We start from the raw sequence: 144,179 nt of genomic DNA on the forward strand, positions 1-144,179 counted from the left end.
GTGGCTTTAACTAACATTAAACTGATAGATAGCTATAGATATATGACGCTACAAGATGAAATTATGAACTATTGTAAAGGATTTAAAAAACATCTTATGCATAAAACCTTTAGAACTACAGCATCATTTAGACAGAGATCAAGAATCAGCACATGAATATATAAAAAATAATTTAAATTAATTTACTTTCTTTAACGAGAAAAATATACCTTGTACCAGGTTTTATAAAATAAAAATGCTTTTCATAGACAGAAAATATTGTTTAGGCTAAGTTATTTATTTTTCATTGGCTCAAGTTATAAAATACGGATTTTTTTTTTCAATAATTGGATGAATGAAAAAAAAAATCAATGTACTTTTTTTTTTAAATTGGATGACTAAAAACTTTTTTTTTCCAGTGCAGAATGGTCATAGTTATATTTAAATATGACAGTGTTTGCTCTGAACTTTAGGGCGCACTGAAATTAGAGGCTGTCACCACACTCTCTCTTTCGCAGTGCAGAACCAATCTTCCGCTCAGTCACCCTGCAGCAGCCCACAAGTCACAGCTGCGAAAAATCAGGATATAGGGCAAAAAGACTTGTCTACAAGCCTTGGAGTCGTTGTAATCGCGACAAGCTCTGAAACCCATCAGTAATGATTACAACACCACACATAGACGGGGAACATGTCCCATGGTAGATCATCTAGATAGATAGATAGATAGATAGATAGATAGATAGATAGATAGATAGATAGATAGATAGATAGATAGATAGATAGATAGATAGATAGATAGATAGATGTCAAAATGACATCAGCGCAATGCACCGATGAAGACAAATGCGCCATCACATGGTATTAATGACAGACAATAGGAACAGAAGTGGAGTAAACCCGCAATAACTAAACCAGTGACCGAACCCGCATTGCATCACAGAATCAATTCCTGGTCAGTGCACGTGCCTCTCCTTTACCTGTCAGCGCGTGCCGTGCACTCTAATCTGAACCGTTTAGGTCATGCATTACCACCGACAAGTATGTTTTAAGGGAAGCGCTTGGCCAATAGTGTAATTTCCCTCTGCCTTTTTTTATTTATTTATTTATTTTTTTTTAAGTTTAGCCTCCAGTCTGACGCGAATTCAAAGACGAGCGAGAGGCATCAGCAACAGGGCACTGCCAGTTCACCAGCGAGGACAGTTATACAGAAAGCATCTCGATCGTCTAGACGAAGAATTGGGACCGAACGGCACTGACGTCATTACTCGCTTTTGATTGCGTTGCTCTAATTGTGTGGGGATTTCTTGCATTTTTGCGTCATTAAATGGAGCGGCGTAGGTGACGTTTGGACTGTTGCGTTCAAGAGGAGCTCTTCCAAGACCAAAAGCCGGCGCGGAAAAATGTGAGTAGCCGCCAAAGACGAAATAGCAACCTGTTAAGGTGTCCAATGTTTCTGACGATAAACTGCGCGTTGAAGCGCTTTAGAAGTCACTCAACTGCCATCGGAACAATCTGTTCCCCTTTTTGAAGCTTTTGCGTGTCATTTTTATTCCGAGGGGCATTTAATCGACAGGGTTATCTTGTGGGGCTCAAGGGCACAGTGTTATTCGTGCAGGGAGTTAAACATGCGCATGATTCTCAAATCATTTAATGAGGACAAATATGCACATTTTTTTCAGACCGACTCAGTGTAAGATGAGTCCTATGGCTTTCAAGAAACCCTGTGGATTCAGTCGTTTATAGCCAATGTCCCTTCAAGGTCCTTTCTTAGTGTTGGAGGAATCTAAAACGCAAAAATAAATTAATACATTAATTAATTAATAATAACTGCATCCACATAATTCTATGTCTCAGCCTCTGCATTCACTTAAGGGAAAAATTAAGTTCAAATTGGAAATGAAGAGTTCACTTCACATTCAGAAGAGAGAAAAATCTCACAACTTGGAGAGAAACTTTATCCCCTTAACTTGATTGATTGATTTGGTACCATGTGGAGTTGATAAACTGCTATCAATTCAAGTTTGATTGAAGAAATTATGCACATTACTCTGTAAATGTATGGTAAAAATGTCAGCTGTATTTGCTAGAACCATAAAAATACACTGAAGATATAACAAGCATAACAGGATGGCAATTTGGTGACCAGATTTCACAGTTGCTAAATTGATGTCGTTTAATTATATAATGTGTTATAATAACCTACCTGAGGTTTAATCTGTTTGTTGTAAAGTGTGCTGATGTGATAAAAAAAATGGTACGCTGGAAGGCCACGATGACTTAAAGTTCAGTAACATTGGCCTCTCCAGTGACTAATAATAACTTGAAGACACACAAACACAAAACACCATCAGGGTAACTCACATGACACTAATGTAAAACATTAAATAAAAAATAACTAAATAAAAATAACATAGAATGTCTCACTAACAAAAATAAGAAGAAGCAAAATATTTGAATGAAATCAAAGCAAATCTGATTGATCATGGAGGGGATTCTGTGAACTCTTCTTCCTCATAAAATAAAAGACAAATAAATATAAATAAAATCACAATTTCAGCAATATTTTACTGAAATTACCTTCTTGAATTTAATATAATTTTCCTCACAATTTTATTCTTATAGAAAACATTTTTGCAGTGTTTTACAGTGAAATGACATGTATTGTTTTTATAAAAAAATTGTAATTGTATATGAAAATAACGAAGTTTATTTAGTTTAGTTAACTTATCAGTTAATAAGTGAATAGATTTGTATAGCATTTGTATATCAAATTACATAATACAGTGTATTTACAGCCTTAACGTAGCCTATTCACACTCAAAAAGAGCCACATGCCTTTGAGTTCAAGGCGCACTGAGTCTTATTCCCTGTCATCTGGGATGGTATTGTGTTTGTAATCTTATATCAACCCTTGTTTCACACCCAACCCAATCTCACGGCAATTCGTACATATTTTAAGAGGTGGCTTATTCGTACGACCACACTCGTACAAATACACAAGATTTTTGCCAAATCGTACGTATTTTACGAGTTGCACAATTCGTATGAATTAGTACGAATGACCTACACCTAACCCTGCCCCTAAACCTAACCAACACTGGAGTTTAGACAAATTGTATAAAATCATACGAGTGAGGTCGTACAAATTCGTATGAATTAGCCACCTCGTAAAATATGTATGAATTTGTTGTGAGATAGTGTTGTCAAACCCACTATGGATTATATTTTCTCACCTAGACACACATTAAGTAGTCAATGACCAAGATGTTCTTTTGAACTCTTTGGGCTTCCACAATTCATTAAAAGAACATTACAGAAAGTTTTTTTGGAAGATGCATCGAATTGGGTCAGTGTGTTAGTGTTGAGGGGAATTGGAACACCCATGTGCAATGGGTTGGGATGCTCACCTGTCCATACATACCAATTCATTTCCTTCTGTGGAACACAAAAATGATATTTTGAAGAAGTTTTGGTTTAAAACCCCTTAACTGTCACTCACATTTTGGAACATAGACATTATAGTGCACAATTCAAACTTACATTTTTATAATTCATGAATGAAAACATTTTGTAACATGATATTGATGTACCATTTACATGGTAATGCAATTTCTGATTTTAAAATGGGTTTTAAGGGATGAATTTTGAGATTTTAAGTTTTCAGTTGATATATAATTTCTGATGATTTTTCAAATGTAATAGAGAAAAAGGCAACGAAGAAGTCTTTTTTTTAAAACAAAGGTCAAAACTAGATTTTTGAGGGTGCACTCTTGTCATAAATTAATCTATAACTTTTCCTACCTGATTTTTAACAAAAAACATTGATAAAATATATTTTGGGGAGTCTTTCCAACGATATATAGTTTGTCAAGATTAGATTAGATTTAATTGTAATATAGTGAAGGTAATGTAGGCGTCCCGTATACGGTATGGGGTGACAGTTAAAGGGTTAAACAACATCGGATAGAGGTAGATTACCAGATATGACAGTGTAGTTCGCAATGATCTGTTTGTTGACAGCTACAAATGCAAAGACTTGTTGTTTTCTAAAAGTATTTATAAGCAAAGACAGGGTTTTTGAGTTAAGTCTGTATGCATTCGCATGCATAGAGGAAAGAGAGAGAGCTTGAACATGTATACACAAAAACACTGCAGTGTTGCAAGAAAACTGACAGAATTCACAGTACTACATTGATATTTCATCCCAGCCTGTGCTCCTGCTGTTCCCTGAGCTGGCAGAAGACCTGTTACTGAGCCCAAGAGCACCCTACCAGTCTCTCTCTCTGTATGGAGATCTGTATCAACTCATTGGTTTCTTTCTCTCTCTCCAATGAATTCTGTCTTTCATCCCATGATGCCTTTGAGCTGTTGGTGCTCGTGGGATGAATTTAAAATGCATCCCATGCATTTCAAGCTTGCATCTATATTTATACGTATTTACAGTATAAGCATAAGTAATATTAATGAGGTGTGTAATGAACTGCTCAGGCTCTCCACAGGTTTTGAAAGTGATGTTCTGTTTCCGTACAAATCGGTTCATTTAGAAGGGTAACGGGTGCATCCCAATTTCACCTGAAAATAATTTAGCTTTTTTGAGTATCCAAAGTTTTCTCTCATTGCAAATAACAAATCTTTGTATGATAAACTGAACACATATCTGTTCCCGCCTCGGGTCATTAAAACTTAGTCATAAAACACCTTTGTATGCGTAATCTACGCAATAAGTGCTTGAGTGTACAGTAGTGCAAAAGAGCTATTACTCACACAGAGGTAAAAAAAAAAAATGTATCTATTGATTTTTGACAATTGAGTCAACAGGTATGAAGTGTAGTAACCCCTGTCTTCCCACACAAAGCGGGTTTTCAGCGCGTTATGGCATTTATTTTGTGTGTGCGAGAAGAGGGAAGAGGAAGAGTTCATTCGACTGCTGGATGGGCTGCTGGACTGTTTTCTGCAGTGAAGGACCTGCTTCTCAGTTCATGCTGCTTGTTGAATTGCGTCCCGGTGATGCGGAGGTGATCATGCAGCTTTTTGGGAACTTCATATAGCATTTAAATATTTCATTCCCGCTGTAGTCGCGGTTATGGCACGAGACCGAGCCCCTCAGCGCGTGCTTCAGTACCAGCAAACTCTCGTGAGTATTGGTAGACAATGTGATTCTGATTTTTCACGAGACCAACTGTTTTATCCGCAGAGGTATGTATGAAATCACATTCTGAATTTGCTTAAGTGGGCAATTCCATGAGTTGAATGGCGAGAGTGTAATATAGCCTAATTATTGTAGGCCAGGAGTGTCAAAGACGGTTGATATTTCATTTCTGCGTGTTGCTTGGAATTGGTAACAAACCTATATGCCGTTTCCGGCTAATTGAGTCGTTTGTATGTTGATATAGGAGGTAATTCAAATCTGCCGTGTCCACAATAACATTTGAGGCATAACTAATGGCATCATTTCCATTGTGAGTTCATCCACAATTCAAGTTTAAGGGCATCATCAAAGTCCTCCCTTCATCCCTGTTTCATTTCTCCAGTGCCCCTCCTACTCCTGCTCTTGCACTTGTGGACTAAATGTAGATCCACTCTGAATATTAATTGACTCATGCACCAGTTTCCCCCCCATTTCTGTCACATGGTGATTGACAGCTGTACCCTGGAGCTCTTGACAGGGATATCTCTACATTCATGCAGATATGAAGAGAAGGAGAACTGGAGAAGGACACGTTCAAACGGTCGGTGTGGGGTACAGTCTCTTCTGCACCAAAATCCCCCTGCTTCACCCCTCCCACTAACATCCATCTATCTGAGCAAGTTTTTGTTGCACTGTTATGACAAATGCGTTTGCATAATGAAGGTAGGCGTGAAGTGGCCGCTCTCGGATCCATGTGTTGCATTCGTATCTTGTCTTTTTGAGTTCAGGCTATTTCTGAGCAGCCTTACTCCCTGCAGGGCCAGACGATGTGTTCCTCAGTGTCTCTGTGTGTGATGAATGAAACTGGGACATTTTTTTTTTTTCGGCCCTGCTTTCCGTATTGGTGAGAGGATCAATAAAGCGCTTTACAAAATGGTGGCTGAAGACTCACAGTTTCATTCCCTCTCTCAACACCTTTCCCTTTAACCAGGGGTTGGGCCTAGGTTTGATTGATGTCTTTATCATTTACTGTGCTCACAACATGCTTAGCTGCACTGCCAGACACACAGTCTGTCTGGACAAATTTGGCCAAAGCAGGATTAGGCTGTGATGTGTGCATTTCAATGCCATGTTTGTTTTACTTTCAGTATGTGCACAAGCTCACTCTCTGTATTTTATTGTCTATTAATTGAATTTCTCAATGGACTTTGCAATGCTTATGCTTTTGTGACTCACATTTTCCGAGTATAAATGATCAAATATGGCACTCAATACTGTCAGTTTTAAGAAATGCGGCCTTGCTCAGTGATTCATGTGTATACTCTGAAACTCATGTGATTGAACTGCCGATATTATTTTCTCAGAGTACCTTTTAAATGGTCTTGTGGTTAAGGGCATCACAAGTGCAGTGAGTCTGCTCTTCAGTTTTGTATCTTGCAGCTCTCGATTGCACATACCCACACTATTTGCAATGTTTTTCTCCCCCTCCTTTCAAAGAATCTATTTCTCTCGAGCTTCTCATCTGCACTGGCCGCACCTTTGCACGATTTTTCTATATTGTTTGGGAGAAGGGAACCATGAAGCTTACATTTCTGCTTCCTCCAGAGAGCCAGTTCAAATGTTTCCTTCAAGCTTTCAGCAAAAATAGAATGCTTGGGGACACTTTCCTCCTAGCTTTAGCACACATCACTCTGTGTCACTCAGCCCCAACTGCATGGACCAGTGGAGAGTCTCTGCTATCACCCTGTCTGATCATTGGCAGTATTCAATCCATCAAAAATCCGTCCTCCATCTCCAGCTGGAATGCCGCAGCTCTAGTTGGGGTTTACATTTGAGAGCTGGATAAGAGCTGAGTAGAGATTACAAACAGGAGTCAGTCTGGAGACAAGCAGTGCTGGAAAGCAAATCGCAAGAGTGGCTGTTTACTTGTCTGAGAGGATGGATAAATTGATGGTATGCTGAAAGACAGAGTGAGGAAAACAGGGATTGAATGTGCTGGTGAAACTGGTTGAGTCAGAGAAGACATTAGTCAGAACTACAAGAGCAGTTGAAAATTAAAGGAATAGTGCACCATGAAATCAGCCAAGCACCCAAAGAGTGATCACAAATACATTTTGTCATTATTTACTCACCCTCATGTCATTCCATATTACTTTTTTCTTTTGTGAAGCAGTCTGTGAGTCGGAGAGGAATTTCAAATGTCAGTGTCACAGATGTCAATAGAGAATTCACTGTTGCACAGTGTTCTTTTAAAAATGGTGCTAACAGACAATTTGAGCTAGATTGGATGTCATTAAAGAGAAACTTAACCCTAAACCAACTTTTTTTTTAGTTAATGATCTGTAAGAATGGGGCTTTATTAGTGCTGTTCATTGATTCGAGTAACTTTTTTGACATTTGAGTATAAAGTGTTTTAATTCTACAATATATGGTGTAAAAACTTCTGAGTGCTGCCCTCTTCAGGTTGAACGGTGGATACTGCAGTTGTTTTTTCCTATTATGGATGTTTGCGGTGGCAGGTGACGTAAGCGGTTTCCAGCTCACCACGCCCCTTGGTACGAGCTACCACGCCCTTGGCAGTATAAAATCGTCTTGTTCCGTCAAAATCACTGTAGTGCAGTGGTTCCCAAAGTAGGGGTCGCGACCCCACGGTGGGTCGCGGGACCCCGGCGGAGGGGTCGCGAGATGATTTCGATATAGGCTTTATATATTTTTGTTTCAATTAATTTAACTCTTTCACATCGCACGTACGATCACACCGGTGTGATCAGTCTAGGCTAGTCCCTGGAGTGTACGACCACACCGGTCAGTGCATGACGTGAAATTCAAATGTGCTCTCGCGAGTTGGCTGGCGCTGAGCCAGAGACAAGTGCGCTCAGAGCTATCATCACAACTTTTCAGTGTTTTCAACCACATAATGTTTATTTTAGGTTTCAGACATATAAGTACTAAAAAAAACAATACATTTAGAGTTTGTAAAATACACACTGATGTCAAAGGAAGAGGCAATAATCTTTTTCATTATAATTAGACACATTTTATTCATATCAGATACACATTGTGTAAGTAACTTTAAAGTTTACTCCATTATTCTCCCAGTTCACCAGCCACTTACTTTTATGTATTTCGGGAGAAGTGGATGAATTCACGTGTTGTAAATCCAACAGATCTGATTCTCTGAACTGCGTCTGCGGCACAAACTAAGATGGCGGCGCCCATCGCGCATACAGCTCAACTAACGCGATCGTTATAAAGGTGTTTAAACAACAAAACACTTCCACTTGCATATATTTGACAATCGGAATATCAGCTATTTCATGCCATATCTAGCAAATTTGTTAATATTTTGAATAAAAAAGGAAAAATGACAAAAGCAGATCATTCATTCAGCTCTGTTGTTGCTGCGGTATGTCACGTGACAAGCAATGACGCGTCACCATGGAAAGCATAAAGTGACACATCTAGCGGATTAGCATGAGCGTGTGTGTGTGTGTGTGTGTGTGTGCGCGCGCACGGGTGTGAGCACGCGTGTGAGCAGCTCACTGTGCGTTCACACCGCCGCCGTCGAGAGCGTCAAAAATCGCTCTGGACGCGCTGCCAACAACGCTGTAGAAAGATTCGTGAGCGCTCTGACGCTCTGACGTAGTTCGAATGATTATCTTGTATTTAAAGGGGCCGCAAAGCAAACAAGCTTGTTGATCTTATATGACTGACCACAAGGTGGGTAACCTTATAAGTTAACCTCATTAAATATTTTAAATGTAAAAGTAAGAAATTGATCGGCGGAAATACCTTTATTGTAGTTATGTTTGCTAACGAAATAAACCAATTAAAAGCCATTTGTGTGGTGTGGCTTTTGTGTTCATGGTAGTCTTATTTCAACATTATAGGAGACATTTACTAGCCTTGGTCTTTATTTAACTTTACCATTAATCTGTGTGCAACCTACATTTCAAACTCTCCTGGTTGAAGTGTAGCTTTAATGCAGTTGGTCAAATCGGTGTTATTTTGAGCAAATGAATTGCATTCCCGCTGAAAATCAAGCGTTCTAGCGGGAAAATGTTGCCTATAAATAGTGTTGTGCGTCGTAGATTATTGGGAAACCCACAACAGCAATGATCAATCTCTCCTCCATTTTGCTTGGGAACTAATGTGGTCGGAACCAAAGTTTACAGGACTGCGTTCTCTGGAATCCTCTCAAGCGGTGGACTTCTACATTCTGATTGGTTGCTGCCCAACCGCGTCATAGATCATTACCATAAAGTTGCCCTGATTTCAACTCTCCTCGACGCTCTCAACGGCCAAGTCGCGCCGCGCCGCTCCTCGCCGCTGCTCGACGCCGGCTCACATTGAAAATGAATGACTTCCGGCCACTTTGACGCTCTCGACGCTGGCGGTGTGAACGCACAGTCAGACTTACTGGACTGGTTCCTGATGGCAGAATAATGAACGAGTTCGCAGAACAATAAAATATAACTTCGTGTGCTTTGAGACTGGGCATAAAATCGATTTGCTGTACATTTCACGCGACCAGAGGTGTTTTTTTTTTTTTTTGGGGAGGCGGGGGGGGGGGGGGGGGGGGTCGCGGGCAGCAGCGCATTTATCATGGGGTCGCGGGCTAAAAAGTTTGGGAACCCCTGCTGTAGTGTGTCAGGAGTTGGAATTGCGCGTATTGAAAATGACCAGGATAGAGTATTATAGCATTTATATAGTCATTTAGATTATTTAGTGTAGCCTATGTAGTTAATTAGCATAATTGTTAGAGTAACGTTAGTATTGTTAGAAGCATAGTTAGTTAGTAGCATAGTATTGCATCAGTTAGAATAGCTTCAAGTTGGTGTAGATTTATCTGTATTTAGTACAGTGGTCAGGATGGTACGGAGGTGTGTTGATAGTTGCGACAGCACTGCAGGACTGCATAGTTTTCCAGCAGACTTGAAAATTAGGCACCAGTGGTTGCATGCACTTGGCCTGGAAGACGGCGAGTTCCCACCTAGAGCTGGAGTGTGCAAACTGCATTTTACGCAGTATTGCTTCCCCAACGCAATGGAGGTGGAAATGGGCTTCTCACCACAGCTCGCGCTGAAAAGCAGCGCAGTGACGATCACGATGCGGGAGTTAAGACTGCAGTTTGAGCCAGCGGCTTGAATTGATAAGGCTCAGGCCCTGGCCCTGTGTCCACAGACACCTCGACATCCTCCACTTCAGGAGAAGGTGGCGAGAAAAGTCCTCTACTTCTGATGAATGCTCTGTTGCAAAGCTATTTGCGTAACTACAGTCATTCTCCATTTTAGCGACTCTGACAGCAGCTGTCAATCAATCCGTCACTTCTGGTCTCAGATTCACGCCCCAACCGCTCAGCCCCGCCCTCGGTTCGTCCCATCTATCTCCTCTGTGCTCTGCCCACTTTTCAGCATTTGTCAAATATTGCCAGTGGGTGGAGTCAGGCTCTGACCAGGGGTTTAGTTACCATTTGATGGAAAACGGAACTATTTTTTTCATATGACTTCAGAACACTTGGAATATACCACAAAAGCCACATTGATTCTTTTGATATGATTATTTTTATTTTGAAGATCGATCATTCTGCATTGCATCTTTTTGTGTTTCATAGAAGGAAATGTGTTGGTATGACAAGCATGTGAGGTGATTTTCATTTTTGTATGAACTGTCCCTTTAAACTCTGCCTCAGATTTAGCAGTGAAGATATATGAACCTTAGTTTTTTACCTTTGTGTGTTTGAGAATTGAGGAAATACAAGAACAGGTGTTTTAGACAGCTTTCCAATGTCCTCCATCAAGGGGAGTTTTGGCCACCGATGAGATCACCGTAGATGACTGTTGATGTGCAGAGGAGACAAGTCCTACTGTGTGACATCAACCTCTCTACTCTTCTCCAGCATGGTGCATGCAGTCACAGACATGTGATTATGCTTTTAGCACTGCAAGAGGATGTTTACAGTGCAGTTACTAAAGCAGGAAGATGCTAATGACCTCACACTTTACACACAAACCATGGACAAGAGAGAGGTTGTGGTGGGAAGTCTCTAACAGCTGGATATATATGCTATTCATCACTCACCGAGATGATTTGACTACCCCATTTATGATTTTTTTTTTTCTCAAATGAAGCGATGAATAACATTAAGCAGGCAAGGCAACAGCTCTAATGACGGCCATATCTACCTGATTGCAAAATGGATTAAAGAAGGCAGTTTAATCTCACATCAGCTTTTAGTCGCATGATCTCCATCCAAGCATCTGAAAAACCATTTGGCCCTGAACAACTATAATTTAATACAACACCTCAGATATTACACAATCCTTTAATATTCTTCATTCTGGCTCAATGTCAAATTGGCCCACACCTGGTGCACTGGATTGCAGAGGAGTCATTAGTTTAATGGGATCAATGCCTTGATTCTTGAAGGGATGTTTTGAGAAACAGGAGGTGCTGTGGTTGCTGACAGTGGTTGTTTTCATGCATCTTCTGGCTCTGTTAAATGCTAATCCAATCCACCCTTTTCCTTACTTTTCCCATTATATATATTGAAGAAGGTCTGACATGGTGGAGCTCAAACTTGTGCAATATCTTAATAAGCTTACTTGTAGGGATGTGACATCAAATGCCCTGACTGAAGTTGCACAAAAATCCTTGATAACATCCTATCAAGAATAAGATTCGATTTTTAAAGCCAAGAGCTGAAAGATTTATTATCACTACAAACAAAAATTACAGCTGTATTTAGACTACCTTTCAAAACTATGGGGTTAAGTAGTGTATATATATATATATTATTTTTTTTTTTTTATTGATTGTTTCTGAAGGATCATATGACACAGAACCCCCCCCCCACCCCCTTCTTTTATTTAAATAATTTTCATGGCATCAAGATTTGTTGCCTTTGTCTCTTTCACTACTGGGCCACCTTAAAAAGAGCAGAAGAATGTTAGACTGATTCATAGTCTGCTGTGGGCATCATCTAAGATCTAAATGGGGTCATATTGCACATTTTGGGGCTTTAACATCCCATTTAACCTAGTGGACCACCGCACCTGCCTTAGGGCACTGGATATTCTCAGTTGGCTGGCTTAAGGCTCTGAGGCAGAAGCAGTGAAAGGCTCCATTTACTCTCCAAAATGCTTCAGAGAGATCTTTGCCACAGACCACTCGTAACCACCTGAGACCCTCCTTCAGATTTATTTCTGATTAGCATACTTGCTAGCTGTGTACCAGTTGGAAAAACTTTTATAACGTAACCAAAAAAGGGTAAAATTTCATGCCTCTAATATGCCATGTGGTGTAACAATCAAGTAAAAAGCATTTATCTGTGAATGTTTTGGATCCATAAACTAAGCTTGACTAGGTCAGTTAGAGGATTTTCAGACCCTGTTTCATAAGATTCTGTTTCACTCTGGTGCCATAGACTATTTTGTGTAGTTCCACCAACAACACACAAAATGCGTCAAACCTTAGTTTGTCAAATTTGGCGAAGCAGGCAAACCTTTGCTTTTCCTCACTGCCACCCACAATCTGAAAATATTTGGAATATCCAACCCCTGTGCCTGTAAATGTTTTATTTGTGTTGCTCAATAGACAAATAACACACACACACACATAAAACTGTCCCACGCCTCACTCTTTTACATCTCATCCCATGGTAGTCCCATGGGTCCTGTCACATGACTTTGATTTAGATAAATGTTTATTCATTTATTTATTTTCTTTCATTTTGACAATTATCAAAATGAATAGCATAATTAATGTAATTTTTACTTACACACGTTTCAAATATTCTAGCTAAGCTCCCAAGATGAGTTCTTAAAGGGATGGTTCACCCAAAAATCTAAATTATGTCATTAATGACTCATCCTCATGTCATTCCAAACCCATGAGATCTCCGTTTATCTTCGGAACACAGTTTAAGATATTTTAGATTTAGTCCGAGAGCTCTCAGTCCCTCCATTGAAACTGTGTGTATGGTCTACTGTCCATGTCCAGAAAGGTAAGAAAAACATAATCAAAGTTGTCCATGTGACATCAGAGGGTCCGTTAGAATTTTTTGAAGCATCGAAAATACATTTTGGTCCAAAAATAGCAGAAAACTATGACTTTATTCATCGTTGTCTTCTCTTCCGTGTCTGTTGTGAGAGAGTTCAAAACTGCAGTGTATTGATATCCGGTTCGCAAACGAATCATTCGGGATCTTCTTGAACCAGTTCACCAAATCGAACTGAATCGTTTAAAACAGTTCGCGTCTCCAATAAGCATTAATCCACAAATGACTTAAGCTGTTAACTTTTTTAACGTGGCTGACACTCCCTCTGAGTTCAAACAAACCAATATCCCGCAGTAATTCATGTACTCAAACAGTACACTGACTGAACTGCTGTAAAGAGAGAGCACTGAAAATGAACACAGAGCCGAGCCAGATAACGAACAAAAGTCAAGAACCGTTTCTGTCAGACGCGTCCAATTCGAGAGCCAAGGAGCTGATACTGACAAACAGAACGTCTGAACCGGACTGATTCTTTTGGTGTTTGATTCTGAACTGATTCTGTGCTAGTGTTATGAGCGCAGGTACACCGAAGACTTGAATCAAGGGCAATCTTCGCAAATGAAGTCATTAATTGTAAAATTTTCTCTTCAGCTCTCAAGGGAGGCGGTCGCATTTCTTTCCTCTCCTCCCCTGCCTTGCCTGCTTCGCCTGTCTCTTGTCTCGTCTACTTTGAGAGACTCTCTCTGCACTGCTTTCCTAAACTGAAACATGGATTTCATAAATTGGTCTCTCAACACAATTGACATCATCTTCTCGACGAGGAGCTTGGGTTCGGGGGAACCTGACTGCCCTGCTGGAACGTTCGCAGCTGGCTATGCCATGGACGCATGGGCGAATTGGCGGGTCATGTTTCTGGCGGCTCTTTCTGTGGAGGACATTGAAGACATCTACCTATTCGGAACCATAATAACAGGTCTTCTGCTGATTTGATTAGGCTTTGCCCTGGGTTATCGGAAAATTCGGAAGACGGGAACAGCTGTCCAAAGCCTCACAAGGCTGCCCATCATGATTGAAGCAGTGGGCTGAGCGGCCCGCATTGAGACTGAGACTATTAACCGCAATATGGATAACATCATGGAAAAGCTCATGGCTTTGGAAAGGGAATTGGAGGATTTGGAGACCAAAAAAGACAATCATAGTGAGAGTTAAATTGGAATGCGGCTACTAGACCAAAACAACTGGTATCTTATCTTCTTTCGGCTCCACTCCCAGCTTGGCCTTGGCTGGATAACAAATTTTCCCCTTGGAAAGCATGGCAACGAGACGCTCTGCGTTCCTCAACCCGTTTCCCACAGACACCTGCTGATTGTTGTTGACTCTGTCTAGGACCTGACCAAGGCTGTCTCCATGGCAACTTGCTGTGACGCCGTATAATCTGCGGACCGAGGCATCTAGAGAGAATCGCAACTCTCCAGGCCTACTAATACACAAACTCTTACACATATACAGATATGAACTCACCTCCCCATCCCCATCCCTCGCCTTCGCCGCTTTGTACCGCCAGATTTAAACAATTCAGTTCGATTTGGTGAACTGGTTCAAGAAGATCCGGTTACATTGAATGATTCGTTCGCGAACCGGATATCACAAACTGCAAAGTTTTGAACTCTCTCACAACAGACACGGAAGAGAAGACAATGCTGAATAAAGTCATAGTTTTTTCCATTTTTGGACCAAAATGTATTTTTGATGCTTCAAAAAATTCTAACTGACCCTCTGGTGTCACATGGACTACTTTGATGTAATATTTTGTTGTTAAAAACCCTTTATAATAATGATTTTAATTGATCTATAATGCACAGTGAGCATAGCCATGATAGATTGCAGTTGAGCTGGTCCTGAGCTGGAGCTAGTTGCTTACGACCAGCTTAAACCAGCTCAGGACCATCTTATGACCAACCTATGACCCATTTAAACCAGCTGCCATGCTTCTAAACATACCTAACCAGCATACATGGTGTTTTTATCAACATGGTTATTGAACTGTTGCAAGCGAAAGCAGCACTGTCAGACCTGACTTCTAGTACCAGGTGTGAATAAGTGTGGCCCGTTTGCCCAATAACTGCTCAGTGACAGAGTTGTGTAGCGTGTGCACAGCACTTCTTGGTCAAAATGCCGCAGGTCTATTTGACCGCTACGATACTGAAGGGGAATTTTTAGAGGTTTATTGTATCGATTGAGTGTCCTTGGAACTGTTGGCAGGGTTGAGCATGATGTGATGAGGCAGAATCTGTTGGGTAAACCTTGTTTTTCACAGCTCGTTGCCTAAACCCTTTTCTGAATTTCTGGTGGAGGTCAGAAACTCACCTATAATAGGAGCATTATCACATTACGGATGTGCAGTTGATTGGTTGCAGCAGGTCGTTGAATGTGACAGCTTGTTTTGCTGAGGTTAAATTTGACTCTGTTTGTAAAAGATGGGCGAGTTTAATTGGGCCAGATGAATATATCAAGCTGTCCGAGAGGGACGGGTGCCAAGGTGATGAAGACGATTAGGCATCACGTGTCGGTGCGATGGCTTCAGGTGGGTCGATGGTCTGAATGAGTGAGTTGTGTGAAATAAGGCAGACGGAGCAGAGGAGGAAGAGGAGAGTGCGGATCAGTCTGCGTCAGGCTGCTTTGCTTTCTCTCTATGAGCTGCACCTGCTCATGCGAGCGAAGAGAGAGTCTACTGGAATCGTGATGCTCATCTTAATGTGCTGCTGGTGGCTGAGCTCTTCAGATCAGAGTGCCGTGTGTTTATAGAACATAGAGAGAGGGAGAATCAGGAGGAGGGAGTAGGAGAGAAGGATTGAGGCGCTACACAACGGACCTGCCAATATCCCTGTCTCTCCATCTTTAGTGCCGTGGGCATGTGCCTATGTGTGGGAGCATCTGACGGTAAGAACGAGGGATGGGAGAAGAAAGGGAAAGGGAAAGGGAAAGGGAAAGGCAGAGGGCAGGGTTACAATGGGTGGGAAATGGCTCAAAATACCCCCTTACGTCACCCACACATGAGGATTTTTTTTTATATCAGAGGACAAAATCGTGTCAAGATGATACTGTTAAATGTAATGAAATGGAAATTCAGCCGGAGGATATAAAGTTTTTCAAAGTATTGTTGAAAATGTACAATTGATTTTTCCCGAAAGAACTGACTCCCCAATTTCTGTTGTAAAAGAAAATTGTAAAATTGATTGATTCATTAATCAGATCTCCAGTCAGGGTCCAAAATGTAACCTCGCGCAACACACTGAAAATATAGTGGCGTAGGAAACAATTTTCATTAATTTGACAAATAATTACAAAGAAATGGCAGGTAGCACATTGAATGAATCGTGGAATTTTGAAGTAGGAAAAACGAAAAAGTATTTTCTTGTAAAACATACTCCAATAATCTCTGTTAGACTAATAAAAGGTTTTTTTTAAGTGCACCAAATGAAAGCTAAATTGGGTTTGGCGAGCAATTATAATGCCACAAAATGGGATATGCACATTTCAAACCATAGTGATTCAAAGCATCCAACTAAAGCATGTTTTCTAATCATTTTAAAAGTGGTAGTTTATTTGGGCTGACTGTTGTACTGCATGTGGAGATGTGTATGTCAGTTGCTTCCCAAATTAAGCCACGCAAATTAACATAAGAGCAAATCACAATGGGCCCTATTTTAACGATCTAAATGCAGTGTAAAGTGCACGGCGTATACATAAAATATATATTTAACTAGCCTACAAAAAAATATTTTGCATTGCAATCCTTTAATTTTTTATATTTGGCATGTTTGTGTGCTGCCGTGTGTCCCTGCGTTTAATAAGCAGTGTGTACACTCTTTAAATAACAAAGAAAAAACATTGAGGTTTTTCAGGTTTGAGCTGGTCTATGGCGCAGTCTATTTTCAGCTCCTTAAAATAGCTTTGCGTCTGAACATACCTCTTTTATAGACCAGCACGCCCATGGGCGCAAAAATGAGTGCATATGCATTTGCTAATTAAACGATGGACTGAAACTAGCAAACACACTTGTGCTGCACCTTGCGTCACATTGCGCCGGGTGTATTATTGGGCCCAATGTGTCTTATTTTTATTCTTTGTTTTGTTTTGTTTTTTTGTTTTTTGTGACAAATACAGTTTCATTTGATAAACAGATATGCTACAACTGACACAATGACCTATGTTTTTTTTTTTTGTCCCAAATATGAATTGAAAAACATAGATTTACGCTAAGATTTACATCATTGGCAGTTGTTAGTATTTATGTTGTGTGCTGTATTGTCTAAATAATCTTAATAAGGCATTGTCTTTATTTCAAGATCTTCCATAGCATACAAAGTTTTTTTACATTGATTTTGTTAGTCAAAAAAGCACTTATTAAATGTGTGTCTAGTCAAATTAATTCAGACTAAGCTTTAATAGTGATGCAGCTAACAAATCCAGCAAATAAATTGCTCTGTTTTTTTTATCCTCACTTCATCTTCTGCTTTGATCAACTTGATAAATTGTTTGTCTGGGTTTTGAATCTCAGACAGAAATCATGGTCTGTGGTTTCTTATGCGATGCATAAAGCTGTGCTGTGGCTTAAAAACATAAATTATAGAGACGTTTCTAAGTATCATTATCCAGCCTTCTGTAAATTTGTATCTTTGTCTCTTTAAATTGTTTTGCAGTATCCTCAATATACCTCCCATGGTGTTCCTGAAAACCAGAAACAGAATAAACCTTTTCAATTTTTTTCACTTTAAAGTTATTGTTTATCCAGTTTCCAGACTGATAGATTGAACAGAGAACCTGCAAACCTGTGCTGGGCAGTTGGAGAATAGAAGTATAGATTTCAGTTTGATTTATGGTCTCATGGATCTGTGTGCAATCATATGTAACTACTTTATTGTCTAGTGAAATATTAATTGGCAACAGGGTGGTTGGAAAATGCTGTTGTTTAGTATGTTTCTTTGTTCTAGTCTCCAAAATAGTTTTGGAACTGAACTTGTATTGAATGTTTTTCATCAAGCAAACCACCAATCAAGCATGCTCTCCATATGTGAAAATGCAAACACATGCTATGGTGCACTGTTAAGACCATGCCAAACCAACGGGTGGTGATACAATCTAAACTGTTAAAGCCATGTTGGCCAATCAGATGCCTGAAAAAGATTCCAGTAGGCAGAGATTACAGCACTGGCTCTGACATCACAAGCCAAAATCTCCACTTTTGCTGTCTACACGATAAAACTTCAAAACGTTCAAAGGTGAATCTTTCCAAACTCCTCTTTTGCGTGAAGCTACTCCGCTCTGATTGGTCAGTTGATCCAGTCAGTTGTGATTGGTTTACTAAGTACAGCGCATTTCGCATTACTGGATTACATCTTATCATCAAAAATACATTGTATTATAATCATGATATGCTCCACTCTATTCTAAAAAGAAAGAATCAGAGGGGGAGAAGATGTTTTACACTTGTGTTAGTGAACCGTGTCCACCACTTGGTAGTAAAGACCCAAACAATAATGGTATTTTCGTTAGATGAACACAGAAATGGAGGACTGATAAATCACTGCAGTTTGTAAACCAGCGTATTGCTCCATCCTTTATCATGACTCCAAGTAATAAGAACATCAGCCATTCTATATTAATTGACACATTTCTAGACAATAGCAGGCCCACAGCAGACTAACAGAACGTAAGTTATACTGAGTGTACAGTATACATAACATAATACACAAAACTACATATGTTGCACGCTCAACAGATCATTAAAGCAACAATTATTAATCATACTTTCAGATTGTGATTCGGAGTAGCAAGATGGTCCAAACATATTGGGCATTGACCCATCTTTCACAGATAACCGGTTTATGAATCCCGTGCTGAACTCACAGAGATCGGGAAAGCAGTCATCAGTGAAATGACAGGAACACAGAAAAGGGTGATACTGCTGTGGTATCAGAGTAGAGATGAGTTTTAACAACTGATTCTTCACATCCTTTGGAAGTGAAAATAAACCAAATTCACTTTCCCAGCGCAGAGCACGGCGTCTTCACAACACGACGTTATCCACATGAACAAGCTACAGTGTTTGAGGGATGTTCTCGCAGAACATAGGATGGCATTATGCAGATGTTATCTTGAGACAGATGAATTTCACTGAAATGGACTTTGAATTACAAATGACTCATTTGCACAGTTCTGAGTATTTTAGATAAAATAACTTTAATTATGATGGACAAACAACTACATAACACACTGCATGAAGGGTATTTTTCAAAAATCCATAATAGGGGCACTTTAAATTCTGATGGTGTTTTGTGGTCCTGTATCTCTGTGTAACAGCAGCACTGTTTCTGACACTGTTAGCTTTAATGTGTAGAGCCCCGGGAGAACAGAAATACACATCCTATCCAGAAGCTTAGAAAAAGCTATACAAGTAATATCTTCTTCTTCTTCTTCTTCTTCTTCTGTTTTCTTCTTTTTTTCTTGAAAATTACAAATTTGGTGAAGAACACATGCACACTTTTCCAGTGTCCTTCATTACAGATGTTTTCTTTTCTTTGACCCAAACTAACCAGCTCAGAGATTAAGTATTATGAAGTATTTGAAAAAAAAAAAGAGTTTAATGAGTTAAAGACTATTCTTACATAATAGAATGTGTTACTCATCCCTGAAGCACTGCGAATGACACAGGAGGCAGAATCTAGTATAAAACTGTAAGTACTATTAAGTAGGCCTATAATTAGGAATATAACACAAGCAGAATCAACTGTTGAGTAGTGGCACATCATTCCTGAATGAATTTGTTTTTTTTAAATGAATGGTTATGTAAATGATTCAATGACTCACTCACTCACATCACTTACATTGTTCCTGAATGAGCTGTTATCTTTGAAAAAATCAGTCGAGTAGCTGAGTCATTGACAAGACAGTCATTTGTCACCACTGGCATAACAATGTTATATGCTGAATATTAACAGCACAGTCTGTCTGGAACATGTACAGTAAAGTTTTCACATTAATCTGGCCTTTTTATTACAAAAATGTGAAAATCTGTTGTATACATAAAATAAAATTATACATAAAACTTCCCCAAGTGCCCATATTTGAAGTCACACACATTAAAAATGTTTATTATTATTATTATTATTATTATTATTATTATTATTATTATTATTAATAATAAAAACTGAATCAACAAGTATTTAGTGACTTAATTTAAAAGCTAAATTAATACTGATCTAACCAATCAGACTATGATTTAATTGGAATCTGTGTATCTAAATCTGAGGAATGACGCACATGTATTCAAAATAATACACACCTGGCTCTGTGTGGGAGCATCTCTTTGCAGGATTTCTAAGGAAACATTATGTCATCAGGGCAAAGGCATTTTCAAAGCCAAACTGCGTCAACATACATATAAAATACACTCAGGTCAAGAACTTAAAATACACTCAGGTCAAGAAAGAATTTCCAAAGCATTGAACATACTTTGAAGGAAAGTAAATTATATACAAAAAAAAAAAAAAAAACATGGAATAAATCTTAATCTGCTCAGAAGTTTTTTCACCAAGATGTTTGTCTAGGTGACGGAGCCTTAGGAAAAGAGAACATAGAAGTTACAGCCTCCATGAAGAACATGCTTGAGACACACAACAACATCAACAATTCATAACTTTGTAATCTTGCAAGTCTTGTATGGGCAAGAGCTCAAATCACATCTCAGGTGGACTTTTCTGAGAGGAATGAGAGTGACTCAACAATTTCCATCATCCAATTAGGTCAAATGTGGATGCTTAAAGGAATAGTTCACCCGAAAGTGCAAATTTGATGAGAATTTACTCACCCTTATAGGCCATCTTTATTGTATTTTGAAAAATGTACCATTACACGACCTATTCATCAACAACTCATCTGCAGTGAATGGGTGCCATCAGATGAGAGCGAGAGTCCAAACAGCTGATAAAACCATTACAGTAATTAGCATGGTAATAAATTAATCATTAAAGGGGGGGGGGGGTGAAATGCTCGTTTTCACTCAATATCATGTTAATCTTGAGTACCTATAAAGTAGTACTGCATCCTTCATAACTCCAAAAAGTCTTTAGTTTTATTATATTCATAAGAGAAAGATAGTCTGTACCGATTTTTCCCGGAAAAACACGAGCGCCTGGAGGCGTGACGTGTGGGCGGAGCTAAAGAATCACGAGTGCTAGTTGTGTTGAGAGCGTTTGGAAGCTGTGACAGCTGTGAAGGCTGAAACTGAACGAGAGCAGCAGCAGCAAGGACTCGCTCCGAGCGGGGCTCGAACCCGAGTCTCCGATGGGAGGTGGACGCACTAACAAGGAGGCAGAGATATTTTAAGCAGTTTTACTCACCGCCTCTGGTTCCAACACACGATCGTGACCCTTTCTTGTTGGGATTGCATCATCCTTAAGAAATAAACGATACGCAAATCCGTCGTCAAACTGGGCTTTGTTTGTAAAACAAGCATTTTAGAAATGCAGGGAACAAACACAAACACTTGCACAACTCCGTTGATGCTCTGTAAAAATAAACTCCATCCACTGGTCCCTTAACGCTTTTTTTTTTTTTGGTAATCTGTGCAGGGTTGTCTTGCCCTGGCAACCAAAAACACACTCCTTATGTGACATTTCGCGACGCTCTCGCTCTGATCAGTGAATGTCTGTGCACAGCCTCTCTCTGCTCTGCTATACGGGAGCGCGCGCTCTTCCGGCAGACGTGCCCTTAGGACCCATATAAGGAAATTCCGCTCCATCTAACGTCACACAGAGCCATACTCGAAAAAAACTTTCCGAAACTTGTGACAAACCGGAAGGAGTATTTTGGGAACAAAAATACTCCTTCAAACGTACAACTAAATTTTTGAAACTTTGTCCATGTTTAGCATGGGAATCCAACTCTTTAACAGTGTAAAAAACTCAGTATGCATGAAATAGCATTTCACCCCCCCTTTAAGAAATGTTTAACTTCAGACTGTTGTTTCCAGTAAAAATATAAGTCCTATATCCATAATACTGCTTTCTCCGTCTCACCTGAATCAGGAGAGAAATATGTGCAGATCAAGCATAGTTTACAAACAATAACAGTCCAAAACAGTTTTAAATATTTTGGTTGTTTTGATGTAAGACGACAGCAGGAGATTGACTTTTTCACCGGTGGAAACATTATTTTGGATTATGGATTGGATTATCGATTATGAACGCATATTTTGGCCAGAAGCAATAGTTTAAAATTAAAATGCATTATTGATGGATTTGCTTACATACATGCAGCTTTTTACTTTACACAGGGTTACTTGATGGACTGGAGGCTTGCAGATTACTTGTGAATTAGTGTGATGTTTTTATCAGCTGTTTGAACTCTCATTCTGACAGCACCCATTCACTGCACAGGATCCATTTTTAAGCAATTGATGCAATGATACATTTCTCCAAATCTGTTCCGATAAAGAAACAAACCCATCTACATCTTTGATGGCCTTAGGGTGAGTACATTTTTAGTCAATTTTTATTTTTGGGCTAACTATTTCTTTAACTATACACAGTAAATCTCACAAATAGCACCACTCCAGTGAACCTTTGTAGCTTAATGGAATCGTACTAAGGGACAGGAACCTCTGACAGACTACCTATATTTATTTGATGGGGTTTTGAACAGCCTGTTAAGTTGTACATTATTTCAGGGCTTGGTTTCCCTTCATTTCCTTGCCAGGTAAAAATCTTCATTCACTCCTGTCTAACTTTCAGATGTATGGACGCTATACACAGGAGTTGGGGGCCTTTGCCAAAGAAGAGGCAGCTCGTCTGCGTGAGGATGGAGCACTGCGGAGGACCACCAGTGTGCGCGGCCAGGCGCCAGAACTGATGGAGTATGAGAAGGACCCGTGTGCCAAGTGTCAAGGTGGGTGTGCTATATACATGCATGTGCCAACTGTTTGCTGGCTGGTCTGCCTGCATCATAGCTTGCTATTTGCAGCAGTGGCAACAGAGCAAAGCTAGGAAAGCAAAGCAAATCCACAAGGATGACGGGCAGCAGGGATCGAAAGAAAAAAGATTTCAAAAGGCAGGAGGCTAAAGAGTTGGTAAGAACATGCTGGAACTGGGGATTAGGTGAGACCGTGGGGCTAAGTGGGAGGGATTTATGCAGCTCTTGTTCAGGCCCACATGGAATAAGTGGCAGTAAAACTGGGCACTGAGGATTCATGCTTTTCCTGAAGGATTGGAACTTTGATTCAAAATGATGAGGAGATGTGAATTAAAAAAACAATGCATGATTTAATCTACCAATAAATCACTTTTAATATACACTCCCATATTCCATAAAAATAAGAATTGTCCATAGAAAAACAAATGTCAAAAACGATGACAGTACTTATGTTTTGTCAATGTACTCAGCCATCAAGGAGCTGTTGCTATGGTTACCCCCCTCAGATATCACTACTCCTGTTTGTGCTCTGATTAATCTAACTTTTGTGGTTAACGAAACCCTATCTGAAAACAATATTTTCCTCTAGATGTAAAAGTTTTACATACTTTTGAGACCCATCGTTAGGGGATTTTTGGCCTTGAATTAAGGGATGCAGACCATAATTAAAACCTGACTGCTGTTCCAACTTAAAGGGATAATCCATCCCAAAATTTAAATTTTGTCATTAATCACTTATCCCCCGTGTCGTTCCTAACCCGTAAAAGCTTTGTTCGTCTTCGTAACACAATTGAAGATATTTTGGATGAAAGCTGGGAGGCTGTACCCAGCACCGCTGATACAGAAGAGCGTACGCTGCCTGCGTTCAGCTCATAACCTCCAAAATGGCGCGACAATGATGAGGAGAGAAAAGGAGCAGAGGAATTTTTGAATAAAGACTTTTTTCTTGTTTTCTTCGTGTACAAAAATGATTATTGTCGCTTCATAATGTTACGGTTGAACCACAGATGGCAGATGGACTATTCTGAGAATGTCTTTCATACTTTTCTGGACCTTGACAGTGTAATTTACTTGGGAGTCTATGGGGACATTAAAAAGCCTCCCGGTTTTCATCTAAAATATCTTCAATTGTTTTCTGAAGATGAACAAGGGTTTTACAGATTAGGAACAACATGAGGGTAAGTGATGAATGATAAAATTTACATTTTGGGTGGAGTATCCCTTTAACCAGCAAGACCTTCTTGGTCAAAAAGCATGACAATAATACAACATGGTGGCTATCCAGCTTTTTCAGCCTTGTTAGACTAGCATCAAACCAGCACTAACCTGCATGAAGCATAGCTTTTAGCATATTTAAATCCATTCCGCATATATTCCTGAAAAAGTTCATCTGGGTCTGCTCATGTATTCGAGGCAGTTCAGTGCTTGCAGATGTGGTGTTTAACCTCCTGTTTTCTAGATTGCCCTCTACTGGTGATTGATTGTCAGTGGTTTGTGAAGCTCTCATTGTTTATCAATCTGTCACACATATTCCTCAGGTGTGACCATCAACTGAATCTTAAAGGCATCTTCATGGTCTTCATATTTATGGCGGAGACACTTTTCCCCAATCATTTTTCAAGCATTGGCGATGAACGTTTTGCTGTTGTCTAGCCTGCAAACAACAACTTGCAGCATTTATCAGCCTGTTCAATTCTCTCTGCACCTCAGTGCAGTGCTTGCCATTCACCAGCAGGGAGCATAATCAGTCTGCGCTGTTTAGGGGTGATAGATGAGACACATAGACGTGCAGTGTATCTGTAATGAACCTCTGTGTGCCTGTGCATCTGGGTCTAGAAATGCATCACCATTCACCAAAGGAGGTATTATATGGACCTTAACATTTGAGTTTAGAGATAAAAACTATTCGCCCATTTAATGGTATGTTAAGATGGCTTGCTGAAAAAAGAGAGTTTTGGACAAAAGCAGTTGCCATTCATATTGGAAGTCTGTGATAAATTCCCAGAAATATATATATATATATATATATATACAGTAGAAGACCAAAAGTTTGGACACACCTTCTCATTCAAAGACTATGAAAATTGTAGATTCACACTGAAGGCATCAAAAAAATTATATATGGAATTATATACATAACAAAAAAGTGTGAAGCAACTGAAAATATGTCATATTCTAGGTTCTTCAAAGTAGCCACCTTTTGCTTTGATTACTGCTTTGCACACTCTTGGCTTTCTCTTGATGAGCTTCAAGAGGTAGTCACCTGAAATGCTCTTCCAACAGCCTTGAAAGAGTTCCCCAAGAGATCCTTAGCACTTGTTGGCCCTTTTGCCTTCTGTCTGCGGTCCAGTTCACCCCTAAACCATCTCAGTTGGGTTCAGGTCCGGTGACCGCTGAGGCCAGGTCATCTGGCGCAGCATCCCATCACTCTCCTTCTTGGTCAAATAGCCCTTGATGCCTTCAGTGTGACTCTACAATCTTGATAGTCATGAAAATAAAGAAAACTCTTTGAATGAGAAGGTGTGTCCAAACTTTTGGTCTGTACCGTATATATAGTTGAGTTCTCATTAAATAGGCAACAGTGTCTCACAGTCCAATGTTTTTAGTGCTAATGAGGTATATCATTGCTTTCTTGTAATATAAATAGACTGCTCTTTAATCTCCAAAGACACGCCGCATCTGTCTCTATATCATCCTTCCTGCCTCCCTTAGTGTGAAAAGCATGAGACATCTATCAGAAGTGTGCAGCGCAGGTCTTTCTGATCCCCCTTGACTGAGTTTGAGGGGTTTGGAGGCTTGTCAGCTCACTACCTAGACACTGGTCTACAGAGCTGGCACCATATGTCTGTTTCTCTCTCTGTGTATCTCTGTCTTTCTATTTTATTCCTCCATCTGACTGTAAAACTCTAGTGAGCTGCCACTCTGCATACTGCCTACATAGGTGGCTACCTACTAAGGCATCCTAACCATCATGAAACCTAATGAGTGACTGATCTGGAATGCCATGCAAATGCAGCAACACATACATGGCTATCTGCAATGGACTCTGGCCATAACTGCATGGTGCTCGAGATGCATTAAAATACAAAGCGTACAGAAATATTGGGTAAAATGCTACATTTTTATCCACACTAAACTAATGTAAATACTTTTATGGATTGAGCAAAGTAGATATATTTATAACAAACATTAGTTTGAGTATAAGTGACTGTTGACTGTAGAAATCACACCAAACATTATAAAATAACCAAAATACTAAATTAAAACTAAAAAAACTAATAAAAGTTGCTGAAATAAGTAATTGTTTAAGCATTTGCTGTTAGCTTGTTGCTGTTGAGAAAATGAGACTCTAATAAGCAATTCATAGCAAACTGAAATATTGGGTGTCATAATCAATTTTTATTCACTCTACAGTATTTTTTAAGTATTGTACAAAGGATTTTTTCTTTCACTGATCTTGTCAAAGTGCGTTTTGGGATTGCCTTCTCTGTCAAGGATACATGTGATGTTTTGGCCAGAAGAGAGTATTTTGGCAGATAGCATACCTTTTGGTCGAGAACGTGCTTATGGTGTTGGTTTTGATGGCAGCTCATTAGCTTTTGAGATGAAGTCAGTGTTGTTATGCCAGATTATCATAAAATACTGTAATAAACTAATTTATAAATATAGGCAGTCACGGTTTGTGCTTTCCGGGCCTGTGTACAACAAAATATTTGAGTTTGTTAATGGTTGATACAGCACAATAGAGTATGACCAACTACTATTTCCCCACCTACAGTCTGTGTTGCACTATACAAAATTTCCATTATCCTCCAGTGTTTCTGCCTGTTCCTGCTCCTTCTTTACTCAAATGTGTAATTGCAAAAATGTCAATAAAAGAGAACAAGATTTAATCAATAACAGATATTATTTTTTTATTTTTTATTTTATCAGATGGCTCTGTAAAAATTGTAACTACCCTGACAAAATTTTCACTGGCATCAGCACACATACACACCCACAAAAACATTATTTAGTGATGAGTTGTTTTGTCCCAGAAATAATATAGAAATTTGTTCATGATGGCTCTATGACAAAGTGAGAAATTTATAAACACTTTTTCTTAACAATAATGCCATGCAATTCCAATTAATTTTATTTTGACAGTCCACTTCAGACACTAAACAGTCTACTAATGTTTAAATGACTGGTGGTTTACATAGTTGCTTATAATTAGTAGAAAGTGGATTATAAAAATAAAGTGTTACCCAAAACATTATTGTTTTTTTGCTTCAATAAACCACATTAATGAAATCAAACAGTTTGCCTTGATCAACTTATTTTAATTAAGCATATTTGTCAAAACAATATGCATGTTTTTCATATGAGATCTAGCGTCAGAGCATACAGTACACAGCCCATAACCAAACAGAGCATATAAGCACATATTTCTCTCTCTCTCTTGTATAATTACACTTTATTTGTGTATTTCAAGATGACAGAGGGGGGTAGATTTGCGACAAGCTGTCAGCATCCTGCTGTCTGTTCTCTATGCAACTTAGAGAGAAGTCCTACAACCATAGCTGACTTAATCTGTCTATTTCAGTACTAATTGTTTTGGATCTGTGGATGCGAACAGAGAACTGGCAGCAGTCCAGCAGCTCGTCCTCATGGGAAACTGTGAGGCTCAATGAAGAAAATGCAGCATAAGTTGTCATATCAGGCAGAAAGAGGGCAGATACTATTGGCACTCACCAAACCTCCTACACCTTTCCACTCGCTCTGGGGATATAAATAGGTCTTGGATATATAATACATTGTTATATTATGCATGCATACCACATAAGGATGTCACTTCCAGTGCTGGCCTGTGACTCACTTGTCAAAGACATTAAAGTCTGTGTGGGGAAGCATGGGTTTCTGCATATTTATACGGTTATTCCTCAAACTCCCATTAAGTGTCAAAATATGCCGCATCTCAGCACTTCTGTCTGGCACGGTTTGCAGATAAGCACTGCAGGTTTGCTCATCCAAAATGCGGCTTGAGTTGCGGTAAATTTGGTTCGGCTTATTGCTTTCTCGGTTGTGGATTGTTACAGGGTTTATTTTGAGAGCAAAGACATCTGTTGTGTCACTTCAGTTGGCAAATCTGCCCGTGTGCCAACTCTAGCACAAACGGCTGCTGAGCGGGTGCTGAAGCTGGAGGGGGCAGCATCTCTACACAGAGGGGTCCCTTCACCTGCCGTGACCCTTCCCTTTCTGCTGTCTTTCAGATGCGTCTTATCTTCACACACACAAGCCATTTCCTGTCCTGGTCTCTGCAACCCTGTCCACCCCTATGCAACAGCACAAGTGTTCACCCTCTCAGTTTTCTCAGGAGTCTGGAAACTTTCCAGGGGAAAACAAGCCCTTTTATGAGCAAATGTTAACTTCATTAAAGCATACTGTGCACCTACTGCTGGGTTTGGGTAATTGCTCTTGGGTTGTTCATTTCCAATTCATACAGCCTATCTCTATGCTGTGAACACAGACTGACCTATAAAGAACAGGGAAACTGTGGGTGTTGATGGTGCCTAATAAATTTGATCATTTTAAAATTATGACTGAATTTACTCACACCCCTTGATCATTCAAATTTAGAATAGAAAATTCAATGATTTTGCTCTTGCCATGCAATAACTATAAATGCATTATAAAAGTATTCCACATGACTCATGCTCTCTCTCTCTCTCTCTCTCTCTATGTACATACATACACACACACACACACACATAGACTATTAACTACACAACAGTTATAAAAGGCCATTAAGTGGGCTTAACTACTATGCACTTACATCAAAAATAAGTACTATGTACTTATTGTGTTCATTTTGTATTGCAAAACACTTGCTGCTATAGAGGTGGGATACGGGTAAGGTTAGGGACAGGTTTGGTGGTATGGGTAGAAATAAGGATGGGTAAAATTGTAAGGGATGGGTCAACAGTGTAATTATTACAGATGTAATTACATGCAGGTATTGAAAAAAATATAAGTACTATGTAAAAACAATAAGTGCATTGTACCAAATGATACATTAAAATGTAAGTACATAGTAGATGAGGCCACATAATATAAAGTTGTACCTACATTTTTTTACTGTTTTTTTTTAATCGAATAAAGACCTGCAGAAGAGACTTACAGACCGCAGTCTTTTGATTGTGGTTGTATAAATTGATTTTCCTATAGATTTTGCATATTTTTAAGCTTCAGTGCCTTGGTGGTCATTACTTAGAACTGCTTGGACAGGAGCATATTATTATAATTCACCATTTTTGTGTATCAAAAAATACAGTAATACAGTACAGTATAATACAGTAATAGAGTTTTGGAATGACAGGTAGAGTATATGATGACTGAATTTTCTTTTTTTTTAGGTAATCTGTATAATTTCTCTCTGCAGTCTGTACATCATGGTGTCGGAAGTTCTTGATTTCCCGTGTTGGTGAAGACTGGATCTTTCTCATCCTCCTGGGACTTCTCATGGCATTGGTCAGCTGGGCTATGGACTATACTATTGCCTTCTGCCAGCAAGGTGAGAGAGAAAAGAATGACAAGAAAGAAAAGGACAATTTTCAGTTGCACTTCATTTTAGTATGTGCACTTATATGTACAGTACTTACAGTGTACTTTAAGTGTACTTACCTAAAACGTACTTGTAATATAAGCTAACTAAATGGGGTAGGGTTAGGGGTAGGTTCAGGGTCATAACCTAGTTATTAACTAGTTATTTAATAACATAAAAAAGTACATAGTATGTACATGAGGAACATGACTGTAAAATAAAGTGCTGCTTGGCACGGTTCCATGAAAGTCCAGATGGTGTCATTTAATCAGTCAAGTATTGATTTTTTTTTTTCATCATCATGTGTTTTCTGCGATTGTTTATTAATGCTTGAACAAATTGATGCCATCTTACAGACCTCTCTTTTTTTTCTTTTTTTTTTTTTTACAAAATGTTTATTTACAAGGACGGGAGGTGTGACAGTTCAGATTAACAAAAAAGCACAGAATTGTCTTAGTACATATAAAGGGCATTTTTTAATGTCACCATATTAGCTGCATCAAGTGCTTTCCACACATAAAAACACCTCAAAAGTGTACAAAAAAGACAAGTAGTACTTGTGAAGTACTACATATGTTATGACAGATATGTTAAAATGACGTACACTCGCATGAAATGAAGAACCCAGTCATGTCAATGGCCCCCAGAAAACTATTTTATATTACACAGGGCCTGTTTTTAGACTGAGTCCATACCTTGGTCTTGTAATGTCACATGGACTGTCAGTGGTAGTCTGTTGTAGAGTCTACATCAGGAAGGGAGCATTAAGGGTGCACAACGACCTTTATACTCATAAATTGACAAATGGCAGACAACTGTCATTGCAAATGTGCAGGAGCACTCAGTGTACAGGACAGAGCCATAGAGTAGATAACCCCCTAATGTTAGTTGCCATGTTGATTTCAAATAGGGGAAAAACTCCAAAGACTATAGAATACCCAAGGCATGTCACTTATATAGTTTTGAATGTGGGAAAATGCAACACTCAATATGACCGCTCTATCGAAGAAGCCCTACCTTATGAATAGAAGAGCCAATCGCATATCGGAGAAGTCAGCGTGACACTGCATTTAGGACTGCATGCGCACTAGCTGGTCTAGCCATTTAACGCTATTTGAACAAAAGAAACAACATTTATTATACAGTTGTTTTCAGATTTCATTGTTGATTTCAAAGATGAAATTTCATCGTAAGCTTGGTGAACAGTTTTGGAGAATTCGATAATTTCCCTATTCTGAGAGATAGGAGCTGCACTTGCATGCCCAATAGGCATTTCAAAGATGGCCTACTAAAGCCCCTTTCACACTGCCATTCCGGCAAATACAGGGGTAAAGTGTTCCGGCAATTGTTCCCGGGTCCCTAGATTTTGCACTTTCACACTGCCAGTGATGACCCAGGATATGTGCGTGCTTTCACACAAAACACGTAAAGATCCCGTAATGACACGTGACATCAGGGCGTGACGTGTAATGTACGAGTCGAAAATATGAGGCATGTTATACTTTCACTGAAGCAGGCGAACGATCTCGGCGTCAGCGTGGAAGGTGAGGAACTAACTGATCTCTGCTTCATTACATTTTGCACATATTTTTTCGTTGTGATTCATGAACGTTGATCTTCCTTCAAAACAGCCAGTAAAAGAGTTGTGCGTTAACGCGCGTCATCACTTTGACACGGAATTAGATCTGGCTTTTGTTCACACAGCGCTCTCCCGGGACGTGATTGCTTTCACACAGAAGGCGACCCGGCAATATGATGGGTCCTACGTGCAGTGTGAAAGGGGATCAAGTGAAATGACTAGCATTAAAGGGACTTTAATGTACTGTAGTTGGACCACTGTAGGTGGACCACTGAGATCATATTCAGCCGATTTAAATGATCCCAGTAATCATCATATTAATGTGCACTTTTGATTCAGTTAAGGTGCATCTCTTCAATGAAAATAATACAATTAATATAATATTTTTTTCATCCACGCCAGTAGGTGTAAGTATAAAGTTCAGGCAGGAAAAGGAACTGAAACAATTGTCTTTAGTGTGATTTCGTTAAAGGTACAGGTTGTAGGACCTGCCACTAGAGGGCTCACTACCAAAACAATAACAATCATGTGATTTGAAGACGCTAAGAAGGAGTGTGGAATGATGGGATTTGTTGTCTTCTACCCAACCGCTGACGGCCATCAATCAGAAAGAAAGATAAATCATGAATTTAATGCGAATTCAAAGATTTGCGCAAGTAGATTACATACAAAGTCAATGCAAAGACGCAATCACACTATGAAACCAGACGCGTCCTCGTGCAGGTCTAGAGACGTGATGCTCCGCATTTGGTGTGTATGCCCCATAATACTAATCTTGTTGATCGTTATAATAGCATACGTTCTCTGTAAAGATACGAATCAAAACAACTCAATTGTCGAGTAAAACACAAGCAAGATCGGCATCTCTTTCTAGTTGAAGTTTGTCACAAAGCTACTTCCACATTTGTCCGCGACACTGTTGTCATGTGGTTTCTATGTCAGTAAAGGCGGTAACAAAGGGTAACTAACATCATTGACAGGCGACTGCACTGCCCCGTGTCACTGTCTAGAATGGGAATTTTCTCATGATTTACTAGTAGTTGAAAACATTAGAGATATTTTTAGTAATCAGCTGGACAAAATATATAACACTAGCCTAGTGGTTTTGGATATTTTACTGCAAATGTCTTACAAATTGTACCTTTAATGGGCATTTTTTCAATTACAAAAAAACTCCACTTTTTCATCCAAACCATTATGTGTCATTGATTTGGGTAGGAAAATAATTGGAAAGTTTTACAACTAATCACAGAGCATAAGTTTTATTCAGTCATGGGCATTTATTTATTCAGAAATGTTTTCTATTGTATCCATGCCAATAGGTGTCAGTATTAATTCTAAGACAGCTGTCAAATTGAGCAGGAAAATGAATAGTAAAAAATAAAACATAAATAACAAATCACAAGTAAAAGTAGATGTATAGTCTATAGTTTGATTAAGTTATGCCCATTTAAATAAAATTATATATATATATATATATATATATATATATATATATATATATATATATATATATATATATATATATATATATATATATATATATATATATATATATAAACACACATACATATTTTTCATCCACATTAATAGGTGTCAGTATAAACTGGGCAGGACAATGAACTTAAAAAATTAACAGTTAAATAACTAAACACAAGTAAATGTACACATATAGTCTATAGTTGCATACCAGATGACTATTATGCAATTTACTATGTACTTTACCATCTAGTGTATGAATTTTAGACAGCTGAGTGCATGTTGAGTACATTAAGTGTCATTTTTTTGTTTATTAAGTGCACCATCAGGTATATGAAGTGTACTTTTTCTTTTTGCAGTTTTCAACATCAACACACTACTCACACTATTTATACTACAAATGACATAGAATAGTGCATGAGGACACGCATGAGGGTACACATCTTATCCCTCTACAGAGATGTAATTATATTTTGTGTGTCTGTGTCTGCAGCACAGAAGTGGATGTACGGTGGTCTGCACAATAACATGTTGCTACAGTACCTGGCCTGGGTCACTTACCCAGTAGTTCTCATCACATTCTCCGCCGGCTTCACACAGATACTGGCGCCACAGGCAGTGGGTGAGATACGCACACACTCACCCATGCTCACGTAATCAATTTAAGCCAAATGGCCTTTAAGTGTTCTCAGATCTCTTTGTAAACCCCTTCGTCTTTTCTTCCTCTAGGCTCTGGGATCCCAGAGATGAAGACCATTCTCCGAGGTGTGGTGCTAAAAGAGTACCTCACTTTCAAAACCTTCGTCGCCAAAGTGATTGGCTTAACTTGTGCCCTTGGAAGTGGCATGCCTCTGGGCAAAGAGGTGCAAGAGAGGGGATATCTGATCCTAGATAAGCGTTCTAATGCTAAAATACTTTAAGCCTTTGCCCTGTGATCACATCTGTTATTTCTCTCTCCCCTCGCGTCCTCTAGGGACCATTTGTTCATGTTGCCAGTCTGTGTGCTGCTCTGTTGAGCAAATTCATGGCGTTGTTTGGAGGAATCTACATGGTGAGAGATTTTCTATGAATGCTGTCTTTTGTCAGTAACTTTCTGACATCTCATACTGTGGTAACACTTTATAATACCTTCCACTAACAAACATTATTGCAACATATTAAGCTTTACAAAAGACAATTTACAATCAAATAATCAGACATGTTAGTAGCCCTATTAAAGCTGCAGTAGGTAACTTTTGTAAAAATATATTTTTTACATATTTGTTAAACCTGTCATTATGTCCTGACAGTAGAATATGAGACGGATAATCTGTGAAAAAAATCAAGCTCCTCTGGCTCCTCCCAGTGGTCCTATTGCCATTTGCAGAAATGCATGCGTTCCCGGTAAGAAACAATCAATCAGAGCTGCGGTCCGTAACTTTGTTTGTGTTCAAAATGTAGAAGATTTATATAATAAGCGAGTACAACATGAATCCATTTTCCAAACCGTGTTTTTAGCTTGTCCTGAATCACTAGGGTGCATCTATAATAAGTGTTTATATTCAGACTATTTTAGATTGCTTCGGGGGTACCGCAGCGGAGTAAACCAGTACCTTTGTGATTCTTCATAGACATAAACAGAGAGAAGTAGTTCCGGCTACGATGTCCTTCCGCAAGACGCAAGCAGTTCTGTTTATTAACCGCTAGAGCGTCAAAAGTTACCTACCGCAGCTTTAAGAACCCTTTTGGGCACTGCTGTCACACTCTAAAATGAAGGAATTAGAAAGCAAATGTGCACAAAGAGTTAACATTAGTTTAAATCTACCTGATATTTTCAGACTCTCCTTGAAAAGGAAAAAAACACTGAAAACAACAATAGTTGGGGTAACACCTGCTAATAATATTTGACTGTACTTTAACTACTGATCAATTAAACATCATATAATATTTGTTAAATGATGCAATGGCCTGTTAATAATGACCCATTAATGAGAGATATCATAAAGCGTTACCAATGACTTGTGTTTGTATCATTACTTTACATGTCACTGCAACCGGAATATCATGGCCTTGTTCTTCCAGTCTCATCTGCGTGTATCATACAAACAAGCAGCTGAGGGTTCTCTAGGGTTTTTCGTTAGTCTGTGATTAGTCAGAGTACACAAGGTGTCGGTTCTCGAGGGAATGTCAAGCACAGTGAATGGAGCCGTTTGTCAGCCTTTATGTGATTCCACATAAACCCTCTGGACTCTTCCCACAAAGTAACCCGAGAGATCACAGCACGCTGGGGAATGGATCAATAACATGTTGTTATAGCAGAGCGAATCTGACAGAAAATCGGAGAACATAAACATTCCGGCACATTTGAACTGTTGCACTGTAATTGAATGCACTTTAATTAGGCAAATGTCAATGACATGTTTGCACAGTTAATCAGGCAGTGGGGTCTGGGGTAACAGGTCGTACTGATAATTATTTGTCCAACACCTCATACCTGTGGGTGTTACCCTTGATAGTTGGATATGAATGAGCTCCAATTAGGGCTAGGGAAAAACAGATAGATAGATTTCTTTTGGAATGGATGTGTAGATAGATAGACAGACAGATCAAACGTAGTCAAAATTTTAAAATCTTTTTTAAGATTTATTTTTAATTAAATTATCTAATTTTTTTATAGATACAGACTTGAAACTTAAACAACAGTGTCAGTACTTAAAGTATTGCTAGGTTTTGAAAGAACAGAGTGCAGATATTCACATGTATGTGTGTTATTTTGATTTACTGCTGAAGGAAGAGCCCTTTGAGGGAAACAAGGTAAGATGCAGGTATTATTATGTTTGGGTGTGTCCATGTGATCAGATTTACTGAAAGTGTTGTAATGAAAAAAAAAAAATCTAATTTTATTTTATTTTATTTTTAAATCTCCATTTGTGATTTTTTTATTTTATTTTTTTATTTTAAGTTTACCATTTTTCCATTGCAATTTAGAGTCTTCCTGGACTTCATCATACCTGGCCGTAGCAAACCGCTCACAAAGATAGCATATAGTGAATGAAAGAGCAGTGTTTGTCCATTTTTTAACTGTGTTCACAGCAGTACCTTGTTCCGCATGTCATTGCCATGTATCCATCAGTGTAATTACCCTGTTCCACTTTTGGCTGTCTGTTAAATGCCACCGCGACAGTCATTTGAAACAGGATTTGCATGCATTGGGTTTTCTTGTTAATCTGACAGAACGAGCTGAGAAACACTGAGATGCTGTCAGCCGCCTGTGCAGTGGGGGTGGGCTGTTGCTTTGCGGCCCCTATTGGAGGTAAGTCCTGACATTGTGATCATAGCTGGCCACTGGAGATAACGCCATATCACATTTATAACAGTTACGTTCCCCTGTACACTTCCAGCTTTGAGCAGAGTTGTTTTCATATGATCTGCTGTGTTGTGGCAGGAGTGCTGTTTAGTATTGAGGTCACATCTACGTTCTTTGCTGTGAGGAACTACTGGAGAGGATTCTTCGCGGCAACCTTCAGTGCTTTTATCTTCAGGGTGCTGGCGGTGTGGAATAAGGATGAGGGTGAGGGAAAAATCCGTTATGATAGCCAGATGATTCATACGTCATGAATTTCTGACTGTCATTCTCTCTTCGTCATACTGCAGAGACAATCACGGCTCTCTTCAAAACGCGCTTTCGTCTGGACTTTCCCTTTGACCTCCAAGAGCTTCCAGCTTTTGCTGTGCTCGGGTTTGTGTCTCACCTTCGCCGTCTTTCTCCTAAACAGGAATGCGATTTGCATAATTGTAATTACAGTAGTCAAAACACTGATTTCATGCAAACCAACATCCTTGTCTAAGAACATTTGTGTAAAAAATGTCTGAGCGCATTAGAACAGTTTATTTGCAAAGCTTATGCTTCTGCTTTCAAACATGTAGAGTTGTGTTCAGGTTCACACGTCTAGTCTTTAAACCCTACAAATTAGTTTTTTTTTTTTTTTTTGTAAAATAGAAATGTGCAATGATCATAGTTATGCCTCTTGTTTTATGAGATTAATGCAATCTGTTTGTTTGTTGTTGTTTTCTCAGGATTGCCAGTGGTTTTGGAGGTGCGTTGTTTGTCTACCTGAACAGGATCATAGTAGAGTCTATGAGAAAACAGAAAACCATCAACAAGTTTTTGCTAAAAAAGTGAGTTTTTTACTGCTTCTCAACAGTATTTCTCATTGTCCAATGCATTTTTTTAGGTACTAGCTCAGTATAAATTTTCGTTCCATTGTAAAGAATTTTACAAAGAATATTACTTTATAATAATTTAACATGTATTTAGTATTTTTATTTAAAAGTTTTCTTTCTCATGTTTGTATATCCCATAGAAGACTAGTGTATCCAGCAGTGGTCACTCTTCTTGTCTCTACACTCACCTTTCCTCCAGGGTTTGGACAGTTCATGGCAGGCCAGGTCTGATGTTTCATGTTTATCTTGTCTCTCATTTCAATTCCTTCAGATTTCATTCTCTATGTCTTTCTTCTTTCTACACAACCAGACTTTTCCAGTCTTTCGAGTGTGCCTCATGCTGATAGATTTATTTGTTGGAGATCAGTTCTTCTGCATTAAATAACAAACTGCGCTGCCTCCTCATTTAGCTGACTCAACATGAGTCACTAGTGGCACTGTTTGACAACCAGACCTGGTACAAGCAAGGTGTTGCTGAGGAGTTTGCGTATTCAAGTGAAGTACCCCAGGCCTGGAAGCATCCACAAGTCGGTGTGTTTATCACACTCCTCCTCTTCATTGTCATGAAGGTGTGTCTCATCATATTATGTTGAATATGAAGACCATGATTGTTAAAGGAATAGTTCAACCCAAATTCAAAACTGTTAAAAATGCAATCACCCCTCAGGCCGAGTTTGTTTTTCATCTGAACATATTTGGAGAAATTTAGCATTACACCTATAACTTTAAACCATTGTTTCTGGCCAAAATACCAAAAGTCTAATTCCTCCACTAGAAAAGTCCATCCTCTGTTGTCAAATCAAAATCCACCAACCTGTTTCTTTTTAATGGTGCTTGATCTGAGGGTGTGTGTATTTTCAATACATTTTTATTTTTGGATGAAGTATTTCAATGTAAAACACTAGGCAATATGTGAATCTAACATTATTGTATTATACAGCTTCTTTTATATTTATTCTAGTTGCAAATAAATAAAACATATGGTCATAATGTCTCTGAAATGGCAGTCACTAAGTATTAACTTCTGGTTTTAGCTATTTACTGTATGTGTTGAATTGTGCTTATGATATATAGTAAAAACCAGCTTGATTCAGCTGCAGGCAAATCACAGTCATCCTGATTTTTTTTTTAACTACAGCATCACAACAGCGAGTGTGATATTGCTTAATTATTAAACGGTGTCATTGTTCAAGTGTGTGACCTTGTGGCTTCTAAACGTCTTCTTCAGTTCTGGATGTCAGCTTTGGCCACAACAATGCCTGTTCCTTGTGGGGCCTTCATGCCGGTTTTCCTCATCGGTATGTGATTATCGTGTGCGTGTGTTGGTTTTGAAAGTCAGCACTGTGGGATATGCTCGTTTGGTTTCCATTTCAATTCACTATTGTATGAGCGAGCACTTTTGAACATCGTTTTGCTCTTGTGTTCATACCAGCCACCATACTTTAAGTTTGTTCTTAATGGTTGTTTTCCTTTTCCCGCAATCATGTTCTCCATTCCCATCCCTCGTCACTGTCTTATTCACTAAAGCCTGTGTGTAAAGTCGTGAAATCACTGCAGCTTTATTCAGGAGTCAGTGTTTGTGATCTCATGTAAGTATACGTCAAGGACACGTTGGGGTTTTTGTAACTCCCAAAACGTCATTGTATCTAAATTGTGAATTCTGTTTGTCGTGCAGGGGCCGGGTTCGGTCGACTGGTGGGCGAGAGCATGGCCGCCGTCTTCCCCGAAGGAATACATGCTGACAGCACTGTATATCCCATAGTTCCCGGCGCATACGCAGTTGTAGGTGAGACCGTCGATTGTGCATGCCTTCTCTGGGATATCCATTAGTTTTCTTTCAAAAGCCATCAGTTTCAGCCCGTCGTGGCTATATCTTATTCTCACACGTAATTGAACCTGCAGGGTGTTGTATGCAAGAGTCATACATTTTTCATTACCCCACACAGACCAACAGCCAAATTAGATCTCGCCCGTGGAAATTGTTTCAGAGGTAGTGCTGCAGTGTGCAGCGGAGCAGAAAGCTTGTCAGGAGCACAATAGGAAATCAGATGGCTTGCGGCAGGTGACTGCGACTGTAGTTTGATACGAGATGAAATGGTGATTCCCACAGGGGCGGCGGCTCTTTCCGGCGCAGTCACTCACACCGTGTCCACCGCCGTCATTGTGTTCGAGCTGACCGGGCAAATCTCGCACATCCTGCCCGTGATGATCGCCGTGATATTGGCCAATGCCGTGGCCCAGAGTCTGCAGCCTTCCCTCTACGATTCCATCATCCGGATCCAGAAACTTCCCTACCTGCCAGAGCTGGGCTGGGGACAGGAGTGAGGGCTGTTTACTTAACTTTCCCAAATTGTCACTCTCATATCAGTTCCCTGGAATTTCAATGCTCACTTCTATTTCTCTTTTTATTTGATTTTTTTACATGTAGGAAATATAATATCCGTGTGGAGGACATAATGGTGAGAGACGTGCGGTATATCACTCTCTCCTCCTCTTACCGGGACCTGCAGGAAGCGCTCATAACAGGCCAGCTTAAAACCCTGGCCTTGGTGGAGTCCAAAGGTGAGTCATATAAAATATCTGTAATAAATATTTTAATTTAATTTAAAAAAAAATAATAATAATTTGTTGTGCATATGTCCTTCATACCACTATCTTACATTAGAAATTTTAAGACAGATGTGAGACAGATGTGATACTTTTTTCCCCATTTTGCTCAGTGTAGAAGAGTGATTCGTCTGAAATAACTCTTCAATACCAGCTTCTGATTGCGGAAAGATTTTTGGCAAGAAATGAGCAGTGTTCAGGATGAGTTTTAAATGACTGATGCCAATATCTAGAGAGCAAAGTAGTGTGTTTGTGTGTGTGTGTACTACATATAATACATACATAAAATCTAAGATGTATTAATTTATATTAAAAAAAGCTAATTTGCTGACCTAAAACTATGTATTAAAATTATTATTATTATACTTTCCAGAAAGGCTACATTAAACTGAACGTATGTGATAGTAAAGACATATTTAATGTTCCAAAATATTACTATTTCAAATTAACGTTGCTCTTTTGAACGTTCTATTCATCAAAAAAAAGTATCCACAAAAATATTAAGAAGCACAGCTGTTTGATACTAAATGTTTCTCGAGCACCAAATCAGTATATTGGATTGATTTCTGGATATAGCAATTCTGAGTTGATGTATTGCTTGACCACGAGAAGTGTACAGTTTTAGTTTGTGTGATGCTTAACAATGGAGACAGTGTAAATACAAAATACAAGTAAATAAGTGTGCAAAAATGAGGCTGTAAATACTTTTGGATGTTTTGCTTGATGTTTTCTTGATGCTCCCAAATGAAAGCTTACAGTTGGAAATGTTATCCCACAATTCCACATCATACCCTGTCACAGACACATTCTTTACCTTGTCCATCTCCTTTCCCACCCTCCCACACTTTCCCTTTGCTATCCCCCATTCCTCCAGCTCTCCCGCTGTGTCTCTCTCACTTCTCTCTTTCTCTCTCTTTCTTTCTGTCTCCCTTGCCTGTGTCCCCACCTGGCTCCAGAGTCCATGATCCTGCTGGGCTCTATAGAGCGCTCCCAGCTTCAGTCCCTGCTCTCGCAGCAGCTCTGCCGAGCTCGCAGGCTGGAGTACTTGAGAGAACGTGCTCAGGACAATGGCACCCATGTGCCCACCTTCCCCCAAGACTCTCCCTCCAGGACTGGTTGTGGCGTACGGTTCCTGGTATGCTAGTGTTAATTTACAATACTGGAATGAAAGGCATATCATTATAAAGATGAATCAGATATGGACTACCACTCAAAAGTTTGGGGTCAATACTTTTTTGATTACACTTTATTTTGAGATCTTAAAGCTGCGGTAGGGAACTTTTGACGCTCTAGCGGTTAATAAACATAACTGCTTGCATCTTGCGGAAGGACATCGTAGCCGGAACTACTTCTCTCTGTTTATGTCTATGAAGAATCACAAAGGTACTGGGTTACTCTGCCGCGGTACCCCCGAAGCAATCTAAAATAGTCTGAATATAAACACTTATTATAGGTGCACCCTAGTGATTCAGGACAAGCCAAAAACACGGTTTGGAAAATGGATTCATGGTGTACTCGCTTATTATATACATTTTTCTACATTTTGAACACAAAGTTACGGACCGCAGCTCTGATTGGTTATTTTTTACCGGGAGCGATGGAGTTCCTGCAAATGGCAATAGGACCACTGGGAGGAGCCAGAGGAGCTTGATTTTTTCACAGATTATCTGTCTCATATTCTACTGTCAGGACATAATGACAGGTTTAACAAATATGTAAAAAAATATTTTTTTACAAAAGTTCCCTACAGCACCTTTAACTAACTATTAACTATGAATTCTGTTTTAGAAAACTCCTAATTGCTGCTTATTACTAGTTTTTAAGGTATTTGTTTAGTTTAGGTATTGGGTAGGATTAAAGGATGCAAAATATAGTCATGCAGAATATTTGCTTTATAAGTATACTTATAAAACATATGTCTATTATTAACATATTGGCTGTTTATTAGCACACTTCTAGCTAATAAGTAACTAGTGTTTTTATTCAGCAAGGACGCACTGACCCTAGACGTTTGAACAGTAGTGTAGATTCACATGTTTTTCTAAGCCTGAATGCAATTTTTCTGTGAAACTGAAACCTCACATGCACTTTCAGATTGCACAATGTTTTAGATGCTAAAAAGCCTTCAGGGGTGCATTAATATTAGCATTATGGCCACTAATGATACGCCGATAATTATTTTCAGATTATGGACAGTAGCTGATGAATTCATATCTGTAGTTTCTACATTGTGCCATATTTGTCTAAATTAAATTAAAATGAAACACTAAAAGCTCAATTCCATCATATGAAATGCTACAAATGAATTTAGGCTTCACAGCAAATAATACAGTATAATAGTAATACAATGGATATTCATTTAGATATTTGCTAAAGATTACATGAAACAGTATTATTAAATGATTTGTTTTAAAATATTAATTTTAAGTTAGTGTTAATTTAAATGTTAAAATAAAGTGAGCATGAACAATTAAATATCCAACAATGCCTTAAATCCAAAAATATCAGTGTGGAACTGATATATTCTGCACCTCTGAAAGCAACTGAACATGCAAGATGTAGCATGAGATTTGAGAGCTGAAGAGAAGAGGCACATTTTCCATAATTAAGGACCTAAATTTCAGCCTGTGTAGTATGCCTTGAAATCTAGCAAATGAGGCACATGGACTCCTTTTATGGTTCTTTTATAAGTGTTCATTGGTCGTTGTGAGCTTTCGTAGTACTGCATAAACATTTCTTCTTCCATGCTTGGCTGAAAACGCCATATGGGTTTGGAACAACACAGAGAAAGTGAAAAAATAAGTTTGTACACACTTTATTCTAAGGTCCAGTTCTCACTTACAGTATAAATAAATATTAACTATGACTTTTGCCTCAATAAACTCCTAATTACTGCTCATTAATAGTTAGTAAGGTAGTTAAGGAAGAATATGGTCATGTGTAATAATAAGACATTATTATGTGCTATATAAGTACTAATAAGTACTAATAAACAGCCAATATGCTATCAATATGCATGCAAAAAAAAAGCAACTAGTAAATAGTGAGAATAGGAATTATATTCAATGTTAGCCTGACATTATTTTCGGAGTCTGTGTTTCCCATTTGTCTGTATTTCTCAAGAAGTATAAAGATTATCAGATTGCTGTGTCACAGATTGCAGGTGTTTTTTCATGCTTTCTGTTTCATCCCAAAGAGTTTCTTCCCGACAGGCTGTCATTTCTGAGTTCAGCAATACAGCTGGGAGTACATGAAGTCTGTGTTCGTAATCAAACTTACTTATACGTGGATGTAACAGACTTGTAGTGTATTGAGTAGAATGTGAACTCAGGAATAAGCACTGCTTGCCACTCTAGATTAACTCAGGGTTATATTTTGGTTGGCCAGTCAATTGTTCACAAAGAGAAGAAAGAAACAAGTGTTCACAAAGTTGTTCATTCTAATACTGCACAGTAAAAAGAAAGGAAGACTTGCCGTCATTGTCTCGACTCTAATTTGTGTTAGACAAACACTACAGTTGGCGACGAGGATAAAAAAAAAAAAAAAAAACTCAGTCTCACGGCGATGAGGGATAGATTCAGCGCAAAATAGTAAGTAAATGAAGAAAGATGGCAGGATATATCGGAAAGATTGATCCATTTGAAAGTGCCACGGATGATTGGACTTTGTACTGTGAACGAATCGAGCAGTATTTCAAAGCTAATGACATTGATGATGAAAAACGGGTGTCAGTGCTGTTGAGTGCGATAGGAGGGAAAGCTTATGCTTTGCTGAGAAGCCTCACTGCTCCCAATAAGCCTGCTGATCTTAGTTTCGACAACATTGTGAAGACATTGCAAGAGCATCTAGCGCCAAAACCGCTGCTCATTGCAGAACGGTTCAGATTTCATAAACGGAATCAGAATGACGGAGAGTCAATCGCTGTTTATGTAGCTGAATTAAAGAAATTGTCAGAACACTGTCAGTTTGGGGATGGATTAAATGACGCGCTGAGAGATCGTCTAGTCTGTGGCATTTCACAGGAGAGTATACAGAAGAGATTGCTCACGGAGGCAGATCTAACATTTAAACGTGCAGTTGAAATTGCTGTCGCCATGGAAACGGCTGCCAGAGACGCCGTAGAGCTGAGATCAGGAGTAAAAATGTCTGTAAACAAGGTGACCACTGCAGTTAAACCTAAAAGAATAATGCAAAAAGTTGAACTGTGTTACCGTTGTGACAGGGGTGGACACAAAGCAAATCAGTGCAGATTTAAAACTGAAATTTGCAGAAAATGCAACAAAGTTGGACACATACAAAGAGCATGTCGGTCGGATGTACCATATATTGAGAAAGAGAGACAGTACAAGGTTCAGCAAAAGAAAAGTAGGAATGTCCATATTGTCGCCCAAAACTCAGATGAAGAAAGTGACACAGGGTTGGCCAATTTAGAAATCTACAGTCTGAAAAGTGACTTAAAACAAGCAATCTGGCTTACACCTCAAGTGAATGGACAGAAAATCAGGATGGAACTGGATACAGGCTCCGCTGTATCAGTAATGTCACAGTACGAGTTTGAAAAATATTTCAAAACGACTAAATTAAAGCCATCGCCTGTTAATCTGAAAACATATACTGGTGAGCCCATAATCCCTCTAGGGGTGATGCCCGTGACTGTGAAGTACAATGATCAACAGAGTGAATTAGATCTGTACATAGTACGTACAGAGGGACCAGCACTTTGGGGACGTGACTGGTTGAGGAAATTGCAGCTGGACTGGAAATCCATAAAAAGTCTGCAAATCACAGTTCCTACATCGACGTGCACTCAATTGAAACTGGAAAAAGTGCTGGATGGGGCTGTAGCTGTGTTTCAGTCTGGAATAGGAACTCTGAAGCATATAAAAGGAAAGATAACCCTGAATGAGAATGCAGTTCCCAAGTTTCACAAGGCACGGCCTGTTCCCTATGCTATTCGCCAGAAAGTGGAAAATGAGCTGGATCGGTTGGAAGCTGAAGGAATACTTTCAAAGGTTGACTGGAGTCCCTGGGCAACTCCAGTTGTTCCTGTTGCCAAGAAAGATGGAACTGTTAGACTTTGCGGGGATTTTAAGGTCTCAATCAACCCTGAACTGCAGGTAGAACAATATCCACTACCAAGAATAGAGGATATTTTTGCTACACTTGCAGGTGGACAGCTCTTCAGTAAAATAGACTTGGCGGAAGCATATTTACAGATGGAAATGGAGGAGGACTCAAAAGTGTTCTTGACTATAAATACTCTCAAGGGCTTGTATCGCTATAACAGGCTTGTTTTTGGCGTCGCCTCAGCACCGGCTTTGTGGCAAAGAGCTATGGATCAGGTACTTCAGGGTTGTCCTGGTACCCAATGCTACCTCGATGACATCATTGTCACAGGTGATAGTGAAAGTAGTCACTTGGAGAATTTAGCTCGGGTTTTAAAGAAATTGGAAGAGTATGGACTGCATGCAAGACGGGACAAGTGTGAGTTTTTCAAGAAAACCATCACGTATTGTGGACACAAAATTGATGTGAATGGTCTGCACAAGTGTCAAGACAAGCTAAGGGCTGTTGCAGAGGCTCCAGAACCGCAAGATGTCTCACAATTGAGATCTTTCCTTGGATTTGTCAATTACTACAACAGGTTTTTGCCAAATCTGGCGACTGTTCTCCATCCTCTAAATGCCCTGTTGCAAACAGGAAAGAAATGGATGTGGACAAAGCAATGTAGGCAAGCTTTTCAGGAAGCAAAGAAACTAGTGATGTCAGATACAGTTCTGACTCACTATGACCCAGGCAAGCCACTAAAGTTGGCATGCGACGCCTCACCATACGGCATTGGGGCGGTGCTATCGCATGTGATGGGTGATGGAACGGAGCGCCCCATAGCTTTCGCATCACGCTCCCTCAGTGCGGCAGAGAAGAACTATGCGCAGATTGATAGGGAAGCTTTGAGCCTGGTATGGGGTGTAAAACGATTCAATCAATATCTGTATGGAAACAACTTTACCTTGGTTACAGACCATCAGCCGTTGGTTTCCATCTTCAGTCCTCAGAAAGGGGTTCCACTGACAGCAGCAGCACGGATGCAAAGGTGGGCATTGTTTCTTGGAGGACATAGATACCAGATTGAATTCAAAAGAACACACAGACACGCTAATGCTGATGGACTATCACGTCTACCATTGGATGGGTGTGATTCAAAGACAGAGAACGTAAGCACACCTTTGGACGTTTTTACAATTGCTCAGCTTGAGAGTTCTCCTGTTACTGACGAAATGATTCGGAGAGAAACAAGGAGAGATCCTGGATTGTCTCAGGTATATTCAGCTGTACAGTCTGGCTGGAATGCAGAGCAGAAAATTCGTTTCACACACTTTTATCAGCGCCGTGATGAACTGACTCTGGATGGTGGTTGCATCATGTGGGGATTAAGAGTTGTTGTACCTCCTAAGTTGCGAACTCAAGTGTTGGAGGAGCTGCATGTTGGGCATCTAGGAGTGGTAAAGATGAAGTCACTTGCTAGGAGTTTCGTATGGTGGCCTGGAATAGACCAGCAGATCGAGCAGCTCGCTATGCATTGTACAGGATGTCAACATGTGCAAAAGATGCCGAAGACTGCACCACTACATCCTTGGGAGTGGCCTGCCTTACCATGGCAAAGGATTCATGTTGACTTTGCGGGTCCTTTCATGGGCACCACATTCTTGGTTGTGGTCGATGCGTGTTCAAAGTGGCCAGAAGTGTTCAGTATGACCTCCACAACCGCCGGCCAAACTGTGACTGTTCTGAGAGAGCTTTTTGCAAGGACTGGTGTACCAGAACAGCTGGTGAGTGACAATGGTCCCCAGTTTATATCTGAGGAGTTCCAGATCTTCTTAAAGAACAATGGAATCAAACATGTGACCTCAGCGCCCTACCACCCAGCTACAAATGGCTTAGCTGAGAGATTTGTGCAGAGCTTGAAGAATGCACTACGGGCCATGACATGTGAAAAGATCACACTGAACCAGAAGCTACACAATTTCTTGTTTGCATATCGAAATGCAACTCATGTCACCACAAATCGAACACCTGCCATGTTGTTCCTTGGTAGACCCTTACGTTCAAGGCTGGATTTGTTGAAACCTAATCTGAGGAGGACCATACATGACAGACAGATAAAGCAATCACAAGGAGGGGAAAAAACAAGAGAGTTGGAAATTGGAGAGTGTGTGCTTGCTAGGAACTACAGAGGAGATCACAAATGGACACCTGCAAAGGTCAAAGAAAGAACAGGACCACTCTCATATACAGTTGAGATTGCACCAGACACTATCTGGAGACGACACATTGATCAGTTGAGAAGATCCAATGTTTCTCTGGAAAGTGTTCCTTCGAGTGTTCCATTCACCACTACCGATACTGTTTCCAGTGGAAGTGATACAACAGCACTTCAAGATGGCACTGTATCTTCCAGTGACGTGCCACAAGCACTAACTCCAACTTGTGAAGAGAAACGTTACCCTACCCGTGTCCGGAAACCACCAAACCGTCTGGATTTATAATAAGGAACCTGGAGTGGACATTATAGTCATACAGTAGTATAAGTTTGTTCCTTTTGAAAAAAAAAAAAAAAGTTTTTGTTAAAAGAGAACTATTGTTTGTTAAGATTTTCTTATCTAGGTGGGGAGGAAGTGTAGTGTATTGAGTAGAATGTGAACTCAGGAATAAGCACTGCTTGCCACTCTAGATTAACTCAGGGTTATATTTTGGTTGGCCAGTCAATTGTTCACAAAGAGAAGAAAGAAACAAGTGTTCACAAAGTTGTTCATTCTAATACTGCACAGTAAAAAGAAAGGAAGACTTGCCGTCATTGTCTCGACTCTAATTTGTGTTAGACAAACACTACAAGACTGTTTTCCTCCAGATCTCCACTGAAGAGTCCTCCTTCAGCCCCACACTGACTAACTCCCAGATCCCCCTCAAGTCTGCTCTGAAGACGGTGTCTGCAATCAGCAACACAGAGTCATTGAACAGTATGTATATAACACTTACTCACACATTTCAACTCCTCCTACTCATGTATTTCGTGTTGCGCACCGTCTGCGACCCCTGGTATGCACCCATCTTGTGTTAATCTAATCAATCCTCTTCTGCAGGCTCTCCAAACCTCTCCTCTGGGGAACCTGTGAAGGAGCTAGTTGAGGTACGATGGCTCTCTAGGGATTGTGGGTGATACGTGGCACTTATGTAGCTGTAGATTTTACAGGTGCCCAGAGACTGAATATGGGAAGAGAGACACAAGAGGAACCATCTGCCAGACCAGCCTCACGATTAGCCTAAACATCTTTTTCAATGTTTCAGTGCTTGTCTTAGTCTTTGTTCAGACAGCCTGTATATTTTAGTGTATTCAGCTCACTTCTGTTTAGTTGTCTCCTGTTTGACAAATGTTATTCAAAGCACATAAATATGTGGATAAAATCAGATTTAGATTTCAAGTATTTCTATTCAACATCTATGCTGCAGAATATCTGAATTCACTCACATTTGTAGTTATTGAATGCTAAACGGATCCGCTTTTTAAAATTGGACAAAAATACAGTTAAGGGGTTGGATTTACAAAAATCTTCTTAAGCAAGAACGTAAGAAATTTCCTAAGATAAATTCTCTGAAGTTTAGAAGAATATTCCTTGAATGCATTTTTTTTATTATTCTAAAGAAGTTCTCAAATATCTTCTTGACATCTTGTTTTTCATAAAAAGATGATGACAAGTTTTGCGTTTGAGACTTAGCACGCAGAGTCATGTTTTTCATATTGTTCCATATATTTAAATGTAGTGTGCTCTTTTAAGCTATCAAAAGTTGAGATTGCTGCATCAGACCATAACAGTCATATCTTTTTTGTCATAACTCTCTAACTCTTAAAGGGGACGTGTCAAGTATGCATGTGTGTGTATGTCGGTGATGTGTGAATTATGTATCAGTGATGTGTGGGTTGCTTGCCCCAACTATATATATATATATATATATATATATATATGTGTGTGTGTGTGTGTGTGTGTGTGTGTGTGTGTGTGTATATATATATATATATATATATATATATATAATTTTTTTTATTTTTTAATTCTTCCTAACTTTAAAAGGTTTACATTATTTTTTCCAAAATATTATTTCCAGGAATTCAGATTCTTCTTAAGTTCAGTCTATAAAATAATCTAAAACAGATTCTTCTGAACTTTTATTTGGGAACAGAAAACATTCTTCGAGAGAACAGCAGTTCAGCAGAATTTCGTATTTCTTACAGAATGTTTTATGAACCCAGCCCCTGACTTGAAAAACAAATAGGATTTAAGTGCAGTGTGAACAAAACCTTAGTCAGTTTCGTTGGAGTTTCACCTCATGTTCAAGTAGGATCCCACAGGACTTCTCTTATCAAGCGACATCTGTTGTCCAGCGCAAAGTGAGCGTTCTGTCAGCCTGGTATTAACATGGGATTTCGGCTGCTGTATTTATTTGTTACACACCCCTTTCTGTCTTTCTCTTCGGAGGACTGATGGCTCTAACAGTGTCCCTTGATAATAATCAATGCTGAAGGTGCAGCTGTTAAAGGGGGGGGATGCATTAGAATTACATTAACACTTTATGCTCCTCCCTTTTCTATCTGTTCTATCCGGAAGAGCAATGCTGGCCCCAAGGCTCCTAAGAGGAGCAGGAGGCCCAAGCGTGTGAAGATACCCATGGCGGTAAGAACGCAGCCGTAGGGACTCGTTCCGCTCGCCCACAAACACGCATCATCGGGGGTGGCAGTGGCACAGCCAATAGGGCCTTTACTCAGAGGCCTTATTGCGTTCTGCCTGTGTGCTGTATTGATGCTCTCCTCCAGCTTCGTTCTTCCCCTCTAGGGAACAGGGAACAAGCTGACTCATGAGATGAATCATGCCATGAAGTGTATATTTATCTCATCGGACGAGTGTGTTTGTGTGACGCATGGTTTGGTTGTGCAGTTGTCAAGATTTCGAACGCGTTTTTAAACCTACAGGCAGACATCAAGGGATGTTGCAGTTGAGCCTGTTTCTTTTGAACAAAGCTTTACAAAGTTGGTTCAAGTCCAAGTTTTGAACTGGGAACTTAACCTCTCCAATCAAATTAAAAACCTTTTGAAAAGCTATTCCCTGTCTTATTTCTTTATTGCCTTGGTAATGGCATCCAATCTACCTCACCCTCCCCTGGGCTGCGTTTAATGTATTGCTTAAGCTTGTTAATGTTTAGTAAAGCTTGAGCCGCTTCGGTAGATTACATTAGTATGTGTAGCTTGTCTTGTGAACTGAGTGAATCGCATGACCGTTTGTGAGGACAAGAACGTAAGAAAGGGACATCTGTGCATTTCTGTGTCTAATTCTTGGCTTGATGTTTTCAGGATTCACCTGATGTTGAAGATGACATGTCAACAGCAGAGGTATATTAAATTCTATACTTACTCTTAATTAAGTTATAATTGTTTCGTGATTTTTGTCACACGTTTGTATTTGTCACTTTACTTAACCTAATTTGCACCTGTTTAGGAGACTCAGTAATAGAGCTAGTTCTGTAGCTTTTTAAAGGGGTAGTTCAATCAAATGCTATGCAAAGATGCTATCATGATTTACTCATCCTCGTGTCCTCACCCTTAGACATTAGACACTGAAAATTTGACCTTGAAAATCATACTTGACAAGCATAGTCACTACTCACTGTCACTGAATGAAAAAGAGCATATTCTGCAATAAATATCTCCTTTTGTGTTCAACTAAAGGAAGAAAGTCATACAGGTTAGAAATGCCATTGGGGTCAGCAAATGATGACTTGGCATTTTTGCTTGAAGTATCTCTTTAATATTTAATAGACTGCTTATGGACAGGATAATCCTATGATCTTGCATAAATAGTATAAAACCTAATAATTGACCCTGTACGTTTACATTAAATTTGTTTTAGGAACTTTTAATAGTTTAACCTTAAAAATTATATGTATATGTATAATATATGTATAATTATATATGTATGATTATTTTTATTTTTTTCAGATAACAGAGTGGGAGGAGCAACAGTTGGATGCGGCTGTTAATTTCAACAACTGTAAAATAGACCCTGCACCCTTTCAGCTGGTGGAACGGACATCTTTGCATAAGGTAAAATATTTGCTGTATCTGACAAACCTATGTGCTGCAGTGATTATGTATTTTTGTATGTTTACATCACCCTAGTTCCCTTTACATAAACCCAATAGGATTTTTCCTCTGCCTTTGAGTTATAGCACAAAATAAGCTCTGTGACCAACAAGCCTTTATGATTCTTACACATTTTAAGTTAATCTTCACAATTTAACAATTTAACAATTTAACAAGTTTAATGAATTTTGAAGTCTAAATATGATCCCCAGAAAGGAAAAGCTAAATGTAGGCTGTAAACAAACTATACAAACTAAAATTAATAATAATTAATAAAAAAAATATTATTTAATTTATAACAGACTAGTGAGTAGATGAGTTTACCTGTTCGGTATCATGACTTTTAATGTCCCATAAGCCACTTGTCAGCAGCCGCCTTTTACATCACAAGTATTACTGATGTATTCTATGTCATAGAATAAAATGTGAAACATATTCTGACCTTAGAATTTATTTCAGGAATTACCGTATTTTCTGGACTATAAGTCGCACTTTTTTTCATAGTTTGGCTGGTCCTGCGACTTATAGTCAGGTGCGACTTATTTATCAAAATGTATTTGACATGAACCGAGAGGAATGAACCAAGAGAAATTAATTTTTTAAGAGAAAACATTACCATCTCCAGCCGCAAGAGGGCGCTCTATATTGCTCAGTGCTCCTGTAGCCTATACTGAGCAGCATAGAGCGCCCTCTCGCGGCTGGAGACGGTAATGTTTTCTCTTGGTTCTTGTTTATTTAAATAAATGTGACTTATAGTCCAGTGCGACTTATATATGTTTTTTTCCTCGTCATGAAGTATTTTTGGACTGATGCGACTTATACTCAAGTGCGACTTATAGTCCGAAAAATACGGTAAACAAAAAACGCATTTAAAAGTAAAGACGGAAATGCAATTTTTTTTATGTATTTAGTCTTACAAAAATATCCCATCCCTACAGCACTCTATTTATCTAAAATGAAAAAAACATTAAAGCAGAGCAAATAATTTGTACGATATTTCCTGAAGCCGCATGGCAGGTATTTGTTAGGAACAGACTGTATTGTAAGCTATATAAAGTCAGTTGGAAAATGTAACACAGGTTAGGGACCAGTTTGTACTATCAACTTGTTGCAGATTTATTTTAGATTCCTTAACTCTACCCCATACCTAACTACCTTACTATTATGTAGTATTATGTAGTCAATAGTTAATAGTAAGAAATGGTCCCCAAACTAAAGTGTGACCAAAACGAACAGGCCAGTTTTACTATCACAGTTGCCTTGTAATGAAACATGAATGTCAGTCTTCATCACTGTTCCTTTTGTTCAGACACACACCATTTTCTCACTACTTGGTCTGGATCATGCCTATGTCACCAGCACTGGACGTCTAGTTGGAGTTGTCTCTCTAAAGGAGGTGTGTGATTGTATTTGTTTACTAGCCCTTCTTGTATAGCAGAAAATCACATTAAAAAAATGTCTTTTTATAGTTGCGTAAGGCCATCGAGGGCTCTGTAACTGTGACTGGAGTGAAAGTCCGTCCCCCGCTGGCCAGCTTCCGTGACAGCGGCAACAACAGCAGCGTCTCCGAGGTCACTGAGCTCCACAAGCTCTGGAGTCGTAACAGGAGCCTGTTGTTACCACGAGAACCTAACCTCCCCGACCTGGATGACCAAACGGAGCAGCCGTCCGAGGGCAGCTTGTTAAACGAGACCGAGTGCACAGAGCTGTCCAGTCAAAACAGCCCATTACACACAGACGACCAATCAGAGCTGCCCTACACCGACGCCACGCCCCAAGAGGAGCACCTAACGCAGCTCCCCTGTGACTGTACCCACCCTCTGGAGGACGGGGGCTCCGAGGCCGTCAGCGAGCAGTGCCCAGCTCCGATCAAGGAAGCAGTGAGCGAGGGAATCCCCTCACCGCCGAAGGATCAGCTGGAATGACAGCTGCTTGCGCTCGGTAACACACACTCCATTTACAACATAAGCAGAATTGTGAAGTCAGGTTAAGGAGAAACTGGAGGAAGTCTTTAAGTGATGAAGCACACTCTCTGTTCCGCACTAATCAAATCATCCCTAATCGCTGGTCCTGCCCTTACACGAAACACGTCGTGTGTTTGCATGTGTGGGATGTCATAGATACGCACTGCAGTATGAGTGCCATGTGGCTTCAGATGTGTTTGACGATGGGCTCATGAGCGATCGTCTGTTTGTACTTGTGTATTTGTCATACATTTGGGTTTCTGTTTATTTGTGGCTTGATAGCGCATTTCTGTGTTGATGTATGTTGATGAAATCCATTTAAAGAAGTTTATGTTTGATAATGTCAGGGCGGGTTTCATCATAAACGTGTTTGTCCGTTGATTTGTGGCTTCCTCGCACAAGCGACAGAGTGTGTGTAAGAAAAGCTGAGTGTGTGTGCAAGAGTGACTCAGCTGCACCTAGCCAACGCACCCATCTGGTGCCGACACTTTAAATCCAAATAAAATTGTCTCTTAGAGCCAAACTACAAATTTGCTCTAAATATAGCCCTTAATAACCCACACTGCAAGAAAACATGGAGAGTAAGAGCAGGGGAAGAAAAGGGAATGGGTGGGCAAAAGAGGACACAGAGGACATGGAGGGAACAAGAACATGATGCAAAATGAACGAAAGACAAGAGGGATGCATCAACACAAGTCGTGGAAAGGCAGGAGAATGAATGGGAGAGTGGGGTAAACTGTGTCACTTTTTACTTAGGTTGTCTACTAAGCAAGAAGAAATAAGCAATCAGGGAAATGAATATGCCTGATTATATTTTACAAATACATGGGGCAAAGAAATATGACTTTGTCCAGTGATATAACTTACCCCACATAAGAGAAAGGATGTGTTGTGAACCTAATTAACATGAATTTTGATAATTTTGATAATTTTGACAAAATTCACATTTTCACAAACCGAAATCTAGTGCATTTGCATGTAGTGTAACAGTTTTCAACAATTTATGATATGATATGAGTATTAGTTTTTTCCTGCATTTGGATGCAAAACTCATCCTCACTACATGGCTCTGGCACCCTTTACCTTAAAGCTAAAATTGTATCATTTCTAATTCTTTGCTAAATGTATTTATTTATTCATGATGTGATGTAATGACACACAGCATCTTTGGCATTGATACATTTTTGACATCATACTCATTTTTCCTGCCATGTAAGAAAATTACCTTGATATGCAGGTTTTGTTTTATTTTTTATTTTTTTTTATTTTTAACACAAAAAATTGCTTATGTGATTTACAGGCAGCTAAATACAAAGGTCATTTTTTTAAAGCATGGTAATGTGACAAAAAACATCCAGTCTGCTAGATTACAGGGTGGCACATCTTACCCCACTCTCCCCTTTAAAACCAACAGTGACTCATACAGTTTCCAACCAGGGTAGTTTTGAAGCACATTGTAATTATCATTCAAACAAAACACAGCAATGCACAGGCGTTTTCCATACTGACAGCATGGGGGAAAAATTTTATACATTTTAAAAAACGCTTTAGCAAATCATCATTGAACTCACCGTTTGGATGGTGTTGCCTGTAATTACGAGAAATGATATCCCACATTATGTAGGCACGTTAAGCATGCGCAGATCTGTATCAGGACCAGTGAGTAGCATAGCTGCCTGGCCAGTAAAAATATATATAAGCATCTTCCTTAGAAACTCAAAAACTCTGAGAGACTCCAAGTGGAGAAACAGAGCCTCTTAAATTCTTAATTATATGCATGAACCCCGATGCAATCATTTGCATGCTCACACACTCGCATAAACAATATGCATCATACTGCTTTCCAGCCAGCTTAAATACAGCCATTTAAAAAGACTGCATAGACCGGTTTCATGTTACTTCTTCAGGTTTACTTACATGGCCTTTTGCGTTTTTAATTCAAGGCCAGATTTGTTCAGAAATAGAGTGCAATATTTTTCTTCACGACACGTCACAGACTACGACGACCGTGTAGATCGAGTGAAGTTTTCGACTGTGTTAGACCCGCAAGAACCAGCCTTTGTATAAATACCATTGCAGGGAGTTTGTGGTCACTGTGCAGATCTCATCCAGCAATCATCGAAGTATTCAAATGTGATTCATTGCATCTGTGTACCTGCAATCTGAATTGTTTTACATATGCGCAAAGCTTTGAAAATTTGATTTTGAGCTGTCAACTGTGCAATAATGTCATATAAGAATTACTGCTTGCCAAATAGGATTATTTTACTGAACATTGGCTCTATTTCTACAGTGCATATTATTTTGAAACTGTTTGCGATAATGCACTTCATGAATAGGACATGTACTGAAACAAAAGGACAGTTAGTATTTTGAAACGCCTTCAGATTTCGTTTTCACAACTTATAAAGTGTTTACTGGACCTCGGTGGTGGAGTTTTCACAAGTTTCAGCCTGAGGATGATGTAATGTTCTTTTATTGTTTGCATCCAAACTGTGGCTGAACGAAGCTATGCAGTATGGTCAAGAACAGCACAACTACCCCAGACACAGCCTAAGCAGAGCAAAACAGAGAATGACTTACGTTTCTTTTTCTTGTGCACTGCAGAATTGGGAGGCTATGGGTTTGATTTAAATGGATCAAGGCAAGTGGACCAAAACCATATCCGTGAGACTGACTTCCTGACGCAGCCTTTTCTCAATTTCGCAGAATCGCCTGCTACGGGTTCTGCGAGCCACTAGAGAGAAATTCATCCGGCTGCACTAATCAGCTGTTTTACTAACGTTTGTTATGAAACCGAATCCTGATGTGGGACAGGAATAACTTAAGCTAATAATGATCTTTAGATATGTCGTGTCAGGTTTTGTCTCTGTTTGCTTGTGCAGTTTAAGTCAAGCCCACGGTGTGTAAAGTGTCTGCTAGTATGCCGCACATTCAGTGTAGAGTTAAGCAATAAGTCTGCTCCCATATCCATAAATGGTTTTTACAAATCATTTGCTTGTACAGAATACAGGGTAAAGCGGTATGTATATGAATTCTACTCACATACCCTGTACATATAGAGAAGCATATTGAATCAGCATTAACCATTATTTTTCAGAGAACATTAAATTGTTTTGTACATCAGTAAATATTAAATTTCAACTTTAAAGCTTTCTGCTTTCTGCAACTCATTTTATTTGTGGTAAATACTGTGTTGTATAGTTATGCTGGTATTTTTTAAATCTAATAAGTATTTTCGTCTTGTTTTCCTGTAAAATATAGACACAACAAAAAAGTACCCCTGAAGTAAATAAGAATAAAATATATATACACATACATACATACATATATATTAATATTACATAAATGATTACTGGAAAACCTGACAAAAGTTTTTTTTTTTTTTTTTTTTTGCAGAAGACGCAGTGAAACATATGAATACACATAACTTTAATGCAATCATAATTATCACATTTGACCTCGTCATTTTCTGTACAAACAATTAAAAAAAAAAATGTTCACACAATTCACATCATGACATTACTGGTCCATATTGAGAATAATGATTGACATAACATGGTTGGTTCTGAACTGAACACTGCCCTTCCCCGTGCTTCTGCGATGAATGAAAGCAGTGTTGAAAGGCAACATATTTCTTCTGTCAGCTGTTTTACTGTAGCTGCGTGTCAAGGTTGTATTAATTGGTAGTTCCAAAAAAACCTGTTCATTCAGCAGCCAATCACAAATCAAGCAAAAACATGGATGAGGATTCTTACTCAGTTTGGTATAGAAGCCCATATCTGCCACAAAAGGGAACAAAAAATATTGCTTTGGCAATCATGACATAAAAAAGTAATGACTATGATGTCAGATTATGAGATAAAAAGTAAACATTAAGAAATAAAGGACAAAATTATGATAGGAATATTTTTTTTATTTACTTACAATGACTTTTTATTTAAGATTTGACAAAACTTTGATCTAAAATGACTTCTTTTCTTGTAATGACGTCTTTTTTTAAATTCTTTTCATCTCACAAATGACATCATAATTACATATTCTTACCCAATAATTTACGTTTTTGTCCATTTTAATTCAATTTCAACTTTTATATTGTAATTTTGACTTTTCATTAATTATTTTTTTATATTATAGTAATTTAAAATTAGACTTTCATAATTTAGACTTTTCATATTCAACTTAAAGATTAATAATAATTATGATTCTTATTTCAGATTTAATCAAAAGAATATATGTGTATATATATATATATATATATATATATATATATATATATATATATATATATATGCAAAATCCAATATTATTTAAAAAATAATAATTTTTAGAAAACTGTTTATGTGTGTGTATATATATACATAGTATACACACACAGTTTTTTATTAATGCATATACTGTATATTCAGTATTCCATTCTTTCCTTTGATCCTGTGGTGGAATCTTTTAAAACATAAATATAATAATAATAATAATAATATAACACACAAAATATCCTTCTATCCATCCTGTAATATATTAAAATATTTCATCATCAGAAGTAAGGATAACTTCATGTTTATACAGTCACAACTAAATTAAAGCGAGTTCATTCAATGAACAGATTTATCAGACTAATCAATCATTAAAGAAACTAACTTGGAATTAAAGTGAACAAATGATTTCAGAAATGAATGAAATCAGAAATGAAATCAGACTACAATACGTTATATAAAAAATTTACAATTTTGCCCAGCCTTAATACTTTTTATGTCATGGTGTAATACCTAAGCATTATTTTTTCTAATGTGTCAGAAATGGGCTTCTATAGTTTGGTAATATACATCACACAGTGATCATAATAACAGGAACATTCTATTCATAGTTACAACGCTCCATCAGAGCAGAACCCTCCTGGAGCAAGCCGACACACACAAGCACTTGCAGTGTGACATCTAAACCCAAATACGATGAACAACTGGCCTTTTTCTGTCCCTCAGGAAACTGCAGTATTAACAACAATTTACTATGAGCATTACGTCACTTTTGAACAGTCACAAAAGGAAAATGTTTGAAACCATGTTCCTCACAGAGATATTCCAGTCTCTCGATGTGTCGTCACAGACACGTGACCGTCTGCATTACCCTGAATGTCACTATCATCCTACTCACCACTTGATCAAGGAAACAGTACTGTGGTTTTCTCTGATGCTCATTTCAAATGAAGAAGATGTTGAGCAAGAGGAAGCAGGGATAGAGAGGAAGAGATTAGAGTTCCTCAAAAATGGAAATCCTTTCTTCAGTTACTTTCTTCAGTGGATCTTTGAATCCACTGTGACACAGGTGAGGTGAGGTTATGATTAATGTTCATGCTGCTCTTTTCCTTACAACGGAAGTTTATAGGCTACCTGAAATGAAAATAAATGAATAAAAGTGAAAGTTTAAATAAGCACCATTAAAGTATCATAAGTGGTCCACATGACTTAGTGTTCTAAGTTGTACTATCAGTTTGTTTGGCTAAAATGTCATCATCATTCTTGCTTGAGAGGCATTCACATTCACTGCTTGGAAAAGAGCAGCTTGCATCTGAGGGTTATAATAGTTAACTAAAACTAAAACAACATAAAAAAAAAATAATAAAAAAAAGCTTGCTTGAAATAAACATTATCTGAAACAGAAGTTACAGTATAAGTAACTAAAAGAAGTTACTTATTTTATTTCTAGTTGATAGGGCGAGATTTCTCATTTTCATTCATTTTAGTCAAAACTTGGTTAAAATTGAGTCAGATGTTTAAGGAAAAATAAATAAAATAAAATTTAAAAACTACATGTACATATTTATAAAATAAAAATAAAATAAAAATATTAACACAATTATAATAGTTTGTCAATGATACTAAAATAACACTGGTTTGCACATTTTCGTATTAAAGAGATACTATTATACTGTTGTTTTTATTAATATTTTGAATATTTTTATTTAAAATTTTCCATTTTAATTTTAGCTATATTTTTGAATACTTCTGTAGTTTTTTTTTTTATTTTTTCATTTGTATTTTGTCTATACAGTTTTTATAAACTTTTTTCATATCTTTTTTTCATATCAATCATTTTATATATTTCATTTTTTAGTACATCAAGCTAAACTAAACTTAAATGAGAAATTATTTCAGTTAACATTTATCTCAAGTTAAAAAAGAAAAAAAGAAAACTTAAAATAAAAATATGGTTTTAACTTTAGCTTCAGTAATAACCCTGATTCTTCCTAACGTTATTTGTGTTCCATAGAAGAAGGAAAGTCTGATTTTGATCGGACAAGAGCAAGTGAAAATTGGTGACAGAATTTTTTCATTTCTAAATGAATGATCCCTTTAAAATATGAAGAAGAAAAACAAGTCAGTGTCTCTGAATGCATAGCAGACTGGACAAACACTTCACAGAAGGGTTACTACAAAGGGACAGAGACCAAAGGGCGAGTGAGAACACAGCGTCACTGCTTGGAACCGTCTTCCTCTTCCTCCTCCCCCTCCTCATCGAAAGACACAGCTCCGGAGGTATCAGAGATGCTTCGGCAGCGTTTGTACCAGCGGATGACATCCTGAAAGACGTTGTCCTCCCCTTCCTCCACCTCTCTCCCATCCTCCTCTTCCTCCTCATCCTCAGGTGTAAGGCCAGACTCGGAGTAGGAGGTGGAGTAGTAGCACGAGTCTCCCTTGCTCCACAAAGGACTGCGGTCTGGTTTGTGAACCGCACAAGTGGACCTGTCGCCTTCTGAAAGCTGGAGTTCTTGAGCATGTGCTGGCACTTCTTCTGACAGGAGCGGGTCGTCGGCTTCTGTTTGACTGAGTGTGTCCGTCTCAGCCTGACTTGGCACTGGGCAGCTTTGATTGGATAATACAGCATCTGAGGGAGGAGCAAAGTGTAAGAATAACTATAGATACAGGTCAGGTGAGAGGGCAGAAGTGGAATGGTGATAATACTGTACATTAGGCAACTTTTTTGAGCGATGTCATTTGGGCAATTTTCTATTAAGAATGGGCAACAAATTTCTTTCTGGATACATTAGAGGCAACATTGATCCAAACGTTGCACCCAGAAATATGACATGAAGGACAAATGGTGCCAAAAAGGAGAATTAAGATAGATGATAAAGAGCGGAAAAATGAATGAGAAAACAAAATCGCAGATGTTCCACAAATAAAGAAAATGCAAATACACAGGGCCCGCAAAATATAACTTTTTGAAAAAATTAATCAAGTGAAATCTGAAAACACGATACTAGAGGTTTTCACTGAACTTATTCCACTTTTTAGTAGTATTTAACAAAATGGTTTTGAGGTCTTTTATTTTATTTTATTTATTTTTTATTTATTTTTTGTCTTCATTTTAAACAATATATTTCTAATTCTATACCCTGCAATCTAAAACTTTTTTTGTTTATGTTTGAAAAGTCTGTCTGTGCATTATACAGTATCTTTCAAATATACACTACTGTTCAAAATCTGGGGGTCATTAAGATTTTTAAAAAAGGTTTTTAAGACTGTATTTATTTGATCTAAAATACGGTAAAAAGTGTAATATTGTGAAATAGTATTACAATAACTTTCTTTTTTAATATATATTACTAAGTCAAATTCTCCGGTCATGACAATGCTAATTTTCAGCAGCAATTACTCCAGTCTTCAGTGTCACATGATCCACCTATAATTCTGGTTTGGTGCTCAAGGAACATTTCTTATTATGATCATATTATGCTACTATTATGTTGTGCTACCTAATATTTTGTAGAAACTGAGATACATTTTTTCAGAATTACATTATGAATAGAAAGATTTCAAATCAAAATCTTTTGTAACATTATACATTTATTTAGTCACTTCTGATCAATTTAATGCATTTTTGTCTTTCAAAAAAAGGTTTTTGAACATTAATATATGCTATTTGTCATACAAATTTTGCAGCTTAAGTGTCCAAATACTTTTTAGGGCAACTGTATATTGACGTGTGTGTGCACTCGAGCTCACCTGAGCTCAGAGTTCTCATGATTGACTCGTCATTTAGAGGAGGATCCTCTTCATAAGACTCTTCATCCATGTCCTCCTCATCTAGAGAGGTCCAGGCACGGAGCTTCGCCTCTGCAATGGCAAACTGCTCAGCCACACCTAAAAAAAACAAGAGTCCTATCGAATGACCCTGGAGTTTACACAATCATGCTAATTAAACAGATGGCAGTGCAACAAAATCTCTTTTGACATGACGTAGAAGTTTACTCATGACGCTTTTGCTCTGATTGAAAAAGCTCTGCTGCTGAGAGAGTCAGGTTTTGAAGTTAAATGTCACCCTAACACAGCAGCCAGGAAACTGATGACAGCCAAACATGCAGCAGAGTGTAGAAGCTGCTGGGAAAAGTAAAGTCACAGGAGGAGAGCTAGAAGACAGGAATGAAGTAAACTGACATGCAGGATCAGCAGGTGTGTGACTGTGTGTGTGTGTGTGTGTGTGTGTATAATCTAATTTAACACCATCTGCTGAGTCTAAAAGCCTTCAGCTTAAAGTTAAAGTTGACTGACCCTTGATAAAACTCCTTATTCTTGCATTCGATATCAATGTTAATTATATTAATAATTATTATTATATAATAACAGTAATAATAAATACTAATGAAATACATTAGACAGGGAGACAGACAGACAGACAGGCAGAGAGACAGAGAGACAAAAAGGCAGAAAGACAGACAGACATACATGCACAGACAGACAGACAGAGAGACAGACAGACAGACAGACAGACAGACAGAGAGACAGACAGACAGGCACAAACAGGCAGAGAGACAGAGATACAAAAAGCCAGAGAGACAGACAGACAGAGAGAGAGACAGAGAGACAGGCAGAGAGACAGACAGACTGACAGACAGAGAGACAGACAGACAGACAGCCAGAGAGACAGACAGACAGAGAGAGAGACACAGACAGACAGGCATAGAGACAGATAGACAGACAGACAGGCAGAGAGACAGACAGAGAGACACACAGGCAGAGAGACAGAGAGACAGACAGGCAGACAAACAGACAGACAGGCAGAAAATGATCACAACAGCAGCAAGATATGTATCAGCCTGTCACAAACTAAGACTGTCAGCCAGTGGACAAAACTGAAGCAAGAGCATTTCTTACATGTACTGTTATGCAAAGTTATTATTATTATTTCTTTTATTTATTTATTTTTGTTATTTGTTGTTGTCTTTTACTTGTTTCTCGTTTGTAGAAAAAAAAGGAGAAAGTATACATATACTTAATTATTTTACAAATCTGTTTTTGTTTTATGTATTATATAATTGTTTATTCCTTATTCATGTAATGTACAGTGCTTTGGCAATACTGTGAAAGTCATGCCAATAAAGCTCATTTGAATTTGAATTTGACAGGCAGAGAGACAGCCAGGCAGAGAGAGAGAGACAGACAGACAGACAGACAGAGAGACAGACAAGCAGAGAGACAGACAGACAGGCAGAGAGAGAGAGACAGAATATTAAAATATAATATTAAACGAAATGATAAAATACACCAACGACCAATTCAAAACTGCAATAATCAAATTATTCAACCTTGTTTTGAGAGTAGGATTTTTCCCCGACACCTGGAACCAAGGCCTAATTACACCAATCTTTAAACAAGGAGACAAATATGAGCCAAACAATTACAGAGGCATATGTGTCAATAGCAACCTGGGGAAAATATTCTGTTCGATTATCAGTATGAGATTGCAAAACTTTCTCAAAACCCACAAAATCCTAGACAAAAGTCAAATTGGATTTCTGCCCAAACACAGAACATCGGACCACATCTACACCCTCCACACTATAATTGATCGACATGTATACCAAAATAAATCCAAAATCTTTGCTTTCTTTATTCACTTTGAGAAGGCTTTCGACTCGATCTGGCATGAAGGACTCTTTCTAAAACTCCTGGAGAATGGGATTGGAGGGAAAACATTTGATTTGATAAGCTCCATGTATAAAAACAATACATGTGCTGTAAAAATAGGAAATAAACGAACAGAATTTTTCTCCCAACAACGAGGAGTCAGACAAGGTTGCCCATTGAGCCCCACTCTATTTAACATGTATATCAACGAATTAGCCAAAGCCTTAAATAATTCGACTGCCCCCGGCCCAACCCTGACGCAATCAGAAGTTAAATGTCTCCTCTTTGCAGATGATTTAGTGATTCTGTCAAAAACAAAAGAGGGACTACAGCAGCTCCTCGACGTCGTACAGACATTCAGTCAAACGTGGGCTCTCAAAATTAACCTCGCAAAAACTAAAATAATGATTTTTCAAAACAGATCCAGATGTAGGGAAAATAAATACATCTTTCGAGCAGGAAACCAAGTCCTCCAACACACCCATGAATACACCTATCTGGGACTAAAACTGAGTTCTACAGGGAACTTTAATCTGGCTGTGAATGAACTGAAGGCAAAAGCACTGAGAGTCTTCTACCTGATTAAAAACACTATTCGACATGAAATTCCAATTCAAACCTGGCTAAAAGTCCTAAAATCAATAATTGAACCAATTGCTCTGTATTGCAGCGAGATATGGGGACCTCTAAAAACCCAAGATTTTTCAAAATGGGAAAAAGAAGAAATTGAAACTCTGCATACACAAATTGGTAAAAATATCCTAAAAGTAAACAGATCAACGCCAAACAACTCGTGCAGAGCTGAATTAGGACAATACCCCTTATTGATCAATATCCAAAAGAGAGCGGAGAAGTTCTACCAGCACCTGAAGCGTAGCGAGCCGAGCTCATACCAGGCTGAAGCCCTGCGGTGTCAGGAGCAGAACCTGCAGAGGAGCGCTCTCTCACAGCTGATGCTCAAACTACAGCCAGACCAGCACAGCACCATCCGACCAAACCACATTATCCAGTTACAAAAACAGAATTACATCACCTACTGGAAACATGCTACTAAATCACAGAAGAAGTTGGAGCTGTATTTAGACCTGAAGAAAGATTATAAACCAGCAGAATACCTGAGCTGTGTAAAAGATCCCAAATTAAGAAAAACACTTACAAAATACAGACTGAACGATCACTGTCTGGCTGTAGAGAGAGGACAACACAGACAGAGATGGCAGCCGAGAGAGCAGAGAGTGTGTTCACTGTGCTCTCAGAGAGAGCTGGAGACAGAGGAACACTTCTTACTACACTGTGATTACTATCAGAACATAAGAGCTGCATATTTCCACACATTCCAACAAATTAAACCAAAATTTATGACATTACCAAATACAGAAAAATTAAATCACATTTTAGGAGAAAATTCCAAAATGATCACAACAGCAGCAAGATATGTATCAGCCTGTCACAAACTAAGACTGTCAGCCAGTGGACAAAACTGAAGCAAGAGCTTTTCTTACATGTACTGTATTTATTTTATTTTATTTATTTTTTTTTTGTTATTTGTTGTTGTCTTTTACTTGTTTCTCGTTTGAAGAAAAAAAGGAGAAAGTATACATATACTTAATTATTTTACGAATCTGTTTTTGTTTTATGTATTATATAATTGTTTATTCCTTATTCATGTAATGTACAATGCTTTGGCAATACTGTGCAAGTCATGCCAATAAAGCTCATTTGAATTTGAATTTGAATTTGAGAGACAGACAGACAGACAGACAGACAGAGAGACAGACAGAGAGAGAGACACAGACAGACAGACAGACAGAGAGACAGAGAGACAGACAGGCAGAGAGACAGACAGACAGAGAGAGAGACACAGACAGACAGACAGAGAGACAGACAGAGAGAGAGACACAGACAGACAGACAGAGAGACAGACAGACAGAGAGAGAGAGACACAGACAGACAGACAGAGAGACAGACAGAGAGAGAGACACAGACAGACAGACAGAGAGACAGACAGAGAGAGAGACACAGACAGACAGGCAGAGAGACAGAGAGACAGACAGACAGACAAACATGCAGAGAGACAGACAGACAGACAGACAGACAGATATGCAAATACTACATAACTTACAGTGATTAATAATAATTACATAATTTATATGATGTGAAAAAATTGCATATATGTATAGGAATGTATAATATTATTAAATTTTAATCATTAGTATACATGAATGCAGTTATTAACCTCACATTAGTTGATTACTACTATTAGTAAAACCGTAAAAGAAATAAAGACCAGAAATATACAGATTACCTTACATATTCATGCACAGTTTGAAACATCATGTCCACATTATTTGACAATAGTGCACATATAAACACCCAGACATAAATATCCTTGCTTCTACAGTATCTCATTAACACACTTCATCAGAAGTGAGAGATTTACAACTGTACAAACAGGGTGCGAGGAGACACCCACCTGCTGCAAACCGGGCCTCCTGCTCACCCTCGCTGAGATGGGAGTAGGAGTTAAAGTGGGACTGCAGTGTAGCAGATGGAGGGTCTGAGGGCTTAGACCAGCCCTTCCACTCAATCAGATGAGCCACCCGACCCTGAGCCATGGTTGTGGGTTTGGTCATGTGATCTTTCACTACCTGTGAGATGCCTGGTAGGGAAAACACAGGGATTGTTAAAGACGGATTAACATGTATAAATGCTTGATGATGGTGCAGGTGTTTAAATCCTTACCATTAAATGATGATCTGGCCAGAGCTGCAATTTCCTGGATGCTAAGGGCTTTTCTTGACTTGGGAAGCATATCAATAGGGTCATCAACCTGAGGAAGCAAGTTTCAGTTTTAAAATGGTTTCCTTTTGCACAGGGTAGATATTTCAGTATACCTATATGAAGAAACTGTTTAAAATAATTTAGTCATGTTTTTTATAAAACACTTATGCACAAATTATGAAACTCTGCATATGCAAGTTTAAACAAATGAAAAACATATTTGAGGAATTACTTACAAATTGTAGTCAGTTGCTGATTACAAATCACATTATCAAATTTATAGTCAGTAATCTAATATTAACTTTATATCTCAGGGGGATATTTTAGGTCAAATCATGGGTTTGAAAAACAAAAAAGTTTGGGAATCCATGCATAACATTAACAAACATTAATAAACATGAAAACTGCTACTGCAATGACATAGTCAAAAATTTTCCAGGTTTAAATATTTTTTTGTGAAATATACACTGGAAGGAACTTCGTAATTATTCATCTCATATTTGACTACTCAAAATGAGAAGCATGGATCGCAAATTACTTCACAAGGTTAATCTATATTGAGAATATGCAAAAGCAGTAAGTAATAATTAGTAATAATTTATAGCCATTGTGTGAATATTAACATAAATAGTTCTTTCTAAAAAAAAGGAATTAACGACCAATCACCAATTAGTTCTCTTACCTTATGACATCCCCTGACACGTTTATCTTGCTGTATGAATGGACGCATCACAAACATGGATATTTCCAGTCAAGACACAAGAACCAAACTATAAGAGCTGCACATGAAAGTAAAGGCTGTAAAGCCGGTGCTGACTCAAGCTCCACCTCAGAATTAGATGCCAAATCCACAATTAACCCTTTGACAATTTACTTACACTAATCAAAGTTGAAGCATATGTTAGCTGCATGTATGGTCTGCTCAAACGGTTCTGTGAGAGATCAGCCACACTGCGGCATTAATTATCAAAGCAGCTTATGGCTCAGATATATCTGGCCAATCAAGCCTCTTCCTGTGGCTTGTTAATTTGCAAACAGCATTCACTGCCATGTCAGATAATATTAGCCTGCAGCCCTCAAGAATAATAATAAAAAGTCAGGCCACAGCTGGGGGCTAATGACCTCTAGCATTTGATATTAATGGGTTACATGATGGAAATCTGAATTGACTAGTGACATCCATCAGTTTAAAAAGAGAACTGACATGTTCAATGAGTGATGAGGGACTATTTGTAGTCCTTGTACTGCAAAGCTTTCAGAAACACAGATCCAGTTTCTATTTTCAAATAATGAGGTGAAGTGAAGTATTCGTAAACCTTCATAACAAAAGTAGGCCACTGTGTCATACATAACATGCAGCATTCAATTTATATCCCTCCCAAAACCAAAAAACACAGGTGGATCAGACATGCACATGCCTGATGTTGAAGTCTAGGACACAGGTAGATATGCTTAAACCAGATTGCCCATAAGAAAAAGCTGCTACTGAAGAAGATTGCAGAGGCACGAGCTGCCTGCCATGTTTCAGTGCCATATGTGGGTCAAATATTTCTGTGTGATTTTGGGGTTAACCTTCATAGCAGAGAGAGACAGACATGGGCCACGTTGATCGTAATGAGGGTAATGAAGCCTAAACCAGAAGATTCTGGCTTAATTTACGTCATTGACCTGGTAATATTTGCTAATACCATGGTACTGAATAACACACACCCTGCTCATCATTACATTTAGCTGATGCCTTCCAAGAAGAGTTGCAGAACGATTACAAATAACATTTCTAGACACATATGCAGAATGTTTGTTTTTTTCTCCACTGACATTGGTCTGTATGTCCAAAACATAAAGAATGGTATTATTATGGTAGCAAGTGCAAAAAAAAAAAAGAAATAAAAGAATAAATAAACAAATAAATAAAATAATATTATTATGTAATATCAAGTAAGTCATATTACTATGGTACTATAAAAACAAAGCATTTCCATGTCCAGAAACATAGTATTAGCATGGTACATGCACCATACACACACACACACACACACACACACATATATAATAATTGACATTAAAATAATACATGTCCTAAAACAATATACATGGTACTACTTTCAAACAAATGAATGAACAAATAAAAATAAAAAAATACAGAGAAATTGTCAAGGAGGGAAAGAGGTCACGCATTGAGATTAGTTTCATCTCAGTGAAAAGAGCTGCAGTGTGTCTGTGTGAAATAAATATATAAACACAATTAGCCGTGTTAGGGCAAATATATTACAGTAATTGCAACAGAAAATGTGGTTGCAACGAAGGAAAACACACCTAAAACAGGCCACCTGAGCTCAATTCATGGAAAGCAACACAATGCAGTTATTGCAATATAAGGGCCGGTCGTTATAGCAACAGGTAACCCGTGAATCTGTCCCTGAGCATCATTAATTCCCATTGACTATGTACAACACGCATGAAATGTTCCGCTAGATCAGAGCTACTAGGGTTTATAGTGATTTGGTTGGCTTGATTATTGTTTTCCTCATTATGTCCATCCCCTCCAATATACTGAAAAACTATCATCATTCCATATAGAATCATTGATCTGACATGCTCATCTGTTTCTACGGAGTCCGTATATGACAGTTCTGCTTCAAATAACTGGTTAGTGACAGATGTATTTTGCAGATAACTGAGCGTTTTAAGTAATGGATCAGGCCCTGATAAATGAACCCCATCACATAAGTGAGGGTACACGACAGGACACGAGAAGTCTGACTGATAAACAACAGTGTAACAGCACTCAGCGCGTTTGTTTCCTGGCAACAGGCGAGCGCTGATATTGTTCACTCATTGTACGTGACGGCCGCAACAACACCAGCGCAATAACACATGCATTACAGTCCAAAAATATTGATGGTGCAAGCGAAAATCGATGAGCATTTGGCCAGTGACAAATACGTACCTTTAAATTTAGTTGGGGTAAAGCTGTCAAAAGCATTGCACATGGATACAGCATTAGCGTTGGGTCTGAAGAGAAGAATCGCGGAGCCGTCTTCGGCAGTGAATAATAGACACCACCTTTTCTTGAGCTTCAGAGACGGGCAGAAATGAGCGCGGTTAACCCACCAAGCGCATCGTCCCCACCACGGAGTCTCGCAGACAGCGTCATCTCACCTGTAATGCGGCTCTCTTAAAGACACACGAGTCTCTTTCACGCGTACAGAGCCTGAGCGATTAGTATGGCAAGCCGATTTAACATTTGGGTCATTCCTGTTATACAGGGACTTTTATGTCTCAATGATTTATTGACTCACATTTTCTCTAAAATTAGTCACATTTTTATAAGATATGGCTTAAATTGTATATTTAGGTCTTATTTATCACTTAAACAGAGATAATAGACATTATAAATACTTTTTTATTTTTACAGTCGCTATTTTGTTGACTGAAATCTCCCATGATTTTGTTTCTGATGAGGATAATGAATTAATGCACAAAAATAGCATGCCGTTGAATTAGTTAGCCACTATGCATTGGTTTTGTCGTCATATTTGCTGAAATAGCTAATGGATTTTCGTAGGGCTTGAACATAAATCTTGACGACCGCTATTTCTGCCACTCATCTAAGGATCGGAACTTAGAACAAGACAATCCACTGCAATGCAGACTAAACTCTGTGCATTGCAGATAAAACAGGATTGTAAATAACAATGTCAAGGCATGCCATCCTGTTCAACAAGTAGCTGCCTTTGTCATGTTCATCACATTAAGCAAGCTAGCTGGCTTCTTGCCTCATTATCATATGTAAACATGCCGTATAATTTAGGGAAATGATAACATGTTGTGATAACTATCTACATGTCCCTAACAGGATTAAATATTTTCATGGCCAGTTTCCGAACAATCTACCCATAATTATTACTTTTTGAGACCTTGAGCTTGACTACATGGAGTAAACAAAAGTGTATGTATGCACCTGCTGCCTTTTAATGGTGGTGAAAGTATTCGGTTGTTAAGTGATGACGTAAGAAGTGCTGTTTCTGGATCCAGGCCTCAACACACCTCACTTGAGAATATGACCTCAGCAGCTGTTTATGAGCACTGTTTATTCATATTGATAATTTAAGCTTTCAGACTTACGATATACACTCCAGTCTCCGTGCTCACAGCGTCCCAAACACAAATAATTTTTATATATTTTTTTACATTTATATTTTCATTGTCTGGCTATCTGGGACTTCGGTATGGAGTTAAAGGTTAAGATTATAACTTTTTTACTAGTATTCTATCACATTGTGAGTTTATATTAGCACCTTTATTTGTTTTCTCGTGATAACCGATAGAGCGTTTGGACATGGAAGCGCTGCTACGTGACGTCAGACTTAACAAGCGAATAGACTAAACAAAAGCAAAGTACGTGGATTTAAACACTTGCATGCCATCGTGCTGGTCATTTAATGGTGAGAAGAGCAGCAAACAACACGAGAAAGGGCTTGATTGTACCAAAGTTTTAGAAATTATTATGTAGCTTGACCCCTCCAGCGATCTGTAGCTTATTTGAAGTTGGTATTGCATTTTGGTTCATAATACATTATGTTCGTAAATTTGATGGAAAGTAGTTTTTTTTTTTTCATGATTTTAAGGTTTTAAACTGGCTTTACCATCAAGAAAAGATGAGCATTTCACATATAGGCCATCTGTACTTTTCATCATCAAAAGGCAGCAGGTGAATAAACACACTTCTTTTTTTATTGTTTACTCTATGTAGTTCTGAGAGCATGAGGTGCATATTTGGATTTTTTCAGATACTGTACATCAAGGTAAGTGCACAAGGGTCTCTCTCACACCCTCTCTTTCTCTCTCTCTCTCTCACACACACACACTATAATTTGCTATTATACTCCATATAACTCCATATACAAGCCAGAAACTAAGCTTTTTTTTTTTTTGCACAGGCCTATCTAAAGGGTTAATGGTCCCACCTAGTGATCAACAGTAAAAAATAACAAATGTTACCTCTTCCCAACAGGGAAAACCATCAACAATCAAGAATCTCACACACACACACAAACACTATAATTTGCTGTTATATTCCATATAACTCCATATAAAAGCCAGAAACTAAGCCTTTTTTTGCACAGGCCTATCTAAAGGGTTAATGGTCCCACCTAGTGATCAACTGTAAAAAAAAAATTTTTTACCTCTTCCCAAAAAGGAAAACCACAAACAATCAAGAATGCATGATTAGATGGTGTCATGGCTTTGCAATCAAATAATGTCATTATAAGGGAAGTCAATGGGGCAAAAACAGCCACCAACAACAAATGAGGGAGAAAAAATTAAAATCTAATGCTGCACAAAAACTAACAATGCATCAAAGCCAATCTTGTTACTAATCTTTGAAATTCCCAAGACTGTGATAAAAGGTAAAAAAAAAAAAAAAAAAAATTCCAGTCCACAATCACTTTTTATATTGAAAATATGTAATTTTGTGTGTTAATGTTTTTTCCCAAATCAGTGACACAATTTATGAACTTGGTAATTAAAGAGTAAAAATCTTGGAATTTTTTAAACATTTGGTAGTTTTGATCAGGACTGAAGTTGATTAATAGATTTTTACCAAAAAAAAAAAAAAAAAAAAAAAAAAAAAAAGGAAAAAAATATTTATCTGATATTTTTTTTTTACAGCAGTTTAATTTAGTGGATGTTTTCATCCACGAAAATACCGAAATGGTAGAGAATTTGCCCACAGTGTACCATTGAGTTTTTTTATTTTTATTTCAAGATAAAAATTAAGATTTGTCACCAAAAATCATTCCATTAGCTCAAACACAGAGAAAGTTGTGGCCAAAATAAGACTCAACTTTACGCCCTAGTGGACGAAAACGTCCCCAACAACGTATAAGGGATATAGCATAATACATATAATGCCAATAGTTAAGTTTTAGTTTGAGCTTTACTGATATCTGTCCTTATAACACTGATTCCATTTATTACAATAAGGGGCAGCTATGGCCTAATGGTTAGAGAGTTGGACTGGCAACCCGCAGGTTTGAGTCACGGTGCTGGCAGGAGTTGTAGGTGAGGGAGGGAGTTAATGAACAGCACTCTCTGCAAAAATAAAATGTCACTAATAAAAATTGGAAAATGTTATTGCATTTTAGGTAATTTAGTTAAAACAAGGAGAATTTCTACAACCTAATAAACTATAATATTATTATCATGTTTACTAAACAGATAGGATAGGTTTAAGTTAGAACATTCAGGCAATACAATTCAGACTACCATATTTTCCAGACTTACATGTTTTTTTTTCGTCATGACGTAGTTTTGGACTGATGAGATTTATACTTAGGTGCGACTTATAGTCCGAAAAATACAGTAGTAGGAAACAAATAAGTGACTAACTTCATAGACATCAAAAATTAATTGTTACTTAATAATACACTAGACAATATCGATTAACTACTAGTAATTAAAAAGGAATAAACTACAAGCATGGAAAAACTAGTTTTAAAGAATAAATGTATACCTGGCTTGCCATACTTGTGTTTCTTCAATACATTTTCATTCATGTGTCATCTGCTCACTTCTAATGCAGTGAGTAGTAATAAGCTTAAGACCGTAATCTTAGGAAAACACATTCTGAATAAAATGGTCACCTTCATATCTAGCGTATTATTGTGCATGGATGAATCATAGGTTTTGTTGTCCCAGACATCCAAAGATGCATCAATTTAAACATTTCAAGTTTGAGAAGCTACAACCCTGCTTTTACCCTGCACACTGACAGGAAAAGAAATAAGATGTAATTCAGCATCAGTAAGAAGCCATATCTGCAGCTGTGCATGTGATACACGGAAAAAGTGTAATAAGCTAGTCATGTCTCAAGGGTGGGATCATGTGGTTTAAAATAACTTGTTAGAGGATCTGTCTACCTTCTATGACTAGGCTGTCTCTACTGACAATTTGTCCTTAAGCACACATTGAAAATTTGCTTGATATATTCATATATATTTCCTTCTGTGGACAATGACTTTAAAAAGCTAACATTTTTCATCAGTTGCTTACTCTATTGGCAAATATGCACATTTCCTTTAGGAAGAAAAGAAAAAGTCCACATCCTGCAATAATAATAGGAGTTAATACCATGCCATATATCATGCTATAAGATGTCAGTGGGAGATAATTTAGTCAACGTATTGCCAGGATTTTTGTACAGAATTTGAAATAAACATTAAATTCCCTAATAAAAACCTTGTCATGACGTGGAGCAAAATAGTCATAATGAAAAGGCTTGCCTTAAGCATATCTATCTTGAAATATTAGAATTCAGTCCCAAGTTCCCAAAACAATTTACACCTTTACAGACTGATAGAATTCTTAAATTCTTATTTAAAAGCACCTTTTTAAAAGGCACTCATTTCACTGAATGACCTATAATTAGCAGCACACCTAGAGCATAGCAGATTATAAATCAGCATAAACGTCAATTTCTTTTCAAGTTAGCCACTTTTCTCAACACATGCTAAGTTTATCTGAAAAAATAAAATGGTTTTCTTCCCATATTTCCAGTCCAGATCAAGGCTGCTCATCTTTAGATTTAATACTAAAACTACAAAAACTGAAGCGGCCCCCAGCAATCTGAACTTTTCTTCATTAAATAAAAAAAAAAAAAAAAAAAAAAAAAAAACCTTCAGTCATTTCACATAGGTTTGAACAATCTGTTCAGCAGGCCCTCTCCTGGCAGAGACTCATTATAGCACCAAAGTTGAATTCCTCCACAGGGAAAAACATACTGCACCTTTTTCAGGATGAAAACGGCACATGCGCAATGTACACATGCAAAAATATATATAAAAAATAACAAATATAAAATAAAATCAAAAATATAAAACTACTGACCCAAGTCTCCAAATCCCCCCAAAACACTATACTTCACAACTTGATCATCTTTTATTATTTTGCAATGTTTCATCTCTCCAAAGTCTTCCAGTTTGATGTGAAAGCATTTAATTACTTAAATAATGAAAAGCGCAAAAAAAAAAAAAAGAAATATTTACACATTTCAATTAACTAATCAATGGATCATTGTAAGCACCTCTTACCATCTGGAAGAAAACAAATCTTAAATACAGGGAAACTGCCATTTTTACGTTGGAAAAAAATAAAATGGCATTAAATCAGATTTCTAAACTTTTAATTTCTGAGAAAAAACAAACAAAAAAAACATTTCCATATGTACGTACAGAACGCTCCTGAAATGTGTTTCCACTTTGCAAGTAGAAAAGGCTTTAGGATCATTACTGTCATTTCATCAAGTTGATTTTTCTATATGCTTTTCGTTTTAATGATTTCTCTTAAAATTTCCACTGCAGGTTTGCTCAAGTGGGGCTTTTACAAAGACCCCCATCAGTTCTTCAAGAGAGGTAAGACGCAAAAGTCTGGGGTAGGAAGCAGGACAAGGATGACTTTGGAAGCATGTTGGACTCCTCCTAATCCAGCAGTGCTTAGGTCAAAAGGTCAATGTCCATCCAAGACCATCATCCCAAAGTTCGACAGGTCCACCCCTTACTAAAGGATACAGGAAGCAAAAAATGCAGAATACAAACACTACTCCAATTTCATTCGTCACAGAGAATTCATCGAATACTACGCTTATGTATCAGTCTTTGTGAATTTAAAAACGATTCCTCTCTCACACACACACGAAAGAAATCGTCTGTAAGAGCTCCATGTTTGATCCAACATTATAAACCTAAAGGATATGATCGCCATCACACCCTCTACACAATATATATGACACCATGTCTTGTTTATCATATACCACGTTGCATATAAATCTGTATTAACATGTAAGAGCAGCGTTGGTTTGATTTTTTTCCCCCCATGAATTTCTCTGTAAAAAATAAATGACGATGAATTGGTAACACGTTTATGCAGTCCTGCAGGTTTTTTTAATTCTTATTTTATTTTATTGTTTTTGGTGGACACTAGCCACAATAGATATATAGAGAGCAAGAGAAATGACTGAGAAATGATTGTAGTTTGTATCTCTCAAGAGCCATCCCGATCAGATAAGATTGGCTTTACGAGGATCAAGTTCAACTCTGTTGTCAGTCATCCTCTTCTCATTGGTCCCTGGCAGCAGTTTCTCTCCAGTGCTACCTGGGCTAGCAAAGTTCAGGATTAGCTGTTGTCTGATTCAGACTCAGCCTCCCGTAACCAAGTGAAGAAGGCAGTGACAGACTTCAGGGCCACACCCTTCCCCAGCTGCTCTGCCGGGTCTTTGCTGGACTCCCATTTGTAGAAGGCGTCCTCTTTGATCACGTCCTCGTCGTACAATGCGTCGAAAAACATGCGCAGTAAATCTAGGCAAAACAGACAAAATAGATCAGCTACACTTCCATCAACAGTGCATTTTTTTGTTGGGAAAAAAAGTACCATTCAGTAAGGAAGTATTCAATTATCAAAAGTGGAGGGGGGGGGGGGGGGGGCGTATCAGTTTCCAAAAGAACATTATGCAACAACAGTCTTTAATGTTGATGATAAGAAATGTCAGCATGTTAAAATAATTCCTTAAGGATTGTGTGACAGTGAAGACTGGAGTATACACTTCCCCCCAAAAATACACACACAGAGACAAATACTCACTGGCAGGCTGCTCCATCTGCACCATGAGAGCCTGGAGAGCATAGAGTGCCTGCAGCTCCTTCGTTTCATCAGAGAGGTACTTCTGCAGGAGCTTGGCCCTTTGGGTAATCTGCTCCACATCCACCTTGTAGGGATTCTCACCTACAATAGTTGATTAATGCACACAATTAACATCAAGTATAGGTCAGTGCAAGTTCAGGTCGGAAGTCAAACTAAAGCGAGGGAAGTGGATTGCATCTAATTAATTCACTCACATATAACAGCAGACTGACACACAGATGTCATCAGGGCCCGCACAAACTGATTGGAGCTCATCTTCTGCTCATCTAGGTTGGCCTTTAAAGGAAAGAAATGCCAGTCAGTACATGTCCAACATGCATAATGTAATACCCATAATGCAGATCGCTGCAGTACCTAAATGTTTGATTAAAGAGACTTGAGCCACAGCCAAAACACACACACACACACACTCACCTCTACCCAGTCATAGATCCTCTGGTTGTTGGCTTTTTCCTGTAACAACCTGTCCAAATGTTTACTTAGCTCCTCAGCAGTCAGTTCCTTTTTACTAGGCTTCTCAGACTCCTCACCCAGTGTGAACTCCATTTTCTGTAAATACATCATCTTAATGACCTTCAGGATATTGAAGACATACGCACATTATATATATGGGGTGTGTATGAATCCAAATGCATGTACAATATACAAAAAATTATGACAGTCACGAAAAACTAATTATGAAAATGTATTTCAAGAAAATATGAACAATAAAAATTGATCTTTTTTTATGGATCTGTTAGTGAAAACGTTTGGAGACAAAAAAAAAGTATAAGAATAATTAAAGAAAATGAACATTACTAAACTTAAAATCTCTTCTTTTAAGGTGTTGGCAGTTAAAACATTTGCGCACAATAATATATTGCACAATATTTTATATATATATATATATATATATATATATATATATATATATATATATATATATATATATATATATATATATAAATTTTTTTTTTTTTTTTTTTTACATATACATTTAGCATTACTAGGTAAGGGATGTAAAGATTCACTGTGAACTGGATGAAAATCGATGTTAATTCAAATCAGATGAGATGTTGACTGAATCACAATAAATTTGGGGTGGAGGTTTGTATGAATGGATCTCAAAAGAACTGACGGTCTCAAAGAAGATCATACAATATTTTCTTTATATAGTCTGTGTAATGCATATTAAAGCAGTGTTCATAACACTGCACTGTTTTGTTTACAGTGGTAACCAAGGAAATGCTGTATTGCTGTGGTTCCATAAGAACATTTTGAATTATTTAGACTTAAACTGATAATGCTGCATGTATAAAGCATCTCTGTTTGGATTGTGATTTAAATGCAGTGGTTGCTTTTATTTTGAATGGAAAGAGCACAGGCAAAGCCTTTATACCAAGAGTTTTTCTTTATTTGATTAGATTTGGTGTCTGTTTAAAAATTTCGACTTTTGTTATATGACGTATTTCTGGTTCACAAAGAAACATGCAGAATTTTGTCCAAACAATAATAAAAGGACACCTTTTCATTTATAATTTGTCTGTAATCTAATTTTGTTTAAAATAAATTTGAGAGAACTGAAGTAAGTTTTGTGATTCTCATCAAATCATGAGTTGAGTGAATCGTTACACTCCTAAATATTACAGAAGTTATGTTGGCCCCATTACAACAAACAGCTTTCAATACCTGCTCTGTAACAAACTTATTGACATCCTCCTCTTCGGGCAGAAAGTCTATCCAGCTAAGACCCGCCTCCAACCACATCGCTCCAGCTTTTTTGTGGCTCTGAGAACAATACAGAGAATTAAAAATAAATAATCAGAAACTGCAATGTATGCAAACAGTATTTTTTATAAGCATTTGCCACAGTATGATACCCACCAGTCCTTTGCAGAGAATGTTAAGCATTTCAACAAGCAAGATTGCAGCTTTACCCATAGGCATAAGAGGTTTGGACACTTCCCTGTGGATTTTACAAAATGGTCAGATGGTGTATACATCATTTTATTTGATGGTTTATAATCTTTGCATACGAATATCTGAAACCCAAGATTCAGGGCCTAACCTGAAGAGCTGGCCCATGGGGATGCCTCCCTCTTGCAGCATGGGTGTGATGATCTCAGCCATGTAGAGCCAAATGTGAGGAATGTCAATGGCCATGTCATCTGCCATCTCCAGAATCTCCTGCAGTCTACAGAGTGGATGAAAACAAATTGCTCAGCTGCACGGAAACTATTTATATTGTGTAAAATTCATGAAGCCTCAAGCTAATAGAAATAAGTTTAAGAACTAAAATTATTAAAAGTAAAGCTTAAAAGGTGCTGTATGTAAGACTGAGGTTCAAATTCAAAATAATGGAGAGGGATTTTTATTTTATTTTTTAACCCAACCGGCCCTTCCTCCTCAGACTTAAAACACAACGCAGGTTGCCAGATTGAAGAAACCAACAGGAACAAGCGTATCTGACGATTGAAAGCATCGAGGCAATGGTTCTTAAACCTCCATTAAGTACCCCAGGCACTGCACATTTTGTACGTCTCCCTATATCTGACACACCTACTTCAGGTCTTGCAGTCTCCACTGATGAGCTGAATCAGGTGTGATCGATGAGGGAAACATACAAAATGTGCAGGACTGGGGGTACTACAGGACAGGTTTGAGCTAATGTATACATTTGCAATATTTCTGTTATCAAAAAATAAAAACCACCTCGTGTGGATTTTTAGAACTCTGAATCTGCATCTCATTTCAAGGCTACTGCTGTATCATCCGGAGGTCGCATTTGTCAGGCATATATTGAGGCGGCCCAGGTGCAACCACAATAAAGGAGACTGTTATTCATTGCGAGGTGTAAAATACTATAATTAATTTTTCACTTTGAAATCTAATGGTTTAATTTAGTAGCCATTAGCTAACTAACTTTGGCCAATTACTTTCCTGTCAAGGAGAAAAGAATGCATTCGTTTTAAATCTGTTTTGAATCGTTTCCATCTCTCAAACGCAGCTCCAATATTAATACAGGTTTTATTATACCGTAAATGGATGCTGAGGATTTTTAGGATGGGTAAATGTTTGAGCTCTGACTTCTTTCATTTGGCAGCTTGCATTATAGAAATTAAATTCACAGTGTTTCCCACCAACTGGCAACCCACGTCGTCGAAATGGGCGAAGTCACAGACCAAAATAAAAAGACATTCCGACACAGAACACACATTTTGAAAGGAGAATAACTGTCTGTAGCATTGTTTTTCAGATAAATATGTATGTTTACTTAACATGTTTCTTAAATATCTGCAAACATATGGTATTTTAATGCTTTAGAGTCAAAAACTTGCTTGGTGTACCTTTAAAGATAAATATAAAAAATAGACAAATGCACATGAAATGAAATGAAAATAATTGAAAACTAAAAAGTATAAAAATAAGACAAATCAAAATATTAAACACTAGGTATGCAAATACAAAAATAATAAACTCACCCCTTGTAGTACTGCTCAGGAATAAGTATTCCAGCACTAACAAGCTTCTGAAACAGCAGCCCCACATGCTCTCTAGCAATAGAGCTGCGCTCCAATGTGGATTCTACACCATTCCGTACGAATACAAAGAGCAGCGAGGTGCTGTTCAGCTCCTGCACACATTGCACTGCCTCCTACAAAAAGAGTTACAAGAAAAATGTAAGTGGAAGATCAGGATCAGGTGAATTCAGTTTGTTATTTTCTAACTGTTTTCTAGGTCAATAATCTATATATGAATGTACATACCTTCATGTCATTGATGTGGAGATACTCTTCAATGATGGATTTGGACTTCTTGTCCAGCTCTTCCTCACTCAGGGCAGGTTTGTCTTGTACAGGTGGTGCTGGAGCAGGAGTTGACACTGGCTTAACTGAGAAAACACAAGCAGGTAAAGAGTCGATCAATTTATAATTCATCAACTCAAACACCAGTACTGCTGGTGCAGCTTATGACAGTTCTTTCAGTCTGACGACTCCTACCGGTCTCCTTGCTTCGATCACGCTCCCGACTGCCTCGATCACGGTTCTCTGTCATGCTGGACACGCGGCGCACAGAATCTGATGGTCCACGGCTGTCGCCGCCTCTGCGGTCTTCATTTTCACGGCTGAAGCTGCGTTTGGTGATGGCCTGACGGGGTCTGTCAAGGCCTCTGTCCCGGTCATCCCGCCTGCTATCAAACCGATCAAAGCGATCCCGATCACGGTCTCTGTCACCACGGTCTCTATCGCTACGGTCCCTACTGGAGCTGCTCCTGCAAAGTAGATGATTGTTAAATAGCCAGTCAGAAACTTGTAGAATTAGATTACATTAGAATTATTACCATGCAAAACCAGCACTACAAAATCACCTTTGAGGCACTCTACGGTCAGTGTCAATTGAGGAAGAGGATGATGAGGGTCCAGACTGCTGCAATGCAGAGAAACGGTTGATTGTGCTAGTGGCAGGTCTCCCCTGGTCTGCATCAGATAAAAGAACATGAATTAGACTTGCATTTACCATAAAAAATAAATAAATAAAATCATTACATTTAAAATAAAGTTGAATTTCTGGGTTTCCATTAAGTTTCTGAAGAAAATTAATGTCGCTTGCAAAAACGTGTGGTACAATGTTGTGGAGGGTTGCTAGGTTGAAGTTGCTCAGAGTTGTTGCTACAATGTTCACATGATTTGAGGTATCACTCACTGGAGTAACTGCAGCAACTCACTGCAGCAATTGCTAAATCAAAGTTTAAATGAATATGTGCTTCACTCTTTCCTCTCAATAAAGAAATCACAAATGACAGCAGAGAGAAAACAGCTGTTAAGTAAGCATCTGATCATAGCAACGTGGATAAGCTTGAAGCAGCTCTGGTATCAGCACTACAGTCACCTCACGTTCATTTATATAGCGCTTTATACAATAAATTGATTCAAAGCATGCAGCTTTACAGTATTAAAGTATTAAATCTCACAGCGTCAGTCTTGCTTTCAGGTAGAATTACAACTTGGAACAAATGATAGGTACAAAAGGGCTAGCCTGAATGAACTAAGTCGCTTTGGATAAAAGCATCTGCTAAATGCATAAATTACATTTTTAATTTAACTTGATTTTCTGCTTTAAAGCAGCTGTCCAGTGTGGAGCTAGCTAATGATAGAATCTTTTTATGAATGCAAAAAAAAAAAAAAAAAAAAAAAACCTTTACATTAAAGGTCTGCATAGATTGAAGCTTGATCTAGCGCAGGACTACTTTAATACTATAAAGTGTTTTAAGGAGTTAACGTGAATAAATAAAATAAAATGTCTTTGCACTTTGTTTTGTTCCATGTATGACTTACAAAAGGCAATGTCAGACACAAGGATGCATCATACAGTCAGTCAATTACTTCATACAATTAATTAAATGGTGAATGAGAAAGTGTCTCATCTCAAGTTGTGTGCCAAATATATTTAAATATATTTATCATTGGTGAAATAATTGACTAATCATTAAAATAAATTGCAAGATAATTATCAAAATAATTGTTTGTTGCAGTCCTACATTAATAGCTGGCCTTCTTCTATTCTGAGTGAGGTCCAAGGTAAATAAGAGTAGGTGATTGCTCACCTTGATCTCCAGTGGACTTGGCGCCTGTGCCTCCACTGCTCCCTTTGCCCCAGCTACCCCAGGAGCCCTTTCCTCCTGGGGCCAGCAGCTGGGTGTTGAAATCACCTGGCTGAAGTAAAAAAATAAAAAAATAAAATAAAAAAAGAGAGCGAGAAATGGCTAAGCACATCAAACACCAATTCATTATGCTATGAAAAAAAAAAAAAAAAATCACTTTCAACAACTAAATATAAGTTGATATTCTAAAATAGAAAAAAAGTGTTACAACGCCTCACTTTAGTAATTTTACTGAGCCGGCTGGTGTCAATCGGTCTGTTCTTAGTGGTAATAGGCACTATGTTCCATCCCTCATCCTGGGTCTGGCTACCACGGCCCCCAGAGGAGTGTGGCCCACCACGGCCCCCTCGACCCTGACTGGAGTCTTTTTTGGACAGCAGCTGCTGCTGTACTTTTACTTGTTCTCTATGTTCTTCCAACTGTGCCTCTTTATGGATCTGATCAATGGTCTTGGGACCCTGATCTCCTCTTCTTGGCACCCAGTTGTTCTGTGTAACAGAGACCACTTACACAGTTAAAACAATGAAGATATAAATAGTGACCAGAACTGAAAACATACCACATGCGTTTTAAGTTTTTAACACTGTAAATCAGGTTCCTACCAAACAAATAAACCAAGCATGTGGTTACCTTTCGGAGGTCTAAAACATCCTGAAGCATGAAGCGGATTCTAGAAGAGGTCTTCTTCTCTTTAATGATCTTCTCCATCTGGTGGAAGTACTGATCCATACGAGGCTGCATACAATAGGCCAACATTAAATCTGACTGTAACAATGTAAATAACTGTCAAAAATGCTAAACAATAGAAAAACACACTACACAAAAGAAATGTGGACCTAACGAAATCATAAAGCTCATAACCCACAACGCCTCAAAGAGTTCTGATGGGTAATTGATTCTGACTGGTCAATCACAGCATCCTGCACATGTACAAATGTTGCTGTACCTTGGCCTTCTCAAAGTCTAGATCTTTTCCAATGGTGGATAGCAGCCGGCAAAGGCACTCTAAGCTCTCCTCATCATGGTTCTTCAAGAGCTTGACAATGCAGTCATGCATGATGGGTTCTGTCAACATTTTCAGCTTAAACAGCTCTCCGATGAACTTGATGTTTCCAAGCGACCGTCTACGTGCCTTGTCCTTGGCATCCACCAGCTCCTCATTCAAGCGCTGACGTTCCTCTTCCTAACGGAAAAAAATGAATATTGTCTATTTTAATAGAACAATTTCATACACTTTGTAGAGAACGGAGTTGACAAATGTGGCAAGACGTCACCTCAGTGGCAGCATCCAGCTCTTTTTGTTTCTGCTCAAAGATCACGTCATCATCCTTATCCTTCTCGAACTCCTTCTGACAACGGTTGAGCAGTAGTTTACGGAAATTCACAGTGACTCCTGGTTTGTCTGAAGTGGGGACTTTAAGCTAAAAAAAAAAAAAAAAAGTTCAGTAACAATCTAAATTATTTCCCATTCCCTACAAAAATAGCAATTCAGATAAACAGGCAAGTAATTCTGTCATCAATTACTCAAATGTGCTAAACAAAAGCCGACCACTAGAACCAATGGGGTTGGTTTACATATCTAGAAAGGACAGTTGAGCCTCTGTTGATCATTTATCACTTTATATTTTAGTGAAATTGAAAAGTTAAGTGTCTACATTTGCCACTGCAGAAATGGCAAATCGATGAACAGAGTATATCAGTGGCCCAGACACGTGGCGCAAAAGTGGAGGTCATCACTGGAGCCCACACATGCAAGCCAACATACAGATGAACGTTACTCACCCCCATAAGGCAGCGGCACATGTTGGCATAAGCTACAGAGAAGTTGGGTTCAGAGATGGCTTTCTCGAAGATGAGGTCGATGACACCCTTGAGCCTCTCTTCAGTGTCTATGCTGAGCTCCGTCACCTGCTTCATCAGCTGCTGGAACATCTGTGGGGTGAGCTTGTTAAGGACGCTGCGCACACGGCGGAACAGCTCCTGCGTTTTCACATCTTCCGTCTCTTCCTCTTCCTCTCCTCCACGCCCTCGGACTTGCTTCTTCACTGAAGGCGTCCAAGCATTCACAGCCTGGTTGAGCTCCACATTGTCTTTAAGAGACAAGCTGGTGATGATCTTGGGGTTGCGGTTCATTTGGTCTTTGCCTCGACCCGGCTGAGGGCGCCGTGCAGACTGAGAGGAGTGCAACTTTTAAAAATAAATGATCGATCTCAAAATACGGCAATATTACTTTTAACTGAATTCTGAATCATAAGTAAAAAGAAAGTCAACTTACAGGTCCTCGCCCTCCTCCTCCGGATGACTGTCTACCCAAGTTGGCATATGAAGGTGTGAAATCAGGCCCACAGTTCATCAGACTCCTGGTATCCAAGGGCTTCAAGGGGGTTTTATTTGCCTGTTGTCCAAAGAGCAAGAGGGTGATTAAAATATGTAGCAAGACAGAGCACAGGTTAAAACTGTTAGGTCCAGATGGAAGCCTCACCTTGTCCAAGACAACGTCACTGATGTGCGGCAAACCCTCTGGCTTGTTCATGCTTGCACCAATGAACTGGAAACCAAGCAGGAATTCTCGATCATATCGTTTCTTCTCCTCTGGATCGATGGGCTTCCATTGCTCTGCAAAGGGGGAGAGAGAAGAGAGGAAAAAAAAAAAAAGTCCACAAACCTTTTGAATAAATATTTGCCTTGCACAAAAGAAACTAAATCAAGAACGCATTGATGCACCAGCTTTCCAAGTTATGGATTACTTTTTATAACTCCCCCTAAAAACGATCAAAACATGTCAAATGCATTTAAAACATGCACATAGGTCTTTGTGTAGATTTAAAAGTCTGGGGTCTGTGAGATAACACTGATCATACAAAATGCTTTGTGAGCATCAAATCAGCATATGAGAATAAGATCTGAAAGATCATGTGACACTTAAGACAAAGTAATGGCGGCGGAATATTCAGCTTTGCCATCACAAGTATAAATTACATCAAAATTACATTTATATACAAATTAAAAAAAGTTAAAAATGTAAATATTATGGATTTTTTTTAATCAAATAAATGTGGCCTGGTGAGAATAAGAGATTCTTCAAAAATATTTAAGAAACTCCAAACTTTTAAACGGTAGTATACTTGCAGTAAACTGCCCTCTTAAGAAGACTCATTTATTATTGTAATCTAGAAAACAGGATGAACATTCTGAAATCAGACCCAATTAATCAGACTCCTAACCTTCTTTATATTGATACTTCTGTTCCACAGGTTTAGACGCCTCAGGCTCAATATTTTCTGCGTCAAGCTTGTCCTCTTTGTCCTCCCATGTTTCGTCGGACTCTTCAACTGGTGGGGCAGGGGTTGGAGCAGGGGAGGGCTCTTTCTGAGCAACCTCTGGCTCAAGAGCAGGCTTTTCCTCCTCAGGCTGAAACGGATACAGAAGATTTATAAATGCAAAACTGAACTTATAACAGAAGTCCTATTGTAATAAAATCAAAATGTGACATATTACGGCAAACCTCTTTGAAGGCATCTAGGACATCTCCGACATCTTTCTTATTCAGATCCTTGATCTTCTTTCTCTTCTTTGGCACTATTGTTGCTGTAGCTAGGAAAAGAGAAACCCAAGTCAAACATCTTGAAGGAGAGAAAGCAATATGCTAAGTTTTTCCTCAACTTTTTTCCACACCTTGCATAGTTGTTTCCTCAACAGGGCAGACTGTTACAGAGGCAGGTGTCTCCTCTGCTTTCTGCTGCTCTGCTTCCTCTACAGGTGCTTTCACGGCCATAAGGCAGCTCTGTTGGACCGGAGGAACGGCTTGTTCAGCAACTGGATTAGTGGAGCTCTCTGGCTCCACTACTGGATCCTCTGCAGAGTCCTCAGGCAAACCGTTAGGCAAAGTCTGTTCTTTTGGCTCATCAAGGACTGGTTCTGGAACTGGTGTCAGGGTGGTTACAGGGGCAGCCTCCACAGAAGCAATGTCACCATCATTAGCTACAGCAGGAGGCGGCTCCACAGGGGTGGAGATGACAGCAGCTGGGCTAGATGTGTCAGATGCAGCCTCTGTTTCAACCAGAGGTTCAGCCACAGGTTCTGGCTCTTCCTCTTTGGCAACCTCAGACTCCTCTTTTAAAACCCCAGTACAAGTCTGCTCTATTGGAGGGGCGTCCTCAGGCTCCTTTTGAACTGGGGCATCAGGGAGTACTGGAGAATCCACATTGTCACCAGTTTGAGGCTTTGAAAGTTGGAGATTGTTCGTAGGAGGAGGAGACGGTGGGAGTGCAGGGGAGATTGCAGGGTCCTCTCCTGGAGGAATGGAAATCTTGCTCACAGGTGAAGCAGGTCTGAACTCTGACACAGGTTTAGAGTCAGTGGCTGAAGGTGCAACGGGGGCTAGCTCTGGCGTCTTTGATGGAGGAGGGGTGGACACATCTGCAGGAGCAGCCATTGCCTTTGCTTGATCATCTGAGGATAAAGGACAGGAAAGGAGTACAAACATAAAATAAGCATATTCAAAAAAAATAATAATAATCCACCTGCTGTTTTAACATTCCTGGGGCTGGATTCACAAAACATTCTTAGAAAGAAATTCTTTGCTGTTAGATCTTTTCCTTCTCATTTTCAAACTTATGAATATTTTTTATCCTAAAACAAGACCATTAAGATCTTTTTTTCTTACGATTGGTCTAAAGAGAATTTAAGAACTTTAATTTCTGATAAGAACAACTTTAGAAATTAGTGCAAATAACCTTAAGACGCTTCACAAAATGTTTGAGTGGTTTTAAACATTAAGCATTAAAATGTAACACTAGCTAGATATACACATTTCTTCTAGAATGAATGAGCACTAAAGTGACACCACTTATTAGGGCCGGTTGAAAATTGATTCAAATGTGACTATTCAAATCAGCTGAGATGCTCAAAATCGAGATTCAATTAGGGTAGGGGTTCATATTTAAGTATACCTGAGGGTAATTTACTTTAGAAAAGTTTAGATGGTATTTCTCTTTTCATCTTCCCTCTGTATAATGCATACTAAAGTTCATAAGTGCAGCGCTGCTTTGTTTACAGCAGAAACCAAGGAAACGCTTTAAGTGCCACCTGCTGGCAGAGAGTCAATCTACATCTTGTTCAGCTCGTTTGCAATTTCGGTTTCATGCAGATATTTTTTGTTTCATAAAACTGAACCATTCTGTTTTTGCTTCAAATTTCGAAATTATACAATCCAATTTAGATTAAAATCTGATTATGTTGAATGTATGCAACATCTTTGTTTGGATCATGATTAAAGTGCAGTGGTTGCCTCTAATTTTAAATGGAAATAGCACAATTTATTTGTTTATATGAAGAGATTTATTTTATTTTTGTTATTTGATTTGGGGTTTGTTTTAACTTCAATTTAGTTTTGTTATTTACATTTACATTATATTTACATTTTGCTATTTAGCAGAGGATTTTATCCAAAGTGACTTACAAATGAGGACAATAAACGCAATCAAAACCAACGAAAGAGTAATAATATGCAAGTGCTATATTAGTATATTATAGTGTTAATTATTTCACAAAGAAACGTGCAGCATTTTGTCCAATTAATAGAAAAAGATACATTTCATTCATAATTTGTATTAAATCTAATCTTGTAAAAAAAATAATAATAATAATTCTGAATCGAATTTTGAGTTGAGAGAATCGTTACATCCCTACCACTAATTGACTGAACTTAAACAACATCGTAATGCATGTGACATTTCTCTGAATTTGTAGGATGGTGGGCAAATGAATACAACAATTTTCCATCTTGAGACAGGCTCTTTAAAAATAACAATATAAAAAACACAATTAAGGTACTAAGAGCTTAATTCTGGTCAAGCTTACTGCAACAAAAGGAAGAACAAAAAGGCAAACTTTGAGCTGTTTTGATCAGTCTTCAACAGGTGGCATAAAATGTAAAAAAAAAAAAAACAACAAAGCCTGTAATTTTCTTAACATTTTTTTAGCCTACTTAAAAGTACTGCTCCAAAAGAAATTTCTTGCTAAGCATCACTTCAGGTTGACATTGTGACTTGATAACTCTTTTGAAACTTTTGGTGCTAAAAACCACTTCAAATTTTCAATTTTTGGGTATTTTGAAGAAAGCCCACTCACCAGCTCTGATCACATCAGCAACAGGCAGATCACTTTCACCATTGGTCTGGACAGGCCCTGCCACCTCCGGACCAGCAGTCTAAGGACAACAATCCGTTAAACAGGGTTTCTGCAGGGTTTAATCAGTCAAATTTAAGACTTTTTAAGACCTTTTTATGACTATTAGGATTTGAATTTATGACCTACATGAATTACGATAAATAACTTCAGTCAATAAAATTCCTTTCAAAAGTCTTTTTTATTATTGACTTTCATTGAAAGTAACAAGTTTTATTATTTAAAGAGTTATTTTTTTATTTCTTAAGATTAAGAAACTGAAGCCATCGCCTCCTTTTTCTTGAGTATCAAGAACATAGGAACACTTAATTGTAACATTGTAAAGTAACAATTATTTTATGGCATTACTTTCCAAAATAACAAGTGTTATTGGTGTTTGGTCACAGTATTCAAACAACCACAGGCAGGGCCCGTAGCTGGGGTCAGTGGGGACCCGCTGAAGGTTTTACCAGTGGGCCCTGTTTGAAACGGTTTAATTTGTATGTTCATTCATTTTTATTTATTTTTGCCATTTACACAACGTTTACGTTTTTTTCAAGTTTGTAGGTGTCCAGGTACAGAAACCAAATAATTAAATGTAAAATAGCACTGAATAGTCTTCAATGTAAAAATTAAATATATAAATCAAACCAAAATTTATTCAGACACCTTCAACATTTCACACATTACAGTTTAATTGCTATTGCTTCTAAAATGGTTATAAAATATGACAAGAATTTAGAGCTAAACTCTGTCAGGACAAATTCGTCTTGATAATGTCATAACTTTCTCATAAAGGCTCAAGCCTTTCTCTGCGTGAGCCCCGAACACCGTGGTACTGAATTGGGCTCTTACACATCCTTTTCTGTTTGTTCAAAACTGCAATTAGTATTTGTTCGTTCATGTGCAGGAGGGACTGTCCGTGATACGCGGCTCTCTCTCCGCAACGAACACAGCGCGCGAGTAGCCAGCTACTCAGTTCAGCTTTCCCGCATCTTGTGTTTGGATGCTTGATACCGATTGTTAGTGACGGGCTTGAGCCAGCTACTAAACGCACCGTCTTAGAGCCATAAGTTATATCGTTAAAGGTACATTTTCCCATTGTGATAGCCAGGATGATTTCAATTAAGCTAAGCAGTGACAGTATGATACAGTATGTTCGGAGTTCGAGCGGGTTTCTATGAAAGTCCTTCTGACAAGTCTGTATGCTGCCGCATGGACCTTGTAGTTCTGGAACGCTGTGATACCAGTGTGATACCACCCAGATTCCTCATACAGAACTACAATTGGCAAAACAAATGAAAACCATTGCCGCTGCGAGCGCATTTAGATGGAACAAATTAATGGACTAGCATATCAATTTAAGAAGTGGCTAAATGTCCTTGTATGGAAAATCCGGATATTTTTATGACTTTTTATGGCCCCGCAGAAACCCTGGTTAAAAGCAGCATGTCCTTTTTGCCATGCTCCTGTCATCATAAACTTGAAGCTATCAACAAACCTGTGGAGGAGTGGGTGTGGAGGTCGATCTCCCACCAGACATGATCTCTTCTGTAATGTCACGTCCACCCTGGTTGGGATCACGTATCCTGATCTATAACGCAACAACTGGTAAGTCACAGACAAATGGATCAAAATGAAAACACACCAAAAGTTGTTCCCACCCACCTGTTTGCGCTCTCTCAGTTTGGCTGCTCCTGGCTGCTGAGGCGGAGCTTGCTGTGGAGGTGGAGCTGGTTGCTGCTGAGCGGGGCTCATCATGACAGGTGTGGTGGACACTGAAGTTGGGTACTGCTGTGTTGCAGGATAATAGGCAGCCGCTAGACAACAACAAAAAGAAGTTTAGACCGCAAAATAAGAGACCATCAACTTTAATGGGAGTGGGACACGCATGCAAAGTATTCCCCCGTCTGCCAATAACACTTCCTAATGCTTTGGGAAAAACGATACTTCACATCATTCTTGTCATAAATCTCTTAACGATGATCACAAATCGCTTACTATTCTTAAACATCCCAGAATGTGTGCAGTTTTGTTGTTTTTAGTCTAGGACATGGAGTCAAAGGTTGAAGAAGCATTACATCAAAGGTTACATGTTACCTGCGGTGTTAAAACACAACCAGCAAGGCTAAGACACAGACAAGGTGTAACAGAAACAGCCCTGCACTTCAGACTCACCAGGATAGCGCTGGGAGGTGAGAGGAGCTCCGTGCAGCGAGAGACGTCCGTTCTCTCTACCCACACCTCTCCCCCCACCCCCCTGCCTCTCCCTCCCTGCCAGAGAGGGATCTGAACTCAGCCAAAAGAGAAGGGAAGAGAGAAAAGCAAGAAGAGAGAGAGAAAGAGACAAAAGGTCGAGAGTGAGTAAGAGGAAACAACAAGCAACAAGATATAAGTGCTAAAAGTGGTTAGTGAGCCAATAATCTGAACAGACATGAAGGATAGAACTAGGCGCATAGTGGTTAGTTATGACAGGGATATAATGTAATGTATATGACTGATCTAGCATAAGTCTTCTAAGGTGAAGTTACACAATCTACCCAAAACATACAGTTACATACACAATTGTATATTCCCCCCCAAAAAAAATAAAAAATAAGATTGGAATACAACTCTGCAGCCAGGTTTTTTCCCCCACTGTTAAAGTGCTGTCAGACAAGATTCAAGTTCAAACAGAAAACTGCATGGTTTAAAAAAAAAGACCTCTGTGTAATGACCGCTTCATACATAACACATTATTGACCAAAATTATGGTGGTTCAAACAAGCAGGGGAGGCCCAGAGCAGAGCCTCTTACCATATGTACCGTATTCAGCTGGACTGGATCCAGGGTAAAAGCCTGCTGTTGAGTACTGCTGCGTCGGGGGCATGTAAGGGGTGCGGTACTACAATAAAAAACACAAAAGGTTGTGAGATGCACGAACAGCCTCACAAAAAAAAATGCACAACTTAATTGTTAAAGGAACAATAGGGGTTACCTGTCCATGTAGATAAATGGTATGGCCCGGAGTGTTGGCGAACTGCAACTGTTGCTGGGGAATCATCATAACCTGTGAGGTAGGTTGGTAGACATGAGTGGGTGCAACAGACCTGGGGGTGCTGTTGGGTGGGAGACGAGGGCCACCGCCTTGCATGTTGGGCCGGGCGGGGTAATATTGCTGTTGGGGAAATTGGACCGATTTAGAAAACATGACACACAAAATCAAACTACACATTGTTACTCCTGTAATGTTACTTCATCCACATCCATTCATATACATGCAAACGCAGGATAAAATTTTCAGCAGTCATTACCGCAAACTTCAATGTCACATGATTTTGGAAAACTAGTGTAGACTAGACATGAGCCGGTATTCGGTAATGACATATATCACAGTAATGAATATGCACGATATTGTTACTGTGGGCACTTCTAAATACCATTAATAATTATATATTATAAATTATTCAGAAATTGGCATGCATTTTCAGAATAGTTTTCCCATCAACTGGTCAAAATGCACAACAACGCTGTATGCTGCCTGGAAGACACACATGCGCCCTGATGTAAACAAGACGCGTTGAATGAAAGCACATTCACTCTGACAGCAGATGGTGCTAAACTGCAGAATATGCAGCCTTTACCCTGGAAACCCCATGAATAAAGCAGCTGCCATGCTTTCTAAAACATTTAAATAGCAATTCAGATTTGTGGATTTGCTATGGTGTTCATCACAGCGAAATACTTAAATATTTAGACTTAGTAGGCTATTTTCAAACTACCTGTAGTTCAGTTTAATCTGCACTTTACATGCCCTAGATATTGTCTGAAAGTGTTTTGATTCTTTATTGTTCATTCACACTTTACATTAGGCCTTCAGTAGTTAACAGTTAAACTGCCAATGAAAATTTTTTCTAAAAATTCATTAATCTTAGGTATTCCAATATTTGATAACACATTATTAAAATCAAAAGTTGCAACTGTGTTATTTAATGAGCTATAACAAACTAAGACTTTGTATTTGTTAAAGATTAATATCTTCTGAAGCAAATGTAGCTATTACTCATTGTAAAGCTGTTATACTTTATTACAACCACATATTTTAAAATAAATTTCAATATCATGATAATACCGTACACCATGATAAAAGCATTAGTAATTTTTCGCAACTTGAAAATTTGATACCGGCAAATCCCCCATGCAGAACATTCGTAGTTAAATCTCTAATATTCTAATTAGGGATGTCAAATTTCGATTATTTCCATGATCGATCGTCGTTTAAATTAACGATCAATTAATCGATTAATCGTTAACCATAATACTGCAAAATGGGTCTATTGCAGGCACGCAGTCAGCGGTATGACAGGATGTGCAAAAGCCACACACACACACAAAAACGCTTTCTCGCTTGAATTAAAGAGGTTTTAGTCTGAATAAAATGCTAGTAGCAGGATTATAAAATGAATAGATGCGATTATGATCACTTGATAAAATGAAGAGATTGCGCCATACTTTTGAGGTCATTTTACTTTGTTGACAGTTTCCAATCCCGCACGGAGAACGCTGAACGCGCCTCTTTAAATGGTTTTGTGGTGCTCGTTGTTGTATTTTAAAGCACAATTGCAATGATTTCAACTGACATTATTGTATAAAATTATCCGAAATGTGGAGCGCGTGTGACTGCGCTGCACATTAAGTGAACTACATCGGCGCTGCTGCACCAAAACACAGTTGCTCACATTAATTTGATCCTGCTGGATTCTGTCCTAGAAAATGTCAGATTTTCAAAAATCCGGCATACAGCGCATTAGATCGTGACAGTGCATGCGTGCACACGAGGATGAGCGAGCGCGGCTTTGGCTAGATTTATTTGGAGGTTATTGCTCAAGTCTCATTCGGCACAAATCGAAATGTTTCCATATTCGCAATGTATTTGAATGTTAAACTATTATTTATAATGTAAACTAGGCTTGTACTTAACACGCATTCGCATATAGACGGAAAAGATGATCCTCTTCATATGAGCAAAAACGCGCCCACACTTCTGTTTTAAATCCGTTAATCTTAATTAGCCTATTTAAGTCGGATATATTTCGCATAGCCGATTTAAAAAAATTAAATAAAAAACATGAAAACAAATTATTTTTATTTTGGGCCTATTACTTAGTAGGCTATAAATTTTCCTTAAAGCATCCCATTTTGTCCCAGGGCTTAGAACCTGTGCCCTAGTCAGGTCCATGCAGAAACTTGTGAACGATGCTCGGCGTCACCGTTTAGTGACAGCAGTGAATGCTCCAGGAATGTGTCGGTCACAGCGCCTATTAATCGCTGTTTTGAATCCAGCAATTATTTATTTAGAAATGATAAGATCTGATTATGACAAGTGTGGTATAAAAGCTTTGTTTATTAGAGGAATAATAGGTTAACTGGAAAATGTTAGATCGCGACCATGCTTAGTCTTCATTTACGCGGCTTTGTTCTGGTTTGCCGGTTGGTCACGAATTTCCACAAATTCAGTATATTTAGGCATTGTTTCTTTTCCTAAATCTTCATAGTCTAACCCTCTAATTTCCCAGGTTTATTTTATTATCTTTCGCTTTTAATAACTGTTTTCGCATCTCTTACTGTGGTAAACATGGGAAGGGAAATTAAAGATTTCATGAATTAAGAATTCGTTCGATTTATTAATTTGTTCCCTTGTTTCACTTAAATCATGGGTTATTTAGGGAACAAAATTAATGAAACATGGACAATTGCCACATTAATAATGCGTAGGAATGAATAGACTACCTGTCCTGTCACTGTGTCCCGCAGCCCTGCAAAGCGCACGATATAAAACAGTTATCTGATGAAATGATTAGTAACTACATTTCTATTGCATTTAATGTTGAAGAACTTTTATGTTGTTTCTATTTTAATGTACTTTGAAGTTTAAATCACATTAAAAGCTTAATTTGTACATTGTGAATGAATGATGATGCTTTTATATATCGTCACCGTCACTCACAGCCGCTCGCACGTGTTGAGTGCGCATGAGCCACACGCAGCCCAACATTGAATCGGTTAACCGACCATCGATAGCCTTAATCGATTGCATCTCTTATCGACAATTAATCGATCATCGATTAATCGTTGACATCCCTAATTCTAATATTAAATTCTAACATTCAAAGACACCGTGTTTGTGTGTAATATATATATATATATATATATATATATATATATATATATATATATATATATATATATATATATATATATATTACACACACACACAAACATACACGCTGACTGTTTTATTAATAAAATATAAGAAATTCCATGTTATGCACTAAATTCCATGTTTATGACTAGATTCCACAATTCTGTCCATGTTTTCTGCATCGTGGAAATCATAGGGCCCTATTAATGTAACAAACTAATATAATAAGCTCATTGTGTGAGGAAAAGACAGGGACATTATTTACTTAGCATCGAGTCTCTCGAACTAGGTGACAACGTAGCGTTAAATCATCATTCAACATGCTCAAACCACCACCGCACTGCTGTCTATTGGACTGCAGAAAGATACTAACTTTTCAATCTGCTACATTACTGACTATACTGACTATGCTGACATTTTAACTATGCTGACACAGTGTCTGTGCCGCAACAGGATGCGACAAAGCGACTGTTGAAAAACATTTGAACTGTGTCAGCAAGCCATAAATGGCGGTGTGGTTGGTATAGACACCAGCATTGACTGAAAGGCTGTGATCAGCTCCGGTGATCTGTGTTATATGTTCTGTAAAAAAATAAAATAAAATAAAAAAACAGTGGCAAATTCTCCATAACCAATTTATCGGTGACAGGCTCATATCGGGTGATAATATTGGCTAGGGCTAAAATGATTCCTCGAGTAACTATTACAAAAAATGATCGAGGCAAATTCCTCTGCCTCAAAGCCTCTTTTAATTTATTTTAAATCTCACGTCAGCTTCTTTCGCAATTATTTTTTTTTTTTATGTGACAACGCATTTACGTCACCCACAAAGTGGAAGGAGACACAAGCACTGAGTCCGAAGTCGCATACTGCAAGGAGTAAGCAGTGTTTTGATTTGAGGGCACGGGTAAACGTAAAGATAATGTCTTGGCGTGTGTCCATTGCAAGATAGAGGTGGCATACCACAACTAGGGCCCTATGATTTCCGCGATGCAGAAAAAGCGGGGGGAATCGTGGGATCCAGTCATAAAAATGGATTTTACAGTTTAACACTGAATGGCACGGAATTAGCTAAATTTTGAATGAATTAATAAAAAATGTCATTGCACTTAAATCAAATCACGATATGGATTAATATCTGTAAATATTAAGCTGGAACAGTCTATTTAAAGGGGGGGTGAAATGCTATTTCATGCATACTGAGTTTTTTACAGAGTTGGATTCCCATGCTAAACATGGACAAAGTTTCAAAAATTAAGTTGTACGTTTGAAGGAGTATTTTTGTTCCCAAAATACTACTTCCGGTTTGTCAAGTTTCGGAAAGTTTTTTTCGAGTATGGCTCTGTGTGACGTTAGATGGAGCGGAATTTCCTTATATGGGTCCTAAGGCACTTTTGCCGGAAGAGCGCGCGCTCCCGTATAGCGAGGCTGAGCAGCACAGACATTTCATTGATCAGAGCGATTCACTGATCAGAGCGAGAGCGTAGCGAAAAGTCACAAAAGAAGTGTGTTTTTGGTTGCCAGGGCAAGACAACCATGCACAGATTACCAAAAAAAACAGCATTAAGGGACCAGTGGATGGAGTTTATTTTTACAGAGCATCAACGGAGTTGTGCAAGTGTTTTTGTTTGTTCCCTGCATTTCGAAGATGCTTGTTTTACAAACAAGGCCCAGTTTGAAGACGGACGTATCATTTATTTTTTAAGGATGATGCAATCCCAACGAAAAAGGGTCACGATCGTGTGTTGGAACCGCAGGCTGTGAATAAAACTGCTTCAAATATCTCTGCCTCCTTGTTAGTGCGTCCCCTCCCATGCCTGAGACCCGGGTTCGAGCCCCGCTCGGAGCGAGTCATTGCTGCTGCTGCTCTCGTTCAGTTTCAGCCTCGGGATCTGATTCTGGATCATAAATAAACGGCTGAATCTGACTGTAAGCCATGGTTTGTTTTGGATGATGGTTTTTCCCTCAGGGTAATGTCACAGTTTCCACATACTCTAAACACAAAAGCCTACTGGCGCTCGTGATTCTTTAGCTCCGCCCACACGTCACCCCTCCAGGCTCTCGTGTTTTTCCGGGAAAAATCGGTACAGACTATCTTTCTCTTATGAATATAATAAAACTAAAGACTTTTTGGAGTTATGAAGGATGCAGTACTACTCTATAGGTACTCAAGATTAACAGGATATTGAGTGAAAACGAGCATTTCACCCCCCCTTTAAATATGAATCCTGTATGTTCTGCTTGTCTCTGTTAATGAATGGAGCAGAAGCGCGTCTTCCTATATCCACACACACACTGAAGGGCGCGTGACGCTGGTCTGCTGTCTCACTAAATAAGACGTGAACACATGAACAACATCTCCAGAACTGCTCTGACTTCATGAGCATTTGACCGTTTTAGTAAAACTAGCGTCACATCACATACACAGAACTGTAAAGGTACGTCAACCCGCCAAAATAAAAGTCTAGTTAAAGACTATTGTTCAGCAGAATGTACATAGCCTACTACTAAAAAAAATAAAATATATAAAACTTTTTTTAAGGTTTAAATCACACAACATTTCTTCCATGTTTTATTTTCAATAGTAAATCCTGTTTGTTTACCAAAAAGTTAAGTTAATTTTCAATAATTAAAAGATAATTAAATTCATGTTTTGTGTTTAATGTTTAATGTGCATCTCAGAAAATGCTTTATTTAAAACCCCAACTGAATGGCACTTAAATGCACTTAATTCATCTGTAAACTTTATTGTTTTTGTTCACAGGAAAAGTACAGACAGAGAAACAATGGGTAATAATTAAATGTTTATTTTTTATGTATGCATTGCGTTCTATGCATTTAAAAAATAAAAATTTCTAAAAAAGGAAACTTAGTTCCTAGTTAAGAGACTCAGGAGTCTTATTTTCTCTTGCATAATTAAGCAAAACCACTTTATCCGATTACTCGATTAATCTATGGAATTTTTGGTAGAATACTCGATTACTAAATTATTCGATAGCTACAACCCTAATATTGGCTGAAAAATATATCGTCCAGGCTCTAATCAGGTAACTTGCTTTTTCTTTAAATGTCTTGACAGTCTGATTACATTGGCTTTGGACAGAGGGAGATGAGAGGGCCAGTTACCTGCAATGACCTGAATCCAACCTTGAGCCACACAAATAGCAGAAGAGATAGAGTGGAGAGAAGGTGTGAGAGAGAAACAGACAACAAGAAGCAGCAGTAAAGTTAGCCATCAGCAGTGAAATCAAGCTTCCAACATGCAGTTAAAAACAGCCTGAGCAATACAGCAGAAAAGATTAGTGGCACACAGAACAAGTTGGAAATGGTGAAAATATGAGACTTAAAACAGCTATTAAAACATGCAACCTCTGACAATTAGGGTTGGGAATTAAAAAAAAAAAAAAAAGTTTGATATTTGTTCATTATATGATTTAGAACGTTCAGTTCTACCAACATTTGTCAAACATATTCGGTCTCATTCAGTCTGACCAGTTTGTAACGCAAATAAACATTTTGGGAAGTGTTTACATTCTGAATTTTTTTCCACATTGATCAGGTTATTTCAGGTTTACCTCAACCCTTTCAAGCGAACTAAAATTTTATTTGACTTAAGTTGTTTATAAGAAGGCTTTTCAGTCTAACTCAGCCATCAGTCCAACTACTGGCGAGTCTTCAACAGATTTTTTGGTTGAATGTAAAAGTAGCTATTAGCTGCATGTAGAGCCAGACCTATATGGTTTTTTGGGGCCAATACCACTGAGGCCAGCCTAAAAAGATGCTCAGGACAGTTGACGGGACACTGCTGTGCATCGTCACGAAAGATGATCTTTTTCCACGTCTTTTTAAGCCTAACCGCTTGTCGATTTAAACATTAAAGCATCCAAACACAAGACGCGGAAAAGCTGAACTGAGCAGCTGGTTACTATTACAAAAAATGATCGAGGCAAATTCCTCTGCCTCAAAGCCTCTTTTAATTTATTTTAAATCTCACGTCAGCTTCTTTCGCAATTATTTTTTTTTTTATGTGACAACGCGTTTACGTCACCCACAAAGCGGAAGGAGACACAAGCACTGAGTCCGAATTCGCATACTGCAAGGAGTAAGCAGTTTTTTGATTTGAGAGCACGGGTAAACGTAAAGATAATGTCTTGGCGTGTGTCCATTGCAAGATAGAGCTGGCATACCACAACTAGGGCCCTATGATTTCCGCGATGCAGTAAAACGCGGAGGGAATCGTGGGATCCAGTCATAAAAATGGATTTTATAGTTTAACACTGAATGGCACGGAATTAGCAAAATTTTGAATGAATTAATCAAAAATGTCATTGCACTTACATCAAATCACGATATGGATTAATATCTGTAAATATTAAGCTGGAACAGTCTATTTAAAGGGGGGGTGAAATGCTATTTCATGCATACTGAGTTTTTTACAGAGTTGGATTCCCATGCTAAACATGGACAAAGTTTCAAAAATTAAGTTGTACGTTTGAAGGAGTATTTTTGTTCCCAAAATACTACTTCCGGTTTGTCAAGTTTCGGAAAGTTTTTTTCGAGTATGGCTCTGTGTGACGTTAGATGGAGCGGAATTTCCTTATATGGGTCCTAAGGGCACTTTTGCCGGAGGAGCGCGTGCTCCAGTATAGCGAGGCTGAGCAGCACAGACATTTCACTGATCAGAGCGATTCACTGATCAGAGCGAGAGCGTAGCGAAAAGTCACAAAAGAAGTGTGTTTTTGGTTGCCAGGGCAAGACAACCCTGCACAGATTACCAAAAAAAACAGCATTAAGGGACCAGTGGATGGAGTTTATTTTTACAGAGCATCAACGGAGTTGTGCAAGTGTTTTTGTTTGTTCCCTGCATTTCGAAGATGCTTGTTTTACAAACAAGGCCCAGTTTGACGACGGACGTATCCTTTATTTCTTAAGGATGATGCAATCCCAACGAAAAAGGGTCACGATCGTGTGTTGGAACCGCAGGCGGTGAGTAAAACAGCTATTAAAACATGCAACCTCTGACAATTAGGGTTGGGAATTAAAAAAAAAAAAAAGTTTGATATTTGTTCATTATATGATTTAGAACGTTCAGTTCTACCAACATTTGTCAAACATATTCGGTCTCATTCAGTCTGACCAGTTTGTAACGCAAATAAACATTTTGGGAAGTGTTTACATTCTGAATTTTTTTCCACATTGATCAGGTTATTTCAGGTTTACCTCAACCCTTTCAAGCGAACTAAAATTTTATTTGACTTAAGTTGTTTATAAGAAGGCTTTTCAGTCTAACTCAGCCATCAGTCCAACTACTGGCGAGTCTTCAACAGATTTTTTGGTTGAATGTAAAAGTAGCTATTAGCTGCATGTAGAGCCAGACCTATATGGTTTTTTGGGGCCAATACCACTGAGGCCAGACTAAAAAGATGCTCAGGACAGTTGACGGGACACTGCTGTGCATCGTCACGAAAGATGATCTTTTTCCACGTCTTTTTAAGCCTAACCGCTTGTCGATTTAAACATTAAAGCATCCAAACACAAGACGCGGAAAAGCTGAACTGAGCAGCTGGTTACTCGCTCTGTGTGCACGCAGAGACAGAGTTGTATATCACGGACAACGACACTGAACCGAGCTCTCTTCTGCGATGTTCTCCTCGAAGTCCCTCCTGCACCTGAACGAACCAATACAAATCGCAGTTTGAACAAACAAAAAAATGTGAAAGTGCCCATTTCAGTACTCGCGGTGTTCTGGTGTTCAGGGATCACACAGAGAAAGGAGTCTCAAAACACTTGAACACCAAATTTTGTACATACAAAATGTGTCAAAATATCTACCTTGGAAATTATGAAAAAACTGTCAGTTATTTCTCAAGTGAAAGTAAACATTTGAGGAAAAAAATGTGTATTATATTGGATGCGTTCATCGTCTCTTAAAGTGACCGCACCTAATTTAGCTACTGGCTGCTGTAATGTTAATCCAAGAAAATGAAAATCACTCACTGCTCGACTTAATTTGTAGTTTTAACATTCAAACCAAAAATTATTCAGACACCAGACATACATATACACATACATATATATATATATATATATATATATATATATATAGCAAAACTGTAATAATGTGAGAAATGTTGAAGATGTCTGAATAAATGTAGGTTTGATTGTATATTTCATTTTTACATTGAAGACTACCCAGTGCTATTTTACATTTAATTATTTGGTTTCTGTACCTTGACACATACAAACTTGAAAAAAAAAAACTAAAAAATTGTGTAAATAGCACAAATAAATAAAAATAAACGAACATACAAAATTAAACAATTTCAAACAGGGTCCACTGGCACAACCTTCACCGGGGCCCCGCTGTCCCCAGCTACGGCCCTGCTCACGCCTGTTTCACACATAATCCGTCTGCAGTGCATATGCAGTCCGTGTGCATTACGTATGTGGTGCAGCACGGACTCAATGTGCTTTCACACAGGACGCGTTTGCAGTCCGCTACTCGGTACATAAATTATCACTGCTGCAGACGCAACGATCCTGGAACGCAACTGGAATCCGTTAACATGGGTGCGTAAAAAAATATGGAACGCATACGCACTGCAGGCGGAGTATGTGTGAAACAGGCGTAAGTTTGTTTGCACCTTGTGTAATGTGGAATTAGTTCACAGCTTTTTCAAGCACTTTGTGATGGATTTTGGAAACAGGAGATGAGCCCCTTTTCTAATGCACCACCTAGCTTGATAAACCCCTTCTCAAAGACTTAAGGTTTGTCAATTTTATTTGGGTAGCATATATATTCTGAATGCCTTCGGCAGAATTTGAATGAGCCATTTTAATCTAGATTAATCTAGATTAATTTCAAGATCACAGTGAGATTAACCTAGATTAAAAAAATTAATCTATGCCCACCACTAATTTAAATAAATAAATACATATATAAAATCAATAATAATAATAATAATAATAATAATAATAATAATAATAATAATAATAATATAATATTTATAAAATTTTAAATCCACTTTCGAATGCTAAAACATTTTTAAGTGTGCATTAAGGAGGCTGCCTTATAAGCCCTGGGTATATTTCACATTCCATGTTTTATCCATCTAGTCTCGTGCACAGACATTCAAAAGGCAGACAAGCTCGACACGCAGTACCACTACGGTCACACACCGTTCACGCAGACTAAAAAAAATAATAAAATCGCCTGCACGCGGATGATGAAAATGACAATGCAGATGGTGTGCGGACGTCCACAGTATACTACTTGACCTTTATCAGTGGAGCACGAGATGTGATGACGATATAAGTGTCATTGCATTATAAGGTTTATGTTGGCTTATCCAGTTTAAGCCACTAGAAAAAAAAAGATCAATGTGGAGAAGCTCTTGTTTACATCAAAGCTGATACCAAGCCATTCACACAGCACGTATATTTCACACATTTTCTAGAGGGACACCGTTGGACTCCCGTCTCGCACAAGAGAGCTGCATGTTTTGAAAGCCATGTAAAATTAATACAAGTTCAACTTTTCAAAAACAGAGACTTTATGGTGAACATTTTAAAATAAATTATAAAACTCTACAGGAGACTTGAATGGAGTGGTTACTTATCAAGATACAGTACAGACCAAAAGTCAGAAGGCAAAAGGGCCAACAAGTGCTAAGCATCTCTCGGGGAACTCTTTCAAGACTGTTGGAAGACCATTTCAGGTGACCACCTCTAACAAAAATGTTTTGTTTAGTGCTTTTTTTGTTGAAGCTTGCTTCTTTGAAAGTACGATTTTTTTTTTAAATATTATATATATATATATATATATATATATATATATATATATATATATATATATATATATATATATATATATATATATATATATATATATATATAAAATAAAAACAAACCACATTAAACATATGGATTCCCAACCCTACTGATAATGCTAATGAATACACAAAACTAGCAAGAACAGCACCTAACTGCAAAATAACCTGTAGTTTATTATAGACTAGTTTTGGTGTGTGTGTGTAGGGTAGGGTGGGGTGGGGGGAGGTGGGTTGTACAGACAGAAGACTTCAGAAATCAAGCAGGATCCACTTTATGAAAATTGGTAATACCTGTTGGTGTAAAGCACGAGGCCCTGGAGCGAACTGGGAGGAAAGTAAAAAGTAGCAGTTTCTCTCAAACAAGCAGGAATCTAGCTAAGCCAAAAAAAAAAACAAAAAAAAAAACATACGGTCATAGCTTGAAGACAGTGTACCTGTCTAGATTGCTGTGCAGTGTTCATTTGTGGAGATGGCCCGGGAAAAACAACCGAGGGAGGCTGACCTGGGGGATAGGCAGCCTGTAGAAGAAATGAAAACACTGATAATGTTAAAGGAGATTCATATAATCCCGATCAAAATGAAAAGCTTCTCTGATTCCACTTTCACCTGTGCCAGTCCTGGTGATGGGGTGGAGTGTGGAACGGCAGGGGGTCCTGTTATAGGCTGAGGTGGTTTATTCATTTCCTGTGGTTCTGCATGAGGGGGCCTCACACTTGCCTGCCAAACTAGTGAATCAGGAAAACATGATTTTATGAGTAATAATCAGATACAACCAACCATATTTTAAAACAGTACTGACAGGTTGGGCTTTCCATTGCCAACTCAAATTATTTTTAACAACCATGCAAGTAAAACATCTAAAAATGCATATTATTGTATTTATACTGTGTGAAAATCATACCTCTAAATTAGTATTATGAATCTCTGGGGTATTGACAAGACCTCAGGGTGACTCCTTGTGTAGTGTGCTAGTAATTCACCCTGGAGAGAAATAAGGAGGCCATTAATTTCCTTTGCACTGGAGAAAGTAAACAAAAATTTTTTACTAGCATCAATTAGCATCAGTCAACCGGATAGGAATGCTCACATTACAACTAAAATCAGATCTCTTAGTCAAGTCAAGTTCTGTTTTCAAGTAGGTACAACAAGACTATGATCCATTCTGTGAATGTATACTGTATGCAATTTAAAAACTTGATTTGTTAGACTAAAATAACTTTAAATCAATGCAATCATAGTCCAGTTTCATCAGACTCAAATTAAAATCAAGCAACTGTATTTTCCGGACTTATAAGTCACTTTTTTTTTTTTTCATAGTTCGGCTGGTCCTGCGACTTATTTATCAAAATTAATTTGACATGAACCGAGAGAAATGAACCAAGAGAAATGAACCTATAGAAAACATTACCGTCTCCAGCCGCGAGAGGGCGCTCTATGCTGCTCAGTGCTCCTGTAGTCTACACTGAGCAGCATAGAGCGCCATTTCGCAGCTGTAGACGGTAATGTTTTCTCTTGGTTCTTGGTTCTAAATAAATGCGACTTATAGTCCAGTGCGACTTGTATGTTTTTTTCCTCATCGTGACGTATATTTGGACTGATGCGACTTATACTCAGGTGCGACTTATAGTCCGAAAAATACGGTAGAATCAGCCTCATCGTGATGTACAACGTGTAATTCTTCAAATATTTGATTGTCATGTAAACCATCATTGAAACATTTGGGGTCAGTAAGACTTTATTTTTGAATGTCCCTTATGGTCACCACAGATGCATTTTTTCAACCAAAATCACAGTAAAAAAAAATAAAATAAAAAATAAATAAAAATTAATAATATGAAATTTTACATTTAAACATCAAAGTCCCTGTAAAGTAAATTCTCATTCACATTATAAATGTTGCAAATGTATTGCTGAACCATTACAAAGGCCGTAAATTCTGTAGTACTGAATAATGGAGCTAAATCATTAAACAGTTTTTCACCATTTCGGTGTTCAGTATTTTTTGGGGGACGGGGCTAAAATGGTGGCTCCGGTGAGCCATCGAACATGGCCCCTCCTCTAACACTATAACTAGATCATATTTGCATAATTTCTCCCACTCAAATCACAAGTTACTGTCGTCAGCACCATTAGTTACAACAGCCTACAAGTTTGCTAGCTTATGGAATTGAATTTGCTTAAAAAAAAAAAAAAAACGAACATAACTTTATAAAACTGAATGTAGCTTTTTCAGAAACTATCTAAAATATGCCACTTCAAAAGAAAAACAATGAAAATAAAAAAAAAATAACTCTGTTGCACATATTTAACAGGCTCTTCAAATACCCTCCACTCTTTGTTAATAGGTTTCAAAGATTCGTTTCAGCTAATTGTGGATTCTGAATGCACTGCCACAGATTTCGCTTGCGTCTCCCAGTTTTTCGTTTGGTGTTTTGACACAAACCTCTTGTGGGGGCGGGCTTAACAGATCTACACTGATTGGATAGTGACCTATTGATGAACAGGTGCTTTCTAGCCTGGAAGTACATATTGGAAGAGTCTCGCAATGATTAAATCTGGTCTCTACCGCAAAAATACTCACAAACAAAATGAAAAATTTCTTTAAGCTCATACACAGGTGCTACCCTGTAAAGAAGTTTATACAAAGATTTAAATCTGACATTGACCTTAACATATGCTCTTTTTATTCAAGTTTTATTCTGGTCATGTTACTACACTCACTTTGGGATGATATTGGTGTGTTTGTCAAGTGTAAGATTTTGCCAGGCTTCTAATTACATATGAAAATGTTATATAAAATAAAATCAATAAAAAGTATGACTCCGACCCCACAAACATAAAATATCAGTTTTGTAAAAAAAAAAAAAAAAAAACATTCCTAAGCAAATTTCACATTTACAAATGCATATTGTCCAACTGTAAACGTGTCTTCTGTTTTCCTAAAAGAAATTGAAAACTATTTGAATCTCGAAACTATTTGTGATCTCAGTATCTACTAATAAGAAAGATATAAGGACTGTTAGATTTGCTCTGCCTTTGATCTCCTTGTGTAATTTTGTTTAGATTTTGGCCCTTTTTTCTTTAGTTCCATTTTATTCTTATGTTTTTTTGGCTGATATGTGATGTATGTTTATACTTTTGTATGTTTTTGTTCTCTCTCGCCGTGATTTGTATGCAATACGTCGTGCTGTGTATTACAAAAATGTTTTAATATTTGACCTTCGATCATCTCAGTCTGTAAAGATGAGCTCTCAGGAGACATGGAGCGGCTTCATCTTCCTCCTCCACTTGTCTTTCAAGGCAGCTTGAATTAAGCTTGTGTTACTGAAGTAACCAATAACATCGATTAGGGGTGTCACGATTCTCCAAATCCTCGATTCGATTGCATTTTCGATTCTAAGGTCACGGTTCGATTCTCGATTTTTACAATTATTCTCTTTAAAGCACAGATTGTCATTTTTCAAACTAGACTTTTATGTAATATAATATCTGACCTTTGTTTGCAATGTACCACATTACACTGTCAAATTTAAAACTTTCATTAACAACATAATGTAACAATAACTTATATCTTTAGTCAATTGAAAACTTAAAATAAACTGCCATCCAGTTTCTCTTTTGTAAGTGCAGTCACAAAAGATGACATTCAAGTTCATAACAAAACAAACAAAAACAATAAAAAATGACTAAACTAACCTTCAAATATTACGATGTATCTATTTAAAAGATTAAAGATAAAATGCTTGTTAAACACTTCACTGTCATTCATTTAGATATATATATTAGTGCTGTCAATCGATTAAAAAAAATTAACTAATTAATCGCACAATTTTTTAAAATTAATCGCGATTAATCGCGATTAATCGCAATTAAAAGACTGAAACTTTTTGGATATGTAAATGTAAAATGTAAATAATTAATGTAAACTCAAGACAAAGAAACTATTTAAATTCAAAATATGATTGTTTATTGGAATTTTTGTTTAACTTGTAACACAGATTTTCTCATGTAAACAGCATACCTGCAATAAACCATCAATATCCTCCAAATTAACTGTTGGCTTGAAAGCCATATTTATTACAGAAATAAAAACACAGGCATGTAAGTACCATTTGAATTTCAAAACAATCAATGCCAATAAAAAACAAAAATGATTTTCATGCTGAATTCTAAGTGGACTGCAAAAAAATTCCAAAGTATAGTCATTGCCAGTGCTTTAAGTGGGCCGGTATGCACCAGTACTCAGTACCGCCACTTCCAAATATAGCTCTTGAGCATACCGCCACCTCTCCGTGCGCCAGGAACGTGCTTGTAGCGTACCGGTACGCTCATTTGGACATCTGTTTTAATAGAGGTTTTAATCTTTTACCTGCACTGCCGATTTTCAGAGCGCCCTTCACAATGCAAGCTTCCTAATTCATCCCACCCAGAGCAGAAACTACATTACCCATTCACCCTTAAGTTACACAAGTGAATAGCGCATGTGTCGCTTTTCCCACTGTTAAGTGTCAACAACTCAACGTGGCCGGAGAAGGTGTGTGAAACTCGTTGTGAGTTATACTAAAGCAAAATCTTGAGTATTTATTGTCTGATAAACATTAAAAACTGTCTGCGGAGGTTGAGTCGTCCTGCAGCCCCCGCTGGCTGCTCATTGGCTGCAGCATCTTTTTTCTAAATTCTAAAAAAATACGGTAGACGGCAAGGCACAAATTTAGATATTCATTTATCTAATTAATCTATAGCCTATGCACAAAGACAATATGATCTTTTTGTCCCCTTTTTGTTTTAAAGCTTGATGAAGAGAGAGAGCGCAAGTTTCTGCAGCTGCGAGGACAGTGATGCACGCGTACAGGAGTGATTGACAGTTCGCGGCACTGTGTACAAAAAATACTCCGCTACACAATTATTTCTTTATTTTCGTTTAAGCTTATTAACGTTAGCGTTACAGAAAGGTCTGATTTACGCACTGTTACAGTCATTGTTTTTTGTTTTTTTTTAAACAATGACATTTGAGTTCATGATTTTAATGTTGCTGTTTCTTGTGGCAGACTAAATGAAGAGTAATGTTTCTTGTGGCAGACTGAAGAGTAATCCGGCAGAGTTTTATACTGAAACTTTCCGTCTAAAAGTCCTTCCTTGGTCTTATCCATATTTCTTTGCACGTTGAACACACATAGGCCACAACTGGAAATAAAAAAAACTGCAACCGCGTTAATTGCGTTATTTTTTTTTAACGCGTTAAATATTTCAAATTAATCGAATGCGTTAACGCGCTAATTTTGACAGCACTAATATATATATATATATATATATATATATATATATATATATATATATATATTATGTATGTATGTACAGTATGTGTGTGTGTGTGTGTGTGTGTGTGTGTGCATCATTACAGTCTGTAAAATATGTTTACCTCTTATTACAAGACTGCAATCACTAGCAATCAGAAGAATTCCAGTTAAATCAAGTATCTACAAAAGATCTACTCTATAAACAATGCATTAAATTACATTAAAGACAAAAATAAATTAAACAAGCAAAAGAAATGATTACTCGCATGTATCTGGTCCACTGATGAAGTCATGGGTCAAGTCAAGTGAATTATTACTCATTTTCTAACATGCGTCGAATACTGACTTTAGGAAAAGGGGAATAACCAATGACATTTGAGATAACAACTAAAACAGCAAGCCCCACCCCACGACTGACAAAAATAAAATTGTTCGCGCGAGCAGAGGTGAGATGATCGAGCGCGAGGATATGGGAAATGAGCTCGCGGGCTCCAGTTTCTTCGCATCCGATTCAGTTTTCCTCTCGCGGAAGCCATATAGCGCGCGCGCCAGCATCAGTTGAATGCTCGGTTATTTTTGTCATTGATTTGCCGTCATACAACATGGGGGCGTGGCAGCATCGACGATTCCATTTTTTAATTCGAAGTTCGAGACTGTGACTTAATTTCGATCGATTTCGATTTAAAATCGAAATCGTGACACCCCTAACATCGATACAAGACACTACAAGAGACGCAAGCGCACCATAGTCAAACATATTCATGTTTGCACAAAAAATAGAAAAGCAGTGGAATCAAACAAAAAAAACCTGTAAAGAACTACTACTGTATGTCTGATATATTTTAAGTTTGCATCATGGTGAAAGGCTGAAAGCTGCTTTACAGTAAATAAAAGTCTAGGTGTTATACCTTCAGTCATTTTAAATTTGAATTACCTTCACTTTTGATATTTTCTAAAATAATTTCTCGTAAAAAAGTGGCAAGGAAAAATGCACAATACTCAACTACTCAAAGCTGTTTATTACTTACGGTCAACCTAATCTGAAAGTGTGGCAACATCAAAATTCAATATCCAAATTTTTTAGGTTCCGATTTTGGTTCGATTTAAACTAACATGTTTTTTACTATTTTACCTTCATTAAATGTAGTGTTGCTGGAAGGTAGTATGTAATGTTGAGTAATGCTAGTCCATCAATCAGCATTTGCTTCAAAGTTGATGCTTTTTACACTGTATATCAGTAACATTTAGTTTTTCATGCAGGAATAAGCTGGTTGGCTAAATAGTCCCTTGAGATTTGAGACACTTGTTCATTTCCCAAAATTAATGTATTATAAACTAATATACGTATAACTATATATACACACTCCACAAAAACCATAATTTTACAAATAATGCAGTCAGGAGATGGTGTGATGCAATGAGGGGTTTTCACGTTTTTCAACATTTAAAATGCATCACTTTATTGCTCTTGACATAACCTGTACACTAAATAATCTAACCCTCATACTTGCATAACAATGGCAGCCTATTTATTTAGTGGTCCAAGCTTAAGTCAGTATGTATATTAATGAAAGTATGGGACAAATATAATGTAATTTATGGTGACAGGTAGAGCTGGGCGATATATCGAATATTAGCGATAGTATTGGAATAATTTTGACGACGATGTAAAATGTGAATATATCGGGAATATTGAATATTTCAAATTCAAGCATACTTTCCCAAAAGAACGCGCCGAATGTCCAAAAAAGAAACCTGTAACTGCTCTACTCCCCTCTACTATGAGAGCTTAATGATAGCGGTTGCCAGATAACAAGAGTTTAAATCTCCGAATCAGAGCTCCACTGTTACAAGGATACATTTTCTGCCCGGTGTTTGTTTATTTTAAGCAATCTGGCAACCATGCGCAATCTGGCAACGTGCTCACTCCTCATTGCGGAAGAGCCGCCGACGATAATCTGAAAACACTAACAAGCTGGAATTGAGCGATCTAATGAAAGTGTCGTTCAGCCGGTCTGTGTTCTGTCGTGAGATCTCAACTGTATTGTTTGCATTTGTGATCGCAAAATAAATGCACTTACTCGACCGCTGATGTTTGAGTAGAGAAACATAGGCTATGGCCAATTGGAATTACTATTGGGGAATTTCACTGATATGTTTACCAGTTTCCATAATATAGACAGAGAATGCAAAAGTCTTTGGTATTCATTTATATATATTTATATATAAGAAATAGCTATGTGCTTCAGCAACTAGCTCCCCATCTAAGAGGGTTTTTAATGTCAGTAGGAACATAGTTTCATGCCACAGAGCTTCTCTTAAAACCGCAGACAGTTGACAGACTTGTGTTCTTAGCTTAAAAACTTGTTAAAAAAATTAAATCCCAGTTGCATAGTATAAATTGTGAATTGCATCCACTAAAAAGTTGACAGAATGCACTTTCTGTACTTAATTTGCACTGCTTCAGTTACATATAGGCCTACATGTATTAATTTAATAAAAAGCAGTAAGTGATCTCTTGGCCTAGATTTTTTTAACTGCTTAAGCGGTTTAATCTAAATTGTTTTTTGTTTTGTTTTTTTTTATGGGCAAAAGAAAATCATGTTTTTTGTATTATTTAAATGCAAACATCGAGATATATATCGAATATCGTAAAAATTGACAATATCGAGATATCTTTTTTTTTATATATATATCGCCCAGCCCTAGTGACAGGTGCTGCGCACTGCCTGTTCATCCACAGTCAGACACAACAATGTGCAGTTATTAAAGGCACAATGCACGTACAGTAGTGGGAAACGTGTTCGGCAGTTAAAGACGCGATGTGGCCCAGCAAAACGGTGGAGTGCGCTTCATTAGAAACAATGTGCTCAATAATTAAAGAGGCAGGACAGCATTTCTGTTATTTGGTTTGTGGCATCCTTTATGGGAAAAGCTAATCATTAGAACACCGGCACAACACACCTCACAGTGCTTGGTCACGAGAGTCGCACCAGAACCGTTTTTGGAACCAAAACGTAAAAATTGCTCAAGGTTCCAGTTCTTTAAAAAAAAAAAAAAAAAAAAAAAAAAAAAAAAAGCCCTACTGAACACATAATAAGTATGTACATCATGAAGTTCTTCAATTATGCTGCAACAACATACACCGTGTACCTGATTATACTCCCAGAAAAGCCTGAATGAATGCTCTCTGCGAGCAAGTAAAGAATGGGTGCGGGTCTACTAGGGTCAATTGAGTTAAAGCCACACCCTTAAGATCTCAAACACAGAGCCAGACTGGGCATTTAACACAATCCATCATATTAGCTGAGAAAGGATGAGAAAGCCACAGGAGAGCAGCCGGAGAGCTATGATCAGGGGATAGAGAGATGTAGGCTCTACATTCTGGGTGTGTCTGTCTGCCCCTTGAGACCCTCACACAATAGGTCAGGACTTACAATCCAGCTCTGGGTTAATGATTCCAACAGATGGCAACCAATAAACACCCTCTCAAAAAGAACTGACTTTCTGGGAGAGGACAGAAGGTGGAGGAAGAGCGATGATGAGGAACTGAAGCATGTGGGGAATGTGCTTCTGACAGAGGGAACGTGAAAGCCTCCAAGAGACCTTCAAGGCCAAACTGCATTTGTGAATTTTGTACTCAAAAAAGGCAGGACAGAAGGGCAGAAAGGCATTGGTGTCATGAGTATAATCAAAGTAGGACGTATACAACCTAGGAAGGAATGAGCTAAACATGGGACATTTAATGTCATGAGGGGGAGGGTAGGCCAAGCATGTGTTCAATATAGCCCGATACCCAGCCATCCAGATGAAGTGTTTGTGGGGTGGTGGGGGGAGGGAACACCAGGATCCAGTTGTGGAGCTATGATCAATGCATTTAGGAGAAATGGCAAAATACCCATTACAAGCTCACACAACTGCCACTGGCTTGTAGAGCACACAATTAGGGCTGCACAATTAATCTCATGCGATTGTCATGTGTCGTCTCATCAAGTTTGTTCTGTGATTAGTAGCAAATTTCCATCACCTGTTTTCAAATGGAGCGGCACTTACTACACAAAGCCATAGTTCACTGACAATGCAATATTGCGTTCATAACCAAATGTGATTCATCTGTCATTATAATGCAATATTTTGTAGCTTGTTTAACTTATTCTTTGTAATACGGCGGTGAAAAAAAGTAATGCGATTTTCATGCACATCTTGGATTTTCATGCACATCTTGTCAGTAAAGGCACTCCTGTGATTAGTAGTATATCTCCAGCACGTGTGTTCAGATCAGTATTGCCAGGTTTTCAAAACAAAACCTGCCCGATTCTCAAAACTAGCCCAACTGCATTTCTGGGGATAAAACGAAATTTTTTTGGCGGGCTTCCCTTGGGGAAATTTGCATTTTAGGGGCTAAATATAACATGTATTGGGGTCGCCTCAACCCATGGACATGAAAAACAACCACATACTTAGCAATACTGGTTGGCCTTTTACTACACAGAGATGTAGTTGACTGACAATCTAAACAAAATCTATTTCAAAATCGGTGGCAATTCTTTGTCAATTTTAAAAGCAATTTTGTGTAGTGTGTCGGTGGACTATGGCTCTGTGTAGTAAATTCCGCTCCACCTGAACCAGTGTTGCCAAGTCCAACACTGGAAAATACTTGATGTTTAGCCCCTAAAATGCGAATTTTACCAAGGCAACCCTGCCAAAAAATGTGTATTTTAACCCTGGGATGCAATTTTTAATCGGGGAACCTCCTGGAAACACGATTGGGCTAGTTTTGGACTAATTTTAAGAAACAAGTGGGCAGGATTTGTTTTGATAACCTGGCAACCCTGATCTGAATGCACGTGCTGGAGATATACTTCTAATCACAGGAGCACCTTTACTGACGAGATGCACATGAAAAATCGCATTTATATATTTGCACATCCCTACTTTGTAATAATTTAAAGGTCCCCTTCTTCGTGATTCCATGTTTTAAACTTTAGTTAATGTGTAATGTTCTTGTAAGAGTATAAATAATATCTGTAAAATTCTAAAGCTCAAAGTTCAATGCCAAGCGAAATATTTGATTTAACAATTCGCCTATGCGAATACGCATCTCATCAGTAAAAACTCTCCTGTGACTAGAAATACATCTCCAGCACACACTCCTGCCCACTTGCTTCTCAAAACGACTCCAAAACTAGTCCAATCGTGTTTGCAGGAAGGCAGCGTGCGCTCCGCTGCTGTTGAATCACAACACAGGAACCGCTGGCCCAATCAGAACTCGTTATGTATTTCTGAAGGAGGGACTTTATAGAACAAGGAAGACATCAGCCTGTTTTTATGACAGTGAAAACAGCTGTATACAGATAGGTGAATTGTGTGAAAAATACTGTGTTTTTTTACACGCGAAACATGAACATGTTATATTGCAAACTGTAAACACAATCAAAGCTTCAAAAAAGCGCGGAAAACGGGACCTTTAAACTAGGACTGTAGGAATCCTAGTTTAAATTGTTTGTAAAAATGAGCGTCTATGTTTCCAGAGTCCCTTTCACACTGCTATTCCGGCAAATAAACTGGTAAAGTGTTCCAGCAATTGTTCCCGGGTCGGTAGATTTTGCACTTTCACACTGCCAGTGATTACCCAGGATGTGCGTGCTTTCACACACAATCCGTAAAGATCCCGTAATGACACGTGACCATCAGGGCGTGACGTGTAATGTATGAGTCAAAAACATTAGGCACGTTATACTTTCACTGAAGCAAGCAAACGATCTCACCGTCAGAGCGGAAAGTGAGGAACTAACTGACCTCTGCTTCATTACAGTTTGCACATTTTTCGCTGCGAACGTAGATCTTCCTTCAAAAAAGCCGGTAAAAGAGTCACGCGATAATGCACGTCATCACTTCGACACGGCATTAGATCTGACTTTTGTTCACACAGTGCTCGTCCCAGGTTGAACCCGGCAATGTTACTAGGTCCCCAACCCGGGTTCAATGCCGGAATCAATCCTGGTGGTCAAACGTGGTTGCTTAACACACAAGGTGTCCCGGCAATGTTCCGCCAATTTGCCGGGTCCAACGTACAGTGTGAAAGTGGCTCAGTAGTAATTTGTGGTCACTGTTTTGTGCCCTCCATTTTTTTCCTGACTGTGGCCCAGGGAAGAGTAGCCATTTGATTGGTTTAAAAAATATATATATATATATATACACACATACATTGCACGTGTGAACTATAGGGATGGGACTATCGATATGGCAAAATATTGTCCTTCTCCATGCGATACGAGAATGGATATCTGCCGCCAAATATCAATATTTTTAGGGCTGTAGCTATCGAATATTTTAGTAATCGAGTATTCTACCAAAAATTCCATCGATTAATCGAGTAATCGGATAAAATGTGTTTTTGCTTAATTAAAGTGCAATATTAATTATGCGAGAGAAAATAAGACTCCTGGGGCTCTTAAAATGAACAAATAAGTTTCCTTTTTATAATTTTTTTTTTACTTTTTAAATGCATAAAATGCATTGCATACATCAAAAATAAACATTTAATTATTACCCATTGTTTCTCTGTCTGTACTCGTAATGTGAACAATGACAATAAAGTTGACAGATGAATTAAGTTCATTTAAGTGCCATTCAGTTGGGGTTTAAAATAAAGCATTTTCTGAGATGCACATTAAACATTAAACACATAAAACATTAATTTAATTTATCTTTTAATTATTAAAAATTAAGCAAACTTAACTTTTTGGTAAACAAAGGGGATTTACTATTAAAAATAAAACATGGAAGAAATGTTGTGTGATTAAACCTTTAAAAAAACGGACTTTTATTTTGACGGGTCGACGTACCTTTACAGTTCTTTGTATTGTGATGTGACAACGGTCAAATGCTCATGAAGTGACTGTCAGTGCAGTTCTGGAGATGTTGTTCATGTGTTCACATCCTTATTTAGTTAGACAGTACGCGCGCTTCAGTGTGTGTGATAAAGGAACTCGCGCTTCTGCTCCATTCATTAACAGAGACACGCAGAACATGCAGGATTCATATTTAAATAGACTGTTCCGGCTTAATATTTACAGATATTAGTCCATATTTGATTTGATGTAAGTGCAATTACCTATTTTTGATTAATTCATTTACAATTTGTCAAATTTCGTGCCATTCCGCATTAAACTGTTAAACTCCGTTAAACTCCGTTTTTATGACTGGATTCCGCGATTCCCTCCGCGTTTTCTGCATCGCGGAAATCATATGGCCCTAGTTGTTGTATGCCAGCTCTATCTTGCAATGGACACACGCCACGACGTTCTCTTCACGTTTGCCCGCGCGCTCTAATCAAAACACTGCTGACTCCCTGCAGTATCTCGGATGCAGCGCTTGCGTCTCCTTCCACTTTGTGGGTGACGTAAACGCAATGTGTCACATTAAAAAATCATTGCGAAAGAACCTGACGTGAGATTTAAAATAAATTAAAAGAGGCTTCGAGGCAGAGGAATTTGCCTCGATCATTTTTTGTAATCGAGTAACTCGAGTTACTCGAGGAATTGTTTCAGCCCTAAATATTTTAATTACAACAATAAGGCCCTTTATATAGATTTGCCTGCTCACAGTGTAAAAATGCATGAAAATCGCTCCTGTGCCATTTCCACCTCCTTTCCAGAGCACTCAGAGCAGGACTGTATTTACCTCTTTTCATGACATGGGAAAAACACATTTTTGGGCCACCTTCCAAACATACATAAACATAAGCTAGCACCCAAGTAGGGCTGGACCAGAATATTCCATTTTTCAAATATTCGTTCGGTGGGTTTGCATTCGATATTCAATTTTGAGATTCGAATATTCATATTTTTCTTTTTCGAACACCTGGCATCCCCCGCGAAATGGTTCTCATTCACCCTTGAATATGAATTGCCCATGAGTGAACATCATGATTTAGTTCATCTGGTAAAGACAACAATGCCAATACCTCTGCTGTGTGGGAGCACTTTAAATTGAGTGAGGATAAGACAACATCAGTGTGCCAAATATGTGATTTGAAACTGGCATACCACAACAGCATATCAAGTTTGAAAAATCACCTGAATTCTGTAAATTGTGAGTTGATAGTATATTAAGCAAAAAAAATAAATAAAAAAATAAACTGCTGCTTTTATCCAGCATGTAATTTTTCAACATGAAAAAAATGTGCACTCAATTTACTTGGAAAATACTTGCGTATACGGCAGTCCTAAAAAAAAAAAAATCCTGTATTCAGCCTGAAAATTATTTGTCTATATTAAAAGTATTGCTCTCAACAGACCTGTGTTTTGTATCACTAATGCAGTCTCTGTTCTCAGAGCATATAAGCACTGCCTGTGTGAGGCGTGCTGCTTCTGACTCGCACTGTTCTGTAATTTATTAAAAGTTCATTCATTCTGTATGTGTCTTGTCCATATTGAACCAGAATGCGACACTGCACTCCCTTGGGTCCGCAGTAGAGGGCTTCATTGGGTTTGGGTTCCCGCGGGACAACGCAAATCTTACGGAAGCGGGTGGTCAGAAAAATTTGCGGGAGACAGGCGGGGGAACGGTGGTGTGTAGTAGAAATGGAGTCAACAAGAAGTTGAGAAGAAAATTAAAGCTGCTGTTTACTTAAAAGCAAAGCAAGTCAGACATCTGGAAACGATTCTCATTTGTCACTGAAAAAAAAAGAAGGGAAAGAGCGATTTCCTGTCCATTCAAAATTCACGTTTTGAGCATCCCCACATCTAGTGGGTATGGGCGGATCTTGGAAGAAAGGCACAAGTCTGGGACTGCAGTCAGTCAGCAATATACTTTTCCTTCATAGTAATATGGATTAAGAAATGCAATAAGGCCAAGTAATCAAACCAAAACGGGCTCTAGTCCGCAGCAACACACCTACCACACGTAAAGTCGATTGGATGAACGATTCTCGACATAAAATGCAAACAAACAGATTCCTGCCTTTATTACTCCATGTCCATTGATATGCAGGCTAATGCAGTTATTAATGCAGTCTAACATGGGGAGAGAGAGAGAGAGAGATTGAGAGAAGGGGAGAGAGAGAGAGAGAGAGCGAGAGAGATTGATTAAGCACGTGTGAATACCTGCATCTGTGCTTCTATAAGCAGTGTTCAACAGCAGCACATCTAGTAATAGCAAATCTTTAAATTAAACTGTTACAAGAACATTGCTACAGAGAAATTTCATGTAGCTTTTAAGTAGAGATGTTCCGATACCCTTTTTCTCTTCCCGATAAAGATTCCGATACCTGGGCTCAGGGAATCGTCCGATACAGAGTACTGAGCCGATACCTGGGTGTGTATCTTTAAATACAGCTGTATATACTACTAGCCCTGTGTAAATTGCTAGAATTATTTTATAGTGTGCTTCAGACTGATCCCTTAATAAAACATGAATAAATACATGGTGAACTACTGTATTCATTACAGTATTTTTATTATCCGACATGAATTTGACAGTATTGTTTATTTTCTTAAGCGAAAAAGAACTTCAAATGCAGCCAAAAATCTAACACCGGAAACTAAAAAAGGTATTTTAGTTTTACAATATAACTGTATAAAAAACTGCAACAAATAAGTCTAGGAATATAAAAAAATATATATTAATCAGACAATCTCTTTACAACAAAACAAGTAAAAAAACAAGTAACCATCTAGGCATAATTATTATTATTAATAGAGACGTATTATTATTACTACATAGAGACATAGCTAAATCTACTGTAGGCTACAACAGTAGCTTAATATATTGTCAATTTACTCATGTTAAACCAAACATTTATTTTAATGGGCTGCCATGAAGATCTTTGAGTGTCTGTGTTTATGATATGACAGTTTTCTCAAATGAAATGGTAAATTCTCATGAAGTGACGGTTTATGCGTTTGTGTCCTCATATAGTGACACATGGCAGAGACAAAACAGCGAACTCCCGCGCATCTGCGCCTTACCCACAGAGATGTAGAATTTGCAGGAGTAATATTTAAATAGTATTTTGCAGTTTAATATTCACAGACACTAGTATATATTCAGCTACTGTCTGGAGCCCTGCGCTTTGACTAACACGGAAGTGACTGAACGCAGCTGCGGGTACCGAATATACTCGGGAGTCGGGGACTACCGATACTACAGAGACATACTGCTAACCACTGATATATAATATAGAAGCGGCTTCACTGTATGTTGGCAGTTTAGAATGAGATGAGCGATCCAGTCATATATAGATCAGTGCTGCTAACGCGTTTTCATTTCTTCTTCGCTGCTCTAAACATGGGTTGCTTGTGGCAACACAGCACTTCCTGTGTTTGCAATGCATTCTGAGCAGCGAAGAAGAACCGTGCAGGGGTTAGGCAAAGCTAGCGGTCATAACCAGGTCTTGTTTAAGAAAATGGTATCGGATCGGTAGATGGGTTCATGTACCAGAATTTGTTTTGGTATCGGAGATAATTCCGATACTAGTATCGGAATCGGAACAACTCTACTTTTAAGCTGCAAAACGATTTCACTGATAAATTAGCGGGGCATAGCATCGCTGACAAGAAGTTTCTGGTCACTAGAGCTGCACAATTAATCGAATGTGAATAATCGCGATTGTCATGCACATTTTGTCAGTAAAGCCAGTTCTGTGAATAGCAGTAATTCTCCAACTGCTCTCAGGTGGAGCAGCATTTACTACACAAAGCCGTAGTTCTGACAAGCTATGAAACAAAATCACCTTCATAATTGCAGACAATATAATCATAGGATTAGGATATGAACTAAAATGTTTGCGATAATGACAGCTGTTTGCCATCTCAGTGAACTATTGCTCTGTGTAGTAAATGCTGCTTCATCTGGGAGCACGTGAAAATACCAGATTCAACAACAGGTTTTTACTTAGTTTAACTTCAGTCGAGTGAAATAAATCCACAATATTTCATTGTATTCTAAGCAGGGATAATGACTGTGTCGATTAGCATTACATCATAGATATAATTTATGATAATATCGTATATTGCCAGTTTGCTTTAGCAACACCATGTGTTAATTAGTCACGTTGAACCAATGAAAGCAGTTAAATCTTCTGTTTATTCAGCTCCAATGATAGGCATTTCCTGGATTTCATAATAATTGGATTTCATAATTTGCGTGAGACTGCCCTCCAGCCTTTGGATGGAGATTTACTACCGATCACAGAACTGTGCTTCACTGAAAGATACGACTGACAATCGCAGCTTCTGCTTATTCATAATTTATCGCCTTTGCAAGTTTAATTTTGATTAATTGTACAGCCCTAATGGTCATGTATCCGCGTGTGCTTAAGTACGTGTATGCGTCTGTGAAAGAGAACGGGAGAAAGAACGCCAGCACCTCGTCTGGCACAGTTCTGGTGTGTAAAGAAACAGAAAATGCAAAGCAGCCGCCACGGAGCAGAAACGCCACGCTCACGCCATGCAGCCAGTGTGTCACCAGCCTTAGGCACCGATCATTTTATTACTGCTGAGTGCATTTTCAGCCCTTGAGTAGCCTAACTTCTCCAATCGGATCGCAGGTGGATTTCCATCACTAACTAGATGAGTGAGAGAGTGCCGCCAGCACATCCAATTTTATGTCAACAAAACTGGATGCTATCAGTCTCTCAGATATTGCAAGTGTGTGTTATGCAGTGGGCACTGATTTCATTAACGTTTTAGTTTGGTTTGATCTAGCTCATGACCGCTTTATAACCCTATAAGGTATTTTAAGATAGATTATGCTGTGAATAAAATGTTTCTTCAAAAATAAAACATCCCATCAATAAACTTTTTTGTTTCTTACATGACCTACAAAAATAGATGCTAATAGGCTTAATGATTTGTCATTCAGCTGCTTTCTCATATAGCTAATTAAATGGCAAAGAGAGTTTCTCTCTCATCTCATTTTGTGCACCAAATATATATATATTTTAATTGTATAACTGTAATTACATAATGACTTTGAAAAACGGTAGCTACCTTTATTTGTTATAATATGTATATTCTAACAAACTGCAAAAGCTGCAAACTGCAAAAGCTGAAATATCAATACATTTCTTATGATTAATCAGTTAAATAACCGATGATTAGTTGACTAATCGGTCTAATAATCGTTAATCAAAATAATTTGATGCAGCCCAAGCAGAATAATGATATCGTATCGTGAGCTATGTATCATGATTTGTATCGTGAGGTGCGATTCCCACCACTAGTGAACTGCACATACATGTACTGTTAGAAAAATTGGGCTGTGAGTGTCATGTACACACACAAAAAAATGCTTTGGGCTTTAGTAATCCAAGAAGAAATATTTTTGTTTCAATAAAAGCATTTCACAAATTCCACAAGAAAATTCAAAAAACAAAACTAGATAAATATGAACGAATGTCAGATACATATTTTATACTGGAAAATGAAAACTCATCCTCGCATTGTTCTCATAAATTACTTTCTTTTGCATAAAAAAAAAGATGTTACACATTCACTATCCACTTCCATTGCATCTTTTTTCCATTGAAAGAGAATAACTGAAACTGTCAATTTCTATTACATTTTTATTCTCATTAGAAAGCGAGCAAATATAAAACAAAAACTTAAGTTTGGGGATTTAACTACACCTTAAAGCAACTGATCGCACTATGGTGGTTCATATGACCGAGCCACGAGGAAATAAATTAATCAAACAGGCTGATTCAAATATAAAATTCCTCAATATACTGAAACTGCAACTTCCAAATAGCTTTAAACGCTTTTTAAATAAGTTCACATATTCACTGCATAACAGTCTACTAGAGCTGATAAAAGATAAATAAAATATAAAAGGTTTTCTGCACGCTAGGCTCCCAGGAGTGCGAGGAAAGCAGTGTGCTGCTTCTAAAGACGTGTCACACCGCAGCCATGATGCACTGCCAGTGTGGCTAACAGCGCTAGCCTCCATATGGCACTGACACGTTCGCATCCGCTCCGCTGTCTATACCAAACAACATCGTTTTATTTCCAGCCCCAGATTTAACGAACACAACACACCATCTGACGAAAACTCGCGTCGATAAACATCGAAGAAAACCATAAAATCAAACCGGGGCCTCGGTAAATGTGAAGGGAACTGTCGATTTCACCGCACTAGCTTATTAGCTTACGTTACCCCCCTATAAATGAATGACATGATGAAAGCCGACGGTCAGGCCGGTTCGTTTACACTATCATATGTAATAAATCGGGTTTGAGTTGAGTTTGTTGAGGGAAAAAAATCTCCATGTAAGTTACCGCACAAACTTATTCTAGCGTCTTGTGTACGTTACGTTACCGACATTCCTTCTATACGTCACATGTGACATTTAACGGTCACAAATGCTCCTAAAATACCAGAGAACAAGCAATTCAACGTCTATAGGCTATGTTAACTCAACGGGACAAAACGGTGCAGAGTTTGTGTTCCCCAAATTTCAGAGGACTGACTCCAAGAAATATGAGCATTATGAGTGTGTGAAACTGAAAAAAAAAGCGAAGCGTTGGGAAATAACTCCTCAGAAACACACAACCGGGCTAACAGGGAGAGAAATTAGGAAATAACCAGTGACAAGTTAAAAAAAAAAGGTTTGATACGTGACCACCCCACCAACATTAAACCCGTCGTGAGAATCAGTCTAGGCCTGCTTGGCCGCTACGATTACCGGTTTAAACGCGGCTATCAGAGTTAGCATAGACAGTGATTACTTACCGGCGCCGCGGACAGACGGGAACACTCGAGGACTTCGTCAACGCGTTTCTTGAAAGTTAGTTTTTTTTTTGTTGTTATTTTTCGTTATTAACAGAGGGCGTCTTGGTTTCCACATGAATATTTGGGTTCATCAAATGAGAAGTGGTTGCTAGCTTCTGATACTTGGGTTTAAATCCCGTGTAACGTTAGCGTGCAAAGGCAAAAAAAAGTGACAGTATGGGGGGAAAATATAAATACAGCTTTCAGATGTTACTACTGACAAAGTTGATGCCTCCAGGACAAGCCTCTTGACTGGAGGTCCATGTTTAAGGCGCGGATGGTGACGGATTGCCGGTAAATTGATAACACTTCTCTTTATTAACGCGATTAGAATAGAGCCATGGTGCTTCGGCGTTTCTCCCCTTGAGCCCGCGGAACCGGACGGAGTGCTCAGTGCGCCGCGTGGGTACTTCCGGGTTAATCAACCTGAGCGCAGCGGGGTCATTTGCCAAGGGTAGACATGGGAGCAATAATAAAAGTCTCCTCCACTTACACAGACTTCAGATTATGAACGTTGATTTAGAAATATTTGCATACAGAAAAAAAAAAATCTAATGAATACGTACGTATTTAATTAAAACTAAAACAAGGAATGCAGTAAAACGCACCGTGAGCAATGAGCATAAATCAACAGGGAACTGAATCTATTTCACAAAATACTACATATACAAACAAAAAAAAACGATATTCTATATGCCATTATTAGTAAATTGACATAAAAGGTTAAGCAAACTAAATAATTTTTATACCTCTCCCACCCAACCTTAATGCTGTGATCTCTATTCAGTAGGGCACAAATTAGGCAGCTGGTAAAAAATTAATAATTACATGTCATTATATATAAATTCTATGTCAAAGGTACAATATATATATATATATATATATATATATATATATATATATATATATATATATATATTATTTATTTTTTTTATTTTTTATTTTTTATATTTTTTAATTTGTGCAAAATTAATCTGTGCCGTGAATGACTATATTATAATATCTCAGAGCTGCATCAGACACTTCTAAATATTCAACATATGAAATGGGAGCCAGTTTTGCACTAGCATTTATTTAGCAGATGTAAGCCGGCACCTCAAAAATTTATGTTCAATTAGAGAGCGTCAACATGGAGTCGTCATTGAGTAATAAGGGGTTTACTGATATAGACTAGCCCGTGATTTTTGATAAAGAACCACAGATGTCAGTTCAATCAAGAGTCTGGAAGGAAAAGTGTTAAACCAAGCAAGTACTCCATGAGAGTGGAGCAGATCCCTCCAATGCACTCAATAGGCCTTCATAGCTGACCTGAGGCATAGCTATAAAAATATGGAGCAATAAACTAAACAAAATATTATGATCCTATAAAATGCATCATGAAATGTTTCATTTAATACAATACAATAATACTGGAAATGAATTTTTTGAAGTTTGACAAATGCCTGAAATGTAAAGTGTCAGTCTATTTTCGCATCAATTTGAGAGCCGAATATATAGCTGAATATTTCACATAGTTTTGTATGTTGGTTCAGGGTTGGCATCATCTGAGGTTCTCGGAGGTATTGGAGTCATCTATTCTCAGGTGTTTGGTCATCTCAGATCTTCGTAAGAGCTGGATCCGACTGAAGCTTGTGTAATACCTAGTTCCCTCAAGATTCCTATCCCATGGCAGAAACAGAAAAGCAAATAGAAAAGTGTAGTTTCTGTTCAAACCAAGAAAAAAAGTGCATTTGATCAGATATAGCTGGAGTACCAGGTTATGAGATACATTATGTGAATGCTTAACTAAAGAAATGTGTCTTTAATCTAGATTTAAACAGAGTGAGTGTTTCTGAACCCCAAACATTATCAGGAAGGCTATTCCAGAGTTTGGGAGCCAAATGTGAAAATGCTCTACCTCCTTTAGTAGACTTTGCTATCTTTGGTACTACCAAAAGTCCAGAATTTTGTGACCTTAGGAAGCGTGATGAATAATTGCGTGATTGAGTGTGATGAGCTAGACTATTTAGGGGCTTATAAATAAGTACCAATATTTTGTAACTGATATGGAACTTACTAGATACCCAGTGTAGTGACCTGGTAAGTGCACCAACATTTTGGACTACCTGTCACTTATTGATTGAAGGTCCAATATTACTTATCTCGGTCTTATCCTAAATTAATAGGAGAACATTATTGGTCCTCCAATCTTTTACATTTTTAAAGCTCTGTTAGTTTATATAATTTAGAAGTTTCATCTTGTCTTGTTGAAATATATAGTTGAGTACCATCAGCATAACAATGGAAACTAATCCCATATTTTCTAACAATATTATCAAGGGGCAATATGTATACTGAAAATAGCAGAGGGCCTATCTATCTATCCTCAGATCCATATCTATATGTATATCATATCTATCAATCTTCTCATGCAACACAGGAATCCATAGTGTAAAGTGCACATTTGTAAAGATTAGAATAGATTCAACTTTATTGTCACTGCACATGTAAGGTACAAGGCAACGAAATGCAGTAAGCATCTAACCAGAAGTGCAATAAGCAGTAAGTACATAATATACAAGGTATACAGTATGTACAATAACTATACAGATAAGTATTATGGACATTATTTACAGCTTTTAAATACTATTAGCTATTACTACTAATACTATTGTTACGCTCGGGAACACAGGAACACAGGAGACGAGAGATCCAAAAGCAGTGTGAGTTTTAATGGGTAATCCAAAATCAGAATCTAACAAGCAGGGGGTCAAAACCAAAAATCTTTCCAAAACAAACAAACAAACAAACAAACAGGAACTCGAAACTAGGAACGCAAGGAAACTGAGTGATGGAAAATAAGGACTCAATGAAAATAAACAGAAACAGACCCGTTAATATAGGCAGGGTAATGACTATCAAGTGAAGAGACCTGAGTGCAATTAACAGGAGTGCAATTACTGTGATGAAGGGACAAAGCTTTGTGGGAATTGTAGTGCCTGCGGTGAGGTGCCTATGGGGAAGTGAAACCACTAGTGGACACCCAGGGAAACACAGAACAGACACCGTGACATTACCCCCTCCTCCACGGAGCAGCTACCAGATTCTCCACCCGAACAGACCAAGGAACACAGAGACCAGGAGGGAGGTGGACAGGCGGAGGACTAGGGGGAGGGACGGAGGGCCAGGCAACAGAGGGAAACAGAAACAGGAAGTGCAAACAACAAAAACAAGGAGACCAGGAGCGAGGTGGACTGGCGGAGGACCAGCGGGAGGGACGGAGGGCCAGGCAACAGAGGCAAACAGAGTAAGGAAGTGCAAAAAACAAAAACAAGGAGACCAGGAGGGAGGTGGACCAGCAGTGGACCAGGGGGAGGATTGGAGGGCCAGGTAATAGAGGGTAACAGATACAGGAAGTGCAAAAAAACAAAAACTAAACACCAAAAAAACACAAGGCCAGGAGAGAAATGAAAGTTCAGGGGCCCAGGGTCGAGCCGACAGGGCAGGAATCCAGGGTGGAGTAAGGTGGGACTGGAGCCATGCGGTCGAGACAGAAACCCACCAGGGTGGCACAGAAGACCACCACAGCCGTGCGGTCGAGACAGAAACCCACAAGAGCGGCGCAGAAGACCACCACATCCGTGTGGTCGAGACAGAAGCCCACCAGGGCGGCGCAGGAGACCGCCACATCTGTGCCGTCGAGACATAAGCCCACCAGGGCGGCGCAGAAGACCACCACAGCCGTGCAGTCAAGACAGAAGGCCACCAGGGCGGCGCAGAAGACCACCAAAGCCATGCAGTTGAGACAGAAGCCCACCAGGGCGCCGCAGAAGACCACTACAGCCGTGCAGTCGGCACAGGAGCCCACTAGGGCGGCGCCGAAGACCACCACAGTGGGATCGATGACACAGGAGAGCAAGACTGGTTAGGCAAGTCTGAATCAGAGAACACGAACAGGTTAAGGGTGGCCTCCGTGGCCACTACAGGACAAGTCGAGCACTCAGAGAGTTCGGCTTAGACGTGACGAGGCTCTGGAAGTTCCACAGAGACGAGGAGAGGTTCTGGTAGTTCAGCAGAGACGTGGAGAGGCTCTAGCAGTTCAGGAGAGACGTGGAGAGGATCCGTGGTGTTTAGACTGGATTCAGGAAGATCATTGGTGACTTGACTCTGCTCATGAAGATCAATGGTGACTTGCATTCGCCCATGAAGAACACTGGTGACTTGACTTTGCCCATGAAGATCGTTGGTGACTTGCCCTTGCCCATAAAGATCAATGGTGACTTGACTTTGCCCATGAAGATAGTCGGTGACTTGACTTTGCCCATGAAGAACACCGGTGACTTGACTTAGCCCATGACTCATGAGTGTCAACAGTGCATTGACCTGACTCTGGAGTGTCAACGGTAACTTGACCTAACTCTGGAGTGTTAACGGTGACTTGACCCGACTCTGGAGTGTCAACGGTGACCTGACCCGACTCTGGAGTGTCAAGGGTGACTTGACCCGACTTGGGAGTGTCAACGGTGACCTGACCCAACTCTGGAGTGTCAACGGTCACCTGACCCGACTCTGGAGTGTCAACGGTGACCTGACCCAACTCTGGAGTGTCAACTGTGGCTGTCATCTTGTGCAGAGGTGCTGGACAGGCAGCCATCTTGTGCTGTGGCACTGGGCTTGCGGCCATTTTGCACCGTGGCGCGGGGCTGGCGAACACCTTGTGCTGTGGCGCTGGGCTGGCTGCCATACTGTATAGTGGCGCTGGGCTGGCGGCCATACTGTGCAGTGGTGCTGGGCTGGCGATCCTCCTGTCTGTAGACCCCGGAAGACAGGTGTGGCTGGGGTATCCCACGGAGGCCGATGTTGTAGGTAGAAAACTAATTCCCAAAAATCAAAAGCGTCCAACTGATCCATTTCTTTTCTTGGCACCGGGTCATCCAGACTGGTGTTGAAAATGTCTTTCAGGGCCTCATCATTACATCCCATTCCACCCGCCAGGGTCCAGAACACTTGTGCCACACCACCCACCTCATTCCCCTCTTGGTGGAGGGTGATTAACTTGATGAATCTTGCCCTCCGCCCTCCAGTGTGGGTGGGAGGCAGTCTTTGAGGTGTGCTAGGACCAGTCGCTCGAAGCACTTCATAATGATGGGTGTGAGTGCTACGGGGCGATAGTCATTCATGCACATTGGGGAGGAGTGTTTTGGTACTGGCACAATGGATGTGGACTTAAAACATGTTGGCACAGTTGCTTGGGTGAGGGACAGGTTGAAATTGCCTGTGAAGACCCCTGCAAGTTTTTCTGCACATGCCCTAAGCACACGTCCAGGAATCCCATCCGGGCCAGCAGCCTTGCGTGCGTTGATCCGGCTCAAAGCAGTGTGGACATCTGTGGAGGCGAGTTTGAGAGGTTGGTGGTCTGCTGAGTGTGTAATTTTGGTGGCCGTCCCCTGCAATCACTGTTGAAGCGAGCATAAAAGTAATTTAGCTTGTTAAGGAAGGAGATGTCCATGAACGTTGGAGTGGAGTTGTTTGACTTATAGTCACTGATGATCTGGAAGCCCTGCCGCATGCGTCGTGGGTCAGAGTTGGAAAAGTGTTCATCTACCTTCAGCTTGTAGAAGTACTGTTTGATGCCTCTTTTCAGGTTAGTCCTGGATCTACTGTAGGCCTGAGCGTCATCTGACTGAAGGCAGTGTTGCAGGCTTTCAGAAGAAGTCACACCTCCTTCTTCATCCATGGCTTCTGATTAAGGAATGTTGTTATCTGTTTTTCTGTTGTAACACTGTCAATGGTGGTGTTGATGTGATCCAGTACAGAGGAGGTGTAGATATCAATGTCCGTGTGAGAGCCATAGGCAGCCTGAGAAGCAAACATACTCCAGTCAGTGTGTTGAAACCTTGATTCTTGAAGTAAAGAGTCTGCTCCAGTTGGCCACACATTAGCCGTGTTTCCACTATCGAGCTAAAACCGGGCGTGCTAGTGCATGCCAGGGCCAGCCGCATTTCCACTGTCACTTCAGGGGCTTGATCGTGCCTCGCCGAGGCTTCCTCGGTGCCAACGACCATGGTTTTTGGCCCGATGAAAACCTTGGGCCAAAGCGGGCCAGCTAGAGCTAGAGGAGGGGTTATGAACAAAGACGGAGTTTCTCCGCATCTAGAGAGCTCAGCGCTGCAGATCATTTCAGAGAGATAACAGCTTTAACACCGGTATTAAAGATTTTTTTTAAATAAGTTGAGCTCAAAACTCACTCAAGTGTTTTAAATAACTTGATCCGATTTGGATTATAATCACTAAACAAAGCAGAAATATTTATAAGCGATGTAAAAAAACTATGCACGCTAAACATTAACGTTACCATAGTAAACATGGTAAATATGACTGCTTGGATAAATCAGACGTCACCTTCTTATTCTCTATCACATTTGTGTATTTATTAAGTAAATTTTATCTGTCGTCTCATTTCAAGAGTTTAGCTCCACGTTGCATATCATCAAAATATAATAATGATTTTTGTTTGGGAGCTTTTATAAAAATAGAGCGTCAGCGCTGCGGATCATTTCAGAAAGATAACAGCTTTAACACCAGCATTAAACACTTTATTAAATCAGTTGAGCTCAAAACTCACTTTCAGAAATCAGACGTCAGCTTCTTATTCTTTATCACAATCGCGTATTTATTTAGTAACTTATATTATCTCTCACAAGCCCCGTCTCGCAAGCCTCGTCTTTTGCTCGTTTAAAAAATATTAATATTAAATAAAAGCTTTTATAAAAATAGAGATATTATCATTCATTCTAAATGTGACGGCTACTGTGGCTACAAATGAACAGAAACAGACTCGACTGAATAAGCAGGCTATTTTCATAAGCGTTAAAAATAAATAAATAAAATATAAATAAGTATTTATGTGTGATTAATTTTGAGTCCTGATAAATTAAATCAATATGATCAATGTATCACTTATTCTATAGCAGTGGCGGCTCCTGCCAGTTCTCTCAGGGGGGGGCACATGTTTGCTCGATAAATGAGGATAGTTCACCCATTCAATTGATAAATTAACAGCTAGTTAAAGATGAGTTCAGGCCAGGGAACTGAACTACTATAGTATTAATTAAAAAATAAACTGACATTAGGAATCAATCTTTTGCTCTCCTTATGTTTTTATATGTATGTTAACAGCAACAGCAAATGAAGACTGACGCCAGGACGTGGTTTTCCAAAAAAAAAACTTTTTACTTCGATTTCAGTTTAATAAGAAATAATTGAAGTCACATAAATCACTGTTTACACAACTCGCTTATATAACTCCTCATTTATATCACGTTCCTCACTTACATTACACTGCTTACTTAAATTACTCACTTATATTACACTGCTCCCTACTATCCATATGCATCTTTGCTCTTTCATGTTTTTTCACCTTCTCTGAGAGATGAAGCATTTCGGTGACACCTGTAGTTGTCCATGCAATGTCCATCATGCTGTCGTGATGTAACAAAATGCAGCTGTAAATTAGAAAAAATAAAGCGTCAGCTACTTTGCAGCCTATTAGCCTTTTTCTCTGCTCATACCACTTCCTCGAAAATACTTGTTTATACGACTTACTTGTTTGATGTTTAAATTTCATCTTGGTTGTCCTAATTCTTTAATTGCCAATTTACCCTTATTGCTACAATGAATGAATGGTATTTCTTTCAGTGACACGATAAAATTAATCTACGCTGAGGTAACGTTCGCCGTGATGTTGATCAAGTTCAGCTGACAACTGAATTTGCATAGCTGTCCCCATCTCTCTGTTCGCAGAACCTGATTTTACCAAGTGAGACAAGTTCCTGGGACAACATCTTTGTTGTCCCAGGAACAACATTGTGATTAACCAATCAGATTTGAAGACCCAGTTTATAAATTTTGTTAAGTTAATGCTTAAAATCACTGTTTGTTGCTTGCAGTGTTAATTTCGTTGACTAAATATTTTAGTCCGAGCCTCACTTATTGAGACGTGAAGCGAAGGTTTTCAGTTTTTAAATGAGCTCCCAGGAAGTCGGCATTCGAAGAGGTGATGTCTAAAAGAGCGACAAAATGTCCACAGCTCACTTCACGTTTGACGACGAACAAAACAAAGTGTAAAGCACGCGGAGCACTCATTCGTGGCAAGAACACAACCAATTTGAAAAGACATTTACAGACGAGCCACCTGAACATTTTCTCATATGTAATTTCACAACGATGTTCTTTTGTTTATTGAGCTAAGCAAAATTGGAAGACTGCAGTGCGTAGATGTTGTAGCATTAAATATTACGAACTGAAAAGTACTGTAAAATAGCCCCTTCTTCAAGTCAGATGAGAGCACAATACTAATAAGTAATATTATGATACATACATTTGATTAATACTAATGTTTAGTATATTTTATAATGTTCTACTTGTTGACAATATCACAAATATTTCTATATTAGTCATGTGAAATGTGAATGTTCACATCCTATCATTATACATACTAATCTAGCAATATTGTAGTATTTAAAACATACAATATTGCTAGACAAATGAATACCTTATAAAATCTTGTTACTTTTTTTATCCACCCAACTTATTAAATATTTACTTTAAATTTATGCACTTATTGTTCAGCTCAGTTGTAAGCTTTAAGGTCCTGGACCTAACTTTATTTTTCTTTTATTGATGGTCAATTGGCAGCTAGTTATTGTTTACATTATCATGACAGTGTTTGTTGCTGCATAAAAGCTTTTGAATTGAAATAAAGACACAGTTGTGTTGAAATAAAGTTGAATTTGTGTTTTATATATTTTGGTTAAGTTTGTTTCCTATACCAGCTGTAAAAAATTGTCTAGTAAATCTGTTATTGATTTTAGTCTTTTTTTAGTCGACTAAAATACCAAGCAATTTTAGTCGACTAAAATAAGACTAAAATTAAAACAAATCAGATGACTAAAACTTGACTAAAACTAAAAAGAATTATAGTCAAAAGACTAAGACTGAAACTAAATTAAAATTTTGTGTCAAAATTAACACTGGTTGCTTGTACATCAGTGTCATTCATCTATCATTTCCTCTGATTTTAGGGATTGCTCATGGTTAAGGTTAGGTTTAGGTGTAGGGATATGGTCAAGAATATATTTTTGGAGTAAAATGTTGTTCCAGGGTCAACAAAATATGTTGACCTAGGAACACGTCTAACTCAGCAAAATCAGGACGTGCCTCTCTGTTCACAGTTTGACAGAAATCGCCCAAAAAGGGGCGGTACTACACAGAACGCGACTTGACGCTGATTTGACTATTTAGAGGCAGCAAAAACAGTCTAGAATAGTGAAAGCTAGCGTAACACTTTGGTTGACTGTAAAAGAAAAAAAAAAATCCCTCCCTTTCTTTTGGTGGTGCGTCACCCAATCGCCCTAATGGAGAAACCGCCATGTTCTATAGTAAAACATCAATGCTTTTGAATTTAAATATTTAACAAAGCATGCAAACAAACGGCCGCTTTTATCACGTTGGTTTTGTGATCACGCATGTTCCAGTGACTTATTTCTTAGTTTTAACTTCTCTTTGTTGGTGAAATGATGGGGTTGCATGATGTTGTTCTGAGAGGCGTGTAAAGGGCATGTTTTAGTGATGCACAGCAGAACTTCAGGCCCTGACTGGAAATCCTGCGCTATTCTGGCCTTAGTACTACTGGCCCGAGGCTATGTGCCCCGCCCGGCCCGCTTTAACCCTGGCTCGCACTGGCCCAACAGTGGAAATGCGGCTTTTGATCTTCCTCACTGATGGCTTCACACGGTTGATGAGGGGTGAGAAACAAAGAAAGGTGATTAGACTGTCCAATGTGGGCGAGGGGGGTCGCAGTGTAAGCTCCATCAATGTTTGTGTAAACATGATCCAAAGTTTTGTCTCCTCTGGTATGGCAGGAAACATGCTGGTGGAATTTGGGGAGCACTGTCTTTAATTTGCAGTGATTAAAATCACCCGCGACAATAAAAGCAGCCTACGGGTGAGCAGTCTGTTGTTTACTAATGGCTGCATGAAGTTCATTCAAAGGAAGCTTGGCATTAGCATCCGGTGGAATATAGACTGCAGTTATTATGGTGAACTCCCGTGGCAGATAAAAAGGTCTACATTTAACCATGAGAAACTCTAGGTTAGCTGAGCAGTGTCTCCCAACAATGACAGTGTTCGTACACCAAACTTTGTTTACATAAATGCACAGTCCACCACCTCTTGTCTTGCCGGAGTCATCTGCTGTTCTATCTGCCCAGAACATGTAGTGTCCGGCTAGCTCAATAGCATTATTGGGTATAGTGACTACAAAAATACGTCGACGTGCGTGAAATGCGTCGACGCGTCACACTGTTTGTTTACATCTCGCGTAATGGCATACTGGGAATGGAGAAAGTTGCATTCTATCACAAAAACAGAGACCACTATTACCAAAAGTATGGCAATACTTTAAACAGAGGACAAATAAAATGTCCCTTTGTTCCCTTTGCAAAAAATATGGTGTATCACGGCAGCACAACTGCGATGCACGAGCACCTCAGGAAAACATCTTGGCGCTCTCCGGTGTTACGGTTTAACTGGTTACCATGTGATCTTGTGACCAACTTCCTGGTTCAGGTCTGATATTCTTGCCCTTGCCGCATTCTGAAAAGTTGAGATGTTTTAAAAATTTTTACAGATCCTCTGATTGTCACACCCTTGTCAAAAAATCCTATTGGAATTTCACTTTGTCCTATTGGATCCTACTTGATTCTTAGAATCCTATTGGACATTCTGATTGATTTTAATGGAATTTCACTTTGTCCTATTGGATCTTACTGGACTCTTAGAATCCTATTGGACATTCTGATTGATTTTAATGGAATTTCACTTTGTCCTATTGGATCTTACTGGACTCTTAGAATCCTATTGGACATTCTGATTGATTTTAATGGAATTTCACTTTGTCCTGTAGGATTTTATTTGATGTTTAGAATCTTATTGGACATTGTGTTTAATTGAATGGGATTAAATTTTTTCATGTAACCTTTTATTGATTTGTATTGGACATTGTGATTTTTTAATGGAAATTCACTTTGTCCTGTAGGATCTTATTTGATTCTGTTAATTACTTTTTAAGAGTAACTTTACTTTTTTAGATTAGCACTGTGTGTGTGTGTGTGTGTGTACTTGTAACCCATAAAAATGCAGCCTACATATACACAAATATATATAAAAAAAAATCATAATACAGTAAGGCAAATATTTTAAATGATATAATATCAGAATAAGTTAAAATGTAGATTTGACTAAGAATTCATAGAAACACAAACATCTATAATGGTTTTGGCGTGAAGCTACCCCTTTAAGAAATCCGAATGCGCGTGACACTGTAGCGTGCATAATTTGAACGGTAACGGTCAGGCGAGGAAGCTGAGAAATCGAGTGATTAACGTTGTTTTACTTGTTAAAAGTTTATTGAAAGACGCGTAAAAGGAAGAAATAATGATACTTATCTGAGCTGCATCCCAAACTAACCATTTTGGGTGAAGTAATTATATCTGTTGGTAAGTTGTTGATCTAACGTTAGTTACTGTATCTGCTGATTAGTACAGGAGTCTGCCATTACATAGCAAAAGCTAATTTATTAACTGATATTAATGAAATATTAATGTATGTCATTTAAAATAAAATGTAATTGTATAAAACACTGAAGTAGCAAGTACAAAATGCCTGTTCTGCCACCATATTGAGCGTTTTGAATTGTGCTTTACGGTTTTGTGTACCGCTTTATTTGTATTGATGGATTAATATGTTCTGTTGTGCAGGTCAGGATTTATGTTCCAGTTAAAAAGTTTGACATGAGACCGTTATCCCGTGATATGTGTGTGTACATGAAGACACACTTGACAAGAGAATAGATGGCGAGCCTTTGTCAGCTGAAGGACCTGTTACATTGCCTGGTAGCCAGTTGACTAAATGCATGAAAATTCCGCATAAAGAAAAGCCAATAGCTACTCGTAAACTTCCGGTAAAGCTGATTTAATGTTGTTGTTTATACAGGTACAGAAACACCTCCTGCCTAGTTCTTGTCAGAAAAAAAAGAAAAAAAAATACCCTTCCATCTTCATAAATAATGATAGCAAAACAATAATGATAGATGATGTAATTAAAATAAAGTTTTATGTTATTTAATTAATCCCAGACGATTACCTAGACACGTAACTACATTGAAATGCTGACAACTAATAGCTGGCCAGTGGTTCTCAAAATTTTATACCAATTACACACATTAAAATTCAGTAGCATAGTAGGTCTAATTATTATTATATTAACTGTTGTCAGCCACTTTAACATTGTTAATATACACTTTGAACATTAACACTACACTGTGCTTACAAACAGGTAAATAAAATTAAAAAAACTGAAATAATGATTAAATTAAAATGTGTTGTACCTAAAAGTTAAATAAAAACTGTGTTGTACTTAATCTTTATTTGAGTAGAGTTCTTTTTACATTTAAGTTCAAAATTATTGTGTTTTAACATTAATTTGTAATTAAATTAGTGATTCCTCTGTGGGGACTCGTAGCACACTTTGAGAACCACTGGTTTAGGTGTAGGCTAACATTAGTGATGCTATCTCCCAAATGACATCACACTGCTCTGATTTGATAATGAATTACTTTCTTACATAGTCATGAACACATTTTAAACCCTTATAATATTTGCCCACTCAACTCTATAGCTGTGCAGTAAAAATCACTTTAAAGATTTTGAGTACAAATTTGTGTACTTCTTTTTGTACTGAAGTATAAAGTATAGCAAGTGAAGGAATCAAAAAGTCTCATATAATTTAATTAAAAAATAATAATAAATAAATGTTCCGACACTAACAGTGTATAAGGGAGAATTATTTAAATAACTAGTTAACTACAAATTAAATAAGTTAAATATTAATGGTATAACAATTAAATAATGCATTAAATATTTTTTTATATTTTTAGATTTTATTTAGTAAATACATTTTTAAAGTTTTATCTTTAACTGTAAAAGCTGCTAAATATATTCAGTCAACAAAGACTTGTTACTGTTGCAGTTTTGTTACTATGAATTTAGTTTAAATCACATAATGGACCGCTCTATTCTGAATTTGGCTTGTCTTCTGTTATTACTGTCAATCGAAGCAATGAGTCGAGAACAATTTAGCAGATTTACCTGCGTAATATTTAACACTAAAAACATTTAATGGTAAATGTGGACGTTTCATCCTCTTAAACAAAGATTTTCTTCAAATTGTGAATAGATTTTGTAGAGAAGCTGAGAAAAGGGCTCTCCCCTTAAAGCACAGTACAACTGACTGGAAATGACTGATCTGGCTTATCTAAAACCAGGAAGTAATTGTGCATATGTTCAATTGACAGAGCATTAGTGATTGCTTTGGAATATATTTGATACAATATTTTTCTTTTTTTTTCTCTCTGTTTTTACATTACACACAAATTGTACTTTATTACATGAAATGAACAGTTTAAGTTCCCTTTGAGGTGTATCATACTGAGTTACAATATAAAATTCTACATATTGTTTGATGTTTTATTGTTCTGTGTTGTGATTGTATTTGCTATTATTATTATTGTTACAGTAAAGTGTTATTTTTATATTCAACTTCTGGTCTCCTGTATACACTTTATATGTTCCTCCTCACTCTAGATATGTTCCTCCCTTTGGGTCTAGAACTGGTTTAGTGTATATTTACATTGGAAGCACAAGTGCTACATATTGTGTGCGTGTGTGTGATCAATCCATTATCAGTGCCTTAGAAATTTTGGCACTAATGCTGTATTGCTGCACATATCACCGCTTATGTTTTTTACAATGTTACTGAAGGTCATGCAACATACAATGAACAATGTCTACATTAGGGTGAGTAGGCAAACTGCAAGTACTATTTGTTCATAAAAGAAATACAATGGAAAAGTGAAAAAAAATCCCATAGAAACAGTCACCCAACTGGATCCCATTAAAATCCTATAGGAATGATCCTACAGGATATTTATGTCTTGTCCTACAAGACTAATCCTGTCAGAATCCTGTAGGAACGGTTCCAAAATATGATAGAAAATCCAATTAGAATCCTGTACAGTTTTCTTACTGGAATCCTTTAGGATTTTTTGACAAGGGTGCAGACACACCAGGCTCCAACACCACCCAATAACAGCGCACGCCCTCACCTGAATACTAATCACACCCACCTGCTCCTCATCCACCTGCAATCACCCCAGTATTCAAAAGTCACACACGCAGTCACTGTCCGGTCTCGTTCACAACTAGGTGAATACCTACCTGCTAACTCTAAAGGACTAACCATATACCTGACTTACCTCTCTCCAGCGATCTCCAGCGTCTTCCAGTGCCCATCGTGCGTGTGTGTCATCTGCCTCCATTGCCTCTTACTACTACCCTCCGGATCTTCTCACCACTAAAGTCACCAGCACCATATCCTCACCCATTGCTCCTCCATTCATCACCTGCTCATCTGATTGTGTCTTAATAAACATCATTCTCTGTTATTCCAGTCTCCTGTCCCTGACTACTGTAACAGAAGACCGGACCAAGACTGATCGACATGACCATGAGCCTCACAGACCCCTTCCAGGACCTCGTTGACGCATTGTGTCAAACCATCACCAGTCTTCAATCACCCCCTTCACCAGCAAGCACTTCCGGAAACAACACCACGGCTTCCTCACCCACCGTGCACGCTAGCCCCATGGCCAAACCGGCGCCCTTCTCTGGTTAGGCGGAGGATTGCAGCGAATTCCTTCTCCAATGTTCGCTGATCCTGGAGATGCAACCGCACTTGTACCCCACCGAGCAATCGAAGGTAGCCTTCCTAATCTCCCAGTTGCAAGGTAAAGAGCTTCAGTGGGCCGATTCCATTTGGACCCAAAATAATTATGTAATCCAGTCATATTCTAGCTTTGTTGACCACTTCCGAGAGGTTTTCGGCAGACCCACCTGGTGAGAAACTTTTTAATTTAAAGGTCCCGTTCTGTGGATCCCATGTTTTAAACTTTAGTTAGTGTGTAATGTTGTTGTTAGAGTATAAATAATATCTGTAAAATTATAAAGCTCAAAGTTCATTGCCAAGTGAGATATTTTATTTAACAGAATTCGCCTACAAAAAATAAACCTGTTTGGACTACATCCCTCTAGTTCCTGCAGTAATGACGTCACTAAAACAGTTTTTTGACTAACCTCCGCCTACATGAATACACAAATAGGGCGGCGTGGTCTTGTTGGGCTCCGACGGAGAAGAGGAAGAGTTGCATTTGTGTTTGTCGCCATGTCGTCAAAACGCTGTTATTTTCATCTAGAAGTCCAATCACCTTTGTTTGGCCTTCCCAGGGAAGTTGTACTCAGGAGATTAATGGTTACAATTTATGTTTAATTCGGTTCCTTAAAATTATAATCCACATGTAAAACCCTGTGCAGCACATTTTGTTGAGGACAGCTTGCTGAGGACAGCTTCCTCAATCTCAATCAGTTTAATGCCGGATTCGCACAAAGATTATTCCTGAAAGATGGAGCAGTTCCCTCTTTGTCTGGAGAAGGCGTTATTTATGGACCACAACCGGTAAGTGTATTTTATTATTTAAATTGGTGTGTTTAACAGTTTCTGTAACTTATTACACAAAGGGCAACGCTGTTTAGCTTTGTTAACTAGATGTTAGGGCTGTGCAAAAAAATCGAATGCGATTTTCATGCACATCTCTTCAGTAAAAACATCTTAAGTACATCTCCAGCACATGCTCCTGCCCACTTGCTTCTCAAAACTAGCCCAATCGCATTTCCAGGAGGGCAGCGTGCGCTAAGCTGTTGTCGTATCACAACACAGGAACCGCTGGCACAATCAGAACTTATCACTTATTTCTGAAGGAGGGACTTCATAGAACAAGGAAGTCATCAACCCATTTTTATGACAGTGAAAACAGCGGTATACAGATAGGTGAATTGTGTGAAAAATACTGTTTTTTTTTACATGCGAAACATGAACACATGTTATATTGCACACTGTAAACACAATCAAAGCTTCAAAAAAGCACGAAAAATGGGACCTTTAAAACAAGGAAAAATTACTGTCATTGAATATGCTCTTAAGTTCAGGACTCTCGCGGCCACAAGCGGATGGAATGAGCAAGCCTTGCTGACCACCTACCGTCAAGGACTGGATCCTTGAATGCAGTTGCATCTCGCTGCATACGAGGACACCATCGGACTCGAATGCTTCATTCAACTATCCATCCGTTTCACCAGTGTATGCAGTCATGCCTCGAAGAGCACCAGGGCCAGTCGCATACCAACTCATCCTTCTGCCATCCAGAGACCGTCAGATCCCCAGAACCAGCCCACGAGCCCATGAAAGTAGATTCCACTCGACTCTCGGCTGCTGAACAGCAAAGACGACTGGCCCAGAATCTCTGTTTATATTATGGATCTCCGCCCTACCCGTCCCATGGTGAGTGCCATTTTCCCCTCTAAGTATCAGATGAAACCACTCACCACTGTTTATGACACTTACTGCCGCTTATGTCTCCCTTCCAGTTCAAGCACTCCTCGATTCTGGGTCAGCTGGCAACTTCATCTCTGGCGCCCTCTGCCGTCAGCTCAACATCACTACCACAACAATGCTGTCAGACTACCAGATCCATTCAATAACTGGAAAACCATTAAGAAGGAGAAATGTTTGCCGTGGTGTCGGCCCGCTAACCCTCTAGATCGGACTACTTCATGTGGAGAAGATCCATCTGCTGGTTCTGGAGGAATCCACCGCTGACATGATACTAGAGCGCCCGTGGTTGGAGCATCATATTCCAATTGTCTCGTGGAAAACCTGCGAAGTCCTGAAGTGGGGCGAATCCTATTTCCAAGGCTGTCTGTCGGGATTCCCAGTTCCATCCACTCCTCTCCCAGAACCACTGCCTGTCTATGCTACTTCCATTTAAAGCCCAGTTGAAAGACAAACGATGAATATTCCATCATGTTACGCCCCCTTCAATGATGTCTTCTGCCCCAAACGGGCCTCCAAGCTACCTCCACACCGGCCATGGGACTGTGCCATCGATCTGCTTCTGGGTGAACCAGTGCCAAGGGGAAGGATCTACCCACTCTCCATCCTGGAAGGGAAGGCCATGGATGGAGGCTTGCGGCCCTGTATCGATTAACGCTCCCTCAACAACATCACCATCAAACCTCTCATCCTTGATGCCCTGGAACATCTCCGTTGTGCCACTGTCTTCACCAAGTTGGACCTCCGCAGCGCCTATAACCTCATCCGAATATGTGAGGGGGACGAATGGAAGACAGCCTTTATCACCCCTACTGGTCACTACGAATACCTTGTGATGCCTATGGTCTAGTCAATGCCCCCTCCGTATTCCAGGATCTCATCTACTCCCGGAGCCTAGCGGAACAATGACGCCACATTGTGGAGTTCTTGCAATGCCTGAGGAAGTTCCAACTATATCTCAAACCAGAAAAGTGCTCCTTCCATCAGCCCTCAGTGCAGTTCCTTGGGTATAACATCGATAGCAGTGGCATCCGGATGGAAGAGGGGAAGGTGGATGCCATCCGGAACTGCCCTACTTCCACCACCCTAAAAGAACTCCAGCGATTGCTCGATTTTGAAAATTTCTACCGCCGCTTCATCCAGGACAGCTCCATCACCACCCCTCTCACCAGTCTCCTCTGAAATAAGCCCAAGTCTCTGTCCTGGACCCCGGCCACCACGGAGGCATTCAATTCTCTCAAGAAGGCCTTCACCACCGCTCCTCTCCTGGTCCATCCCGATCCCGATAGGCCTTTCATCGTGGAAGTTGATGCCTCCACCGCCAGAGTAGGAGAAGTGCTCTCCCAGCAGCAGGGGAATCCCAGCCGGCTCCATCCATGTGCCTTCTTTTCCCGCAAGCTCAACCCGGTGGAGGCTAACTATGACATCGGCAACCGGGAGCTCTTAGCCATCAAGCTGGCGCTTGAGGAGTGGAGGCATTGGCTGGAGGGAGCCAGACACCCCTTCCTAGTATTCACAGACCATAAGAACCTTGAATATCTGCGCATGGCCAAGAGGCTTAACCCCAGGCAGGCCCGTTGGACTCTATTCTTCATCTGTTTTAACTTCTCAATCTCCTACCAGCCTGGATCCAAGAATGTCAAGGCTGATGCTTTATCCCGTTGTTACACTCCCGAAAAAAACCTGGAGGAACCCAAAGCTATACTCCCTGAAAAGGTAATTGTCAGCCCTATCACATGGTCAGTGGAAACTCTACCCTCCTCCAATTCCTCCACCAATGCCCTGCCGGGTTGTCCACCGGGCTTGCGGTACGTCACGAGAACACGGCACACTCCACTCATCCACTCGGCTCACACCTCACTAGACACTGGCCACCCGGGGGCAAAAAAAACCTCTCGCTGCTGAGGGAATGCTTCTGGTTGCATCTGACATCAGAAGGTACGTGCAAGGATGTCAGGAATGCGCCATCTTGAAGAGTCCCCGTCACCTACCATCTGGCAAACTCCTCCCTCTGCCTGTTCCTAACCGTCCATGGTCGCACCTAGGGGTTGATTTCATCACAGACCTACCGCTTTCAGATAACTATACAGTGACGTGCCTCCTCACTGTTCATAATTGTGTGAAAAATTCAAAAATAGGTAACTTTTAGACTATTAATGTGGTCAAATGTCACACGGTCAAACGGAATTCACTTAAAGTTATTTAAGACAATTGCATTTAAAATGATTTAAAATATTTAAAAATGATAACATTTTTCATTTGGCATATTTTTTCAAGTCTTAAGATAAGCATATTAAAGTATCAGTAAGATAGACCTTTAAGAAATGTCATTAGTATCTAAAACAAATTGTTCCGCAAAGACACATTTTCCCTATGTCATAAGGTAAAACAAAGTTTTGAAGCCATTTTGGAACTGAATATTAATGTCTTAAATCATGTGACATGTGATGACATCACTCAGAGGACCCCTGAAGACCAGCCAAGTTGAATGTAAGTTTAAGATTTTGCTCCAAAATTTCAGGTAATTTCACCTTTTCCAAGTGTGTTACCATGTGTCACAGATTTGGGTGTCATATGGTCAAACGTCAAAAAAGGGTTTAATACATTTAAAATTTGAAAAAATACTGATTTACAGGTGAAATATAAAGTTTAAAAGTCAAGGTAATGTGTAATGGTGGAAGGAGGTGGCCAAGCAACTGCCTGTTATAAATGACAAAGCATGAAACTGTCATAAGGGCAAACAAAAAATTTCATACGGACAAATTATTTTACCGTATGACATGTTGTTATACCATATGACACAGAGCATTTAACTGAATTATTTAGTTATTTCTTAATTGTTTTATCACATATATAGTTTGTACCACTACTATGAGTTAATATTAACATATATAATATATTTCTGCCTATTTCAAGCATTTTTAACATTATTACAGATGCCTCTTTCTAGTAAGGAGAGGGGTGCACGTTTCCGTGCAAAGCAAAGGGCAGATCCTGCAGCTAGAGAGGAGAACCTAGCTAAGAGGAGGGAAAGGTATAACTGTGAGAGTATATGATGTCAGTAATGTCAGGATGTGCCAGTTTTGTCAGTATAGGCAGTATCTTATCTATAGAACTGAGTTGAAGTCAGCATCACAATGTTTCTGGAAAGTGGCTTCATATATATATATATAGATATATATGAAGGCGATGTTTGTTCATCAAGTATAACAGGTTAGTCTTAATTTGAAATGGTTTAGTAAAGTGATGAATTTTGTTGTAGCTGAAAGGCAAAAAAACTGTGTGAGGAGAGTTACACATTTGATGAAAGATAATGTTACTGTTTGTCTCCACAATGTTACTGTTATACGTTTTTCATGAAAAAGTGATGAATCTTTTGATATGAGCTATTATTGTAAATTATATGAGATTAGGTTGTTCATAACCTTTTGATAGCAGACATGAATGTTACTGTTCTTTTTTAACTGAATGTTAAAAACTGAATTTTTCACAAGTTATCTCACTGTTGTAAATCTGACTGATATTGTCATGTATTACATACAGTCATGCCCACAAATATTGGCACCCTTGGCAAATATGATCAAATAAGGCTGTGAAAATTAATCTGCATTGTTAATCCTTTTGATGTTTTATTTGAAAAATTCACAAAAATGTATCCTTTCATTGGATAATAATAATTTAAAATGGGGGGAAATATCATTATGAAATAAATGTTTTTCTCTAATACACATTGGCCACAATTAAGGACACCCTTTAATTGAATTATTTTTTAAACCTCCATTTGCCAGTTTAACAGCTCTAAATTTTCTCCTATAATGCCTGATGAGGTTAGAGAACACCTGACAAGAGATCAGAGACCATTCCTTCATCCAGAATCACACCAGACCCTTCAGATTCCCAGCTCTTCTTCAGTTCACTCCTCTCATTTTCTGTAGGGTCCAGGTCAGAGGACTGGAATGGCTATAGCAGAAGCTTGGTTTTGAGCTCAGTGAAAAATTTCTGTGTTGTTTTTGAGGTTTGTGTTTGGATTATTGGATGGTTGAATGATCCAAACATGGCCCATTATAACATTTCTAACAGAGTCACTTTTAGATTTTTTATCTGTTGGTATTTAATAGAATCCATGATGCCAAGTGTCTAAACAAGATGTCCAGGACCTCCAGCAGAAATATAGGCCCACAACATCAAAAATACAGCTGTATATTTCACTGTACACATGGGGTACTTTTTATCCCTGTTTTCACCAAACCCATCTTGAGTGTTTGCTGCTAAAAAGCTCATTTTTAGTTTCATCTGATCATAGAAGACAGTCCCATTTGAAGTTCCAGTCGTGTCTGATAACTGAATATGCTGGAGTTTGTTTTTGGATGAGCTAGGATAATTTTTCTTGAAACCCTACCAAACACCATGTGTTGATGTAGGTTCTGTTTAACAAATTTTTTAAAGGTTTTCTGAACCAGAAACTCAACTATTTTCTGCAATTCTCCAGCTGTGACCACTGGAGTCTTTAGCCACTCAAACTGACCTCCTCACCATGCTGGAGTGCTCAAAATTGTGAATATGAATGGGAATATACTTCAGAGATATTTTACTCATAAGAATTTCTAGGGGTGCCAATAATTGTGTCCAACGAGTATTTGAGAAAAAACATTAATTTCATAATGATATTTCCCCTCCGTTTTAAATTCTTATTATCCAATGAAAGGATACATTCTTGTGAATGTTTTAAATAAAAAATCAAAAGGATTAACAATGCAGATGAATTTTCACAGCCTTTTTTGATCATATTTGCCACGGGTGCCAATATTTGTGGGCATGACTGTATAGCACGTCCTATGTGTTCCTTGTACTGAAAGAGACTTGAGAAAAGAAATGTTCCAAGTGTTGGGAATATATATTCTACTGTTAATAAAAGGTTCACTTGAGATGCCTTGTGTTTCTTTGAAATCATTCTGAATTGGCCTACATCAATTTATTACATTAAAAATGCAATGAAACATTGAAATTGCATACAGTAAAACAAAATATGTCATATGGTAAAACATCGAATTTTAAAAGAAATAAAAATAAATACTTTGTTTGTTTATATGGTTCATGAAAATAATGGAGGAGAGCTAGTATGATATATATATATACATAACTTCAAGGCATTTTTGACTAATTTCTAACAAAAAAATAGAACAAATTTCCATAGATGACATGCTGTAGTCGTTAAAAAACAAAATATGTAGTATTTGTGGTGTAAGTGTTTATATTTTGCAACTTGTTATAGAAATCTTACAGATCAACTATTACATTCTTGGTTGTATTTATTTGGTCATGAATATCAATATTAATTTATTTATAAAAATCACTTCGTTTTACCGTATGACATTTTCAAGGACTGTATACAAAGAAACACATTAAAATGTCATATATTGTTATTTTTAATAAAGGGCACTTATAAAAACAAAAAATATACACATAGATTTACACAAAAAATGCTAGATTTAATTTGTCTTTTCATTTTTATTTTTTTACTGTTTTGAAATTCTAAAACGTCACTGACCCATATATATATATATATATATATATATATATATATATATATATATATAGATATATATATATACATACATATATATATATATATATAGATATATATATATATATATATATATATATATATATATATATATATATATGTATACACATACATACATACATACATATATATATATATATATATATATATATATATATATATATATATATATATATATATATATACATATATATACATATATATACATACATATATATATATATATATATATAAACACTGAAGGCATCAAAACTATGAATTAACACATGTGGAGTTATATATGGAATTAAATACATAACAAAAAAGTTTGAAACAACTGAAAATACGTCATATTCTAGGTTCTTCAAAGTAGCCACCTTTTGCTTTGATTACTGCTTTGCACACTCTTGGCATTCTCTTGATGAGCTTCAAGAGGTAGTCACCTGAAATGGTCTTCCAACAGTCTAATGCTTAGCACTTGTTGGCCCTTTTGCCTTCAGTCTGCGGTCCAGCTCACCCGTAAACCATCTCGATTGGGTTCAGGTCCGGTGACTGCGGAGGCCAGGTCATCTGGCGGAGCACCCCATCACTCTCCTTCTTGGTCAAATAGCCCTTGATGCCTTCAGTGTGACTTTACAATTTTCAAAGTCATGAAAATAAAGAAAACTCTTTGTATCAGAAGGTGTGTCCAAACATTTGGTCTGTACTGTGTGTGTGTATATATATATATATTTTAGTGCTGTCAAAATTAGCGCGTTAACGCATTCGATTAATTTGAAATATTTAACGCGTTAAAAAAAAATAACGCAATTAACGCGGTTGCAGTTTTTTTTTTATTTCTGGTTGTGGCCTATGTGTGTTCAACGTGCAAAGAAATATGGATAAGACCAAGGAAGGACTTTTAGACGGAAAGTTTCAGTATAAAACTCTGCCGGATTACTCTTCAGTCTGCCACAAGAAACATTACTCTTCATTTAGTCTGCCACAAGAAACAGCAACATTAAAATCATGAACTCAAATGTCATTGTTTAAAAAAAAACAAAAAAAAAACAATGACTGTTGTAACAGTGCGTAAATCAGACCTTTCTGTAACGCTAACGTTAATAAGCTTAAACGAAAAAAACGAAATAATTGTGTAGCGGAGTATTTTTTGTACACAGTGCCGCGAACTGTCAATCACTCCTGTACGCGTGCATCACTGTCCTCCTCGCAGCTGCAGCAACTTGCGCTCTCTCTCTTCATCAAGCTTTAAAACAAAAAGGGGACAAAAAGATCATATTGTCTTTGTGCATAGGCTATAGATTAATTAGATAAATGAATATCTAAATTTGTGCCTTGCCGTCTACGGTATTTTTTTAGAACTTAGAAAAAAGATGCAGCAGCCAATGAACAGCCAGCGGGGGCTGCAGGACGAATCAACCTCCGCAGACAGTTTTTAATGTTTATCAGACAATAAATACTCAAGATTTTGCTTTAGTATAAGTTCCGGGACAATTAGGGCCAGATTCGAGAGTCGGGACAACAGTTTAGATTTCGGGACTGTCCCGAATTTTTCGGGACGTCTGGTCACCCTTCATGAAAGAGCTGCATTACTTAATTAGCTTGAGTCTGACCTGCAGTGATAGGATTCAAATTTGGTGAGGTGTCAGTCAGCGAATCATCAGATTCTGGTCTTGATCTTGCAGTATTCAGAGTCTGAAGCCAAGAAAACATATGAAGTGTTGTTGTTAACTGCATTTGATTTTTAACCGAATCGAGAGTGGTGTACACTCATAACGAGTTTCACACACCTTCTCCGGCCACGTTGAGTTGTTGACACTTAACAGTGGGAAATGCGACACATGCGCTATTCACTTGTATAACTTAACGTTGAATGGGTAATGTAGTTTCTGCTCTGAGTGGGATGAATTAGGAAGCTTGCATTGTGAAGGGCGCTCTGAAAATCGGCAGTGCAGGTAAAAGATTAAAACCTCTATTAAAACAGATGTCCAAATTGAGCGTACCGGTACGCTACAAGCACGTTCTGGGCGCACGGAGAGGTGGCGGTACGCTCGAGAGCTATATTTGGAAGTGGCGGTACTGAGTACAGGTGCATACTGGCCCACTT

The 144,179-nt window shown here is 38.5% G+C and overlaps 4 protein-coding genes and 1 non-coding gene across 17 annotated transcripts; 2 read left to right on the plus strand and 3 right to left on the minus strand.

The window, feature by feature from the left end:
* Positions 1 to 1,102: 1,102 nt before the first annotated feature.
* Positions 1,103 to 55,839, plus strand: LOC128026854 (chloride channel protein 2-like). 3 transcript variants are annotated; one of them, XM_052614095.1, is made up of 24 exons: positions 1,103 to 1,381; positions 22,901 to 23,054; positions 29,500 to 29,631; positions 33,213 to 33,341; positions 33,449 to 33,582; positions 33,693 to 33,770; positions 35,933 to 36,011; positions 36,144 to 36,269; positions 36,353 to 36,437; positions 36,776 to 36,877; positions 37,063 to 37,147; positions 37,333 to 37,491; positions 38,151 to 38,220; positions 38,598 to 38,708; positions 39,033 to 39,243; positions 39,351 to 39,484; positions 40,486 to 40,664; positions 47,439 to 47,547; positions 47,671 to 47,717; positions 49,192 to 49,257; positions 49,932 to 49,970; positions 50,577 to 50,681; positions 52,030 to 52,116; positions 52,190 to 55,839. In XM_052614095.1, the coding sequence occupies exons 2-24, from the start codon at positions 22,901 to 22,903 to the stop codon at positions 52,643 to 52,645; spliced, it is 2,877 nt and encodes a 958-aa protein (XP_052470055.1). In that variant the 5' UTR covers positions 1,103 to 1,381; the 3' UTR covers positions 52,646 to 55,839. The 3 variants fall into 3 exon arrangements, with proteins under 3 accessions (XP_052470055.1, XP_052470064.1, XP_052470071.1); XM_052614104.1 differs by lacking the exon at positions 49,192 to 49,257; XM_052614111.1 differs by lacking the exons at positions 1,103 to 1,381; positions 22,901 to 23,054; positions 29,500 to 29,631; ... (1 more) ...; positions 33,449 to 33,582; positions 33,693 to 33,770 and adding an exon at positions 35,279 to 35,512.
* Positions 41,546 to 47,379, plus strand: LOC128026845 (uncharacterized protein K02A2.6-like). The gene has a single exon (XM_052614086.1). It carries the CDS (start codon positions 43,138 to 43,140, stop codon positions 47,074 to 47,076), a length of 3,939 nt encoding a protein of 1,312 aa, XP_052470046.1. The 5' UTR covers positions 41,546 to 43,137; the 3' UTR covers positions 47,077 to 47,379.
* A 1,144-nt stretch (positions 55,840 to 56,983) lies between the features above and the next one.
* Positions 56,984 to 68,596, minus strand: LOC128026871 (protein FAM131A-like). Its single transcript, XM_052614124.1, has 5 exons — positions 68,321 to 68,596; positions 65,332 to 65,419; positions 65,063 to 65,248; positions 60,688 to 60,825; positions 56,984 to 59,566 (listed from the first exon to the last, which is right to left on the minus strand). Exons 1-5 carry the CDS (start codon positions 68,372 to 68,374, stop codon positions 59,154 to 59,156), a joined length of 879 nt encoding a protein of 292 aa, XP_052470084.1. The 5' UTR covers positions 68,375 to 68,596; the 3' UTR covers positions 56,984 to 59,153.
* Positions 68,597 to 73,295: 4,699 nt separating this feature from the next.
* Positions 73,296 to 120,405, minus strand: LOC128026877 (eukaryotic translation initiation factor 4 gamma 1). 11 transcript variants are annotated; one of them, XM_052614212.1, is made up of 33 exons: positions 119,929 to 120,404; positions 101,796 to 101,875; positions 101,501 to 101,619; positions 101,329 to 101,412; positions 101,186 to 101,218; positions 89,859 to 90,038; positions 89,687 to 89,765; positions 89,060 to 89,170; positions 88,550 to 88,701; positions 88,383 to 88,475; positions 86,846 to 86,924; positions 84,389 to 85,165; positions 84,219 to 84,307; positions 83,938 to 84,124; positions 83,196 to 83,329; positions 82,989 to 83,108; positions 82,496 to 82,885; positions 81,988 to 82,134; positions 81,660 to 81,896; positions 81,344 to 81,448; positions 80,932 to 81,201; positions 80,657 to 80,765; positions 79,421 to 79,529; positions 79,053 to 79,324; positions 78,819 to 78,943; positions 78,534 to 78,706; positions 77,120 to 77,245; positions 76,936 to 77,017; positions 76,741 to 76,839; positions 75,487 to 75,621; positions 75,267 to 75,348; positions 75,013 to 75,153; positions 73,296 to 74,729 (listed from the first exon to the last, which is right to left on the minus strand). In XM_052614212.1, the coding sequence occupies exons 3-33, from the start codon at positions 101,573 to 101,575 to the stop codon at positions 74,548 to 74,550; spliced, it is 4,977 nt and encodes a 1,658-aa protein (XP_052470172.1). In that variant the 5' UTR covers positions 101,576 to 101,619; positions 101,796 to 101,875; positions 119,929 to 120,404; the 3' UTR covers positions 73,296 to 74,547. The 11 variants fall into 11 exon arrangements, with proteins under 11 accessions (XP_052470172.1, XP_052470104.1, XP_052470095.1 ...); XM_052614144.1 differs by having other exon boundaries at positions 101,305 to 101,412; XM_052614135.1 differs by having other exon boundaries at positions 82,496 to 82,900; positions 101,305 to 101,412.
* LOC127940157 (small nucleolar RNA SNORD66) lies at positions 82,377 to 82,455 on the minus strand. The gene has a single exon (XR_008148947.1). It is a non-coding gene; the product is annotated as a small nucleolar RNA SNORD66 (small nucleolar RNA).
* Positions 120,406 to 144,179: the final 23,774 nt, after the last annotated feature.

This window comes from Carassius gibelio, chromosome A2 (genome assembly GCF_023724105.1).
Source record: "Carassius gibelio isolate Cgi1373 ecotype wild population from Czech Republic chromosome A2, carGib1.2-hapl.c, whole genome shotgun sequence".
Taxonomy (NCBI): domain Eukaryota; kingdom Metazoa; phylum Chordata; class Actinopteri; order Cypriniformes; family Cyprinidae; genus Carassius; species Carassius gibelio.

Bases quoted from the DNA above. Each gene is read 5' to 3' on its own strand.
- LOC128026854 (XM_052614095.1), top strand. From the start codon at position 22,901: ATGTATGGACGCTATACACAGGAGTTGGGGGCCTTTGCCAAAGAAGAG. The intron at 39,485-40,485 runs GTGAGTCATATA...ACCTGGCTCCAG, and splicing joins GGCCTTGGTGGAGTCCAAAG to AGTCCATGATCCTGCTGGGC. The intron at 47,718-49,191 runs GTACGATGGCTC...TCTATCCGGAAG, and splicing joins CTGTGAAGGAGCTAGTTGAG to AGCAATGCTGGCCCCAAGGC.
- LOC128026845 (XM_052614086.1), top strand. From the start codon at position 43,138: ATGGCAGGATATATCGGAAAGATTGATCCATTTGAAAGTGCCACGGAT.
- LOC128026871 (XM_052614124.1), bottom strand. From the start codon at position 68,374: ATGCTGTATCCATGTGCAATGCTTTTGACAGCTTTACCCCAACTAAAT. The intron at 65,249-65,331 runs GTAAGGATTTAA...TTTCCCTACCAG, and splicing joins GGCCAGATCATCATTTAATG to GCATCTCACAGGTAGTGAAA. The intron at 60,826-65,062 runs GTGGGTGTCTCC...TGTTTTTTTTAG, and splicing joins GGAGGCCCGGTTTGCAGCAG to GTGTGGCTGAGCAGTTTGCC.
- LOC128026877 (XM_052614135.1), bottom strand. From the start codon at position 101,575: ATGAATAAACCACCTCAGCCTATAACAGGACCCCCTGCCGTTCCACAC. The intron at 81,449-81,659 runs GTACAGCAACAT...TATTGTATGCAG, and splicing joins TAGACTTTGAGAAGGCCAAG to CCTCGTATGGATCAGTACTT. The intron at 81,202-81,343 runs GTAACCACATGC...TCTGTTACACAG, and splicing joins ATGTTTTAGACCTCCGAAAG to AACAACTGGGTGCCAAGAAG.